We start from the raw sequence: 144,179 nt of genomic DNA, 5'->3' as shown, positions 1-144,179 counted from the left end.
CAAAGTGATGATGTTCTTGGCTAAATTTATATTTTGGTTGATTTTTAACCATGTGATCTTGAGTTTGAAGCTTGGATCTGTTTTAGGACACCTTTTTAAACAATGTGATATTTTGGTTTGAAGATCACATCTTTATAAGTCATGGATCAAGAGGTTGATCAAACAAGTTAGAAACAAAATCTGTTTTGAACTTAGAAGAAAAACTAAAAAGTTCAAGTATGGTTTTACATGTATGTCATGCGATGTAATATTCACTGCCACATGTTATGCCATGTTACGAAATGTAGTATGTTACATGTTATGTCATGTTATGAAATATTGCCTGTTACATGTATGCCATGTTACGAAATGTTGTCTATTCCATTTCTGTCCCAAAGTATGTCACGACTGTCGTCTTACGTTCACGCCATGTTACGCTACGTTAGGACTTCTGTTTTTTTGTATTCATGTCATCCCATCTCGAATATAGTTTGTGTATCTCAAGAATAGTCTTGTTAAGTTATTCATGTCAATCACGACCCTAAACGCTAGGATAGAATAATATCCTAGTGGAACTCCTTTGTTCCCGCTAGAGTGTCTAAATAGGTGTGAAATTGCTTGGGTTGACATAGTACAGTCAACAGGTTGCGAATGGGGCCTAACTAGCTGTTCACCAGAGCACGCTAGGCACTAACACCGATGGAACCACACTTTATTTTACGTGTGTCCAAAACAAGTGTGGCACAATCAATTCATGGGGTCACAACAACTATGGAGCATACACTAAGTGAGACACAACGATTGTGACATGTGGAATACGTGAGGCTACAACAATTGTGAAGTACGTATTAATGCACTCATAGCTAGTATAGACACCTGTGTTGTGATGCGGCAATCGGTAGGGACACATAGTTCAAGGGGATCCGTGTAGCACCCGTATGGTTACTTTATTAATTAAGTCTATTGAATAAGATTCCAAGTTCATGTATTTCACGTTCAAGTCATGTTTCGTTATGTTATGTTCAAGTTTACGTTCATGTCAAGTTTCAAGTTTATGTTACGTCAAGCAAAGTTTCAGTTTCAGTTCAAATTATGTCAGCTCATGCCATGTTATGTCAGGTCACGTCATACTTATTATTTCATGCCATGTTATGTCAATTTATGTTATGTTTACTATTGACTTTGATTGTGCATTCATGCTTTTATTGTCATGCATGCATCATTAACCTGTGTGGAAGTTTCATGTTAACTTGCTGAGATTTATAATCAAATCTCAACGTGGTAGTCCCAACTATCATTCCCCCGAATGGTAGGCAATGTGTCAGGAACATAGCAGGGAGCGGACACTGGTAGACTGGAGGAAGTTGACTAGACACCGCAGACGCGACGCGAAGCTACATCTTCCATAGTTAATTTTTTTTTGGAAGTATTCTGGCCTCGTCTTTGAGTTACGCGAGTTACTTGACGAACTGGCCCAATAGTGTATTTTGGTAATGTAAATATGGAGTCTGGTCTCCCATGTTTAGAGATTACAGTCTTCTGAGACCCATACTATAATCGTAGATGTTTATTTTGTTAAGTAAGAATGGATTACGCTTTAATGAATTGAGATATTATAAGTTTGGTGCATAGTATTCCTTAAAAAATAATTATCCACTGCGAATATTGCATAATGCTATATGCATGTTAGGAACAATGCCTCTTATATGTCATGAACGGGGGCAGGTAACCTTGTGTTGCATATCTCGACACTTCAGATGTTCATCCGATGTTGTATTTTTTAAAACCGATTATGTATCGGTTACCCTCTTAAACCGGTACCTCCAGTTTTACCAGTTCTGGTCCGGTTTTAATACAATACAAATTTGTCATAAAAAAGTTATAATTTATAGTAATTTAGTATAACTAATTTAGTATTAGTATAAATATTAGTTAAAGTTATAGTAATTACTGATTAGTATAACTATATATTAGTATTGTTATAGTAATTTTAATTTAGTATAACTATATAATAGTACTAGTATAACTATCAATATAACTATATCACTATAGTATCATATAGTGATAGAGTATTAGTACAATTAATATTACTATAATAATTTATATAGTTATTTATATATAGATTTAAAGTGGATTATTAAAACTAATAGTATTAGTAATAGGGTATAAAATGTAATTAATATACCAATATACATTAGTGTACTAATATATACTAATTAATTCAGGAAAATGTAATTAATATACTATTGTATATTGGTATTACTAATGTATTATGTATTATTGATCAAAAGGAATATGTTGAGAATTGATTATTAGGCCATAAAATGTTATTCATATATATATTTTATGCTTAAAGCATATGATCAAATAAATTTAATTATAATTTATATTATTATATATATTATATAATATTAAAAAAATTAATTTAAAATATATAATATAGTGAACCAGTCCTGTCTTAAAAAAAGTAGAACCAAAATCGGACCGGTACCAGCCAGTTTTGGAACTAAGGGAACTAGTCCAAAACTGGATTGATTCCACCGGTTCGGGCTAGTTCGATTCAGTTTTTCGATTCTCAGTTAATTTTTACACCCCTAGTATATATGTTCGAACGTAAATTAACATACACTCAAAGTACAAGTGACACTGCTTTGGAATTTGGAAACGTTTTTCTTGAGCTGATTGTTTGAACGTTGCCAGTGGCACTTTCGGACGGACGTTCATACCCAGAAATGGTTGATTTGACTCAGCCATTTTCGATTTTCTTAAATAAGACGTTAATCTTGTAATGGCCACAATAGAAATTAAAATATACACGAAGTGTAGACTATCTACAGTGACCATTTGGCCATTGGCCACTCATGGTGGTTGGAACATTAAGTTACAAATTTGGCCCCAAATGGATTTCAGTTCATATTGAAACCCCTTAAAAACGTTAAAAAAAAAATACAATAAAAGTGATATGAACCCGCAGGAATGGAATCCCTTGAACCCACAATCAATTTGAAAACTCCCTAAGAAAGCCAAAAAATCAAGTCAATGGATAGACAATCTAGACCTGATGAGAAGTCGTTTCAAGAACCTAGATTATATTAAAATCTAGACCCGTTGAAGAACCCGTCTCAAGAACCCAAATTACAAAGGAGGAATGCCACAAAGGTTGTGATTTACCTTTGATAAGTTCAAAAGTTCAGTTAAGAACAAGAGGAGTAAAACTCAACTCACAATGAATAAATTCATCAAATTTCATAAACTAATTAAAATGAGGTTACAAAGAGTATTTAAACCAAAACCTTAGTAAAACCCTAGCCAAAATAATGTCCCATCTTTCAAAAATAACCCTGTGTGAATAGTGCCACGGTTACAGTACGACGCTATAGTAACTCGGCTACAGTACTTTTGAAACCCTAGTTCACTACAGTACTTTTGAAACCCTAGTTCACTACAGTACTTCTTGAAACCCTAGTTCAACAAAATAATAAATTTTCCAATATGTCCTTGACTAGGCCCCCCCTTAAGTCCTTCTCATAATTAAACTCAATAATTCTAAACTAATAAAATAAGTCATTTAAATGAATTAAATAAATTGAAAGCCTTCAAGGGCCCAAAGCCTTTAAGTCATATTGTTGCCCTCTTCCATAACTTATCAAATGAATTAAAACTAGAACTTCATCCTTCATGACCATCTTGAGTGTTGGAGTCTTGCTAGCTTCATCTCAAGTGGATTGTGCCAATCCTTGCATTGCCTCCTTAATCTTCTTAGCTCTTGACCTTGTAATTGACCCATCTGGAACTTGCAAAGAATCTTTAAGACTATCTTGGTACCCATCAAAAAGGGAGAGAGATGGACACTAACTTTTTTTGTGACAGTTGTGGTGGTGATTGACGGTGGCGTTGGATGGAATTGATGGCTGAGTGTGACGGTTCAAATTTTGGATGTGGGTGGTAATGTTGTTCGACGTTCGGAGGCACTACATATATACAAGTAACATTCGGATGTTATAACTAATACGTTCAAACATTATGTTATTTCTCGTACTGTCCGGACATTGATTTTAAACGTTCAAACAAAAAAGGAATGATTTTTTTAAAATTTTTACAAAAATGCAATTATTATGTTTGTGGTAATGCTCTCGGTATTAATATATATATATATATATATATATGGAGTATGGGATATATTTAGATATAGACTAGGGAAATATTATACGGAGTTAGTATATATATGTACTATAGTAATATATCTAGTAATGCATATAGTAATATAAGCTTCTATACTAACTATATAGATTACTCACTACAACAGATTTTGTCACAAAAAATAACCAAACCATCACAAATACCTTTTGTGACGGTTTGAGACCGTCACCATCACCATCACCTAAAAGGTGTCACAAAGTCTTTGTGGCACTTTACTAACATTTTTCAATGTTACTAATATTTTTCTCTTTGATCCAGGTGGAGATTCGAGGTCGAATCCTTTTGAGGAGAGTGGGAATGATGGGAACCAAAGTGTGCCAGTCTTAAATATCTTTTGCAAGTTTCAGATGGGTCAATCATAAGATCAATAGCCAAGAAGATCAATGAGGCGACACAATCCACTTGGGACGAGTCTAGCAAGAGCCCAACATTCAAGATGGGCTTGAAGGATGAAGATCCAGTTTTGATTCATTTGATACACACTATGGAAGAGGGCAACAATATGACTTAAAGGCTTTGAGCACTTGAAGGCTTTCAACATGATTAATTCATTTAAAGGACTTATTTTATTAGTCTAGAATAATTAGATTTATAATGAGAAGGACTTAAGGGGGCAGCTATTTAAGGGCAAGTTGGGAAATTTATTATTTCTTATGAACTAGCATTTTTGGGAAGGCCTTGTATTTTGGCCAAGGGCTTATTTGGAAAGTTACTTTTTAGGAACTAGGAATTCAAGATGTTATTGTAGCATTACTGTAGTCGTGACACTGTTCATCCAGGGGCATTTTGGGTAAAAGGGGCTTTATTTTATTTAGGGTTTTAATTAGGTTTTGGTTTTGAAAACTCTTTGTAGCCTCATTTTAAGAAGTTTATGAAATTTGATGAATTTATTCATTGTGAGTTGAGTTTTACTCATCTTGTTCTTAATTGAACTTTTGAACTTATCAAAGGTAAATCACAACCTTTGTGGCATTCATCCTTTGTAATCTGGGTTCTTGAGACGGGTTCTTCAACGGGTCTAGATTTTAATATAATCTAGGTTCTTGAAATGACTTATCATCAGGTCTAGATTCTCCATCCATTGACTTGATTTTGGCTTTCTTGGGAAGTTTTCAAATTGATTGTGGGTTCAATGGATTTCATTCTCGCGGGTTCATATCAGGTTTATTGTTCAACCATCACAAAAAACTTTTTTGTGACTGTTGGAAGTCTCCCATTAGATGTAACTTTCAAATGTGATGTTTTTTCATGACAGTTAAAATCTGTCACAAAAAGTAACGTTTGCACGTAAAAACCAATGTTCGAATGTTAACCCGACCGATTAACATTATAACATATAAAATTAGATGTTCGTTTTTTTTGCTTTGCATGAATGATATTTAAGTTCGTTGTTTCTCGGAGAAGTTTGAATGTAGCATTCAGATATTAATGGAGAAGCGTTTGAACATAAAATTTTTAAAGTTCGGATGTTGGGTTATCATTCGCACGTATCTAATCTAATCATTCGAATGTTTAGATTGTTTGTGCATTGAAATGAACGAATGTAATTTCTTACGTTCGATCATCTTGCTTGAATTTGGTGGTATTTTGTTCAAACGTGAAGCCATGTTCAAACGTTTGTTCTTTACATGCGAACGTTTTGATCCGAAATAGTAATTTTACAAAATTAAAAAGCATACAAATTGTTTCATATTACATCATACATATAACAATTAATAATGTCTTATAGAGTTGCAAAAATAGACAATAAAAGTTTCTAATAAAGATAATGATGATAGTATATTGATCATTTCTTCTTCTTTCCTCACCCACAGCGATCCTTCTGAAGTGACATAACACATTTCATCTGAACCACCATCTCCCTCTGTATTTGCTCTTGGATTTCAATGTGTATTATCTCATTGCAATCTCTTTGTTGCTCCTACAAATGCATCTCTAAATCAGATTATCGCAATAAGAGAGACACCAACTCCTATTGTCTTGACAAAAAGAATTGAGAAAGCTGTATTTTTCTGTTATTTTATTTCCATGTCAAAAGGCTATACACATATATAGATCACCTCATGATCTGATCAGCAAGGAAAGAAAATAAAATCTCACCTAATTCCCTTGAATGAAGGGATTACAAATTCCTAAATATGTGAAGTAAAGGTTATCTCCAAAACTAACGTTAATCAAATCTCAACAAATCTTAACACTCCCCTTCAAGTTGGAGCATGTATATCCAGCATGTTCAACTTGCTTCTTAAGTCTTTAAACATGTTTCCTCCAGGAGCTTTTGTAAAAACATCTGCCAGCTGCAATTGAGATGGAACAAATTCTGTAACAGTTTGACCTTCTTGTATCTTTTCTCTTACAACATGGCAATCGAGTTCTATGTGCTTGGTACTCTCATGATATACTGGATTTGCTGCTATGTGAAGTGCAACTTGATTATCACATAATAACTTTGTGGAAATCTGCATGTCATTAAGCAAAAATCTGAGCCAAGTTAGTTCACAAGTTGCTGTTGCCATGGACCTGTACTCAGTTTCCGAGGATGATCTAGAGACTGTTTTTTGTTTCTTGGCTTTCCATGAAATCAATGAATTTCCCAAGTACACACAATAACTTGTAGTTGATCTTCGAGTCATAGGACAGTTTGCCCAATTTGCATCACAATAAGCCTTCAAGTTGAAAGAATTGCTTGCTGAGAATAACAAGCCGAGACCTGGACTTCTGTTAAGGTATTTAATAATGCGAAGAGCAGAATCCCAATGAGGCTTTCTAGGTGCATATATAAATTGGCTTAGGATATTGATTGAGTATGTAATGTCTGATCTTGTGATTGTGAGATAGATTAATTGCCCAACTAATCTCCTATAGCGCTCTGGATCATGCAGCAAATCACCTTGATCATCTGTGAGCTTTAGATTTACTTCTATTGGAAAGTTTGAAGGTTGAGCACCCAAGTAACCAACATTATCTATAATCTCTAAGGTATACTTTCGTTGAGAGATTACAATGCCTTCTTTGGACCTTGCAACTTCCAAGCCAAGAAAAAACTTTAAAGAATTGAGATCTTTGATATGAAATTGTTGATGCAAAAAATCTTTGAGACTCTATATAGCACTAGCATCATTGCCTGTTATCACTATGTCATCTACATAGATAAGCACCATAGTTGTAGATGGACCTTTAGTCTTAACAAATAAAGAATAATCTGAATGTGATTGAACAAAACCAGCCTTTTTGATAGCATGAGAGAATTTTGCAAACCAATTTCAAGGGGCTTGTTTAAGTCCATAGAGGGACTTATGCAGTCGACATACAAGCTTATCCCCTTGTCGAAAAAGACTCGGTGGTGGAGTCATATATACCTCTTCTTCTAAATCACCATGAAGGAAGGCATTGGTCACATCCATTTGATGTAATGGCCATTGTTTAGCAGTAGTAGCAACAAGAAGACATCAAACAGTTGTTAACTTAGCAACAGGTGCAAATTTTTCAGTGTAATCCAAGCCTTCATGTTGAGAAAATCCTTTGGCAACTAACCGTGCTTTGTAGCATTCAATTGTGCCAATGGGACGATGACCAGTAGGCAAAGGAACCAAAGGCCATGTCTTTTGAGTAGTGAGGGCATCAAGTTCACATTGCATAGCCTTTTGCCATGGGTGGTTCGAGAACACTTGAAATAGCATTGACAAAATGTTTATGATTAGAAGATAAAGAATCATATGAAATGTAGTTACTTAAAGGGTACCAAGTACCTGACTTGGATGAAGATTCCTGGTCGGAGGTTGCATTTGATCGCATTGTACTCACTTGTCCACAATGAAATCTTGAAGAAGGATGGATGGTTTTCTGGTATGTTCACTTCTACGAAGAGGTGAGGTTGGAGATGAGACAGGAGATGAGGGATTTTCTGTGGAAGTAGTCTCGGGTAATAGTGAATTAAGTGGATTTGGAAGAGAGGGTGACTCAGTAGGGTATTCTTATCTCTGGTTGAGAAATGGTTGTGGCTGGGGAGGATTCTGTGGTATGAAAAGTAAAAATTTCCTCATGAAAGATGACATCTTGACTTGAGAACAATTGGTGAGTTTTGAGATCATATAAGCTATATGAACAATGGGATAGCCAACAAAGATGCATTTTCTGGCACGAGAGTCAAATTTGTGAGTGGGGTGCAGGTTTGTTGCATAACAAAGACATCCAAACTCTTGTATATGAGAGTAAATGGGTGGCTTGTTATACAATAGTTCATAGGGAGATTTATGTTGCAGCACAGGGGTAGGAAGTTGATTGATAAGATAGGTGGCAGTGAGCAAACTCTCCCCCCAAAATTGCAATGGAAGATTAGCATTAATTCTTAAGGCTCTGCCAACATTTAAGATATGTTGATGCTTTCGTTCAACTACACCATTTTGTTGAGGTGTAGATGGACAAGAGCTTTGAAATGATAAGCCAAGATTGGAAAAATATGGTTTCATTGATATGAAGTCTAAGCCATTATCACTACGAATACATTTAACTTGGCAATTAACCTGAGTATTAACAAAGGAGATGAAGGTTTTTAGTAACCCTTGTGTTTCGGATTTGAATTGCATGAGAAATATCCATGTCAATCGAGTATAGTCATCGAGAATGGTTAAAAAATAATGTGCTCTTGTATGAGTTGCAGTATGAAGGGGTCCCCAAATGTCATAGTGAAGAAGATCAAAAGAATGTAAAGTTTGAATAGTACTAGAAGCAAAAGGTAGTCGTGTTTGCTTAGCCAAATGGCAAGTTTCACACAAATGCTGAGAATTAAATACAAATGAAGGAATAACATGACTCAAAAACTGTGAAGGTCCCTTGGAGGGATGTCCTAATTGCTGGTGCCATGGAATTTTTGGAGTGGAGTCCACATGATAAGTGATCGGTGTGGTAGATGATGCATATTTTATTGATGGCAAGAAGTAGTACAATCCATTAATTTGCTTCCCCAAACCAATCATCTTCTTCGAAGTTAGGTCCTGCAATACACAAAAAGTACGAAAGAAGTGAATAGAATAATTTAAGGCAGCTGTGAGTTGACTAACCGACAATAAATTGACATGGAAAGATGGAGCACAAAGTATGTTTTTAACATGCATGTGGGTTGAAAGTTGTGTGGAGCCTATGCTAGTTATGGCAGAGCAAGCACCAATAGGCGAGGTTACTTGAGAAGAGAGAGGAGAAGTAATTGGAACAGATGTGGCTATTTGATTAGTGGCGCCACTGTCCATGATCCAGTGACTCAAGTCTGTCTTTTGTGCAGTAAAGGAAGAACAAAAATGGGCAGAAATACCTATATAGTTTGCTTGGACAGGTTGTTTACCATTAAAAAAGGCTATGATTTTGGCAAGTTCTTTAGAGGTAAATTGAGGAGTAGGATCGATGGAGGACTTGTGTGTAATGATTTCTGCACTGGCTTGGTGAGCAACGGTTTTTCTGCTTCGATTGGGTGGCTGAACTTCTTTGCCATGCAGTTTGTGTCCAATGGGGAATCCATTGAGAAAATAGCATCGCTCCACAATGTGAGTAGTGCCTTCACAATAAGAGCAATGAAGAGGTTTTCGATTGCCTTGAGGCTTGGAATGAGTGGATGACCACTGTTTTGGTTGTCTTGAAGCCACAATTTGTGACTCCTTGGAGTTGTCATAAGTATGGATACTCATGACATGGATAAGATCACTGCTTTTTGTTTCAGTGAGGCCTCGCTGCTTTTCATCTTCACATAAAAGTGAGTATGCCTTTTTGACAGTTGGTAAAGGATGCATGAGCATAATATGTCCTCGTACAACAGAGTATGTCTCATTGAGTCTCATAAGAAACTGACCAAGTCAAATTCTTTCTTCCTTTTCTTTTAGATCTTTTTGACCTCCACATATGCATGTGATTGAGGGGCTGCAAATGGTTAGCTCATCCCACAACATTTTCATCTTGGTATAATAAGAAAAAATGGATTCTTGATTCTGTTTCAGTTCAACAATAGACCGTTGATTTTGATAATGATGAGAAAAATCACCTTGAAAGAATCGTTCTTGAAGATCTGTCCAAATTTCTGAGGGAGTTGTAGCATAGAGAACACTGTGTATAAGATCTTGACTTGGAGAATTGAATATCCAAGAGAGTACCATATCATTGCAATGCTACCATAAAGAGAATTTGGGATCGGTTTCATCTGGAATGATAATAGTTCCTTTGATGAATCCCAATTTCTTTTTGGCACTAAGACTGATCAGCAACGATTGTTTCAACATGGCATAATTTGTTCCATCTAAGACTTTTGGAACAAGGATCATGCCAGGATGATCAGAAGGGTGAAGAAACAGAGGATCTGCTGGATCAATCGTAGGTGCAGACATGTTTAGTCAGAGTAAGCAGAAATTTACAGAAGCAATAGGATCATTACTCTGATACCATGACAAAAAGAATTGAGAAAGCTGTATTTTTTGGTTATTTTATTTCCATGTCAAAAGGCTATAATATATACACATATATAGATCACCTCATGATCTGATCAGCAAGGAAAGAAAATAAGATCTCCAAAACTATGTGTAGTAAAGGTTATCTCCAAAACTAATGTTAATCAAATCTCAACAAATCTTAACATGTCTCGACTTCATCTTCTCAATTTCTTGGCGTGCTGTATCTAAATCTTTAGTAAGAGTGTTCACTTCCGAAGTCGAGGTCGTGGAAGATGAACCGACACGCTTGAAAGAACGTCCCAAACTTCTTACCAAACTAGACTTGGTCCTGAGCACTTGCGTTAATATGTTTATGTCACTAAGAGAGGATTCCTCAAAGGCTGATTGGATCTCAATTAGTTTTTCCTACAATTACAACAAAAGCACACAATAAGTAACATATTAAAAGAAATGATGAATCAAACATAATATGAATTTACAGAAAATAACCTCGCTTACATAATTATCTTTAACGACATGATCAACCCATTCATTGTACTCATCAGTGTGAGTAACAACAAATACATGAATGAGGGAGAAGTTTTCAGGATTATCACGTTTCTAACAAACCCACATTAGTAATTTTAAAAAATAATGTTAGTACTTAAATAAAAGAATGTGATAAAAATGAGTAAATTTTAATAAGTTATTAATTTCCATTTTATTGGCAAGACATTGGAATGACCTTGAACTGGCGCGAAGGTGGATTGTCAAAGTCATTCTATTCTGTACATTGATAGAACTGAAGTGTTGCGTGAAAAATTAATAATGTTAAATATAATATATGAAGCCAATATAGATGTAAATAACTTATAGGAAATATATCTATAATACTTGATAATCTAGACTTGTGAAAAGATCACAACACTTCCTCCAATCGTCTAACTTATTTTCTGAAAAGGGAACTAAACAGCCTCTTCCAACATCTCGAATCTCTTGAAGTGGTCATGACATCGTCCCTTGTGACGCCGAAATAATGTAGCCGTCAATTCATTCATAGTTCACACATCCTCGCTACGACCAAAATTGAGGTCGAATTCATCCTAAAAAGTGAATTGCGTCAAACCTATAAAATCATAATATCTCTAAAAAAATTTACGTTAGTATATAAATTCACCAGCACACGACTCCGAATGTGATCCTTCTCCTCATTCAGAACATCTCTCCATGATCGCACATAAAATGAGGCATAAGCTAGGAGGAAAACGATGTTGCACTATCATCCACTCCTCCAGTAAAGTTATTAGGAATGTTGACCTTGATTTTTCTGTACCTTCTATTTCTTTCCAGAGCATGGCCACATGTTAAGATGTAATAAGTATCAGCTAATATTTTTAAAATTATTAAATACAGTTCCCAAAGTATTGAAATATAATTAATTGTCAACAAAATTTCCTTTCTGGTATGCGTCGACTGGTTGTTTGTCTCCTGTGTATCAACTTGTTCAGGAGCAGAGTCCTCCGTTAGGGAGTCGTGAACGGATTCGAGACTTAGGGGAGGAGGCACATTTCTGCATTGTCATTTTGGTGGCATGCTTGAAAATGATTAATATTTAAAAAAAAATTAGGATAGAATAATTTATAAAAATGTATTGTATTGTCACCTATGTAAATAAAATATTTAATACTTTTATTCATCTCCAAATGTATTTTGCATGCTTGTTTCAAAATTGACTTCAATAACATCTTCGTTATCATCATCTTATTCTTCGTCTTCTTCATCGACTTCCACTTTGGAGTCTTCTTCTTCTTCTTCAGACTCTTCTTATTCTTCTTCTTCTTCACTTACTTCATGAACTGAATGATCATTTGATAGGTCGAGATATACAGGTGGGGCATTATCTCTACATAAGGGGATTAGTTCAAGTGCACCGAGGTCAACAAATAAATTAATACCCTCTCCATCTTCTTGGTAGGCCTCTATAATCGGAATGCCATCTTCATCTTCACTATGATCTACCATTCCTACTTCATAGATATTCTGAGGCACAAATTTATGTGCGACTCGCCAAGTTATCTCTCAACTATCTTCATCGGCCCCTTTCATTAGATCAACCAAGTAATAGAATTTGGTAGTTTGACATGCCTATATGAATGGATCATCTTCCTACCATTTACATGCAGTATTATCACTCGTAAAGTGACTATCCCTATATATCGAAACCTGACCACTGTTTAAAAACATATGTCACATTCTCACCCATGTATTTTAATCAGAAAATTTCACGTATGACACTATAGTAGTCAATATCATCTATTCCATGACTTCCCTCAACCAACACACCACCGTTTTACGTCTTTCGATTACGTTCATTGTCCATAGTATGGAATCTATAACCTCAAACCGTGCATGCAGTGTGAGGGACCACAGGCCAATGCATGCAATTCAGAAGAAACTGATGTAGGATCATTAGCACGTTGTTCCAAAATCTAACAATTGAAATAGTAACAAAATTATTAAAAGTAAACAAGAATTAAGATGGTTCAAAGTGATTTTAAGTCATGGGACATTTAAAATGTATAGGCGTTGTTCAAACTATCCGAGAAATTCTTCTTTGTGTCTCACCTCTATATTCTCTATGCCTCTGTCCTAAGTTTGTCCATGTGCTCATTGTATAGAAGTACAAAAGGATAGGATACTTGAACACAAGAGTTATATAATAATTTTTTTAATTAGAATTATTCTAAGTATGCAGCAACATACCTGAGATAGTCATCAATCTCTTGACAAAATTATTCAACACGTACCATCGAACTTTTCCTAACTCTCCACTAATTAAGTCGTATCCCGTTTGTGCACCCAAGGGCCGTACATTTTGGGAAGACACTAATAGCTCAAGAGGGGGAGGAGCAGCAAGATCAGCATTCTGCTCTTCACGATTAAATCGTGTCTCAACACCACGAAGATATAGAGAGCAAAATGTCAACCATTCCTCCTCTGTTATTGAACCCTCAGCTCGGGTTTTATTCCCAACAGTGCACTTCAATCTACCCAAACATGTTTCAACTGGATACATCCAACGGAACTACACTGGTCACCTAACAGTACCTCCAATGTATTGCTAAATGAACCATTACATCAAAAACTGATGGTGGAAAGATTTGTGAATTTACACAGTATAGTAGCAATGTCTTCTTCCATCTTCCGTAACATATCTCGATTTACTACCCAAGAGCACAAATCGTTGAAAAACATGCAAAGTTCGGTTATGGCGACACAAACATTAGAAGTCAGTTTCCCATGAATTCCCACTAGTAAAAATTTCTGCAAAAATACGTGACAATCATGACTTTTTAGTCCACTTATTTTCCAATCATCAGGGCTCACACATCTATTGAGATTGGAGGCATGACCGTCCGGCAACTTCACACCATGCAACCATTTGCAAAAATCCATCCTCTCATCCCTTGTCATCGTAAAACATGCATGCGGCATAACCACCCCATTGTCTTCCATTCGTAAATGCAGATATGTTTAATTCTCATTCTCTCAAGATCTTTCATTGCCTTAATAGTGTCCTTTGTCTTTTTATTAATGCTCACCAAATTTCCCATAATATTATCACAAATATTCCTCTCTATGTGCATTACATTCAAACTATGTCGCAACATGCATGATGGCCAATACGGTAAGTCAAAGAAAATACTACATTTTGTCCAATTCAATTCTGCAGCGCCTCGTTTTCCCTTGTTCTTTCCCCGACCTTTTTGCCAAAATTGTTCACTCTAACTTCCAATAACTGTTTGACTATCTCGTCCCTAGTTAACTCATTCGGTGCAGTTCTGTCCTCAACTCTCCCATCTAGTTTAGCGCCTTCTCCTCGCCAGGCATGATTTGCTGTCAGATACCATCGATGGCCCATGAAGCACATCTTTTGCAAATATTTTAGCCACTCACTTGCAGTTTCTTTATTGCATGTGGGACACGCTAACTTCCCTTTAGTACTATAACTAAAAATATTCTCATATGCTGAATAATTATTTATCCTCCACATTACTGCAGCATGCATCTGAAAAGATGTCAACTTGTAAGCATCAAAAGTTTTGACTCATGTTTCAACTCTTTAATTAACGGCTGTATGAATACGTCAATATCATTCCCAGGTGATCTTGGGTCAAGGATAAGTAAATTTAACAGAAAGTTTGGTGCCTTCATGCACCTCCATGGTGGAAGATTATATGGAATCAACACTACGCACATTACGAGCTCGTTTTCAAATTCTGGGTATTGATCATCAAACCTTTGCCATGCAAGTGAGCCAACTGGGTGCCTCATATATTCGTCATCCTTAACTCTTTTCTCCTCATGCCACCTCATATCTTGAGCTATTGTTTCACACATATATAGCCTTTGCAATCAGGGTTTCAACGGGAAATAACGTAAAATTTTCACCAAAACATTTTTCTTACCCTTCCACTTTAACTTTTCGTATACAAGACAAGCCTGTTTTTCCTCATTCTTCTTCCAAAACAAAACACAATCATTCTTGCATGCATATATGGACTTGTACTCAAGCCCTAACCCTTTTCTCAACTGTTTCGCTTCATAAAAAAATTTCAGCAACGCAAAACCTTCAAAAAGCACCTCATTAAATAAGTCCAAGACCATGTTGAATGCTTTTGTTGACATTCCACACAATGACTTAACGTGAAGCAGCTACACAATAAATGAATTTTGCTGTGTTTTGTACATCTAAGATAAAGCTCACACTTTTGCATCTTCCTACGTTGTAGAGAAATTCTCCCCAATTTAGTCCCTCAACCACTTGAGGCGTCCTCAACTATTTCATCCATAAACATCTCAGCTTTAATGTCACCCAACATCTCCTCCATCTCATCCCGCTCATTAAAGTCATCTCGCTCATTATTTTCATCCATGTGCCACATATTAATACCATGACCAAACATAAACTCGGTTGATTGTTAGTATAGCTCACCATGCAATACACATCGGGTAAACCAAAAATCCATAACATTCATAAAATATATAACGTTTTACTTCATCCAATCCTATAGCACACATATATTTGACCCTCGACATGGACACTACGTAACCGCGACTATCGGTAGAGGCCAGAGCAAAATCAATAAAGGCTCTAACTCCATGTGCATATGATACATTGTCCTTGGGAGAGTGCTGGTAATGAGTTCAAAGCAGATTAAAATCCCTATTTTTTAATTTTACATGCTGGAAAGTGAACTGAAAAAATGATTTGTTGAGGTCATGGAACATGGGGAATGTAGTGCAAATTGGAGTATAGGTCAAAAGAGGGACTTATCCATTTTATTTAGTTTTTAAACCAAGGGAAAGATGTCAAAAGCTTTGCTAAAACACATAACACATGCCCAAAATGCTTAGAAAGACTACATTGGGTCATTATTTGTAGATTTTTTTCGGTTATTTGGGACACTAATGAACTATATCCTAATGGCTAGGGAAGAAATCTGAAGTGTATTATTAAATGGACAAGCCAGGGATAAAAAAAAAAATAATAAATAAATAAAATAAAAAGAAAATAAAAGAAAAGAAGTGAAATAAAAAGGTTTTCATGCATGGTTTACATATGTGTTTTGGAAAAGGCTGCCTATTACCGGGGTCCTTACTAAATAAAAGAATAGGTGCCTTTTAAAGGGTAATAGCGTGAAAGCCGCCACTACAAATGGTTTTGAATTAGAGTAACACCATGTGGTTATCTCAGATTAGCTGTTGTAATTGAAACTGTTAATGCCTCTTGGTAGTCGATTTTAGAATTCTAACCTTATTCCCATGCACTTAAAGGAAAGCAACTTTGTTACATTTAATTCCCTTGGTTGATTAACTAAATAGTGTATAAATCTTCCAGTTGATACCAAAATTCAGATTATTCTATCTCTAGTGTTCTTAAACTCAACAAATTTATTTCATGGCATATGATTTTCAGATTTATTGGAATTGTGGTTAGTAACTTTCCTTTGGTATGATTTCATTCACTTTATTTGCTAGGGACTAGCAAAAAGTCAGTTGGGGGGTATGATAAATGGTCAATTATGCGGTATTAATACTTTTAAATATCTTGGGTTAAAAGAGCTTTATGTGTTAAAATAAGAGTATTAATTGAATAATGTGAATTAACTTTATTTGACAAGTGAAATAATATTTTACATCTAATTAAATATTTACACTTGCAATTCCATAAGTATCGAGCCCACAAAGCTAAAAGTCCTTGCATAAAGTCCCCTGGACTTGAAATACATATTTGAATTGAGGCCTAAAGAGAGACCACATGCAGCAAGTTGTTGCCTCACATCTCATTCCTCATGAGTCAACTTTAATGAGTCCCACACCTCATGAATCAAGCTGCACTTTTGGGGAGTGGAACCAGGGGCATGCCTTAAGTCCTGTACTGCTTTGGGAGTGGAATGTGGGTGAGGAGAAGGCATGCCTCAAGCCCTAGACTGTAGCTGGGAGACGTGGCTGGACATGGGAAAAGCAGGACAGATGCAACGGATGCACAGAGGGAAGAGATAAATGGAAAAGAAAAAAATTAGGCTGGGGTTTTTTTTCATTTTTTTCGGTAGTTTTTAGTTCTCATTTTGGGGGTTCTCTTCAATTTTTGTTTTATTTTCTCTTTGGGTTTTTGGATCAACGTTGGCTGCGGTTTACTTTTTTTTCTTTCTTTGGTTTTTCTTCGCAGCGTTAGTTTTCAGTTTTGTTCTCAGCATTTCTTGATCAGCTTCCGAAGTGTATTTGAGAGGCTATTTTTACACTATAAGGTTTATCTCATTGGGGTTTCTTTTTCTCTCAAATTTTATGATGACTTTATTTAGATTAATTTTTGCTATTAGAAATACCATGTGTAGCTAATTTCTAAAGCTTGGGTTGTGGAATGAGACTTGACTTGTTTTGGGTTCTAGTTTAATGCAATATTTTGTTGATGAATATTGATTTCACTTGTTGCTAGTCAAATTTGAATTGAAAATAGAGAACAACTCTTGCTCTTGATTTGTTGTTGACGTAAGGCACAACAAATGCTTGAAAATTATCAAGACTTCTCCTAGTTGATTGTTAAAGTGTGTTTGGTTAGTAATGTTGTGAATCCCTTAGGGAAACATTGAAAAACTTGAGCATAATTTTTATCTTCCTTTTATCAATGCATTGAATGGATTGTTAATCGAGAAAATTTTCTAGAAACCGAAAAAAGGAGAGTTCCATACCCAACTCAAGTGTTTGTCTCTTTGATTAGAAACTTTAATTTCAGTTTTGATTTAATTTTTACGGGAATTAAATTCAAACTTTTTTTTTTTATCTTCTTAATTCATTTTCAAAGAAATATATTAAAATCCATTTTGCTCATTGTTTATACATACATAAAAAAAATACAAAAAGAAAGAGTTATAAACTTCATGTTACCTCTTCACACTTCTCATACATCATCATACTTTCCAATTAAATTTGACAAATGCTTTGATAATCCTGTGTCCCTGTGGAATACGATCCTGAACTTATCCTTGATACAACTTTACACTTTTACACTTGGAAGCACATTTTGGACTGAGTCAAGTTTTTGGGGCCGTTGCCGGTTGCCGGGGACAACTAGTGCTTATCAGAGCATTCCTCTATTACTGAAAGGGCGTTTGTGGAGCTGTGAACCTCTTCACAGCCTGGGTGATATCTGATCTTTTTCTCTTTTCTTTGTTTATTTTTCATTGTCTTTGATTTTCTGCACTTGTGTGTATGATTGATTGGACTAGAGACCAAACATCTCAACTAATTAGGACAGAATCATTGGTATCTTTTAACTCTGCATGACTATCTCTTGAAACATCATCTGACACTGATAGCATCATGGCTGAAGATGAACATCATGATAGGGAAATGGTTAATCAAAACAGGACACTTAGAGAGTATCTACAGCCTGTTAGGACTAGCACCCCTTCTTGCATCATTTTGCCTCTTAATGCAAATGCTTTTAATTTTAAACCTGGGATGATTCCATTACTACCACATTTTTGTGGCATGGAATCCGAAAATCCCTACTTGCATATCAAAGAGTTTGAAGAAGTTTGTTACACATTTATGGATAGAACATGCACTGAAAAGATCATAAGATTAAAATTGTTTCCTTTTTTCTTAAAAGACTAGGCTAAGACATGGTTGAATTCCTTAAGACCAAGATCCATTGGGACTTGGCAAGAAATGCAAACTGAATTTTTAAAGAACTTTTTTCCCATGCATAGATACAGGCCCTCACCATGGATAGGAGAATTTGAGGATCATAAGCTTTTTCTATGAGGGTTTACAACAAAAAATGAGGCAATTTGTAGAAACCATGTGTAATGGTAAATTCTTCAACAAAGGGCCCGAGGAAGCCTTTGAATATTTTGACTATGTGGCTGAAAGTGCTCAATCTTGGGATGTTTTTGACTTGTATGGTAGATCTGAAAATAAAAAATGTGTTAGTGGGGGTGGTAAATACCACTTGAAAGAATCTGATGATTTACATGCTAAGCTTGCATTAATGTCTAAAAAGTTAGAGTCTTTAGAGCTTAAGAAAGTTAATGAAATGCATGTTTTCCCATCAATTTCTGAAAAATACAACATATGTGAGGATCTAGGGCATGTGACTAATGCATGCCCAACAATTCCTACTTTTAAGGAAGTTTTGCTTAATCAATCCAACCTTGTGCATATGATTTCTAAGAATTTTTCTGGACCTTATTCTAATACTTACAACGCAGGTTGGAGAAATCACCCAAATTTCAGCTAGAAAAATGAACAACCTGGGCCATCTACACAAGGACAAAGTCAGTACACCCCTTATGCAGCAACTGGCCAAGGCTTGGGACCCTCTTATTTTGCAAATCACCCCCCCCCCAATGCAGAAAAAGGGAGTGGAAGATTCCATTCAGCAACTAATTGTTAGCCTACAACAGTTTATACAAAGTCAAACCACGATCAACAACCAAAATGCCCAGGCCATCAGCGAGATTAGAGGGACCTTCACTAGAGCAACCACTACTCTAAGTAACCAAGAGAAGGGCAAATTCCCAGCTCAACCCCAGCCCAATCCACAAGGGCAAGGTCAACCATGTCAGAATCATGGTGAATGGGCCAATGTGAGATCAATGAAAGCTATTACAACTTTGAGGAATGGTAAGGTTGTGGATATCCCTGTCCATAGTGCAAGAAATTCAGGTAAAAAAGCTAACCCTCCTTTAGTTAGTGGTGAGACAAGCACCTTAGACCCAAATAATGATGCATGTCTCATACCTGCACCTTTTCCACATCTTTTGCTTTCTTTGCATAAAGAAAAACAATATGCTGAAATCCTAGAAATTTTTAAGCAAGTGAAGATTAACATTCCACTTCTTGATACTATTAAACAAATTCCTGCTTATGCCAAGTTTCTAAAGGATTTATGTACTGTGAAACACAAACTAAATGTGCAAAAAAAAGCTTTTCTCACTGAGCAAGTTAGTGCCATTATTCAAAATCACATACCACCTAAGTACAAGGACCTTAGATCACCTACTATTTAATGTGTCATTGGAAATTCTAAGATTGGTTAGGCCTTGCTAGACTTAGGTGTGGGGGTTAATTTGTTATCTTATATTATGTATGAACAATTGGGGCTAGGGGAATTAAAAGCCACTTCCATCATTTTGTAGCTTGCCAATAGATCCATAAAAATTCCTAAGGGTATTGTTGAGGACGTCTTGGTCTAAGTAGATAAATTCTATTACCCTGTGGATTTTGTAGGAGTGGTGTTTTAAAGTTGAGTTTTGGGAATATGACTTTAGAACTGAATAATTTTAACTTGTGCAGGCAACCTCAAGAACTTGTGGACATTGAATAAGTCAATGCATTGGAATCCTTACTTTCTGAAAATTCTTTATTTAATTACAATTGTGATGAACATTGGGAGGATTTTGAAGACTCCCTTGATTTAATGGAATCCACTAATCAATTTTCTTCTCTTTGTGCTGCAGGAAATTCAAATGAGATGCAGTGGAAGCTCAAATTTGAGCAACTACCAGCATTACAAGCCTCGGCACAGCCCTCCAGTGAGAAGACCCCAGTGTTGGAATTAAAGCCACTGCCATCAGAACTTAAATACGCCTACCTTGGGCCTGAAAATTTATTCCCAGTGGTGATTTCTGCACTCTTAACCCCTGATCAAGAGAGTAAGTTGCTGAAAATTTTGGTACAACACAAATCAGCCATTGGCTAGTCCATTGCTGACATTAAAGGTATAAGTCCGTTTATTTGCACACATAGGATATATTTGGAAAAGGATTCAAAACCCTTTAGAGAGATGCAAAGGAGACTAAACCCCACAATGAAAGAGGTGGTAAAAATTGAAGTCTTGAAATTGTTAGACATAGGCATCATCTATCTCATTGCTGATAGCAAATGGGTTAGCCCAATCCAAATTGTTCCAAAAAAATCTGGTATAACTGTGGTGGAAAATAACAAGGGAGAATTGGTGCCTACTAGAGACACCACAGGTTGGAGAATGTGTATAGACTATAGGAAATTAAATACATCTAGAAATGACCATTTTCCCTTGCCTTTTCTTGACTAGATTTTAGAAAAAGTGATGAATATTATTGTTTCTTAGATGGTTTCTCTGGCTATTATCAAATAGAAATAGCCCCTGAGAATCAAGAGAAGAATACCTTCACTTGTCCTTTTGGGACTTTTGCCTTCAAGAGAATGCCATTTGGGCTATGCAATGCCCAGCCACTTTTCAAAGATGCATGTTAAGCATTTTCAGCGACTTGATTGAGGACATTGTTGAGGTTTTCATGGATGATTTTTTAGTTTTTGGGAAAACATTTGATGTGTGTTTATCTAATTTATAAACTGTTTTGAAAAGGTGTGAAGAAAAATAATTGATATTAAATTGGGAAAAATGTGATTTCATGGTAAGACAACGGATACTTTTGGAGCATATTGTATCTCCTCGGGGCATAGAGGTAGATAAAGCTAAAATAGATTTAATTTCAAATTTGCCTGCGCCTAAAAATGTGAAAGGTGTTTGATCCTTTTTAGGGCATGCGGGTTTTTATAGAAGGTTCATAAGGAATTTTAGCTTTATCTCTAAGTCTCTTTGTCAACTTTTAATGCATGATGTCAAGTTTGAATGGACCAAAGAGTGTCAAAATTGCTTTGATCAGCTGAAAAAATTTCTCACCACCGCACCTATCATTCAGCCCCCAGATTGGTCACTTCCTTTTGAATTAATGTGTGATGCCAGTGACTTTGCTGTGGGGGCTGCACTTGGACAGCGAAAAGATAAGCTTCCATATGTCATATACTATGCTAGTAAGACTTTGAATGCTGCCCAAAAGAATTATTCCACCACGGAAAAAGAATTACTAGCTATAGTATTTGCATTGGATAAGTTTAGATCATATCTTCTTGGTTCACCTGTCATAATATTCACTAATCATGCAGGGTTGAAATTTTTATTGTCAAAATAAGACACCAAGCCGAGGCTAGTAAGATGGATACTCCTATGGCAAGAATTTGATCTCACAATAAAAGACAAAAAATGAGTAGAAAATGTGGTGGCGGATCATCTTTCTCGCCTTACACCTGAAGTTTCTAAGCAGCTTCCTTTAATTTCTGATTATTTTCCTGATGAATAATTATTTTCAGTTGAGACTTTACCATGGTATGCTGACCTTGTAAATTTTCTGGTCACAGGGAAAACTCCTCCTTAGTGGACTTCTCAGGACATCAAGAGGCTAAAACCTGAAGCTAAGTATTTTCTCTACGATGATTCATACCTCTTTAAGTACTGTCCAGATCAAATTATTAGAAAGTGTGTGCCTAATAATGAAATTTCTGGTGTTTTAACTTTTTGCCATACGGAAGCTTGTGGTGGGCATTTTTCAGCCCATAAAACAGTGGCTAAAATTCTTCAAAGTGGATTTTATTGGTCAACTATATTTAAGGATGCTTTTAGGGCAGGTTTGGTAACCAAAACAAAACACAAAATTCACATCTCATCTCATCTCATCATTACACATTTTTCAAATCTCTATACAAAATATAATAAACAATTCAAGTTTTTCAAATCCCAATACACATTTTTCAAATCCCAAAATAATAATAATATTAAAACATAATATTTTAAACTTCAAAACAAAACACAAAATTCTCATCTCACCCCCCAAACCTGTCCTTAGTTTTTGTAGAGCTTGTGAACCTTGTCAAAAATTAGGAGGAATCACTAAGAGAAATATGATGCCCATGTGATTGAAATTTTTGATTGTTGGGAAATAGATTTTATGGGACCATTTCCTTCTTCTTATAGCTACTATTTATACATTTTCCTTGCTATTGACTATGTTTCTAAGTGGGTTGAGGCAGCCCCTTGCAAATCTAATGATCATCAAGTTGTTTTAAAATTTTTGAAAAAAATTTTTTTTACAAGGTTTGGCATGCCTAAAGCCATAATCAGTGATAAGGGCACTCATTTTTGTAACAAGCATTTCTCGGCTTTAATGAAGAAGTATGGTATCCACCACAAAATCTCTACACCCTACCATCCTCAAACCAATGGACAGGCTGAAGTAGCAAATAGAGAAATTAAAAACATCATTGAAAAAACAGTTAGCCCAAATAGGAAGGATTGGTCTTTGAGATTGTCTGACGCCATGTAGACTTATAGAACAGCCTTTTAAAACCATTTTGGGCATGTCTCCATATAGACTAGTGAATGGTAAGGCTTGCCATTTGCCTGTAGAGCTGGAACATAGAGCATATTGGGCCATTAAGCAATGTAATTTCAATATTGATGAAGCTGGTTGTGTGAGAAAATTGCAGCTGTCTGAGTTTGATGAGTTGAGGATGGATGCCTACAACAACTCTAAGTTGTCCAAAGAAATAATGAAGAACTTCCATGACAAACACATCCAATGTAAGACTTTTGAGCCTGATCAACAAGTGTTATTGTACATTTCCCGGTTACACTTGTTCCCTGGTAAGTTAAGGTCTAGGTGGAGTGGGCCTTATGTGGTACAAACTGTTTTTCCTCATGGTGCTATATAGATAATGAATCCTCTCAATGGTAACATTTTTAAGGTTAATGGTCAAACGCTCAAGCCTTTTATTTCTAACTTTGCACCTGAGGAATCTACTCTACATTTGCTTGATTCTAATTAATGGTTTCGTGATCTGTCCATTTCTTTTCATTGTTTTCTTTTGTTCAATTTTTATTTTTTTTTTGGCTGCAATCCTTTCAAAGCTGCCCAGGTACTTCCCTTTCCTTTTTCCTTCATTGTTTCTTCAACTACTTGGTTCTTTTGTTAGCTGTTTTGCCCTTTAACTCTCTTTGTGTAAATTCTTTCATTTCTCTTGCATCATTGAGGACAATGCTAAAATCTTGTTGGGGGTGTGGAAGAGAATTTATTTTTCTGTTTGCATGCCTTAGACATATGTTGGTCCACCTTGGAGGAGTGCTGGTAATGAGTTCAAAGCAGATTAAAATCCCTATTTTTTAATTTTACATGCTGGAAAGTGAACTGAAAAAATGATTTGTTGAGGTCATAGAACATGTGGAATGTAGTGCAAATCGGAGTATAGGTCAAAAGAGGGACTTATCCATTTTATTTAGTTTTTAAACCAAGGGAAAGATGTCAAAAGCTTTGCTAAAACACATAACACATGCCCAAAATGTTTAGAAAGACTACCTTGGGTCATTATTTGTTGATTTTCACTTCGGTTATTTGGGACTCTAATGAACTATGTCCTAATGGCTTAGGAAGAAATCTGAAGTGTATTAAATGAGAAAATGGACAAGCCAGGGATCAAAAATAAAAATCAAAAAATAAAAAATTAGAAGAAAGAAAAGAAAGAAAATAAAAGAAAAGAAAAGAAGTGAAATAAGAAGGTTTTCATGCATGGTTTACATTTGTGTTTTGGAAAAGACTTCCTATTATCGGGGTCCTTACTAAATAAAAGAATAGGTGCCTTTTAAAGTGTAATAGCGTGAAAGTCGCCACTACAATAGTTTTGAATTAGAGTAAAACCATGTGGTTATCTCAGATTAGCTGCTGTGATTGAAACTGTTAATGCCTCTTTGTAGTCGATCTTAGAATTCTAACCTTATTCCCATGCACTTAAAGGAAAGCAACTTTGTTACATTTAATTCCCTTGGTTGATTAACTAAATAGTGTGTATAAATCTTCCAGTTGATACAAAAATTCAGATTAACCTATCTCTAGTGTTCTTAAACTCAACAAATTTATTTCATGGCATGTGATTTTCAGATTTATTGGAATTGTGGTTAGTAACTTTCCTTTGGTATGATTTCATTCACTTTATTTGCTAGGGACTAGCAAAAATTCAGTTGGGGGGTGTGATAAATGGTCAATTATGAGGTATTAATACTCTTAAATATCTTGGATTAAAAGAGCTTTATATGTTAAAATAAGAGTATTAATTGGATAATGTGAATTAACTTTATTTGACAAATGAAATAATATTTTACATTTAATTAAATATTTTACACTAGCAGTTCCATAAGTACCAAGCCCACAAAGCTAAAGTCCTTGCATAAAAGCCCCTAGACTTGAAATACATATTTGAATTGAGGCCTAAAGAGAGACCACGTGCAGCAAGCTGCTGCCTCACATCTCATTCTTCATGAGTCAACTTTAATGAGTCCCACACCTCATAAATCAAGATGCACTTTTGGGGAGTGGAACAAGGGGCACGCCTCAAGTCCTGTACTGCTTTGTGAGTGGAACGTGCATGAAGAGAGGGCACGCCTCAAGCCCTAGACTGCAGCTGGGATACGCGGCTGGACGAGGGAGAAGCCAAACAGACGCAACAGACGCACGGAGGGAAGAGATAAAAGGAAAAGAAAAAAAATCAGGCTGGGGTTTTTTTCATTTATTTCGGTAGTTTTTAGTTCTCATTTTGGGGGTTCTCTTTAGTTTTTGTTTTATTTTCTCTTTGGGTTTTTGGATCAACGTTGGCTGCGATTTACTTTTTTTTTTCTTTCTTTGGTTTTTCTTCGCAGCATTAGTTTTGATTTCCATTGCTTTATTTTGGTTTTATTTTTCGGACAGCGTTAGTTTTCAGTTTCGTTCTCAGCATTTCTTGATCAGTTTCCAAACTGTATTGGAGAGGCTGTTTTTGCACTATAAGGTTTATCTCATTTGGGTTTCTTTTGCTCTCAAATTTATGATGACTTTATTTAGATTAATTTTTGCTATTAGAAATACCATGTGTAGCAATTTCTAAATGTCGGGTTGTGGAATGAGACTTGACTTGTTTTGGGTTCTAGTTTCATGCAATATTTTGTTGATGAATATTGATTTCACTTGTTGCTAGTCAAATTTGAATTGAAAATAGAGAACAACTATTGCTCTTGCTTTGTTGTTGACCTAAGGCACAACAAATGCTTGAAAATTATCAAGACTTCTCCTAGTTGATTGTTAAAGTGTGTTTGGTTAGTAATGTTGTGAATCCCTTGGGGAAATATTGAAAAACTTGAACATAATTTTTATCTTCTTTTTATCAATGTCTTGACTGGATTGTTTATCGAGAAAATATTCTAGAAAATATTTTTTAGAAAATATTCTAGAAAATACCCAACTCAAGTGTTTGTTAATTTGCCTCTTTGATTAGAAACTTTAATTTCAGTTTTGATTTAATTTTTAGGGGAATTAAATTCATACTTTTTCTTTTTTATCTTTTTAATTCTCTTTCAAAGAAATAGATGAAAATCCTTTTTGCTCATTGTTTATATATACATAAAAAAAAAAATACAAAAAGAAAGAGTTTTAAACTTCATTTTACCTCTTCACACTTCTCATACATCATCATACTTTCTAATTAAATTTTACAAATGCTTTGATAATCTTGTGTCCCTGTGGAAGCACATTTTAGACTAAGTCACATGTTCATAGAGAGAGATTCTCACCCTATGAATAGTATACCCAAAGAACAAATGAGGAAGACATCGAAATTTCATACTAAACGTGTAAAGTAGGAGTAACAAATGTGCAATATAGATAATATAATCTCAAACTGTCCACACTGGACAATGGTCTAAGTTTATTCATTCAATGTAAGACAAAATCTAACAAATAACATATAGATATGTACGACACACAAGCTATGTCGAGAGTTGGGAGGCTTTGTTCTAAGTAACGTATGTAGAGTACGTTGTTTGAATTACTTAGAAATTAGTTACATTAGTATATATAAATTAAATTAAAGTTAAAGTTATTTTTTATTTATTTGTTTTTTTTTTTCATTATTTATTTACTACGTATGTTATGAATTAGTTAGTATTTTTTTATCTTATTTGTCTTATTTCCTAAGTATGTAATCATGAATTACTTTGTTTTAATAGTTATATAGTATAATCTAGCATCTTATTAATATATATTATTTTTTTAATTATCTTTTTATATAATATCTTATTAATTACGTTTCAAACCTAGTATATGTTATCAATATATATTAATAGTGTTTAATATATATTAATTATTTTTTATTAGTGTTTAATTACTTATTAGTTAATTATGAATTCTTTACTTTTCCTATATTTTCTATCTCTTAATTGTATCTCCTACATTCCCAATATTATAAAATTCACAATATATACCGAAATCACAATTTTATCACAAATCACACAAAATATGCACAAATCACTCCATATTATGTTTCATCACAACATATTGTTATTTATCTTTTTTAAAATTTATAACATATTTACAATTAATTACCAATACATTCACAATGTATTCACAACATATTCTTATTAAATTCCCAACATATTCGTAATATATTCTTATTAAATCACAATCAATTATCTAACTACATATTCACATATTCACAACATATTCACATTTTCAAAACAATAACAACATATTCACGTTCAATTCACAAAAATCAAAACGTATTCCTAACAAAGTTTAGAAATATACATAGCCCAACAATATCCATTTACAAATGACAAGTTTCAACAATCCCCATCAAATAATCATTCATACAAAAAACACAATACTAGTTAGTTCAAACTACATAATACATAATTACAACAAAATAAATCTAAATAAACAAAAAAGACACAATACTAACCTCTCTTCAAGAACAAAGAAAAATCACACAAGCCCCCAACAATAGCTCTCTCACTCAATCACTCTAACTCTCTCTCTCTCTCTCTCTCTCTCTCTCTCTCTATCTATATATATATATATATATGCGACATGGGTTGAAGGCAAATGGGATGAATTGCCTTCAACCCGCGCCATCTAAAGACGCCCCAAACAAGTTATTGCAGCGACTTAAATTTTTTTCAAATTTTTTGACTTATTGTAGTGACTTTGGTCGCTGCAATAGGTCTATTTAAAGGGAACGATAGAGTATTAAGTCATCAATCAAGTTAGTGCAGCGACATTTTAAATGAAAAATCACTGCATCAAAAAAGTGGTATGTTCGAACGTTACGTGGAATTTTGGATTCCCAATGAATGAATTGCCTAATTTTTAACAATTACGAACGTTCACATGTACAATAGTTCTCATGCGAATGTTAATAATCCCCATACCAAGCACAGATCACTCAGATTAAGTTTGAATGTCCACTAAAAAGTCTGCACGTTCTGTTGATGACGTGGCAGGCCAGGTGACCTATAATTCATGCGGGAAAGATCCTGCTAGTTTTTGCATTCATGTTCGCACATCCAAGTTTAACGTTCGAACCTCAAGGCATGACTTTAGAATGTTACGTTGTACATGTTCGAACGTAAATAAACTCAGGTTCTATATATATAATCTAACAATTAAAGCGGGGAAAAGTTCCGACAAATTCTTAAACACATTTGGACGTCACCACAACACGTGTGAACATAGATTTCTATTGTTCAAATGTGAATCACATATTTATATTTTTTTTAAACAATAGTGGTTTATATAATATTCTAATTATACACCAAATGTAACATAATTATCTAAAATAGTAATGTATATATGACATAGTAATGTATATATTATATAGTACAGGGTATGTATCATATATTATTTTACTTGTATATATAGTAATGTATAGTATATTATAAGTTAGTAGCTCATAATATATTCTTGATATAAAATAGCAGCATATTATATATACCCCAACAACATATTAATAAAACTAGTATAATATTAGTATACCATTACACTATGTTAGTACATAACATTAGTCGTTAATTATACTTAATTAATATATTAGCAACACAAGACTAGTAGAGTATATATACTAGTAGATAGTGTACAAGTATAGTGTACATAGTGTATATGTTTAGTATATTATAATACTAGTACATAGTGTATAAGTGTAGTATATTAAATATATTACATATAGTATAGTAATAATATTCTTGATCGATAATCATATATTCACACTATATAACAACTATATTATCAATAATAATATTATTAGATTACATAATATATAACAACTATTATATATTATATTATAAATAATACATTATTTAGTATAAATTTATTGTAGATACGTTCGAACGTACGAAAGTAACGTTCGAATGTATCGGGCATTAAGTGACAAACGTTCGAACGTAACAATATAACATTCTCATGTCTTGAGAATTAAGTGACAAACATTCGAACGTTAAAATAACAACGTTCGAATGTCTTTCTCGCTCATCCTGTGACATTCGCACGTCAATACTATAACGTTCGAAATCTACGTGTATATAAGCTTCTATCCGAATGTTAAACAGAATTTCCAACGAATCCTTTCATTTTCCTCTCATCGCCTTCGTCGTATACCGCCACCAAATCTGTCACCGTGACCGTCAAACTCCACTGCAAACATCACAAAAGAGGTAGGCATCTCTCTATAACCTTTGGGTAGATTTTTTTTTATTTTTTTATTTTTATTATGTTTAATGGTGGTTTCGGGGATTTTCGAAACCCATTGGTGGCCGAACTTTCATCTTGATTTTCCGGCCACCACGGGTTGCCAATGGCCAAATGACCATTGTAAAAACATTTCTTGAAGTGTAGACTTCATTTCTATAGTGGGTTCTGGCCACTTTCGTTGTGTTTGAGGTATTAGGGAATGGCTGAGTCGACTCAGCATTTATGTCTCTTAACGCTCCAACGTTAGTTTCACATGTTTGAATGGTATACCTTTCAAATGAGGAAGTTGACATAAATGTTCGCACATTAATCAAATAACGTGCGAATGTTCTACAGTACGTGCAAACGTATTGAGAGTACGTGCAAATGTATATTTTACATTCGAACGTACGTTTGTAACGTTCGCACATATGATCATTCATATTCTTCAGCGGCACATACGTGCGAACGTAAGTATTACGTGCAAACATTATTTGGAATTTGTTCGAATGTAAAAACCTTTTAGTTGCCAGAAAGGTCAAAAACGTTCGAACTAATAGTTATGTAAGTTTGAACATATTAATAAATACATTCCAAAGCTTCCTCACGTGCAAACGTATGTGTTTTATACGTTCGAATGTAATAATCTTTTGTTTATTTTATTAATACCATACAAACGTATATTTGGTTTAATTCGAACGTGTGTTTGCCGCCATCACGTTCGAACGTAAATCATCTTACATTGGAATGCTTATCATAGAGGAAATTAACGTGCTAACATAAAAACTAAAACCCTCGCACGTATAAGATTAACGTCTGAATGTGATATTTTATGTTCAAACGTGTTCTCAAATTAATTTAGATTACAGTACGTAATATGCTTCATAGTACTAATATTGCTTTGTTTTTCTTTCTTTCAGTACGTAATATACATCATAGTACTAATATTTCTTTGTCTTTCTTTCTTTTAGGACATGACTCATCTTCTGACGACTAGGAAACTGGGGAGGGAAGGAACAAGCCAGAACACGTCTTGAATCAAGGCTCGAACAGTGATGTCCGAACGAGAAGTCATGATCAACCAGTTTGATGAACTCATATGGGAGCATTAGAGCATTAGAGACATGTTCGTTACGAGAGGCTGGATGAGTATCTGCACCTTGAGGGATATAGCATATACCCCTCAATGGTTCGAGAGATTTATATGGGGATGTGCTCCATGCCTCAGGATGCATCCTCCCACACCGTGACAGTACGCGGTGTTCAGTTCGAGGTCTCAGCAAATGTCATTGCTAAGCTCCTGGGGATTCGTCGCGTAGTTGAGATATTGACTGCAGGAGATGTTCAGCCTAGGGATGGATTCCAAGTAGATGCAAATGTAGGCACTTCTACATCATCTATTGGCCCAGCTGATCGGTCGAAGGCTGAGGATACTGATGAGGAGGATGAAGACCGAGATAAGGATTTCTACATCCTCACTGGGAGAGACTGAGAGCAACTCGATAGGAAGAACTCATTCATCCAGGTACAACTCCTCAAATTTTTCCACATGTTGCATCTTATTATTGCAATAAATGTTGATCCTCTGGCACATAAGGCCACATTTAGCCGGACTCGCACATAGTTCCTTATACGAGTGGCACGTGGAGAGTCCATCAACTTGTCACTTCGTATTTTTGAGAGGATCTATTACTAGATGAGCGTCGTCTCCACGGACAACCTCCTATGTAGAGTCCTCATTACCAACCTATTACTGGCCCAGAGGGTGCAACCCTAGGTGGAGGAGTGGATGATAGAGTAGATAAGTCCCATCGACATGACCACACACTATCGGAGCATTGAGCAAGGGAGGGGCATGCTCGACGTTAGCCTAGCCCTATTCCAGATATTGTTCCTCCAACCCGGTCTGGGCCTAGTGTTGCTCCTCATATTGGGAGTACTAGTCAGTTGACGGGTACATCTATGGGAGATGCGCGGCCTGCTTGGCTTGATGCACGCCCTGCTTGAGTTGATGCGATGGTCTTAGATATTACTGCTTACATCGACCGACAAATTGTGTCAATAAAATAGAGTGTCACCGATTTTGTCACCCATGTTGTCCATCGGATAGATATCCTAAACACAAAGGTCAACACATTGACTGATGATTTTAATAAATATGTAAACAACTTGTACGGAGTATTTTTCACTTTTATCGTGTTGTTTACAAAATTTTATCATATTTTGTACTTTACTTTTATCATATGTAATGAACAATATTATTTAATATATCTATTATTTTTTAATTTCAATTATCAATCTTTTTTAATTTGAAATATCCAACTTGAATATGAAATCAATTAATGTTCAACCGTGAATCACTAACATTCAAACTTTGGCGCCAAAAGTTTTCACGTTCGCAAGTAAATAGCCTTAACGTTCGAATGTCCATAGCACATTCTAACATGAATATGTATACGTTAGAACATAATGCAATTTCTCTGGTTTCCACAAACTGTCACAGAAAACATTTTTTTGTGACAGTTTGGACACTGTCACAATTGCCAAACGGTCACAAAAATTCATTTATGTGTTAGTGACTATATACTATATAGAATACTATATATTATATGGAGTTCTTTTAAGTAGTTCATTGAAAATAATAATGCTTTTCAAGGATGCCACCAAAACGACAACGAAAAAATGTGACTCATCTGCCAAGTCCCGAACCGGTTGAGGACTCCCCAACTGAGGACTCTGCTAATCAAGTTGATATACAAGAGGCAGATAGCTAGTCTACACCTACCAGTAAGAAAACTGTTGTAGATAATTAATTATATTTGAATTCTTGGGGAGAAATTATTTTTAATAATTTTAAATATATTAGCTGATGCATTGTCACATAACGGTCGTGTCTTAACACATGGCCTAACTCTGGAAAAAAATAGAAGGCACAAAAAATTCAAGGTCAACATCCCAATAACTCCACTGGGGGTGTGAATGATAGTGCGACATCCCTTTCCTCCTATGTCGAGAACACTAGTCCGAGCTTATGCATCATTTTATGTGCGGTCTTGGCGAAATGTTCCGAATGAGGTTATGGATCACATTCGTAGTCATGTACTGGTGAGTTTATATACCCTAGTTTTTTTAGAGATGTTTTAATTTCATATTTTGACACAACTCACTTCTTAGAATGAATTCGACCTAAATTTCAGTCGTAGCGAGAAAGTTCGCATTGTGAATGAGTTAACGTCTACATTATTTCGACGTCACAATGGACGGTGTTATGACCACTTCAAGAAATTTGAGATATTAGAAGAGGCTACTCAGTCCCCCATTTCCAAAAAATGAAGTTAGACGATTCGAAGAAGTGTCGTGATCTTTACGCAAGCCCAAATTATCAGGTATTCTAGATTTTTCCCCTATAACTTATTTATATCTATATTGGTTTCATAGATTATATTTAACACTGTTAATTTCTCCTGCAACACTTAAGTTCTATCAATGCATAGAATAGAACATCTTTGACAGTCCACCATCACTCCGGTTCAAGGTCATTTCAACACCTTATCAATAAAATGGTAATTACTTATTTAAATTCAGTCATTTCTATCATACTTTGTATTTAAGTACTAACATAACTTTTTAAATTTACTACTATGGATTTGTTAGAAACGCAATGATTCTAAAAATTTCTCCCTCAATCATTTCTGTACTGCTACTCACACCAATGCGCACAATGAGTTGATTGATCCTGTCACCAAAGATAAATTATGATCTCGATGCATGGTTCATTTGGCTCTCTATAAATAAATGTGATTTATTTATTTAGTTTTCATGATCATGTGCTAGCCCACCAGAAAAGTCTGAGTTCCGTCTTTATTTCCAGAATTTGGACCAACATCTGCACATTGAGAGGGACCAGGATATACCCCTCCATGGTCCATGAGTTTTACATGTAAATGTTGTCCATGCCTTAGGATGCATCATCTCACATCATAACTGTACATGGTGTTCAGTTCGAGGTTTCAAGGAATGTTATCGCTGAGCTACTCAAGGTCCGTATCGTATCTGAGGCATCGACTACAGTGGATGCTCGGGCTGAGAATGCACCAGATGATATGAACCCGTGGGAATGAATTACCTTGAACCCACAATCAATTTGAAAACTCCCCAAGAAAGCCAAAATCAAGTCAACGGATGGAAAACCTAGACCCGATGAGAACTTGTTTCAAGAACCTAGATTATATTAAAATCAAGACCAGTTGAAGAACCCGTCTCAAGAACCCAGATTACAAAGGAGGAACGCCACAAAGGTTGTGATTTACCTTTGATAAGTTCAAGAGTTCAATCAAGAACAAGAGAAGAAAACTCAACTCACAAATAAAATTCAATATTGTCTACCCTTCAAATGAGGCTACAAAGAGTTTTTAAACTCAAACCTACTCAAAACCCTCGCCAAAATAAAGCCAATTTTACCCAAAATGACCCTTGATGAACAGTACCTGCTACAGTACGCGCTGCTACAGTAACCCTACAATAAATTGATGAAACCCTAGTTCCTAAAAAGTAACTTTCCAAATAAACCCTTGGCCAAAATACAAGGCCTTCCCAAAAAACTTAGTTCATAAGAAAAAAGACATGTGGGCCAAGCATCTTCAAGCCCACTTATTCTAAACTAATAAAATAAATCATTTAACCAAATTGGAAGCCTCCAATAACAATAGGCCATATCTCTAAGTCATGTCTTCCACAGCTTGAATCATGTGGATCAAAATTGATTCTTCTTCTTTTAGACCCATTTTGAGTGTTGGGCTCTTGCTGGCTTCATCCCAAGTGAATTGCACCAATCCTTGCATTGCTTTCTTGATCTTCTTGGCCCTTGATCTTGTAATTGGCCCATCTGGAACTTGCAAAGGATCTTTAAGAGTAGGCCCACCTTGGTTCCTATCATTCCCCCTCTCCTCAAAAGGATTCAACCTCGAATCTTCACCTACATCACAAGGAGAAAAGATCAAAAACATTGAAAGTTGCAGAAACTTTATACACACTTGGAAGATCCACTTTATATGCATTGTCATCACTTTTCTCAAGAATTTGGAAAGGTCCATCTCCTCGAGGATGCAACTTAGTCCTTCTATGGGCTGGGAATCTTTCTTTGCGCATTTGAACCCAAACTCAATCTCCTGGTTCAAAGATGACACGCCTTCGTCCTTTATTGGCTTGGGAAGCAACCCTTTCATTCTTTTGGGAAATTTGAAGCCGTACCCTCTCATGAAGTGACTTCACCAACTCCGCCTTCTTTTGTCCATCCAAACTACTCCTCTGGGATAGAGCATCAGCAACATTGTTCTCCTTACCTTACTTTTAAAGGATGACATAGGGAAATGTCTCAATGTATTCCATCCATCTAGCATGCATTTTATTCAACTTACCTTAACCCTGAAGATGCTTCAATGATTCATGATCGGTGTGGATCACAAATTCCCTTGGCCATATGTAGTGCTGCCAAGTCTCTAATGCACGAACAAGAGCATAAAACTCTTTGTCATAAGTAGGGTACTTCAGGTATGCCCCACTTAACTTTTCACTAAAGAAGGCTATGGGCCGCCTATCCTGCATCAAAACGGCTCTAATCCCTATTCCTGAGGCATCACATTTAATCTCAAAAGTTTTGTTAAAATCAGGTAATGCTAACACAGGTGCAGAGCACAACCTTTCTTTAATAGTGGCAAAAGCATTCTCTTGATTAGCCCCCCAATGAAACCCAACATTCTTTTTAATTACCTCAGTGAGTGGTGCAGCAATGGTGCTGAAGTCTTGAGCAAAATGCCGATAAAAGCTAGCTAAGCCAGGAAAGCTTCTTACCTGGGTGATGCTTTTTGGCGTTGGCCACTCCTTGATGGCCTTGACTTTCTCTTCATCCACCTCAATACCCTTTGTACTAACAACATAACAAAAAAAAACAAGTTTTTCCATGCAAAAGGCACATTTATTGAAATTAGCATACAAGTTTTCACATCTCAACACATCAAACACATATCTCAAATGCTCAATATGTTCATTTAAGTTCTTGTTGTACACTATGATATCATCAAAGTACACAACCACAAACTTGCCTATGAATGCACGTAGGACATGGTTCATTAATCTCATGAAAGTATTGGGCGCATTTGTAAGTCCAAATGGCATAACCAACCATTCATAAAACCCATACTTAGGGCAGGTTTGGTAACTAAAACAAAACACAAAATTCTCATCTCATCATTACACCTTTTTCAAATCTCCATACAAAATATAATAAACAATTCAACTTTTTCAAATCTCAATACACATTTTTCAAATTCCAAAACAATAATAATATTAAAATATAATATTTTAAACTTCAAAACAAAATATAAAATTCTCATCTCACTCCCCAAACCTATCCTTCGTCTTAAAAGTGGTTTTCCATTCATCACCCTCTTTCATTCTAATTTGATAGTACCCACTTTTAAGATCAATTTTACTGAAAATACATGAGCCATGCAATTCATCAAGCATATCATCATTCAATCTAGGAATGGGATGGTGATACTTTACCGTGATATTGTTGACCGCCCTGCAATCAATGCACATCCTCCATGTCCCATCCTTCTTTGGCACTAGTAGCACTGGTACTGCACAAGGGCTCATGCTCTCGCTCACGTACCCTTTACTCATCAAATCCTTAACTTGCCTTTGAACCTCCTTTGTCTCATCTGGATTACTCTTATAGGCTGGTCAGTTTGGAATAGCAGCCCCAGGCATAAAATCAATCTGGTGCTCAATGCCTCTAATGGGTGGCAACTCATTTGGCATCTCCTCCGGGAATACATCTCCAAACTCCTGCAACAAAGAAACAGCCAAACTAGGAAGAAACTGGTTAGTTTCATCAAGAGTAAAATAAGACTATTTATAGACAAGAAAAATTATAGGGCGATCTGCGAAGAAAGCCCTCTTAACCTCACTCTCTCTTGCATAGAAACTCACTTTTGTCTTTCCTTTTCTCTCGACAGACTCTCTTTCTTTTTTCTCTCGTGGCTCCACTCTTTTTTCTTTACTCTCAGCCATCTCTCTACTTTCTTTTTCACTCTTTCTTTTATGCTCATTTTCACTCTCACTCTTTCTTTTTTGCTCAATCTCTTTTTCACTCTTTCTTTTTTGATCACTCTCATTTTCACTCTTTCTCTTTTGATCACTCTCATTTTCACTCTTTCTTTTTTGAGCAACCTCACTTTTTAATTTCAGTTGGTCCTCATAGACCTGGCTCTGATACCAAATGATATGAACCCGTGGGAATGAATTCCCTTGAACCCACAATCAATTTGAAAACTCTCCAAGAAAGCCACAATCAAGTCAACGGATGGAAAACCTAGACCCGATGAGAATTTGTTTCAAGAACCTAGATTATATTAAAATCTAGACCCGTTGGAGAAGCTTTCTCAAGACCCAGATTACGAAGGAGGAACGCCACAAAGGTTGTGATTTACCTTTGATAAGTTCAAGAGTTCAATCAAGAACAAGAGGAGAAAACTCAACTCACAAATAAAATTCAATATTATCTACCTTCAAATGAGGCTACAAAGACTTTTTAAACCCAAATCTAATCAAAACCCTAGACATAATAAAGCCCCTTTTACCCAAAATGACCCTTGATGAACAGTACCGGCTATAGTACGCGCGGCTACAGTAACCCTACAATAAATTGATGAAACCCTAGTTCCTAAAAAGTAACTTTCCAAATAAGCCATTGGCCAAAATACAAGGCCTTCCCAAAAAACTTAGTTCATAAGAAATAAGACATGTGGGCCAAGCATCTTCAAGCCCACTTATTTTAAACTAATAAAATAAATCATTTAACCAAATTGGAAGCCTCCAATAACAATAGGCCATATCTCTAAGTCATGTCTTCCACAGCTTGAATCAAGTGGATCAAAATTGATTCTTCTTCTTTCAGACCCATCTTGAGTGTTGGGCTCTTGCTGGCTTCATCCCAAGTGGATTGCACCAATCCTTGCATTGCTTCCTTGATCTTCTTGGCCCTTGATCTTGTAATTGGCCCATCTGGAACTTGCAAAGGATTTTTAAGAGTAGGCCCACCTTGGTTCCTATCACCAGATGTAGGCACATATGCATCATCTATTGGCCTAATCGAGTCTATGCCCAAAGATGTAGACCGGTTGGAGCGCGAGGGGATTGATCAATGATAAGTGTTATTTTTATGTATTTTTATCACTCTTTTATTTATGAAAAATATTATTTTTCCTTCAATACTATTGATTTTATTTTATTTCTACATATTTTTATTTATTTTCTTGAATCTAAATGAATGAGACGATTTAGTTCAAAATGAGAGCATTTTGGTACAAAAGAAGAGACTACGGATCCAGATCGATGAGAGGCAGCGAGATCTGAAGGGAGCCGATGAGATTTGGGTGAGGAACCTTGTTCCATGGGCAACGAAGAGATATTTCTTGCCCAAAGGCAAGAAGACTTACCTCTCGGTAGGCAAGGAGATCCAATGGCGATCATAATAGGCGAGAAGACTTGGCGACCAGTCTAACCGATCAAAACCAACATCGTGGGAGACAACAAGCAAAGGCGAGCAGTTTTACCACTCGGTAGATTGGCGAGAGGAGTCTTCCATCTCGGTCAAGAACTTACATCTTAGCGATTAGGCGAGGATACCAATTGTATTCAGCGCACTTAGCATCTACCCGATGGGATCTTCCCAAGTTCCATAATCAATTTACTGACTACCAAATCTTCCTGATCTCCACAAATCATGTCGCATATCACTAAATCTTTCATTTTAGATAATTCTGATATTCTTGGGATAATTTCCTTTTATGTTAACATCTATCTTTAGAACTAATTTCCAGATTTTTAGGACAAATTGTCGCTGAATTTATTTTGTTTCCGAATTTGAGTTTTGACTTCTATTTAATCTCGTCTTATCAGATGAATAGGGGAGTCTTTGGTTTGTGAATCTTAGTTGGAGTTCTAAATTAGAGAATGAGATTTTTTAGTTTTTATTTTTGAAGTGTTCTTTCGAGAAGGCAGATCTGGGAAACCAGAGGCGAGAGTCAAATGCTTCTTCAACCAATTTCAACAAAGAGCATAGTTCTATTCTTTTTCTTTTCAATTTCATTATGAACTAATTCTATTTTCTAGAGTTTTGATGTAGCCTAGCATTGAACACACAAGTTATATTCTAAGTTATTTTATTTTCAATATTTCCATGATTAAATGTTTATTCTTTATTCTTAAAGCTTACAATTTTCTAACTAACTATTATTTGATCTTTTGGATTGCAATGAGACCGAGAGGTGATTTGTGATTAAAACTCTAGGATTAAACATCAGTAGTTAAGCGAAAATAGAGATGCTTTACCGCGAGATATTTTTGATATTGTTCGAGAGAAAATATTGAATAGTTAACGGATTTTTATCATCAACTTTGGATAATTGGAATTCCATAATAAGGAAGAATAAATTGTGTGAGATTTGCTACATGAAGTCAAACACTCTAGATCTACTCTCATTATTTTTAAAATCATAATTTTAATATTCTTTTCTTCAGTTTAATTTAGATAAACCATTCTTCAAATTTCGGTTTTTCAAATAGTAATTACTTTAGTCAGTTTCAATACTCAATAGAATAATTATTCCCTATGTTCGATAACCATTTTCTTTAAAACACTTTACTACTTGTTACGATTCTGTGCACTTGCAGATTATATTTTTATATGAAAAATCAGCCTCAAGATGACGACTGCGATGAGGATTTCTTCATCCACATTGGAAGATACTGCACACCGATTGATAAAAAGAACACGTTCTCCCAAACGTTGTTGCTGCCATTTTTTCGCATGTTGCATCTCATAATTCTAACAAACGTAGATTCTATGGCACATAAGGCCCCCTTCAGTCAGACTCGTGCACAGTTCCTCATACGAGCGGCACGTGGAGAGCCCATCGACTTGCCACTGCGAATATTTGAGAGGATCCGTTACGAGGCAAGCATCATGTCCACTGACAACCTATCATATGGGGTGATCATTACACAGCTATTACTAGATCGGAGAGTGCCACCACAAGCGTAGGAGTGGTTGATTGAGTAGATGAACCCTCTAGATATGACCTCACATCATCGAAGTATTGGACAAGGAATGGGGAATGCTCGGTGATAGGCCACGTAGTTCATCAAGGTTTCGTAAACCAAATCCAAAATATTTGGGATGATCTGGTATGTGAGGAATGCATGCGGCGAGACTGGGTCATGACTAGTGGGAATTTATGCACGAAGCGCGCACGAGCCCACGACGAAGCGCGCACGAGCGCACAAAGCGCATGAAGGGGTCTTCAGTAGTTACGCAGTTAATGTTATTTCCTTTCCGTTAGTTTCATTCTGTTTTTACATTCTGTTTCATTCTGTTTTATGCTCTTTTTCATGCTCTGTTGGATGAGCATTGTTTTCAGTTCTTAGTCCGCACGTTTCCTTTTATTTCGGGGTGTAAGTTACATAACTCTACTATTTAAGCTGACGTGAATTCTTAATGAAGGGCATCCAAAAAGTTAAGTCAAACCTGTGGTACATTCTCACCCGAAGAGAACAATTTATCTTAGCACATTTATATATTTTATCATCCGTGTTTGGGACCTATCATTGGCCTCAGAGCCAGGTTCATTTTAATGGGAACCAATAAAGAGCGTATCGAGCAATTGGAGGTCGGGCTTGGTGGAGTGCAGGATGGGTTACATAGAATGGAGATCGGCATGACCGATAGGCTTCGTCAGATGGAAGAAACTCTCAATCGCCTTTCCGATGTCTTGCTTGCCAACCAAGAAATTCCCAATCACCATCAAGAAGGCCACGACAGGGGACGTATGGTGGTATCCTCCAAAACAGAAAAACTTGAATTTCCTCGATTTTCAGAAGATGATCCAACGGAGTGGTTCAATCATGTGAACCAATTTTTTGAATTTCAAAATACTCCGGAAGCCCGAAGAGTTTCTTTGGCTTCTTATCATTTGGAAGGAAAGGCCAACCAATGGTGGCAATGGATCCGCAGAACATTCCAAGAAGAAGGGCACTCTCTCTCATGGGAAAATTTTGAAGATGAACTCTGGGCTTGCTTTGGGCCTTCGGAGTGCGAAGATTTTGACTAAGCCCTTTCAAGGATTAAACAGACTGGTTCCTTGCGTGAATACCAGAGGGAATTTGAACGCTTGGGCAATCGAGTTAGAGGCTGGATGCAAAAGGCGCTAGTCGGAACATTCATGGGTGGTTTACAAACAGACATTTCGGACGGGATTTACATGTTTAAACCACAAACATTGAAAGAGGCCATCAGCTTTGCACGCATGAGAGATGACCAGCTGGCAAGACAACGGAGATTCATAAGATCTCCACCTCCAGTGCGAGCCCCCCTAGCGTTTCCACCACTAAATCGAACAGCACCAACAGCACCTGTTGCCCCAGTTCGACATCTAAGTTGGGAAGAAATGCAGCAAAAGCGACTTCAAGGCCTATGCTTCAACTGTAATGAACGATTTACTGCAGGGCATAAATGTCAAGGGCCTCGGATTCTTATGTTGGAAGGAGACGATGACGGTGCAAATGTTGTCTGTGATGATGAAACCGAAGAACCAACAGGGGAGGAGAACCACGAAGGGCCTATAGATCCAACAATTACGTTGCATGCATTAACAGATTGGACAGCGCCCAAGACCATGCGAGTGGCTGCCAGAATCGGTGCACACGACGTCATTACATTAGTCGATAGTGGGTCAACTCACAATTTTATTAGTGAGCGTATGGCCAACCTACTTCGATTACCAGTGATACCGACTAAAGCCTTCACTATGCGGGTAGCTAATGGCGAGAATCTTAAATGCCACGGGAGGTTCGATCAGGTACCAGTGAATCTGCAAGGCATCAAATTCTCATTAACTCTATATGCTCTACCACTCACAGGATTGGATCTAGTTCTAGGAATTCAATGGCTCGAACTACTTGGGTCCGTGGTGTGCAACTGGAAAAAGATGACCATGGAATTTTCTTGGGGGAACCAGACCAGACTATTGGTGGGAATCGATGGCCAAGATATTCAAGCGGCAACTCTTAAAGAATTATCCAAAGGTGTTTGCCCAGGCCATACCATCTTTGCTTTCTGCATGCAGGTCACCAATAAAGAACCACAAAACCAGATACACCCGAGCATGCAAGCGGTGCTACAAGAATTTTCAGATGTCTTCACAGAACCTTCGAGCTTACCACCTATCCGCGAAATTGATCACAGCATTCCCTTGAGAGACGGAACCGAACCAGTAAATGTGTGACCATATCGCTATGCGCATTATCAAAAAGATGAGATTGAAAAACAGGTCCAAGAAATGCTAAACTCAGGACTTGTTCAACCGAGTACTAGCCCATTTTCATCGTCGATATTATTGGTCAAGAAAAAAGATGGCAATTGGAGTTTTTGTACAGATTATCGCGCACTCAACGCGGCAACAATTAAAGATCGGTTCCCGATCCCCATTGTTGAAGACATGTTAGATGAACTCTATGGTGCCACGTATTTTACCAAGCTCGATTTATGGGCTGGGTACCATCAGGCAAACCTTAGAGATATTGAGGCAACATCAATTCTTTGTCAAGGCAAGTAAATGCGCCTTTGGGCAACATGAGATGGAATATTTGGGGCATATTGTTACCAACCAAGGAGTCGAGGTGGACAAAAATAAAATAGCAGCAATGGTGGCATGGCCACGACCTACTAATATTTCAGATCTGCGTGGTTTTTTAGGCTTGACAGGGTACTACCGAAAGTTCATCCAAAATTATGGCGTTATAGCTCGGCCTCTTGCCAACCTCCTCAAGAAAGGCCAGTTCGGTTGGACCGAAGAAGCTGAGACTGCTTTCCTTGCACTTAAGCAGGCCATGACATCAACCCCTACATTAGCAATGCCAAATTTCAACGACTCATTCACCATTGAGACAGATGCCTCCGGCGACAGAATTGGAGCTATATTATCCCAACAAGGCAAACCAATAGCATTCATGAGTCGAGCCTTGGGAGTGACAAAGAAATCCTGGTCCACGTACGCCAAAGAAATGTTAGCCATCATTGAGGCTATACGTTTGTGGCGCCCATACCTTCTGGGTAAGAAATTTTACATTCAAACTGATCAACGCAGTCTCAAGTTTTTTTTGGAACAGCGGGTCGCCACACCAGAACAACAAAAATGGGTAGCAAAGCTTCCGGGATACGACTATGAAATACTCTATCGCCCTGGATGTGAAAATTCAGCTGTGGATGCACTATCCCGTAAACAAGGCAGCCCCATTCTTCACGGAATTTTCATTCCGCACGCCAGTTTATGGGAGGAAATCAAGCAAGCCGCCGCGACAGATCCGTACATCAATTCAAGGGGTCGTTTGGCAACTGACCAAACCGAAGGACCATACAAATGGCGTCACAGGCTACTTCTCTTCAAAGACAAAGTTGTCATTCCAGACGACAGAGCCCTACGCGGTAAACTACTGCATGAAATGCATGATACCAAGATGGGCGGACACTCTGGCATTTTACACACATGCAAACGATTGAGGCAGCAGTTCTATTGGCCCGGCATGCATAAATTAGTCCAAGAATATATCAAAGAGTGCGAGGTATGTCAAAAGGTCAAAACCGAAACACTAAATCTCGCAGGACTCCTTCAGCTGTTGCCCATTCCGTGCAGAGTGTGGGACGACATCACCTTAGATTTTATCGAAGGTCTGCCAACCTCCCAAGGCAAGGACACAATTATGGTGGTTGTCGACAGGCTGAGTAAATCAGCACATTTCCTTTCATTGACCCATCCATTTACTGCTAAAATCGTGGCAGATAAATTTGTAGAGGGAATTGTCAAACTCCACGAAATGCCCCAGTCCGTGATTAGTGACCGAGATCCAATTTTCATTAGTAAATTATGGCAAGAATTCTTCAAGATGTCGGGTACTAAATTGTAGCTCAGTTCCGCATACCACCCACAGACCGACGGACAAACGGAGGTAGTCAATCGCGGCCTTGAACAATACCTGCGCTGTTTCGTGCACCAGTGGCCCTGCAAATGGAGTTCTTATTTACCTTGGGCGGAATATTGGTACAATACCACCTATCATATTTCTACAGGGATGACTCCATTCTAGGCACTATATGGCAGGCTGCCTCCTGCCATTCCATCGTATACAGAAGGACTATCTCCAGTTCACGAGGTCGACCAACAATTACTCAATCGAGATGAACTGCTCCAACAACTCAAGAGTAACTTGGCCAGCTCAGTTAATCGCATGAAGCAAATCGCAGACCTCAAGCGGCGGGATATTTCGTTCGACATTGGCGAACGGGTATTGTTGAAGCTACACCCTTACTGTCAACAAACAGCTTTCAAACGGGTCCATTAGAAATTAGCTACTCGTTTTTACGGGCCCTATGAAATCTTACAGAAATGTGGACCAGTGGCGTACAAATTAAAATTACTGAAAAGCTCACGCATCCATCCGGTGTTCCATGTATCGCTACTTAAACAATACTGGGAGCATGACGACCTTACAGAGCCACCGCAGACATCGTTGCCACCCATCTCAGATGAAGGAGTTGTTGAACTCGAACCACAAGCAATTTTGGACACTCACTAGATCAAGCATGGAGGATAGCTTATCGAAGAAAGCTTAGTGCACTGGAAGCATCTGCCCACGGAAGACGCCACCTGGGAACCCACTACGGCATTACTAGACAAATTCTCGCATACGATCCTTGAGGACAAGGATCCGCTGGTTGGGGGGAGCACTGATAGGCCACGTCGTTCATCAAGGTTTCGTAAACCAAATCCAAAATATTTGGGATGATCTAGTACGTGAGGAATGCATGCGGCGAGACTGGGTCGTGACTAGTGGGAATTTACGCAAGAAGCACACACGAGCGCATGACGAAGCGCGCACGACGAAGCGCGCACGACGAAGCGCGCACGAGCGCACGAAGCGCATGAAGGGGTCTTCAATAGTTACGCAATTAACGTTATTTCCTTTCCGTTAGTTTCATTCTGTTTTTACGTTCTGTTTCATTCTGTTTTATGCTCTGTTTCATGCTCTGTTGGATGAGCATTGTTTTCGGTTCTTAGTCCGCACGTTTCCTTTTATTTCGGGGTGTAAGTTACATAACTATGCTATTTAAGCAGACGTGAATTCTTAATGAAGGGCATCCAAAAAGTTAAGTCAAACCTGTGGTACATTCTCACCCGAAGAGAACAATTTATCTTAGCACATTTATATATTTTATCATCCGTGTTTGGGACCTATCACTCGGCATAAGCCTGGGCCTACACCAGATCTTGTTCCTCCGATCCAGTCTGGGGGTCGGTGTTGCTCCCTATAATGGGAGTGCTAGTCAGTAGCTGATAGGTACATCTGCAGGGGACAACGTGCCCTACTTGGCTAGATCTGCACCTTGTTTGGGTTGATGTGATGGTCTCAGATATTACTACACACATCGACCAACAGATCATGTCATTACAAGAGTGTCACCGAGGTTGGCCATCATTTAGATATCCTAAACAAAAAAGTCAACACATTGACTGAGGAATTTTATACATTTGTAAACAACTCATTCTGAGCTTTGCTGCATTTTTATCGTATTTTGTATTTATATTTTAATATATTTCTTTTTCTATACTTTATGTAATGAACAATATCATTTAATATATCTTGTATTTTTGTATTTCAATTATCAATCTTTTTAAATTTCAAATTCCATTTTTAATTTTAAAACAGTTCACGTTCGAACGTTAATGACTTTTATTCGAACATAAACTAAATCATTCAAATGTTCGAACGAATAACTTACACATTCGCACCTAAATGGGCTTAATGTTCGAATGAATGTACATGAATTGTTCGAACGTAATATTTTATACCTTTGCATGTACTGATTCTAAAACGACATTGTCTGAGTTATTTAATTTATATGTTACATGTATAACAAAATAAGCATGAACAAAAATATATAGATCTGTACTTACAATCTTCAGTCGTTTCTCTATACCCGATAGGTAAGTGTGAAGTCATTAATCTGTATAAGGCACGAAATAATTACACGGTTTTTTTTTTTTTTTTGGGGGGGGCAATGAATTCACTTGACGAATCTATTTGTTTTTTCGGTTGGGGTGATTAAAAAAATGTACACAAAAGATAACTGAATAAACGTATACACTTGGGGCTTGGCTTCAAAATTAGAGGAGAAATATGCATGCTTCGTTTAGAACGTGAACGCATCGGCCAAAAAAAGTTTCATTTTATCTTCTAAATTCTAATTAAAGGTGAGTTCTACAGTTTTTTTTAAGCCACAATTATTTTTATAATAATAAATTTATAACTTGACATGACTTGATATAATATATTAAATTATAAAATTATTTTTTTTATAAAATAGATCTAACATTTCATGGTACGTCAAATTATGAATTTAATTTTATAAAATTACTCTTTATTGATATACACTTCTCTTTGACCATACCCTTCAAACTTGGCCTGTTCTGATTACGTGTATTATCAAAGGATAATGTTAGTCCTCCGTCTCCCAGCTTTTGCTTGTATTTTTTTGTTTTTATTTTTTTATTTCTTACTTCATGATTAAGGAAATATTTTTTGATGATATTGTGAAAAACACCAAAATAAACTAGCAGGAACCAGCGGTGGCTGTAGTGCCGCCCTAAAATTAAGGAAAATGATACTCTCACCACTAGTTCTTACAGTTCGGTGTTACTACTGGAATTATTATTTTTTTTAAATATTTAAAAGTGTAAAAAAATACATGTGAAAAAAACAAAAAAAAAAGATCAACTATACCTAACGGTAGCTCCCACTGGAGCGGTGTCACCTTGAATGATCAGTAGTACTACTACTTAATTATTGTGGTGTGGTGAAAGTATGAATAAATAGTACTAAAGTTACATGAAGTGCTCATCATGTAATGCTTGCTTTGAGAATAAATAATATTAGAATTTGGTTTGACACCATGATTAATATTGTAATGGAGCTCGATCAATCGAGCTTCCTTTACAGTACGGAAACATATATGTAAAATATGTTGCATCTTGATATGCTCATGTCGTGTGCCAATAAAAAGATCGAGCTGACCGACATAGTTTCGGTCAGCTTCTCGTGATCCTAATAAATCAAGTATTTAATATATTTTTTTAAAGTTATAGATCTATATCTTTCTTTCTACTTGGCAATGCAATACATATATATATATATATATATATATATATTAATCATTTATCAATTACGAAGAGCAAGTGTAGCATGGCAATTAAAAGCTAAAACTGGACTCGGATATATCCCATGATCTCCTCGGCACAACGATGTAGTATTAGTAGTAGTAAAGCCCTCAAATTAACAATTAACCCAAATGATATTTGGTTAATTAATTAAGAGCTGGATATCATGATCGAAGTATACGAAAATTTATTTGTTTATAAATTGGTGTGGAGAAGACACAATCTTGTTTTTGTTTTTGTTTTTGTTCTGGGCATATTTGGAAATTGTCTGCTGTGTTCTTAGTTATTAGAACTTTAATTTAGTACTAATTTCTGTATTGTATGTAATGAACACATATCTTAATCAATTCAAGTTATTTGCTTCTATATAGAGGGATTTTACAAATTGATAAAAAAAATTTCTTCTAACTAGGTAAATGTTCCATGTAAGGAGACAAAATACTGCTATAAAATCTCATTCTTCAACACGTATTGCTATTCACATTATCCTTAAATACAAGTTCTAATGAGCTATATATGGAAATGTACAACGTAAGGAATTTACACAGAAAATCAAAATTGACAGCATTTACAAATAAATTCAAACTTTTCCTTGATTTACTGCTAGACTGATTTTGCTGCTGATTTGTTGCTTTGGTTTGGATTGTGACAGATCTTCAATATCTTCCTTAATACGCCCCCGCAAGAACGGACTTCCATCAAGAAGACCGATCTTGTTCTTGAGATGATCTGTACGTTGCCATGAGAGTGGCTTGGTCAATAAGTCAGCAAGTTGATCATTGGTATGAACATACCGGACATTGAGCACATTTTTCTGAACCAAGTCACGAGCAAAGTGAAGGTCAATTTGAATGTGTTTCATGCTTGAATGTTGAACCGGATTGAAGCTAAGATGAGTGGCTCCAAAGTTGTCACATAGCAGCAGGGGAGGGTTTTTGAGTGGAAACTTCAGTCTTCAACAAGAGATAGAATCCACATACATTCAGCAGCAGCTGTTGCTAATGCTCGACATTCTGCTTCAGTAGATGAGCAAGCAATTGAACGTTGTTTTTTTGAGCTCCATGATATAGGTGTGGAACCAAGTAGGACTAAATATGCTGATGTCGAACTCCTATTGTCCAAGTTACCTGCCCAGTCCAAATCCGAGAAGCATAAAAGGGCTGGATTAGCTGCTTTCCTTATTGTGATGCCATGAAAAAGTGTATTCTTCAAGTATCGTAGCAATCTCTTAGTAGCTGTCTAGTGAGTTGTAGTGGGAGCATGCATGAACTGAGAGAGTTTGTTGACTGCAAAGCTGATGTCAGGCCTAGTCAATGAGAGGTATTGCAGTCCACCAATAACTCTTCGATACTCAGTGGCATCAAATGAGGAAGTGCCATCATCAAGTTTTAAGGAAACTGAGGTTGACATAGGTGTTGTGACATCTTTGGCACCTTCCATGCTTGTTTTTGCAAGTAGCTCTCGGATATCGAAGTGTAGAGACCCCAGATCTTTAAGAGAGAATTTTTTCCAAGCTAATCAATGATTCTTTCCACGAATGGTGAATTATTTCCAATAATTACCAAGTCATCAACATATACTAAACAATATACAAGAATAGAATCATGATGATACACAAATAAAGATGAATCAGAGTTTGCATTCATAAACCCAAAACCAAGTAAGGCATGTTTGAGAGCTGAGTACCAAGCACAAGGTGCTTGTTTTAGTCCATATATTGCCTTTTTAAGGCAACACACATACTCTGGTTTTTCCAAATCTCGAAAGCTTGGGGGCTGTTTCATGAAGACTTTCTTAGTGAGATGACCATTTAAAAACGCATTGTTTACATCTAGTTGTCTGAGTGACCAACCCAGCATCACAACAGTAGATAAAACTGTTCTAATTGTAACAGGTTTGACCACAGGACTGAAAGTCTCTTTGTAGTCCAAATCAGGCCTCTGATTGAAGCCTTTTGCCACAAGTCTAGCTTTGAACCGATCAATTGAACCATCCGCATTTCTTTTGATCAAAAAGACCCATTTGCATCCGATTATATTGCATCCTCTTGGGGGTGGAACAAGCTGCCATGTATCACGACTCATGAGGGCAGTTAATTCCAAGGACATGGCTTCACGCCATCTGGTATCAGAAATGACCTCAGAGACCTTGTTGGGTTCCAATGATGGAGGGATGGGATGTTTGGTAACCAAAAAAGATTTTTTTGGTCTGTAAATGTTATTCATTGATCGGGTTACCATAGTGTGTGCGCAAATCAACTGGGGAGGGCAGCACAAACTCATTGTGGGTAGGAGCAGATTCATGGGTTTCGGGAATAGAAGTGATTTCTTGCGCAATCAATGGAGATGAAAGAAAACATTTGCCTAAGATGGAGTCGTTGCCGGAGAAGATGCAACCAGAGGAGAGTGATCTGTGATAGTACTCATTTCCGGAATCGTGAGAGGTGTTGCCAAAGGAGATGGAAGTTTGGGCAAGGAAAGCTGGACATGAGACTGATTTTCGCTCGAGCTCATAGAGGAGACTTCACGATTTGGAGGGATGGATTTTGCAAAGGGAAAGTTCCCTTCATCAAATAGTACATGACGTGAGTGATAAAGACGCTGTGTTTTAGGCTCCATACATAAATAAGCATTTTAAGAAAGAGAGTAACCCACAAACACACATGTCGTGGCTTTGGGCTCCAGCTTATTTCTGTTATAGGGCCTGGTAAAGGGATAGCTCAAGCAACCAAACTGTTTGAGTTTCATGTGATTTGGTGCTTGTTTAAACAGATGTTCAAATGGGGATTTATTTTGTGATATGGAACTTGGCATCCTATTGATAAGATAGGCAGTGGCTTGAAAGGCATAAGGCCAAATGATCGAGGCATGTGAGCATCCGTGAGGAGTGTGAGCCCGATTTCAACAAAATGACGATGTTGTCTTTCAGACATGCCATTTTAAAGACGACATCGTCATCTTGTTGTGGAGTGTGTGGAGCAGTTGTATAGTGAGCAATTCCATGGACAGATAGATAAGGCTTTAACCCAACATATTCCCCACCATTGTCTGAGTATAGACTCTTGATTTTGGTGTTAAATCAATTTTCCAAGAGATGTCGAAATTGAGGGAAAATAGTGTGAACACTTGATTTATTGGGCATAGGATAGACCCAAATATATTTAGTATAATGGTCAACAAAAATAATGTAATATTTTGAACCATCAATACCAATATCATGAGCGGGACCCCAAATAGCCGAATAAATTAATTCCAATGGAGCATTGCTAGTTAAGCCATGAGAATTAAAAGGTTGACGATGAGATTTATTTTGAGAGCATGAACTACAAAGAGATAAGCCCATGATTTTTTGTGGATAAAGAAAAAGTACGAATAACATGATTAACAATTTTTGACGAGGGATGACCAAGTCTTTTATGCCGACCATCAGTGGTAGTGCGTTCATGAACGTAAGCAACAACTTTTTTTGAAACCGTGGCCAATGTTCTGGTAGTGGATACACACCACCATCTTCACATTCACCTTTGAGTAGCGTCGCCCCCGTGATCCGATCATTCACCAAGAAATAAGATGGATGAAATTCTAAATAGACATTGTTGTGTTTGGTGAAATGATGAACTGAGATAAGATTTTTTTAATGGTAGGAACGCAAAGAGTATCATGTAAATGAAAAACACGATTAGGTGAAGCAAAAGACAGAACCAACATGAGATACAGGCAAACCTGAACCATCACCAATTACCACCTCATCAGTACCATCATACTCCGAGTGTATTGAAAGATTTGAGAGATCAATAGTCATGTTGTGGGATGTAGTGGAATCAACAAGCCATTTTTTATTCTTTCCTTGAAAAGATGTAGCACAATTTGCTGTGATTTCAGTGGAATTGAACTTGAAGCAGGTCTTGGCCGTATGGCCCATTTGATCACATAGTTGACATTTGGGCTTATATTTCTTGAAGCCCAAATCCAATGGCCCACGCTTGCCACGACCACAATGTCCATGTGAAGAGTTCCTCTGCGAAGAAGACCCATCATTTCCAGTCGAGCTCCCCTTCCGTTGGGTGTAATTTGCGGTGGCTATCAGAGTTGTTGATTGTGCTTCCAGTCGGCGGATGTAATTTTCATGACCAACCAGCAGGTCATGAATTTCCTCAAATTTCATTGAGGTTTCCCGAGTACGGATGGGTGCTGCAATCTCACGAAATTCGGGTCCAAGGCTGTTTAAAATATAAAGTGTGAGATCATCATCTGAAACAGGATGATCTATGATTGCAAGTTCATCAGCAATCATTTTTACGCCGTGGAGAGATTCGGTGACAGATCTACTGTCACGGGTGCTCAAGGTTAAATCCTCCTTGAGTTGCATTGCACGTGTTCAAGATTTGCCCGCATAAAATCTTATTCTTCAACACGTATTGCTATTCACATTATCCTTAAATACAAGTTCTAATGAGCTATATATGGAAATATACAACGTAAGGCATTTACACATAAAATCAAAACTGACAACATTTACAAATAAATTCAAACTTTTCCTTGATTTACTGTTAGACTAATTTTGTTGCTGATTTGTTGCTTCGGTTTGGATTGTGACAGATCTTCAATATCTTCCTTAATACCTTGTACATTAAACTACTGCTAGTATAATTAATAAAAGTATTAATTGGACATAGGACATTCCAGATATGTATGAAATATTTAAAAAAAAAATCCTTCCACAGACACCGTTGTAGGCTCACCTGGATTCTCCCGTTAGTATATTTTATCTATTTTGTTTTTTTTTTTTGTTTTAAATTTTTTTAAGACATTTAAATATTTTCTTAAAATAAAAACTTACAATATTATTAAAAATTATTTTTTTAAAAAAACTTTATCGAGACCAGCAATCGAGAGAACCCAACGGGACACATAGCATTTCTCTTAAAAAAAAAAAATTGGGTGAAAAGATTAGACACGAAGAAGCTGCCAAATAACGGGACGTCGACCGCTTGTGAATTGCGATGAACTTTCGTTTTCATTATTAAGATTCTCTTCCACTTTTAGCTACTTCTGTACGTAGCATGTGCATACTGATAACTTAGATTTTGATAATGAAGTAGTTCCAATGCATGCCAAATTTTCCAAATAAATTTGTATGGATTGGATGTTGATTACAAAAAAATAGTGAGTATTTGTGAGGAGTTATTTACAATAAAAAATAGTTATTTTGATAAATAAAAAATATATATTCTAACTACTTTGTTAAGCATTTACCCTTTATTACTAATTTATAAATACTATAATGACTTGGGTTGTTACTTGTCGTCCAGTACTACCACTATACTCATCATTGTTTAGTGATCAAGATCTTTTATATCAAGTAAAAGGTGTATTTCAAAACAAAGACGATGGAGCCCCTGTTGAGTATATGGAGTCTAGTTCACACCGCTCGAATGGAGCGTTTAGCCGCTCGAGCGAATACAAGTCAGAGAGCTTCGCTCAAAGACAGCTCGACAGACCGCTCGAGCAAAGGAAAGTCAGAGAGAGTTCGCTTGACACCGCTCGACACACAACTCGAGCAGAAGGAAGTCAGAGAGCTTCGCTTGAAGAGCTGCTCAACACATGGCTTGAGCGATTGCGGGAAACATGTTAACTCGATGCGGGCTCGACATGCCTCTCGAGCGAACATCACTATTTCTGCCATGTTTAGGGTTTCCACCGCATAACATACATATATGTTTTATTCTTGGCTTGTGACTATATCAGAGTGAACAGTAGCTGCCTGTAACGACCCGATCTTATATTTAGAAATAAATTACAGATAAAATTTATAATGAGTTAAAGCGAATTATCAGATGATTTTATTTTATTATTTTAGCTTTTATTTTTATTTTTATTTTACTCCAAGCATGTGTGTGTTAGAGTCCAAACACTATTCCTATTCTTATTTCCTCTTCATAATGAAACTCTTAGCTACCGGTTTTATTCTATAAATTTTCAAACATGCACGAAACCTAATCCACTTCCATGCACGTACGTTTCTTTCTCCTTCTTCACTAGGGTTTTCATGGGTCTATATATAGAGGCTTATTGCATCCAGTCCGAGCATCTTTTTCCAGCGTGAACAACCAGCCTCAAGCCGAAACAAAACCCAACAATCCACGCCTTCGTCCTCACTCTGGTCTCCTCCACGCCTACCCAGACAGCAAGCCCTTGTCGCTGCCCTCCACCACCTCCCCTTAGTTCGTCCAGCAGACCACCCAAGACCTCCTCCGTGACGCCCACCACCTCATCACATGCAAATCCACACCGTTGAAAACCACTAGGACAGCGGAAACCCGTGCGTTAGCACTACCCAGCCCCATGTTTAGTTCTGCAGCATGGCTACCCCGTAGCACCACCTTGCCGAAGCCAAGAAAACCACATCTCAGCTCCTCCCTCTGGCTACCCCATAGCCGAGAACCACGTTTTGCCACTTTTGGGCCACGATGCCACCGTCGGCAGCAACAGACGACACCGGAGATCTATCCTCCACTGCCTTGTGACGCCACAGCAAGCCGCCACCCTTGCTCTGTAAGTTCAAGCCGTGTTCTCCCTCTCTCATAACTCTCTCTCACTCTCAGTTGCTTTGCCGCCACTCGTCAGAGTTGACACTGTGCCCAGCCACCAGAACCACCGTCACGACTGCCTTCTTCCTCTCGGTGAGCATTGCACCACCCACCACTTCCGTAAACTGCTTTTATTCCCGTCCCGTAAGCTGCCTTCTTTCCTATTTTATGTGTTTTATTTTCAGACTTTTCCAAAATGCCCATGCCCATTATGATGTTTCCCAAAAATACCCATGTCTATTTAGGATTAAAAGATAAGAATATTTTAGTGTAAGGAATAATCTAAATTTAGGAAATATAGACTATTTTAGTATTTTAGGTTTTAAATAAAGTCACAGGTTTAATTAGAAGTTTATGAAAATTTGTGTTTATTTTTAGGCAACCGACTACGCGCTGAAAATCCTTCATTGGAAGCCCTTTTTACGTACCCAAGACATGATAAAATTATGAAAAATCTATGATTTTATATGAAGTATTATGCATTAAGTTATTTATGACAAATCATGATTTTATGAAATGAATTATGCATCAACAGATTTATAAAAAGTCATGATTTTATGTGAAAGTTTATGAATATTGATGATCTTATGTGATAATTTATGCATTAAAATAATTATGGGAAGTCATACATGATTTTATGTGAGATTATTCATAAAATTATTTATTAAATGCATGATTTTATGTAAGAGTTATTTCATAAAATTATTTATGAAATGCATGATTTTATGTGAGAGTTATTTCATAAAATTTTCTATGAAAAGTCATGAATTTATGTGAGGAAACATATATCACGATATTATGAAAGAATGCGATTTCATTTGAAATCTATGATACGATGTGACAAGTATGTATGTGATTTCTTTTGAAATCTATGAAATGACAAGTATGCAAGTATGATTTGATAAAATATGTAACGGCCTATGTTATGATATTAAAACAGTACCTATGTTATGGGCATATTGCATTGCCAGGTCCTGCATGCTAGTAGTGCACCCAGTATGTCTTCTTTATGTATGGATTCCACAACCCGCGGTCACGGGCGGAATCAGAATCTATTTAGATTCACTAACCCTAATTCACAGGGTGGGGGTCAACAGTGGGTAACGTCCTATGATAAGTGAAAGATAAGTTAACGTTCATGTTCATTGTATTTATGAAAGTATTTATGAATATGCACGTTTTTCAAGAAACCTTATGTTTATTATGTTTACTGTATGATGTGTTGCTTATTGAGTATTCGACTCATTTTAGATTGCTTTTTTTTTTTTATGTTTTTAAACCCCTAGGTGATGACATTTATGAAGATGAGACTACAGGACAGGACGTGACTCTGGGAGGCAAGGTAGAGGCCTAGACAGATTTTGCTATGATTATTTCTATGGTTTAAAGTTTAAATAAATTATTTTGATAAGTAAATGAGACTTCTGTATTTTTAATAAGTGTTTCTATAGACTTTATTTTGGATTTTTTAGTATTTATTGAAATTTGTTATTTTTATGAAAATCTTTCGCATCTGGCGCGTTGTTTAAAAAAAAAAATTTTAAGTCCAAGTTTAGTAGTAGCACACTGGCTTCTCGAAAATTCTAAAATGTCTTTTTAGGAAGCAGGGTGTTACACTACCACATACTATTGTATTGTGATTCCTCAAGAAATACAAACCATCTACAGCTCCTGTGGACGAAGGCAATTTGCCGAACTACGTATATTGTGTGTGTGTTCTTGATTGTGTTCTTTTACTTTATTTGTTACTATTAGTATGTATGTTTTGCATAACATTCCACAGCAACTGTTATCAAGAGTCAAGGTCGGATCTGAAGGAGAATGATGGTTGGAGATAAAGTGAACGCATGTGGGATCGAGAAATCTGACAACACTGATTTTGGATACTGGAAGATGCAGATTGAGGATTATCTCTATGGGAAGAGGCTCCACCTTCCACTATTGGGAAAGATGCCAGAGAGCATGGCTGATGCTGAGTGGACCCTGTTAGATCAACAGGTTCTAGGTCTTGTTCGGCTGACTTTGTCCAGAACAGTGGCACACAATGTCAGTAAGGAGAGAATCACGGTGTATCTCATGGCGACTTTGTCGAGTATGTATGAAAAGCCGTCTGCAAACAATAAGGTGCACAAGATGAAGAAATTGTTCAATTTGAAGATGTCGGAAGGTATGTCTGTAGCCCAACACTTGAATGAATTCATACAATCACAAATTAATTGTCTTCCTAGAGATTGAGTTTGATAATGAGATCAGAACATTGATTCTGTTGGCATCGCTGCCAAATAGTTTGGAGGTCATGAGAATGACTATGAGTAGTTCAGCCGGCAAGGCAAAACTGAACTACGATGACATACGTGATATGGTGCTTGTTGAAGAGGTACATAGGAGAGATTCAGATGAGTCCTCTGGTTCAGGATCTGCCCTAATTGTTGACAATAGGGGGCAAAAGACATGACAGGTCAAACTCCAAGAGCAGGGGGAAGAACAAGATGAGATCTGGGCAGTAGATCACATGCTGGAGTTGTGGCAAGCCGGACCACATCAAAAGAAACTACCGAAATCAAGAAAGTTTTGATGATGATGCTGTGAATGTAGTGGCAGATGAAATTCATGATGCCTTACTCTTTGTAGTGTACAGTCCGATTGATGATTGGGTGTTGGATTCAGGGTTTTCGTTCCATAGCACCTCGCATCGAGAAATCATGTAGAATTATGTTACTGGTAATTTTGGGAAGATGTATACGGCTGATGGAAAGACACTGAATGTAGTGGGAGTGGGTGATGTACACATCACACTTCCAAATAGGAGCGTGTGGACTTTACAACAAGTCAGACATGTTCCAAGTCTGAAGAAAAAATTGATCTCTGTGGGATAGCTTGATGATAGCTATTTTGCAGTAGCGTTCTCTAGAGGAGCTTGGAAGATCACTAAGGGTGCGCTAGTCCTAGCGCATGGTAGGAGATCTAACTCTTTGTATTTAACATTAGGGTCCATTGATGTGCAGAAAAATACAATAGTGCAAAAAGGCAGAGGGCGATACTGTGGGTGTACCAGTCTCCAAGTGGGAGAATTGTTGAGTATATGGAGTCTAGTTCACACACCGCTCAAGCGAATACAAGTCAGAGAGCTTTGCTCAAAGACAACTCGATAGACCACTCGAGCAAAAACAAGTCAGAAAGAGTTTGCTCGACACCGCTCGACACACAGCTCGAGCAGAGGGAAGTCAGAGAGCTTCGCTTGAAGAGCCACTCGACACATGGCTCAAGCGATTGCGGGAAATAGGTTCGCTCGATGCGGGCTCGACATGCCGCTTGAGCGAACATCACTATTTCTGTCGTGTTTAGAGTTTCTGCCACATAACATATATATATGTTTTATTCTTGGCTTGTGACTATATCAGAGTGAACAGTAGCCGCCCCATACTATTATATTATGATTCCTCAAGAAATACAAATCCTCTGCAGCTCCCGTGGACGTTGGCAGCCGAACCACGTATATTGTGTGTCGTGTTTTTGATTGTGTTGCTTTTATTTTATTTGTCATCATTGATGTGTGTATTTTGCATAACATTCCACAACAGCCCCAACAAAGATATATGTAAACTCCATAGAAAATTATTGTTTAATTTATGCGATCGATCTTATAACTTAATTAGAAATAAAGGTATTATGCTCGAGAGCTATATACAACGGGTAATAAATTAATAATATCATGTAATAGATCATCATGATCACAAAACCATCATAAAGACGACCAGCTTCCAATATTCATTGACATATGTGATTTCTTTTTAAACGAATATTACTAGCTAGTTTCAACTCTTTCCTTACTGAAAAATAAGCTAGTAATAGACTAATAGTAAAAAAGAATAAAAGAGCGTCATTAGATTTCAAACAAAACCCATAAAAATCGGTGAAGAAATTAATGAGTCAGCATGGACAGTTGTACCACCACCTCACGATCATGGAATCTTTTTAATTTATTCTTGTTTTTCTCTACGTTTTTTTTTAAATGCCTAACATGGCTGGCATCTGATCAACTAGTCAATTGCTAGGTCTTCTTGCTTTTACTTTTTATTCATAAAAAAATAAAATTTTCCTCTTATCTAGCACACTAAAGGTAGCATTTTTGCTTTTTGATATATACCACTACTTGATGTTGGGGTGCCGCTCGATCTGACTGTACGTGCATGTTATCAACTGAAGAAATTTCGAACCACATTCAGAGACTAATTACACATGCACTTGAATGGTATTCTATAAATAGAGTGTAGGAGGAAAATGGCCTCTCAGCACAAACCATAAATCAGCAATCAACAAAATAAAAGGCTATTCTTATTTGCATTCTCTTTGCTTTCCTGCTTATCTTGTCCCCTGCAATTACAGCTCACGAACTGGTTGAGAAGATCTGAAGAAGGGTGAGAGCACGTACACAATTTAGTCATCTTCTATATTCGTTAGTCATCATGTCTGCTTATTGCAAGATTTAAAGAAATTATTCTACATCAGAAGTTGTTCATGACCCCCAATTTTAAATTATATTATCCTCTTGCTTTTATATAATAGCAGTTTTCATTTGGATTCTCACAATTCCTAATTTGAGACTAATTGTTTAAATAATTTTAGTACAATTATATGTGTACCAAATATTGTTAATTAAACATCATGGCACATGTTTTATACATTCATGTTCTACATGACATCATCACGTTAAATACATTGTTGAGATTATATATATAATCTCCTCCGGTTAATAATCTCCTCTGGTTAATAAGATTTCTGCAACTCTATGGATGTAAGCAATTTGTCGAACTGCGTATATTGTGTGTCGTGCTCTTGATTGTGTTGCTTTTACTTTATTTGTCATCGTTGGTTTGTGTGTTTTGCATAACAATTCACAACAACTTGTATTAAGAGCCAAGGTTAGATCTGAAGGAGAATGATGGCTGGAGATAAATTGAGCGCACCCAGGATCGAGAAGTTTGACGGCACTGATTTTGGGTACTAGAAGATGCAGATTGAAGATTATCTCTATGGGAAGTGACTCTACCTTCCACAGTTGGGAAAGAAGTCGGAGAGCATGGCTAATGCAATGCTGAGTAGACCCTGTTAGATCGACAGGTTCTAGGACTTGTTCGGCTAACCTTGTCTAGAATAGTGGCACACAATGTCAGTAAGGAGAGAACCACAGTGGATCTCATGGCGACTTTGTCAGGTATGTATGAAAAGCCGTCTACGAACAATAACGTGCAATTGATGAAGAAATTGTTCAATCTGAAGATGTCTGAAGGTATGTCTGTAACCCAGCACTTAAATGAATTCAATACGATCACAAATCAAAAATCTTCTGTAGAGATTGAGTTTGATGATGAGATCAGAGCGTTGATTCTGTTGGCATCGTTGCCAAATAGTTGGGAGGCCATGAGGATGGCTGTGAGTAGTTCAGCCAGCAAGGCAAAACTAAACTACGATGACATATGTGATATGGTGCTTGCTGAAGAGGTACGTAGGAGAGATTTGGGTGAGTCCTCGGGTTCTGGATCGGCCCTAATTGTTGACAATAGGGGTAGAGGATATGACAAGTCAAACTCCAAGAGCAGAGGGAAGAGCAAGATGAGATCTGGTCAGCAGATCACATGCTGGAGTTGTGGCAAGTTAGGCCACATTAAGAGAAACTGCAAGAATCAAGAAAGTTCTTATGATGATACTGTGAATGTAGTGGCAGAAGAAATTGATGATCTCTTACTTCTTATAGTTCACAGTCCGATTGATGATTGGGTGTTCGATTCAAGGTCTTCGTTCCATATTTTCTTAATAAATTATTTGTTATTGCCCAATACAACAATATTACATTATACTGCTTGGTGGATCATGTGAGGTTTGGATAAGTGTCATTACATATTTGCATCTCTGCTGCATTCTTTCCCTCTCTGCTTGTTTTAAGTACTTCATATACTTATTACTAAACATAATAACTCAGGACTATGTTAAAATTCAAGTATGTTACAAAAAGTTCATTTTTGTGTATTCCACCCAGTCACTAGTTCCATTGTAATTGTACATCCTTTCAGATTTACCCATATACTTTTATCATTTAGTACCGTATTGTTTGGCTTGATAAAAGAACCAGTGCAACCTATTAGTCAAATGGTGGGTTTCCGCTCATTTTTGTTCCTGAACACTTTTTGACTTGAAACACTGGCATGAACCATGTGATGAAGAAAGTAACCCAATTGAAGCTTTTAAAATAGTGTCAGATCTCATGGCCATAATTGAAGAACAATGGTGGATAATCATAATTGCCTTCTAAATTGAAAATTAAATAAATATAAGAAGAAGAAAAACTAGAGTCTTGGGAAGTTCTATGTTGAAATAAAGAATAAATTTGCTTGAATTATGCATTTGTTAATTGATAGTTTTTTTTTTTTTTTAATTTGGTTACTTGCTTTTATTCGTTGAAAAGCTATTGAGTTCAACTTATATAAAATTTTTTATTATTGCCAAACATTATTGCTGCACCTAATCAATTGTACTTATAAAAGGTCCAGTATCCATGAGAAACTTCTTCTGTGTCTCAAGCTGCTCTAAAACCAAAGTAATCATTTAAAATTGTAAGATGTGTTGTCAACAATACTTTGTGGTCTTGAATCTTTATAGCTTGCTTACACTGTGTGATGAAAAAGAATGTGCCAAATTATAATTTAATCATGTGGTACTTAGCTTTTGTAACATGATTTGAGGAGAAAGCCTCTAAAGACTACTGACTTTCTCTGCAACTGGAATATGCTTGGGTTCCTTCCTCGTAAGCATGTCATTCTGCTTTCAGATTTATGTCAAAACATAAGCTAGAACTCTCTCTACTTTCCAGTTTTCTGCATGTATAAGACTAAAAGTTGTTCAAAACTTTTTGTTTTTTGAAAGATCTCTTTCAGTCCAGTCACTTGAAGTTGCTACTTGGTGTGAGATTAAATCATTGATGAACATGCTACTGATTTTATAATTCATATATTATAATTTCTGATTTTTTGCAAATAATTTTTTGTGTATTAGAGTTTGATTAAAGCAATGTATGTATTTTGTAATATTCTTAGCAAATTAGTTCAAACAATGTAATATGTAGTTGATTGCATCTTGTATGTCGCATGCATTTTACATGATAAATATTGATTTTTTTTATTTTTACATGCATTTAGTTAAAAAGTTTAATTAATTGTTTATAGGCTCATGTGATATTATATGTTGTATTGAGAATATGATTTGAAATTCTAAATGGAGACAAAATATTTGAAGTCCAATTAATAATAAAAAAGCTCTTGTAAAAAAAAAAAAAAAATCCTGGTTCAACCCAAAACCTGAAATCATGGTTTTCCGGATTTGAAAAATCCGGATTCACCCGAGTTCCGGCTTGGGTCTAACCTGGACAAACCCGGGTCCTGGTCTGGGTATGCCCGGATTCCCGGATTGGAACCCGGATGAACACCCCTGTCAAAGCTGGAAAGTGGAGAGCAAAATCACGAAGAACACGCCACCATCAATAACTTTTATTCATTCTCCATAATCACTAACTAGTATAACCTAGTAAGCAGAAAAATTGGAGATTTGTAATTGATGAGCACTAAACCCATCAAATTAAAGACCTTACTATTTATTAATTAAGTTGGATTGACATATATCTCATGTGGAAGCTTAAAAAAAAAAACTAATATTATTACTATTTTCCTATACCAAAAATAGTAATTGATGGGGTTAAACAGCAAGGAATCAGATGATCAGCATAGCATCTGATATGGTCTTTAATTTATTTTCATAATTTTTCTTTTGAACATGGCATCTCTAGTCAAATTGCTAGGTCTTCTAATTGCTTTCCCTTTTTCCTCATGGAAAGTTTCATCTTATCTGCCAATTAAAGGTAACTTTTTTGCTTTTTGATACGTACGTTGATATGAACCCGCAGGAAAGAATTCTCTTGAACCCACAATCAATTTGAAAACTCTCCAAAAAAGCCAAAATCAAGTCAAGGGATGGAGAACCTAGATCCGATGAGAACTCGTTTCAACAACCTAGATTATATTAAAATCTAGACCCGTCTCAAGAACCCAGATTACAAAGGAGGAACTCTACAAAGGTTGTGATTTACCTTTGATAACTTCAAAAGTTCAATTAAGAACAAGAGGAGTAAAACTCAACTCACAATGAATAAATTCATCAAATTTCATAAACTTCTGAAAATGAGGCTACAAAGAGTATTTAAACCGAAACCTAATTAAAACCCTAACTAAAATAAACTCATTTTTACCCAAAACACCCATGGATGAACAGTACCATGGCTACAGTGTCACGGCTACAGTAACACTACAGTAACCTCTATAAACCCTAGTTCAATAAAATAATAACTTTCCCAACATGCCCTTGCATAAATCCTAGTTTAAGTCATGTTGTTGTCCTTTCCATAGCTTAACAAATGAACCAAAGCTAAATCTTCATCCTTTAAGCCCTTGCACTTGTATTTGTCTCATCTGAAACTTGCAACATATCTTTAAGACTAGGCCCACCTTGGTTCCCATCATTCCCCCTCTCCTCAAAAGGATTCAACCTCAAATCTCCACCTGGATCAAAGGGAAAAATATTAGTAACATTATCATTAATTTCATATACATTATCATTAATTTGTTCAATAATTTGAAAAAATCCATCCAAGCTACTCCTGTCGTCAATAGGTAAAGGCATTAAATCTAAAGGAGTAAATGGATTAAGTTTATAAACAATTTTAAAAGGAGAATATAAAGTGGTAGTATGCATGGCCCTATTATATGCAAACTCTATAAATCCATACATAACCACTAAAATATAATCTCTACTCCTTTCATCCCTAGGCAGCCCCAAAACAAAGTCCATAGATATGTCTACCCACGACTCACTAGGAATAGGTAAGGGTATATACAACCCATGTGGCAAAAGCTTAAATTTGGCCTTTCTGCATGTAATGCACCTCCCACAAAGACGATTAACATATTTCTTTATCTTAGACCAACATAAATGTTCATGCAAAGTGTCTAAAGTTTTCTTGACACCGAAGTGACTTCTCCAATTATAAGCAAACTCAATGAAATGCAAATGATACTCCAGCAAACGTTCATGCAACAAGTCAATGTATGGCAAATGATACTCCCACAAACGTTCCTAAAACACACCTAATGTTTTTCTTACACCAAAATGACCACTCCAATTATATGAAAACTCAATGAATGACAAGCAATACTCCCATAAACGTTCAAGCAACATGTTAATGAATGACAAATGATACTTCCACACACGTTCATGTAACACTTCAATGAATGAAAAATGATACTTCCACAAACGTCCATGCAACACGTCATTGAATGGCAAATGATATTCCCAAAAATGTTCATGCAACACAAAAAAAGTCTTCCTTACACCAAGGTTACCCAACAAACCAGCATGTCCATCACACACAAGCAACTTACGCATAAAACTTATAACAGCCCGCTAGAAATTCATTGGTAGAATTTCTATTGACTTTAGAAATCTCGTAAAAACCCCATAAGTTTTTACAAATCAACCAATCGCATAGGTTTTAGTCTGTCAATATAATTAGTGTTATTACTCACTATGGTGCTAGAAATATGAGTTTTATTTATTTGAGGTGGTTACAAATGTTAGAATGCATTATGGTCTATGCCATTAGACTCAGTGGATTATTTAGGATTTTATGGCGCAATAGCCTATTTTCATAATTCCGGACGAAACGTCTGTTAGAAATTGTGAATTTATTTTTAGGGGCACTTCGAGGTTGAATTTTGGTAAAAGATTTTCACTATAAGTTAATATGAATATTTAGGAATTTTTAGTGTTAAGTTTATGATTCACTTTTTGTGAGTGAATAGTAATCTCGATAAGCGCACAAATTGCAGTGTTTCAAAATCACAGTGTGGAATGTCCAAATTAGACAAGAAAAATTTTATTTGGACACTTGGCAAGATCTTGGCGACACTTAGTGACTAATATTAGACAATTGGCACCATGAGGAGCATTTGATGGATTTGAAGGAATCAATGTGTGAGATCATGCCACTTAAGTAAAAATTTGTTTCATCTGATCAACCAAATTGTGCCAAACCAAAGAGGTTTTCCATCCTAGTAAAACCCTAAATGGTGGAAATCCAATTGAAAGCCCAAAAGCATTGTTGAAATCGGAACCCTAAACGGTTTCCCCAAAACCCTAAAGTTGGCCTCTAAACATTTTCTAATCCGATTTCTAGCATTGTGTTTAATCACTTGATTAAATCACTTCCACATGCTATTAATCCTTCACATTTGTGTTAGAACATCATTATCCAATCTTGTTAACCTTGAAAAATTGATTGGGCCAAGTGATATTGGATTTGGGCTTGATAGCAACCCAAACCCTCTTTAAACCCCAAAATTTAGGCCCATTCGGTTTAGGCCCATTAAGGCCCATGAAATTGACCACATTAGCATTGCTTCATGGCTAAGTTTTGTACCCCCACTTGGCTGGTCAGATCTTTACAAGAAGGGCCTAGAAGGTTCTTGAAGTACAAAGCTAAAGGGCCACCTCACTCATTCACTCTTACACTCCACCTTGAAAAAAGATCTTGGACTGATTTTTATGAGAAGAAAAGGCCAACACTCAACCTTGCCTTCAGTCCTATCACTTTCCATAACTTGTGTAAGAGGCTCTCCAGTCCACTTCCCATGAAAAGCAACTCTCCTTTACACTTTTCCTCCATAGAACACAAAAGACACTCTCGGACAGTTTTTCTTACCTCTTTTGAATGCCTGTTTCGAAGCTTTTGTAAGTGTTTTATCGCAACGTTTTCTTCATGAAAGTTCTTTCTTTTGAAGTATATTTTACGTGGATACCTTATTAGTTCCATTTGAATATCATTTGATTGGTAAAAAGTCGCTTAGACCCCAGAAAGGTCATTCTGGGCAATAAAATGGAGAGTGTGTTATATTTTGGAGTTTTTGACCAAGCTAATGAATAGATCTTGGTCCGAAATTTTTATGGAGTACTGTTAACATGTGTATATAATTATTGGTTGAGGATTTGTTGCATGATTAAAATTTTTGCTAAAATATTTTCTTAGATCTAGAAACTTAGAAACTGGAAGAGGAAAAACAGTTTCTATTTTGAGAAAGTTTAAATCTTTTATGGTTTAATATTATTCCAATGGCTTTGATATTTTTATTGCAAGATCCTAAGCCTCTTATATACATGTTAGAATGTTATTTTGAAGATATTTGAAGTTAGTTTCGAAGATATGAAATTTTATGCATTGAGATATTTGGTTAGGCCAAAGTGATGATGTTCTTGGCTAAATTTATGTTTTTTGTGATGTTTAACCATGTGATCTTGAGTTTGAAGCTTGGATCTGTTTTAGGACACTTTTTTAAACCATGTGATGTTTTGGTTTGAAGATCACTTCTTTATAAGTCATCGATCAAGAGGTTGATCAAAACAAGTTAGAAACAAAATTCTGTTTTGAACTTAGAAGAAAAACCAAAAAAGTTCAAGTATGGTTTTAGTGATTTTGATGACTTTTTTTCATGATTCAAAATATGATTATTCTTAGGAATATGTTATGAGTATAGTAAAAGAAAATATTTGGTTTAATCATGAGTTTTGAGATTTGAAAGAATTACAACAAAAATCAAAGGAAATAGCCTTTGTAAGTTTCGGTCATATAGAGTTTTGATGGTTGTGTTTAGTTTTAAATTTTTCTGAATTGATATTTGAGCTTAGGACAAAATTTGCATAAGGTATGTAAATTTTGGTGATTTTTGGAGTTAGGATGCAAAATCCTTAAGTTAGGGGTAAAATGGTCATTTTCCCACATGTAGGGGGTAAAATGGTCATTTTACTCTAAGTTGATATTTTTCCATATTCCTAATTGTTAGTGATTAAGTTCTAATTTTTAGAAATCACTACTTTCAGTTTCTCGTGATCGCACTTGAGTTTTGTCTCAAAGCGCGAAGATCGAGGTAAGTTAGCTTTTAACTTACTATCAGTTTAATGTGTATGAGTGATAAGTAAGGGAACTAAAGTGTATGTATGCATGTTATCATATGTGCCATGCCAAGACATTACATATTTATCTGTTACACAGAATTTATTCTGTCATGATTTATTCATCTGTTACACAAGATATTCTGTCACGTATTGCTATACATTGCAAGTATGTCATGTTAAGTTAAGTATGCCATCTATTACATGTATTTCATGCCACGTAATATTCACTGTCACATATTACGTCATGTTAAGAAATGTCTGTTATATGGTATGCCATGTTACGAAATGTTGCATGTTACATGTATGCTATGTTATGAAATGTTCTCTGCTACATTTATGTCTCGAAGTATGTCATGTCTTTCATCTTAGTTCGTGTCACGTTATGCTACGTCAAGACTTTTGTCTTTTATGTTACGTTCATGTTGCGTCACGTTACGAAATGTCATGTATGCCAGTTAAGTTATTCATGTCAATCACGACCCTAAGCACTAGAATGGGGTAATATCCTAGTGGAACTCCTTTGTTTACGCTGGAGTGTCTAAATAGGTGTGAAATTCCCTGGGTTGACGAAGTACAGTCAACAGGTTGCGAATGGAGCCTAATTAGCTGGTCACCGGAGGGCGCCAGGCACAAACGCCGATGGTGCCACACATTATGTTACGTGTGTCCACAGCAAGTGTGGCACAAACAAATAAGTCATGGGGCCACAACAACTGTGGAGCATACACTGCGTGAGACACAACAATTGTGAAACATAGAATACGTGGGGCCACAACAATTGTAGAGTACATATTAACGCACTCACAGCTGGTATAGAAACCTGTGATGTGATGCGATAATCGGCAGGGACACACGGCTCAAGGGGACCTGTGTAGCACCCATATAGTCCCTTTAATGATGAAGTCTATTGAATAAGATTTCAAGTTCATGCATTTCACGTTCAAGTCATGTTTCACGTTATGTTAGTCCAAGTTTACATTCACGCAATCATGGTAATCCCATGAGACAAGAATATGTTCAAGTTCATGTTATGTTATGTTATGTTCACGTTTACGTTATGTTCCAAGTTCACATTTATGTTATGTCAAGTTCACATTCATGTTATGTTTCAAGTTCACGTTCATGCTATGTTTCAAGTCCATGTTATGTTTCAAGTCATGTTCATGCTAAGCTTCAGTTTCAGTTTAAGTTATGCCAGTTATGTTATGTTGTATGTTAAGTTATGCTATGATTACTTATGATTTGATTATGCATTCATGCTTTTACTGCCATGCATGCATCATTAACCTGTGTGGAAGTTTCCTGTTAACTTGCTGAGATTTGTAATCAAATCTCACTGTGGTAGTCTCAACTACCATTCCCCCCGAATGGTAGATTTTGTTACAGGATCTGAAGGACAATCGAGAATCGACCAACTAGAAACAATAGACTAAGCGATGGTGCAACATAGATGGTAGTACAGTAGCTACCTCGGGTTCCTACCTGTATTTGTGGATTTCAATCTCCAACACTCTTTTGATCACAACCATTTTGGACTAGTGTTGTGATCTCAGTTGTTTAGTACGTCATTATGTATGAAGTATGTTTTAAGTATTTAAGATATTTCAGTTTGGTGCATTGTATTGCTAAAGAAAAAAAAAATTATCTGCTGTGAATATTGCTTAATGCTAGATGCATGTTAAGAATATTGCATCTTATATGTCATAAACGGGGGCAGGTAACCTTGTGTTGCATGTCTCGACGCTTCAAATGTCCATCCTATCCCAAGCGGAATTTGGGGGCGTCACAAAACTAGTTGGCACACAAAATCTATTATTTCTAAACAAGTACCAATCTAGTTTATAGAACTTACCAAATGATGCTTTCTCACATGTTCCATAGACACTAGCAAAGTCATCATTATTAGCATGCAATTCCTTATCATATTCAAGTCTCAACAATTTTGCATCTAAAATGAAGACAAGGACATACCTTCTTGCTAAAGCGTCAACCACAAAATTTTTCTTACCTTGTGTGTATTTGACTACATGAGGAAAAGTCTCAATACAATCCTCCCACTTAGCATGCATTCTAGTCAACAACTTACATTGTCCCTTTAAGTGTGTCAAGGACTCATGTTCTTCCAAGAAAGGTCGGTTAGGAATTGTTTCACTTGGCACAAAATCAATGTAGTGCTCTATCTCCCTAATAGGTGGCAATCCGCTAAACACTCTGCTAGGAATCATGACCTTATATCCCTACAACAAAGAAACAACAATACTAGGCAAACATACGTCAAGTTCGTTAGTATTAAGACTCGTCTTAGCATAAAAACTCACTTTTCTCTTTGTTTTTCTCTCACTTTCTTCACTCTCTCTTTTCTTTCCACTCTCTTTCTTTTTTTCACTCTCTTTTTCCCTATCACACTCTTTATCCTTTTGACTCTCTATTTTTCTGTCACTCTTTTTTTCTTTATCTTTTTTTGTACTCTTCACCTCACAATTATTTTTCAACTCATTTCCTATTTTTCTTGAGCTTTCAGCCTCACCCTCATCTTTTCCATTGGGTGGTTCGGTCTTCCCCTTCGTTACAGCTTGATCATTTTTGGCCCACTTTGGTTTCCAAGAAGTACTAGAAATTGAAGTATACATTGATGTACCCTTTCTTTTTAGCCGCCTCTCCACCTTCATAGCCATGTGCACCATGTCCTCTACCTCCTTATAATGTTGCAACTCAACTACATTGGCTATCTCCCTATTCAACCCACTCAAAAATCTTGTCATTTGGCCTCCCGATCCTCCACTACATTAGCCCGAATCATAGCCACCTCCATCTCCTTATGGTAATCCTCTACGCTCCTAGACCCCTGTGTAAGATTTTGTAGTTTTTGGTAGAGGTCTCTATAGTAGTGGCTAGGTACAAATCTCCGCCTCATGATAGCTTTCAACTCTCTCCATGTTTCTACAGGCCTCTCAAGATTCCTCCTCATATTGGTCACTAATTGATCCCACCAAATAATCGCATAATCAGTGAACTCAATTACAGCCAACTTCACCTTCTTCTCCTCAGAGTAATTATGACAATCAAACACCAACTCTATTCTTTTCTCCCACTCTAAATAAACTTTAGGGTCAGTTCTACCTTAGAATGATGGTATTTTCATTTTGATGCTCCCAAGGTTCTTATCCACTCTATCTCGACCCCCTGGGTTTGCCCTAAGTCATCTTCCACGCTTAACTCCTCTATGTCTACCCAATCCAACTTCAGATGTTAGGCCTTCCTCATTCTCACCATACTCTCCATTCTCATACTCATTCTCAATACTAGGCTCACGTCGCCTCCTTTCTCTATCACCTTGCAGATTTCTAATCACTGCTTCTTGATTATCCATATTATCCCTCACTTCATCCAACAACAAGTTCAACCACTCAAACTGTTGTTGCATGGCTTGCAATACAAAGGATGAGTTCTCTGCCAGTCCCTTGGGTGAAAAGTCACTCCTATGAGACATCATAATGTGCTGCACAAAAAGAATGTTAGTGGAATACCTCACACACTCCCTTACGTGTTTACACTCGAATAATGGCACTCCACTCGTGTTTCACTCTTAATGGCTTTTTCCCGATAATAGTCTCACACTCTCTTGCCTTTTACCTCAATAGTTTTCCCACTCAAGTTCTTTAAGAACTAGTTGAACTAAATCAAGACAATACAACCTTGTATTATTCCAACCAGTAATATAAATCAAAGAAACAAAGAATGAATAAAATGACAAGAGACTCAAAGAATTTATACGAGGGAAAGAGTAATTATAAAACAAGATACCAACTAGAAAGATGTATTCAGCTCCTATGATGATAAAAGCTCAATTAACAAATACTTTCTTTCTCTTTGTTGTAACTATGTAGCAACTTCGAATACGCCATCTTCTCTTTTCTTCTTCTTCCTCTTTCTATTTTTTTTTTCCGAATTTTTTTTTTCTTTTCCTTTCTTTTCTTTTCTTTTCTCTAATTCAACCACAAATAGCAATATTCAATTGTGAAAACCAAGCAATTGAATTCAAACACACAAGCATGGACAATGAAGTAGAAGAGAATCAATGGAACGACACTCCAAGCAATTGACAAACTTAGAGATGCAGGAAACCCTAGAATTTTGAAACCCTAGGTGATGCAAATGTCAGCCAAACCCAAAATCCTAAGAATTTCGGCAGCCTACTTTTTGTTTCTATTTTTTTTTTTTTTTGGCAACCCTAGAACAATGAAGCCCTAGAATCAAAATTAAAGATACAATAATTAAAAGATAGAATCAGACCTGATTGGAAACCTTGCTCTGGATACCAAATGATATGAACCCGCGGGAAAAAATTCCCTTGAACCCACAATCAATTTGAAAACTCTCCAAGAAAGCCAAAATCAAGTCAAGGGATAGAGAACCTAGACCCGATGAGAACTCATTTCAAGAACCTAGATTATATTAAAATCTAGACCCATTGAACAACCCGTCTCAAGAACCTAGATTACAAAGGAGGAATGCTACAAAAGTTGCGATTTACCTTTGATAACTTCAAAAGTTCAATTAAGAACAAGAGGAGTAAAACTCAACTCACAATGAATAAATTCATCAAATTTCATAAACTTCTGAAAATGAGGCTACAAAGAGTATTTAAACCAAAACCTAATTAAAACCCTAACTAAAATAAAGTCCATTTTAGCCAAAACACCCATGGATGAACAGTGCCGCGGCTACAGTGTCGCGGCTAGAGTAACACTACAATAACCTCTATAAACCGTAGTTCAATAAAATAATAACTTTCCCAACATGCCCTTGCATAAACCCTAGTTTAAGTCATATTGTTGCCATTTCCATAGCTTAACAAATGAACCAAAACTGAATTTTCATCCTTTAAGCCCTTGCATTTGTATTTGTCCCATCTGGAACTTACAACATATCTTTAAGACTAGGCCCACCTTGGTTCCCATCATAAGTACTACTAAATAATCATGTTGGCCCGTTCTGATTGTGCGTATATAATTAAATGAAGAAAATTCCATGCGCCCACTTGCATGCTATTCACACACGTCAGGGCCAACCACGCACAAATCCAGATCAGTTGAATGCAGGACTATAGCCAATGCATAGGAATTAATGGAGCCAAAGCACAAGAGTAAGCGACACACCGGCCTAGTCTTTTGAGCGCCGTTGCAGGCCAAGTTAAAGGAACTTTGAATAACTACGTACGTAGTACTTTACCTACTTATCATAGTACGTCGAATGAATGTATATAATTAAAATAGTAAACTATAAGTTGTATGCTGGGATCGATATTGCTTCTTCCGCGTGATCACGATGATCAGGAGAATGCATGTACGCTTGAGAATAAACAGGTTTGCAGGTTTAATATATATATATATATATATATATATATATATATATATATCATGGATTAATAATGAAGCTTATTTGGATCGCTTTGCAGTGTGGAAATATATCTATATATGTAAAATATGTATTTAATTTGATAGATATGATCATGTATTATAAGGTGTACAAATAAAATTAATATAATATATATATAAAAGGAAAAACCGACTGACTTAGCTAGGTTTGGTCGGCTTGTTTTCCATCTTTAATCTTATCGAATTCCGTTAATTTACTGATCTACAGATCTCTTTGAAATATGATCATGCATGAAAAATATAAATAACCTTTATATACTGAAAACGAATTAAATAACAAATGATTTTATTTACGCAAACTCCTCTTTAGTTTAAATATTATAAAATTCATCTATTCTTTCGAGTATAAATATATATCTCAAAGTTTCTTCTGCCATGAAGATGAGAAACAATCATGTGTGAGGTTTTAGACAATTTCTCTTTTCTATATGGGCTTCTGCAAAATACTAGTCATTCAAACACTACTAAATCACAAAATATTCAAACATCACTCAAATACAAAAAATTTGTAAACATCACTTAGCATTAGTAAGAACAATATATATATATATATATTTATTAAGGATAAAAGAATCATTCCAACAGATCAAGAAGTCAAGGGTAAAATTTTAAGAGAGGCTCGGTTTAATGCACCATACACTGTGCACCCTAATAACACAAATATATACAAAGACCTGAAGTGACACTTTTGGTGGGATGACATAAAGAGAGGAATAACATATTTTGTTTATAGATGACCCACTTGTCAACAAGCACTACAACATATGGTGGTTTTTCCCGAGGGTGATTTCTTTGCAATTAAGACATTTTTGTGCCGGAATAAAGTTTTACCTACCAAATATGGTTGTAGCTGACTCCTCAAAATTGTGTCGCAACCGAAAGTGGTTAAAGCTACGAGCATGTATTTCGTTGGAATAACAATTATTTCCGACCGTATTTGGTTGTGACAAATATTATATACTTTTCTTAAGAAAAAGATTATCTCACTGTACATTTTCTTCAACGGAAAAGATTTTTCGTAACTAAAATATATAGCAGGAAATACTTATATCTAGAAAAAAATTATAAAAAAGAAAAAAAAAACTTCGCCAGAAATATCAATTTATTTTTTCACAATTTACCTTTTTCGACGAACATTTCTAGTGGATAAAGTTGCTGTATTGCAACTAATTCACATGAATTTCAAGTACTTGCTGCATATATATTCCGCTGAAAATACGTTATTGTGAGAAATACACTGTCGGAAAAAGACATTTGTTATACTCATTAATAGACAAAATTGTGAGCTTGCCATGTACTTAATTGGTTAGTAAAAAAAAAAAATTCTACATGAAAACAAGGTCAGGAAAAGGTATTTTGATATGAATCCGCGGGAACGAAATCCCTTGAACCCACAATCAATTTGAAAACTCTCCAAGAAAGCCAAAATCAAGTCAATGGATGGAGAACCTAGACCCAATTAGAACTTGTTTCAAGAACCTAGATTATATCAAAATCTAGACCCGTTGAAGAACCCATCTCAAGAACCCAGATTACAAAGGAGGAATGCCACAAATGTTGTGATTTACCTTTGATAAGTTCAAAACTTCAATTAAGAATAAGAGGAGATAAACTCAACTCAAATTCATCAAATTTCATAAAGTTCTGAAAATGAGGCTACAAAGAGTATTTAAACCAAAACCTAATTAAAATCCTAGCTAAAATAAAGTCCCTTTTACCCAAAACGCCCCTGGATGAACAGTGTCGCGGCTACAGTAACCTATTGAAACCCTAGTTCAATAAAATAATAACTTTCCCAACATGCCCTTGCATAGGCCCTCTTAAGTCTTACCCGTAATAAACCCAATTATTCTAAACTAATAAATAAGTCATTTAAATGAATTAAATAAATTGAAAGTCTTCAAGTGTCCAAAGCGTTTAAGTCATGTTGTTACCCTTTCCATAGCTTATCAAATGAATCAAAACTGAATCTTCATCCTTTAAGCCCTTGAACTTGTAATTGACTCATCTGGAACTTGCAATATATCTTTAAGACTAGGCTCACCTTGGTTCCCATCATTCCCCCTCTCCTCAAAAGGATTCGACCTCGAATCTCCACCTGGATCAAAGGGAAAGAGGTTAGTAACATTGAAAATAACAGAAACATGATACATACCTGGAAGATCCATTTTATATGCATTTTCATTAATTTTCTCAAGAATTTGAAAATGTTGAGTCAAGCTACTCCTATCATTAACAAGCAAAAGCATCAAAGTTAAAGGAGTAAGTGGATTAAAACCATAAACAATTTCAAACGGAGAATAAGAAATAGTAGTATCAAAGGTTTTATATGCACACTCTAATAAGGCCAAATGATACTCCCGGAAATGTCCATGTAACAATTCAATGAATGGCAAATGATACTCCCACAAACGTTCATGAAACAAACCTAAATCTTTCCTTACACCAAAATGACCACTCCAATTATATGCAAATTCAATGAATGACAAGTAATACTTCCACAAATGTTCATGCAACACGTTAATGAATGACAAATGATGCTTCCACAAACATTCATGCGATACGTCAATAAATGGCAAATGGTACTCCCACAAACGTTCATGCAATTCATCAATGAATGAAAAATGATACTTCTACAAACGTCCACGCACACGTTAATGAATGACAAATGATGCTTCCACAAACGTTCATGCGATACGTCAACGAATGGCAAATGGTACTCCCACAAACATTTGTGCAACACATCAATGAATGAAAAATTATACTTCGACAAACGTCCATGCAACACGTCATTGAATGGCAAATGATATTCCCAAAAATATTCATGCAACATAACAAAAGTCTTCCTTACACCTAGGTTACCCAACAAACCACCATATCCATCACACACAAGCAACTTACGCATAAAACTAGTAGGCACACAAAATCTATCCTCTCTAAACAAGTACCAATCTAGTTTATAGAACTTACCAAATGATGTTTTCTCACATGTTCCATACACACTAGCAAAGTCATCATCATTAGCATGCAATTCCTTATCATATTCAAGTCTTAACAAGTTTGCAACCAAAATGAAGACAAGGACATACCTTCTTGCTAAAGCGTCAACCACAAAATTTTTCATACCTTGTGTGTATTTGAATACATAAGGAAAAGTCTCAATACAATCCTCCCGCTTATCACGCATTTTAGTCAACAACTTACTTTGTCCCTTTAAGTGTGTCAAGGACTCATGTTCTTCAAAGAAATGTCGATTAGGAATTGTCGCACATGGCACAAAATCAATGTAGTGCTCTATCTCCCTAATAGGTGGCAATCCACTAATACACCATTAGGAAATACGACCTCATATCCCTGCAGCAAAGAGACAACAATACTAGGCAAACATACATCAAGCTCGTTAGGATTAAGACTCACCTTAGCATAAAAACTCAATATTCTCTTTGTTTTTCTCTCACTTTCTTCACACTCTCTTTTCTTTCCACTCTCTTTTTCTTTTTCACTCTATTTTTCCCTTTCACACTCTTTTTTCTTTTCACTCTCTTTTTTTCTGTCACTCTCTTTTTCTTCATCTTTTTTTGTACTATTGACCTCACAATTATTTTTCAACTCATTCTCTCTTTTTCTTGTGGTCTTAGTCTCACCCTCTTCTTTTTTCTATCTCATTTTTCTCTCTTTCTCCATTTCGAACTCACTATTTCTTTTTTTCTCAATTTCACATTCACTCTTATTTTTCAGCTCAATCTCACCTTCACTCTTGCTTTTCAGCTCAATCTCACTTTCACTCTTGCTTTTTTGCTCAATCTCCTTTTCACTTTTTCTTTTTTGATCACTCTCACTTTTACTCTTTCTTTTTTTATCACTCTCATTTTCACTCCTTCTTTTTTTAGCAACCTCACTTTTCAACTTCAATTGGTCCCCATGGACCTGTGTTGAAGTTAAAGGAGCAAGTTTGATTGTTTTTCCATCCTTTTCAAAACTGTACATGTTCCTTAACCCATCATGGATCACATTCATATCATACTGTCATGGTTTCCCCAACAAAATATGACCAGCATGCATAGGCACTACATCACAAAGGACCATATCCTGGTATTTTCCAATTGAAAAAGAAACTAGCACTTGCTTATTTATCCTAAACTCCCCACAATCACTCAACCACTGCAACATATATGGTCTAGGGTGTTTCAAGGCACGTAAATTCAATTTCTCAACTAAAGTAGTGCTAGCCAAATTAATACAACTCCTCAAATCAATAATTATACTACATACCTTGTTGTTAATGTGGCATCTAGTATGAAAAATGTTCTCACTCTGCTGCTCTATATCATCCATCTTAATTTTTGTATTGAGTGCATGCCTGGTAACAAGAGAATCACCATACTCTTCATTCTCATACCCATTTTCAACACTAAACTCACGTCGCCTCCTATCTCTCCCCTCCCACCTTACAGATTTCTAATTACTGCTTCTTGATTATCCATACTATCCCTCACTTCACCCAACACCAAGTTCAACCGCTTAAGCAGTTGTTGCATGGCTTGCAACACAAAGGATGAGTTATCTGCCACACCCTTTGGTGATGAGTCACTTCTATGATACATCATATTATGCTGCACAAAAATAATGTTAGTGGAAAACCTTACACACTCTCTTACATGTTTACACTCGAATAATGGCACTCCACTCGTGTATCACTCTTAATGGCTTTTTCCCGATAATAGTCTCGCACTCTCTTGCCTTTTACCTCAATAGTTTTCCCCCTCAAGTTCTTTAAGAACTAGTTAAACTAAATCAAGACAATACAACTTTGTATTATTACAACCAGTAATATAGATCAAAGAAATAAGGAATGAATAAAATGACACGAGACTCAAGGAATTTATACGAGGGAAAGAGTAATTATAAAACAAGATACCAACCAGAAAGATGTAATTAGCTGCTATGATGATAAAAGCTCAATCAACAAATACTTTCTTTCTCTTTGTTGTAACTATGTAGCAACTTTAAATATGCTACCTTCTCTTTTCTTCTTCTTTTTTTTTTTTCGAATTTTCTTTTCTTTTCTTTTCTTTTCCTTTCTTTTCTATAATTCAATCACAAATAGCAATATTCAATTGTGAAAATCAAGCAATTGAATTCAAGCACGACAACGAAGTAGAAGATAATCAATGGAACGGCACTCCAAGCAACAGATAAACTTAGAGATGCAGGGAAACCCAAGAATTTTGAAACCCTAGGTGATGCAAATTTCAGCCAAACCCAAAATCCTAAGAATTTCGGTAGCCTACTTTTTGTTTCTATTTTATTTTTTTTGGCAACCCTAGAACAATGAAGCCCTATAATTAAATTAAAGGATGCAAGAAATAAAAGATAGAATCAGACCTGATTGGAAACCTTGCTCTAAAGAGAGTCTGCCGAGAGAAAAGGAAAGGCAAAAGTGAGTTTCTATGCAAGAGAGAGTGAGGTTAAGAGGGCTTTCTTCGCAGATCGCCCTATGATTTTTCTTGTCTATAAAGAGCCTTATCTTACTCTTGATGAAACTAACCAGTCTCTTCCTAGTTTGGTTGTTTCTTTGTTGCAGGAGTTTGAGGATGTATTCCTGGAGGAGATGCCAAATGAGTTTCCACCCATTAGAGGCATTGAGCACCAGATTGATTTTGTGCCCGGAGCTGCTATTCCAAACCGACCAACTTATAGGAGTCATCCAGAGGAGACAAAGGAGCTTCAGAGGCAAGTTGAGGATTTGATGAGCAAGGGGTACGTGAGGGAGAGCATGAGCCCTTGTGTAGTACCATTGCTACTAGTGCCAAAGAAGGATGGGACGTGGAGGATGTGCATTGATTGCAGGGCGGTCAACAATATCACGGTAAAGTATCGCCATCCCATTCCTAGATTGGATGATATGCTTGATGAATTGCATGGCTCATGTATTTTCAGTAAAATTGATCTTAAAAGTGAATACCATAAAATTAGAATGAAAGAGGGTGATGAATTGAAAACTGCTTTTAAGACTAAGTATGGGCTTTATGAATGGTTGGTTATGCCATTTGGACTTACAAATGAGCCCAATACTTTCATGAGATTAATGAACCATGTCCTACGTGCATTCATAGGCAAGTTTGCGGTTGTGTACTTTGATAATATCTTAGTGTACAACAAGAACTTAAATGAACATATTGAGCATTTGAGATATGTGTTTTATGTGTTGAGATGTGAAAAGTTGTATGCTAATTTCAAGAAATGTACCTTTTGCATGGAAAAAGTTATTTTTCTTGGTTATGTTGTTAGTACAAAGGGTATTGAGGTGGATGAAGAGAAAGTCAAGGCCATCAAGGAGTGGCTAACGCCAAAAAGCATCACTGAGGTAAGAAGCTTTCATGGCTTAGCTAGCTTTTATCGGCGTTTTGTTAAAGACTTCAATTGCTGCACCACTCACTGGAGGTAATTAAAAAGAATGTTGGGTTTCATTGGGGGGCTAATCAAGAGAATGTTTTTGCCACTATTAAAGAAAGGTTGTGCTCTGCACCTGTGTTAGCATTACCTGATTTTAACAAAACTTTTGAGATTGAATGTGATGCCTCAAGAATAGGGATTGGAGTTGTTTTGATGTAGGATAGGCGGCCCATAGCCTTCTTCAGTGAAAAGTTAAGTGGGGCATCCCTGAAGTACCCTACTTATGACAAAGAGTTTTATGCTCTTGTTCGTGCATTAGAGACTTGGCAGCACTACCTATGGCCAAGGGAATTTGTGATCCACACCGATCATGAATCATTAAAGCATCTCAAGGGTCAAGATAAGTTGAATAAAAGGCATGCTAGATGGATGGAATACATTGAGACCTATCCCTATGTCATCCGTTACAAGGAAAGTAAGGAGAACATTGTTGCTGTATCCCAGAGGAGTAGTTTGGATGGACAAAAGAAGGTAGAGTTGGTGAAGTCATTTCATGAGAGGGTACGGCTTCAAATTGCCCAAAAGAATGAAACGGTTGCTTCCCAAGCCAATAAAGGACGAAGGCGTGTCATCTTTGAACCAGGAGATTGGATTTGGGTTCACATGATCAAAGAAAGATTCCCAGCCCATAGAAGGACTAAGTTGCATCCTCGAGGAGATGCACCTTTCCAAATTCTTGAGAAAATTAATGACGATGCATATAAAGTGGATCTTCCAGGTGAGTATAAAGTTTCTGCAACTTTCAATGTTTCTGATCTTTCTCCTTTTGATGTAGGTGAAGATTCGAGGTCGAATCCTTTTGAGGAGAGGGGGAATGATAGGAACCAAGGTGGGCCTACTCTTAAAGATCCTTTGCAAGTTCTAGATGGGCTAATTACAAGATCAAGGGCCAAGAAGATCAAGGAAGTAATGCAATGATTGGTGCAATCCACTTGGGATGAAGCTAGCAAGAGCCCAACACTCAAGATGGGTCTGAAAGAAGAAGAACTAGTTTTGATCCACTTGATTCAAACTGTGGAAGACATGACTTAGAGATACGGCCTATTGTTATTGGAGGCTTCCAATTTGGTTAAATGATTTATTTTATTAGTTTAGAATAAGTGGGCTTGAAGATGCTTGGCCCACATGTCTTATTTCTTATGAACTATGTTGTTTTGGAAGGCCTTGTATTTTGGCCAAGGGCTTATTTGGAAAGTTACTTTTTAAGAACTAGGGTTTCATCAATTTATTGTAGGGGATACTGTAGCCGGTACTGTTCATCAAGGGTCATTTTGGGTAAAAGGGGCTTTATTTTGGCTAGGGTTTTGATTAGGTTTGGGTTTAAAAACTCTTTGTTGCCTCGTTTGAGGGGTTAGACAATATTGAATTTTATTTATGAGTTGAGTTTTCTCCTCTTGTTCTTGATTGAACTATTGAACTTATCAAAAGTAAATCACAACCTTTGTGGCGTTCCTCCTTTGTTATCTGGGTTCTTGAGACGGGTTCTTCAACGGGTCTAGATTTTAATATAATCTAGGTTCTTGAAACAAGTTCTCATCGGGTCTAGTTTCTCCATCCGTTGACTTGATTTTGGCTTTCTTGGAGAGTTTTCAAATTGATTGTGGGTTCAAGGGAATTCATTCCCACAGGTTCATATCATATTTCTTGGAACATCCAATAATGTCGATAATAGTTATTACCCGTGTACAGTTTTATTACTAAAAAAAAGTATTTCTTGCAAGCTAAGTGATGAATAATATTAATTTTTTTGTCACGAGTATAATAGGTCAAGAGTGTTTGAGTAACGTTTTTTCCTTTTGCTTTATTGTAGTTAATTGGGTAAAATGCTTCGCTTAGCATTAACCAATTCAACCACTGATTATTCTAACTATTACTTGAATTCAAATGCTCAATTAATCATAATCATTATTTCACTGTACAGACCTGTATGGCAAGTAGTGAAAACATTTTCCCGAGAGTGATTGAACAGCTTTCTCATATCGCCCTCAATCCAAACCGAGAATTAATTAACCAACATACATATATATATATATATATATATATATTGATATTAATGGTGTCATTATAGTCACCAGCATGTATATAGTACTTACATAAGGTTCATGTACCAATAAGATTCTTGCATTTACATGGACAACAAATGTTCCATTGATTAATCAATACATCAAGAGTTACCAAATACATATAATTTAGTCAAATCTGAAAACCCTTCCTGGATGGAACATTCTTCTTATAAATTCAAGCATGCATGCATGAAGACTTGGTCCATTACTAACCATGTAATGATCGAGAACTCTTGTTTCACCAATTGTAACTGGTGTGATGATCACTATTATAAAATAACTGAGTTGCAAAATTGGAAACAAAAATTACCGAGATTAGTGTATGAATCTGCTTCCACCAATACCAAACTATAATCATCTACTAGTTAAGGCTATCAAGCTATAGATAATCATCTACTGCAACACACCACTATTTAACTACAAATGTAAAATAGGACATGTTTCATGTCTAAAATAATCCATACAATTCTGCTTTTATGCCTATGTACATTATAGCTACATAGGATAATACCTGTAGATTTGGCTGAGTTTTCCTTGAGAGCATATGAGGAGTTAGATTGGCCCCATGCAGTTTTGCTATCTTTAATAATAGAAAAAACAGTGTATCGATTACAAAAACACCTTCTATAAACCTAACCCTTGCATTTAACAAGACTGCCCCTTGACTTACATTGACAACAAACTAAATGAAAGGGTTATTTGCAACAGATTAAAATGATCTTCCTAACACTACAACACAGTATCACTTTTGCCACGAAGAATAAACCAACAACTCTATTCTTGTTGATTAAAGTCTTCAATTTAGAACAAGTTGTTAAATGATAGCTTCAAAATATCATCATCATTAACATCCAAACTAGTGTAGAAACTTATTTGCTTTAGAATAATCCTATATAGTACTATCTACACAGTTTTTTTGAGTAATCACAACAAAAATAAAATAACCCTTTTATATATACATTAACTCAATTAATCTGTTAAAATGTTGTATAGGCATTCAATTTAGTTTGCATTGACAACTAGTTATTATTGCTATTTTTATGTTACTCAAAATCCACCCATAACTTGCACTGACAACAAAGGAAGTAATAAATAATGTGTCCCATGGCTGTGTCTTAAATGAATATGCTCTCAAACATATAGTATAGTAATTTGTATATCACAAGGTGTTTCTTAATAGTAACCACAAATTACAATATTAAGCTTTAACGTACATATATCTAGGCTTTGTAAGTCTATGCTTTCCAAGAGGATATTTGCGTATATGGTATAAGTCACACATGATGGAAATATACTATAAGTTGAGAGTTGGGAAAAAAAAATATTGAATACCTGTACACAAGGTTCATCTTGTCTTCCTCCCACTTGCATCTTAAGTTATCAAAAGCTTAGCCTCAACCTTTACAACTGTACTATAGATCCCAAGATAGCCTTAACTAGTCTCAAACTATATTGGCTATCTTCCAAAACAATCCAAGTCCCCACATCATCATGATTAACCAAATTTCTTAACAAAAGGATACATACATCCACTTAAAGGAAGGATTTTACTTATCAAAAAGTTGTCCCAAAATTTCAAAAAGCTGGTACCCCCATAACTTTTTAAGATGCCTATTCATCTCCCAGCTCATTCTCATTACGAGACTGACTATGGGACTCCAATTCTGTCAAACGAGAAATTAGCTCCTTCTCAACATCTAAAAAGTGGGCCTTCATGGCAGCTACGTCTCTCTTGAAAGCATCAAGTTCAGTCCTTAAGCCCATGCCTCAGCCTTGTTCTTCTAATTCTCTTCGTTAATACTTAGAAACTCTCTATTCTTTAACAATGATGGAGATGGGTCTGGTATTACTAAGTGGCCTAAACCTCTCGCATATCCAGATTGATGTCCTAATACATCCCTAAACACGGCATTCACTGCATCATCCATGTTTTCATATGGTTCCATCTCATTCAATCTTTCAACCTATTCTACATTAACTCAATTATTTCAGTATCAACCAGCCACAAATCTGCTATAAATAATGTCACAAAGCAGTAAATTAAATAATTATTTACTCACATATTTATGCTCAACAATTTTAGTAATGAATCCACTTTTTTTTGCAGACCAATGCACCTCTTTATAAAAAGCAACCAAGTTCAGAGTTGTCTCCCGCTTTAAAACAAATTTCTTAGTTCAGTACTTTCCATAGTAATAAAAAAATATAGCTTACAGATTAACTATTAAACTCGAGCTTTAATAATTTACTACTAAAATAAATTATTACCCTTTCTTCCATGAGCCTAACAAAAGACTTTCTTCCAACTGTATGAGTCATCTATTGAGTCCCCCTATTATTTGTGTTCTTCTTTGATAAATTCTACAATTCTGACAAATAGTCTTTGATCAGCTAATTTACTAATAAAAGAACATATAACAAAAGCCTGCAACTCTTCAAGTTTCAATCTAATTAAATTTGGAAATGGACTCCTGAAAATAATTGATCTTATTTGTTACCTTGAATTCCTCACTCGCCCATCTCTCACATAAACATTCTCATACGCTTTTCTCTACCATCGTTGTCCCACCGAAAATAGCCTCCTCATGTGTGGTATACTTTTTGTACGTGCGGTGTAGTAGGTAGTGGAAATCATTATACTTTTGAGCAATTGCCATTGTCATCATCTCCTTATGGTTGCTTTTAGTCCAATCCAATTCAAAATCAGCCTAATCACAAGAGTTTATACAACCTTTTATTATGCAAATGAATGTGCACTTAACTAAAAAAATAATACTACAACTGTAAAATTTACCCAGACACAATCTATATTACTCATCCTTCTCTTTCTTACCCACACGAGTCCAACTTACATGTGTTATATTTGCATATAGTCTGTCAATATGTGTCACTCATGCTATGAAGAGTGCCACATGTTCACAGGATACTTCTCGTTGGCCATCCTTAATATGCAAATGTGTTTTTCTATATTTAAAATTTTTTCAAATTTTGTGCACCTTACTAGTCCCCGACAACGTTTCTTTGTAAGAGGAGCTATAGAACAAGGCCAAAATTTAATCTTAGGCAGTACATAAAGTCTTTAATGAGTACTACATTATTATACAACAATAATGGCTACAGAAACTTTAAACATCTGGTAAATATATGTTAACAGCAACATCCATATTCATACCAACCTCATTGATGGGGATTGACGACCCCTCTGGTTCAACACTCAGTGCTTGCATTTCCTTATCTGAAAATGATGGAATCTCATCCTTAGGTGTGCGTACTTCATGCTGTTTTTCTAATTGGCCTCTACCAAAACCTGATGCTACATGGCTAGCATGCCCACCATGAACTTTCTTCCTTCCTCTCATTCCATGAACCACTTCTTAACAGCAGGGGTCTGATTTCTCTCTTCAAACAAAAAGGACGCAAGATTATACTTATATGTCAAACAAAGACATTAACAATAACTAGACTTATGCCAAAAAAAGAAGTGAGCTCTAACGTAGCATAATCAAGTGATACTATTTGTAAGTAAGTCTTAACAAGTCATTGAATACAACTTTACAGGAAGTGTAGCTAACCTCTTATATATAAGGGATTACATATCAAAAATGTATAGAAACACACACAATCAGTGGCACTAAAGTCACTGATTGTTCAAGAAACAAAAAAATGGCTTTCGATCACAAAAGTTCTCATCAAATGCAAATTTGTTTTTATGTACAACTTAAAATGGTCCAATATGAAGAAACTTAATCTATGACTTACTCACAATAGAGTCTGAATCTCTATGTAAAAGAGTTTCAAAAAACTCGGCAGCAACTTCAACTTCGGGTTTTTCACCAAGCTTCTAGTTCCTCTAGAGTAAGAGGATTTTTTAACCTTCAAAAAAAGCTTTGTACACCCCAGTCTCTGTAAAGTAGGAAAAAACCCAATGTTAACCTCACTAGCCTCACTAACCATGGTCCAAAGTGTGGTAGACTTTGACAAGATGTTGCATCAGGTTTCATAGCCACTTTTTGAGTTTCCCACTTTTTCCCCTCTCATTTTACCACCAACGAGCAACTAAATAGTGGCAATTCATAATTTAGGTCACATTATTAGTCCCTGCTCAATGCACTGAACCAAAATGACTCTACCAACTTTTTAACACTTCAATTTCGGCTAAAACTAAATCAGTAAATTAATCTGTTATGCATTGATTCGATTTTTTTTATTCATCATTTTTACAATACTTAATTTGTGGCAATTCAATTAATTATACCAAACCATGGAAGGATTGCAATATTAAAAAAATTTCCGTGGGAAATTCTGGTTGGATTGAAAACGAGTTATTTCTATAGATATCATATAGCATAGTAAGAAGCATATATGCTCATATTCTGTTAGAACCTGATGTTAATTGACCATTCCCTTGTATTTTGTCAATTGAGAGATATTGCTTCATCTGGAGAATAGTAATTGTTTAGTTTTAATGGGTAACATCATAACCACTGCACAAGCATTGGATATTGCCATCTATGAACACGAAGTTTGAACCATGTAAATATCTACTATACTCATCTCCAAACATAAATTTTTTAAGTGCCCCCATCATCCCACAGGTAGTTTTGCACAAGTTCTCAAATTGAGAACTCATCCAACTTTCATACAGGTGTCTATCTTATCATTAGACAAGCAACCTATCAATGTCCCTATCCTTACAAACCCACCTAAACTGTCATTACATTTTCCCAATAGTAGTTTCATATACTTAAGTGCATGTTACAATATGGAAAATCAAATCTACACCACAAGTTGTTATTTGGCATTACACTACAATACTGATAACAAATTGTGATTAACATTGAAAATGCAGCCTTGTCGTTGCCTAATCAACCATGAAAAATCTGCTTGGTGTACTTGCTCTCTACCAAACAGCAACCCTTTTGAGATATGGCAACTTCTGTCAAGTTGCTACATCAATACATCCTGGAACATTAGTAGTGTGTATTAACAGAAAGTCTTTAAACTCTGCTCTTAACATCAAATAATATGGTCTAGTCTCAACAACACTTAAACAATCCATATCCAACCATATTTTTTACAATCAGGAACCACAACATGACCTACAAAATTTAATTTGTCTGCAATCTCATTGATGGTTATATAAGCAAGCACAACTTTTCCCTAGAATTCTAGTATTTCCAAAGTTATGAAATTATTTCCCACACACTATCTACTCTCATGTTATAAACAGTCACTAATGCTCAAATTGGTCTTTAACAAAATAATCACAAGGTAAGTACAAAGTTATAGATTTTGGACATTACCTTTAGCCCTCTCCAACTCTTTTCTTCCCTTAATATGCAGACCAAGTTCTGAACCCAAAATCCCTCCACTCTGTGATAAGTGTACAAAAATAGCTCAACAATGGTAAAAAAAATATATCATGGCTCAAAATTAAATAAACATGGTTCAAGTTGATTGAGTAATCATAGAAACATACAATAGTCAGATGAGTCTGTTTCTGAATTTGATTCTAAGTCTTCCTCATTTCCAAACAAGTTGTCATTAATGGAATCATCATCACCTTCATCACTATCACCATCATCGTCAATAAAAAGTATGTTCGGCATCACCAGAACATGCACAGTGTGTTATAGGCAACTCATTAACTACATATGGTTCTTCATCCTCTCTATGCAATTGATTCACCAACCCACTATCATTTTGATTCACTAGACTAAAATGGTTAACATGATCATCATCTTGACATGCATCACTGGCAAAGGAGTCCTCATCATCATACCCAACTGATGGCATCGGTGGAATGTCGTATACATTCATATTTGTTACCTTTAGTACCACTTGCCAATTTCCTGCCACACTCGGATCTTTTAAGTAAAACACTTGTGATCATTGACTGGCAAGGGCAAAAGGCACATCCTTATACCATGTTCTATTAGTATTCACACTTGTCAAATGGCTGCCTACACGTATGCCTCGGTTATGATCACCAACGTCCCACCAATCACATTTAAACAAGTATACAAGATGTCATCCCATGTAGCATAACTCAAAAATATCTTTCAACACAGCGTAGAACTCAACATTATGAGACTGATGTACTCCTTAACAAGAATCCCACTATTTAGAGTTTGTTGATGTTGTTCGCAGTCCTTTGTATGGAACCTTATTCCATTCGTAATGCATCCACTGTATGACTCAACCCATGGATCAGATCCACATGCTAGAGCATAAACTTCATCACTAACCTCACTTGGATTCGACAAATGCAATTCACGGACCTATTAGTAGTAATCATTAGCTCAGTTAGTTTAGAAATGGCAATAAATGTCATTTTTGAGCTGCAACTTGAAGTGTTTTATATGGTATTGAGGTTAACAATGAGCAAAGTTACATGGCTTTTGAACCAGTTGAGAAATTGAATCTAGTGCCTACGATCGACATTGCTAGAGCCTTCTTCTTTAATCTTGTTATAGTGTTGACTACATGCATATGCAATGAAAATAATTGAATGGATTTCTATCTCCAGAAAATGAAATTGTTTCTGATGATATGATTGAGTTTAGAGTAAGCAATACTTACTTTAGGTAGTGTTCAATCTTAGGGAAATTGTTGAGCACATACCACCGGGTCTTTCCAAAAAGTTTTTCATCTATTCTTTTCAGTGGAGGGCGATCCAAGCGGACAAGCTTTTTGCTAGAAAACAAACAACATTCCTGCTCCATGGTCTTGAACGACATCAACATTTTGTTCTGGTTGATTAAATGTTGTCTCAATCTCATGGAGATACATCGAGCAAAATGTAAGGCACTCAACATGAATATAGGCCTCTACAATTGAGCCTTCCAGACGAACTTTATTTTTAACATAATGCTTGAACTTTCCTAGATACTTCTCAAAATTATACATCCACCTATATTGCACAGGTCCACCAGGCAATGACTCTCGTGATAAATGAATGGTGAAATGCACCATTATATCAAATAAGGCAGGTGGGAATATCATTTCTAGCTTACAAAGAATAATGGAGATGTCAGTTTGTAGCTAATGGAGGACAGGACATCAATCTTTAATGCTCGTGCACAAAGCTCTTTGAAGAAAGTACTTAACTCGATCAATGCTTGTCGAACTTCAACTATAAAATATCCACCAATCATAACTGGGAGCAATCTTTGCATGAAAATATGACAATCATGACTTTCCATGCCTAGGATCTTGGTTTCACTGACATTAACACATCGAGCAATATTTGAGGTGAACCACAATGAATCTATATCAACATTGCATGTAGGACATGCCAACTTTCCCTTTGTGCTCCAGCCAGAGAGATTAGCATAGGCTGAGAAGTCATTGATGGTCCAAAGCAGTGCTGCATGTAAGCGAAACCAGCTATTTTCGGATGCATTGTACGTATCAACACCGTTTTCCCAACACTCTTTCAATTCGTCAATCAAAGGACGCAAGTAGACATCGATATCATTACCAGGTGCTTTTGGAACGAGATTTTTTTAACGACGTGTATTTTGTGGCAAAACTTAATTATTTGCGGGAATTGGTTTTTTTTTTGTAACCAACAAATTCCGTCACTAATGAATGCATATCTCACTGTAAATAAATTTGATCTACCAACTTTTTTCTAATAATCTTAATTTTGTGGGAAAAAACCTTTAATTCTCACAGATTGTAACTCTTGACAAATAAAATGGTCCAATATAATTATTTGCAACGGGAGTTTTTTGACAACGTATATTTTGTGACAAAACTTAATTATTTGCTACCAAATGGTATTCGCGGGAATTGGTTTTTTTTTTGTAACCAACCAATTCGGTCACTAATGAATGCATATCTTACCGTAAAAAAATATTATCTGCAAACTTTTTCTGATGATCTTAATTTTGTGGGAAAAAACGTTTAATTTTCACAAATTGTAACTTGTGAAATAAAATGGTCCAATATAAATATCTACGATGAGAATTTTCGACGACATGTATTTTGTGGCAAATAGTAGGTATTTGCTACTAAATATTATATGTGAGAAAAGTTTTTGTCCCAAAAACCACTAGTTGTTGAGTGAAGGTCAAGTTGTGCACTAGGGACCCCTTGGTAGTCTCCAACCCCTACCAATCCCAGAATGGAATTGGGATAATATAGCAACTGTGAGGAGTGCGCTGAAGCAAGGGAAGAGATCCCCTCCTGAGGAAAAGGTGGGTGACAAAGAGGCAACCGGGTGAGCAAAGTGGCGAGCATCACTACATAAAAAGCCTGGCAAACACGTTTCAACATCGGGTGATGAATGATTGTTCCCCCAAATCAGGCGAGCAAATGATTTGTTGACCGTACTAGGGCAAGCAACGAGCAAGAACAAACTCGATGCAGACGTGGGAGCTCTCCAATATAACATAGGGGTGCTTAGCAGCCTATGGAAGGAGCTCTTCGAGATAAGAGATGTCACATTTGTAGTGAGCCTACAGATAAAAGCTTACGAACCTTCAAGCCATATTGTCTAATCTAATGGGTATGGTCCAGCACTACGTGGGAAACCCTTATTAAGGGAAGGACTGCGAGAGTGGACCCAAGGCAAGTTGCAGGGATGCGCACACCTTGTTCCTGTTAATCTCTAACATTCTTCAAGGTCAGAGGCCAAATGGAAGACTGAGATCGAAAATGTCTCATTCAAGCATATATGGAGTCAGATGCATGTCGGGACTAGGACTTGACAGTCCCACAATATAAAAAGCATTAGATGAAAGCCCAAACCTCATATCCAAGATAGTTAAGTGTTTACCCCTCTCTCCAATTAAAGTTTTCAAGAAAGAAAGTGACTTCAAACCTTGCGACGGAAGGATTAGCATCACGCTACTGTAATATTCGAACTACTGTTAAGGTAGCTTAGCTCCTACAACCATACTGGGAATGTGAGGTAAACACTTGTAATTATGTTATAAGTTCAGGGTATGCGTATTATGTATCTCACTTCCTTTCTTACATGAAAGTACATTATTCTTAATTATGTTTATTGGTTACCTTTACACTATGATTTTGAGATGATGAGTTTGAATGATATGAATTCATGATGACATGGTTTTCAAGAATTAAGTCTTACCATGTGTCTATAATCATAGATGGATTGAGGAGTTCTTGCACTACTCCTATGGCACATTATCACGAGTTTTAAATGGGTAGAGAGATTCCCGGTTTTGATTAGGGTAGAACGTCTTGTATTAGCCTCACTTGAAAACACAAGTAGATAGAGTCCCCGAGTTGATTGTGCCTGGTGTCCTTTGTGTGTTGATCAAGTATAGTGATTCTCCATGTTAGATGGGTTGAATTTGGTGAATTAGCTCACACGTTGACCAGGTAGAGTGATTCCTTGTGCTAAACGGGTGGAGTGTTTTCCCATTGGTACTTATATCAAAAAATATTATGGATTTTATGTGAACTAATAAGAGGGTGATTCCTCACCTTGATATGACTATACATATATATGGAATTTGCTCAAAGGGTGATTTATTGTCATGCTCATATACTTAAGATTTATTCTCAGGGTGATACCTCGCCATAACATGAATAAATATGTTTCTACTCAGAGGTTGATTATAACAGTCTACTAGAAACTCAGGGGATGAATTTTTTTAGGCTTTAAGAATGTCGTGAAATCCTCAAAAGATTTCATGAATCAAGCAACCGCTTAGGTTTTATTCTATCAACATAGTCAGTTTCTTACCCTCTATGGCGACATAAGTGATTTTTTAATTATTTGAGATACTTAGGAATATGAGTTTGATAAATGAATTGCACCATTAGTCTCAAATGGTTATTTAGGATTTTACAGTGCAATAATACATTTCCCTCTCTCCGGATGAAAAGTGCTCGAAAATACCTTTTGATTTAATTGAAGCACTTAGAAGTTGAATTTTGTGAAATGAGTTGCACCACTAGACTTTTAGATAATTATAATTTTATGGTGTAATAATAATTTTTTAAAAATTTTGGGTGAATAGTGATACCCAGGATAGAGCCATGTGGCACTTGGTTCAAACGAATGTCAAATCGTAGTGTAGATTGTCCAAATCAGCCTTGGGGAGTTTTTAGCAGACACTTGTCAAGATTTTATGCACACTTGGGGAATAGTGCAAGACACTTGGCACAAGGGGAAATCATGAGATAGAAATGTGAATGAATACAAGGCAAATCAAGTCATATAATCATGCCACCTAAGTCAAACACTATTCCATCTAACCAAACAATTTGTGGTCAACCAAAATAGGGTTGCAACCCTAATGAAACCTCAAACCATTAAGATTCAATTGAAACCATAATTCCATGGAGGAAACTAAAACCCTAAATGGTTTTCCAAACCCTAAACCACTCGATTTTTGCTTAAGTGATTAATCGCTTGATTAAATCACTTCCACTTGCTATTAATCACTCAAATTCATCATATTACACTTACATTTATTCTTTACCTTGGTAAATTCATTGGGTCAAGAAAACTTAGAATTTGATTTGGACCCTAAAGAGAGGCCCGCTCGGTTAGGCCCATTTAGGCCAATAAAAAACTAGCCCCAATGCAAAGTTTATTGAGAAAGTTTCCCCCACCACCATAGACAATTCTATGGTTGAGATGTCAACCCAAATAGTGCATGGATGGGAGGCCAAAAAGCCAACCAAAATCTCCCCATCCCTCTCGACTGCAGCACCCGATACCATAAGTTGATTTGCCAACTATTTTCGCTACCTAAACCCCTATCAAGAGGTAACTAACTCATCCATCACCCATCAGCCATTTCTTCCTATAAAGGGCGTCCCTTGCATCTCCCTCACCCTTTGGTCTATTTTTATTCACTTATTTGGAGAGAACTCGGGTGAGAGTTTCAAATAGTTTTTGTGGCAGTTCTTGCATTGCATTTTCTAACCCCTTTTCAATTCTCCGTTGATATATTTTTTGTAATTTTTCGTGGAGTATTTATTGGTGAAATTTGTATTTGAATATGGAAAGGTCATGCTAGGCAACAATTTGGATGATAGTGTGGAATCTTGATATTTTGATGAAGTTTTTGTTAATGTTAGGGGTAGATTTCGATATGATGAAATGATAACATGTTTTTATACATTTTATGAGTTGATCCAAAGCATGTTAACATTTTTATTAAAGAGTTATGCACGTTTTCTTTGAGTTCAAAACTGGAACACACAAAACAGTTTCTATTTCGAGGTTGTGATGTTTGTTGGTTTTAGAAACCGAGTCGAATGGTCATAAGATTCATATATGATGTTCTTAAGACTTTCATTTATGTGTTAAGAGTTTTTTAGTTTTTTCTAAGAGCTTTAGTTTAAATTATGATGGAATAATCTTTATGCATGCAAAGGTTCAATTAGAACACAAACTTGAGGCTCTCGGATGTGCCTTGTGTTTTTATGAACTTATGCCATGTGATCCTTGATGAAATGCTCAGCTCAAGTTTAAAACTTGAAAATGAGGTATATGGTTTTATTTATTAAAGGTTTATGTCATGAAGATTTCAGATTTAGTGATTTTGATCTAAAGTCAAAACATGTAGTACTCGGTTTGGACTTAGTGTGCATGCCGATTTGCTTGGTGGTAAGTTTTGTGATTTTGGTTGTTCTCCAAGCATGATTATCACTTAGGTTGACTTATGAACATGTTAAGAGTGTGTTTGTGAGCTTTTGGAATCATTGGAGTCGATTTGAAAAGTGTTAGATCAAGAACATCAAAGATTTTTCTATTTGACCAAAACCTAGTGTTTTGGCATTTTTGTTGGTATGATGAATTGATGATTTTTATCAAATGTATATTTTGATTTATTAGCATGATTTTAGGACATAGGATATGATTTTTAATAGTTGCATATATTGGTTTAAGCATGAAAGTTGAAGTTTGAATGAATTACAACAAAAATCAAGATTTTAGCTTTAATGTGTTTCAGCCAAAGCATGGTTTGCATGTGTTTAGTTTTAAAATTCTTCTGATTAGATATTTGGATTCAAGACAAAACTTACAGTAGGGATATAAATTTTGATAAGATTTAGAATTAGGATGCAAAATCCTTATTTCAGGTACAAAATTGTAATTTCCCACAAGTAGAGGTAAACTTGCAATTTAACCATAAGTCAATAAATTTTCACGTTCCAAAGTAATTAGTGAGAGTTTCTAACCCTTAAAATATCTTCCTTTTATTTCTTGCCTTCTTATGTACGTTACGCTACAATCACTGTAAGTAAGCCATAAATGTCATATTCTTGTCACTTATGATTATTGTAAATGTTCTATTATGCCTTGCAATGTTAATTATTTCAAGTACATGCTTATCTGTCACATGTCATGTTATGTCATGTCATCTGTTACACGTTCATTGTTACATGACACGTCATGTCCCGTACATTGAGTTTGTCACGAAAATTATTTTCAAGTTAATGGAGTCTTTTAATTTTATAGTGACCCCAAGTACTAGGATGAGGTATTATTTTAGTGGAACTCTAGTGTCCACGATGGAGTGTTTAAACTGGTGTAGACTTTATTGGGTTGACAAAGTACATTCAATAGGGCTTCAAATGAGATCTAAGTAACTAGTTGCTAAAGTGAAGTCAGGCACCCAATGTCGATGGTAACAAAAACATGTTTATCAATTTTAATTAAGTTATCATGACATACTCACAGCTAGAGCAGATGCTTGTGATGAGATGATCTAATCTGTAAATAGTGGTAAATGATTTGAGTTGAGATATTTTATGAGATTTTGAGAAATGAAAGAAAAAAAGTTGAACTAAAATATTATAAAATTAAAATATTACTGTAATATTATTTTTTAATATTATTTTTATTTTGAAATTTGAAAAGATAAATTTTTTTTTTTTTAGAAGTTTGGAAAAGTTGTAATAATTAGGTAATGATTAGATGAAAAAGTTAAAAATTTAAAATTAAAGTGTTTATATTTAGAAAAATGATTTTTACAATTCTCAAATAGACAAACTTCATGCAAGCCCTTGTAAAAAAAAGTAGACCTCACTTTAAAATAGTGTAAAAAAAATTATTCTTTAATTGTAAAACCCACTTTTTTATAAGACTTATATGAAACTTATCTATTTGAAACTTATACCTAACATTACTCTTTATATTTATGGTGTTTGGATATTGAGATTAAATGTGAAGCTCTTGCTATTCAAACTAGACCTAAATGCAAAGTCATTCAAGAATGTGAACTTTGTTGAATTGTATTGTTTAGTAATCAGTTATAATTTAAAATTAAGGAGATAAATGAATATTTTATATTAAATTTATGGTTGTGTATAAAATACTACATTTGCCATGTATTTAAAACTTAATGGTCTTTTTTCTTTTCATATATAAGACAAACAAAATGTCAACAATTAAGGTTAAATACATAAATGACATTTATTGAAACTATTTAGATTCATATCATATTTTTATTGAAACTAATCAATGAACTTATATTTTACTCTCTTATACATGATATAAAATGCTTGAATTGCATCAACTATGATTTTTAATACTTTTTATCAATATTAAAATATCCAATTCAAGATTGTCATAATCACCCGATTCAATTTGTTGAATCACCGATTCCCATTTTTCAAGCCTTGAGTAAAACAATAAATATTTGGATCATTTAATGTCAAAAATTTGAAGGCTGAAAGCCAAAATATAGAATTTAAATATGGACTTGTTTTAAAAAGAAAGCTGCATAATTTGTCGGATCAATATTTTGTTGATCTGTGTTAGATATATATGATAGCCACTCGGTTTATAACTTTAATTGACTTCGAAAGAGCACTTTTTCATTGATACACTTTCTTTAACCGATAATGTCCTATTAGTAAAAGGATGCAGGCAATACTGCTCAAAATCAATTGCTATTGAGGATGGAGTTGCAGTTCCAGCACCAAAGAGATCAACCTTGTCTTGGTGAGACCCCGATGAATTATAACACTACAAGGATTCAAAATTCAAAGAAAAAGGAATAACCTTCATGTGTTAATGCCATTAGAAGGTGCATTGCGTCCTTTGCATTCTGGGGAAAAACTAATGCAATATGAGCGACTCCAGCTGCAACAAAGGCAGCTCTTACCACTCGAAATGGAGATATTCGGCAGCACATTCTATCTGCCAATTCCTTGCAGCTTATCCAAATCACTCACTAGAGACTCAAACGTCCATAGGTTCACAGATATCCTGGACGAGAAAACAAAACTTTGTTTCATACAACTAAACTGAACTTATAACAACCAACTACCCCCACCACATCCAGAAATTTCGGGTTTTTTGTTTTCTTATAAAGAAAACAACTCAAGATGTGTAACATTGGTGATTACCTTATCCTGGAGTACTACTCCATCAGGAATTTCCACCTTCATACCAGGTTTCGCAACGACATTTACTCTCCCCTTCAAAAACGAAAGCATTATAGCAGAGGAAAGAAGTTAAAAGGACACTAAAAGATTGACCACTAAAGCATATTATCTCCCTTAAAGCTTTATTATGAATGGTTATATTATTTGCAAAAGAAAAGTTAGATATTAATTCAGCCCCATTAAAGCATGTACACACAGAACATGTTTTTAGTTTATGACACAGCCTAAAATATCCGAAGATGTTCTATGCAACCTCAGATGCTGGCATGGAGCAAATGGTTACCGAGCATGAAGGAAACATAAGATATTCTCTTAGTTTATGAGTTGCAACATAAACCTCTTAACACGTCTAACACAAAAACAGGACTTCTTTAAGACAAAAAGGCAAAATGGAAATTTTCAAGGGCAAAAACAAAATCCAAAAGTAAAACAATAGTGGAATCAGCACCAAATTTTTTTAACAGTATCAGAATGCAAGACAATGAAAAGCAGTGATTTTGATTACAAAATCACAAGACTAGGTATTGAAGCAACCACAGTACTCCCACATAACCCAAAAATGCTTTTTTGATACGTAATACAAATTTCATTAAAAGGGCACAAAACCTGAAGTCCATGGAACAGGACGTATACCAAATAAACAACCCATCTAGGAAAACAAAAGGATTAGAGAAAATCAAGGATATTAAGCCCATGAAAGTCTATAGAAGCTGTCCATAGGAGAAGAGTATTTAAAAAGGTCATGAGATCCTCCATCATCCGTATATTGAACTAAGAAACAATGGAACAAGCAACAATTCACTGAAAGAAGCATTAAAGTGGTCCAGAGGAGCATGTAAAATACCTTGAGAGTTATATCTGTTCCAAACCACACATCACCGTTTACCTTCAAGCTATCCAGCTCAATGATGCTAGGAATGGACCTAAAGCGACTTAGGAAGTCACTTACCTGAGAAAGAAGGAAATAATCACACAAAAAATACAGAATGTAAATGCAGACAAAGTAGTACCATTAAACAAATTTTCACCTTTCCAAATTCAGGGCCCAAAGAAATTGAAGGATTTACAGGATTTGTTCTCGCTGTATTGCGAACTAAAATGCCATTGCTATAGGTGTACAGATCTGACTGCAGAAATAATTCAATATTTTAATAATATTACTAAAAAAAATCCTAATTTTTTTTAAGGATCATAACAAAGATTATAGTTTAGAATTTAGACATTCATTAACCAACCTGGAGAAGAAGTAAATCTGATGTTCCATTGATCGGAAGAAAACGAGTTTGGGGGACATTAACACAAATTGCACGATCAAAGAACTGGGTCAACCATAAAAGTGACAGTCATGTAAAACTCACCATAAAGAAAGTGCAGAGCATAATAAGGATTATGGAATTGAAAGATACCCGTATTACTGAACCAGCTGCTGTCTCTCTACCCTGGAAAACAGAAACTTCATCAATTGCTTGTACTAAATATCCTTCAATCTATGAAAATTACCATGGTACCTTAGTGATAAAATCTTCCTCAAACTTTAGTGAATCAGTATCCAAAAGTCTTTTAGTTGCTTTCAAGTTCACCCACCTGTAGAAAATAACACATTTAGAAGTTAAAGGCATTGGAAGTTTCGGCATGGCAAATACACAAGGTTTTGTTTCACTCACAGGCTTCTTGTATCAATAAGTTTAAACTTGTCCGTCGACTTGAATTCGCCCATCCACAAAATTAAAAGGAAAATTGTTAAGAAGAAGGAACAAAGCATGATGCTAAATCAATACTTGATAATTAAAAAAAATGAAATACAGAAATGAGAATCCCAGTACAGAAATCCACTATAGGAGTAAATGAGTAATCAATAAACAAGATAGGGACCCCAGACACTTCTTCACCCCAAGAGACTCTTGGATGTCTCTTCCTCTACCAACCTATATGTGCTCGTGAAGAAGGGAGGAGCTTCAGCTCCGTCGCTCCAGCATCCTCCCCTCATGACCAGTTTTCCTCCACTTATTTGTCTTCTCTACTCTCCTCCTCCCCACAAAAAAAAAAAAAACAAAAAAGAACAAAATAAGGATTAAAGGCAGTTCATTGCCCCAGAACTCCCTGCTCGCCCTCACTCCACCTCCTTCATGCCCTACTCTGCCTTCCCATGCCTGAATGTGACCCGCCCCTTCAGCAGACATTCCAGCCTCATACTATATTCTCCTATTTGATCTTTCCATCTGCCTCTCCATAGGTCATGCACTCTCTTTTGCCTATGGATATGGCCAAATCTGACATCCCTGCAGGGCTCCAACCGCTGGGCACCACCCTTGCTGGTGACGAAAGAGTTACTCTCCATATCCCCCACACCATTGCTTACAGCACCATCCTCTCTGTTGTTGTGTCCCAGCATCTCTGATTAAGATGCAGGAGCTTCGCAAAGCAGCCTAACGCTAGGAACTGCTTCACAAACTACCACTTCAAGGGGCCTTCTTCTTGGCTAGTAGGTAAAGAATACGCTGGACTGGACCACATCATTGTCCATTTCAAGATTGTTTATGAATATCTTGTGTTCTTATTATTAATGTTATATTATTTTTTTAAATAATGCCATATTATCTTCCCTTTAAAAAGGGCAGGGAATCCAAACAATAATACTAGAAAGAAAAGGAGTAAAAAAACTTACATGTGGAACAGGTTTCCTTGAAATTTCAGTAAGCTGCATGGTAATAAGAAAAAAAAAAAAAAACAGTGAAATAAAGCTTTTGTCGAAAAACAAATTCCAAGTTAAAGATGCCCGATGAATCTTAAAGTCACTCCCTTAACCTCATTCCCATTCTTAAGGGAAAAATATGAGATATTTGAGCTAAAGCTCATTAGCAAATACATTTTCAATCATATACAGCATACATGATTAATTTATCAGGTCTCAATGCGACCCCAATGCCCAATTACTCCACCAATACTGGCTATCAATCAGTACAGTTTGCATCCCAGGTTTTAGACAAGATAAAAGGATGGACTCGTTTTAAATCTGTTTTACCACTTTAGAGTCGGACCATCTTCAGATCTATAAAAATACATGCTTTTGAAATGGCATGGGTTTGAAATGTATGCTTTCATAACAGCCGACAACCAAGATCATATTTAATATCTTGAACCACATGCCCTTGGGCTCATTAGGTTGGAGTGTTGAATATATATCATTCTTACTCTGACAAGCAAGATCATAATTAATGTTTATGCATGCTTCAATTAGAGTGGAGAACGTGTGCACATTGCAAGGATAAGCCTGAAATTTGAGGTTTCATGTGTATATGGCAAGAACATTTTTTTAGTATCTGATGAATTAAATATTTTGCACTTGAGCTATCCTTTTGCCTTTTTTCAATAAAATCCTCAATTAGCTATGAGAAAAAAAAAACAAAAAAAAAATCATTGTCCTATGATGAGAGTGGAAAGTGAATCTAATACAAATAGGACTTTCAAATTTAGGGTTATACTTGCACATTGGACTCATATTTTATGCTGCAAATAGTCTAATAAGCATTAGTCATTTTACTGAAATGAAAAGTTAATGCTAACTTGGTGACAAACTAAATCATTACCAAAAGAAAGCAAGCCACTTAGGCCAGCCAAATACCACCTACCTGGAAATTTTGTTGCTCTGAATTAAGAATACCATTATTCATATTGAATGAGGTGGTCTGTGTGACCTGAAGAAAACGTGAAAACTTAATAAATACAAAAATTAAGATGAGCCAAAGAGGTATAATGAATATAAATTTTTTTTTATATGTATAATGAATATAAACACACTTGCATACCTCCATACAATAATCGATCTTGTTTTGAATCAAATGATTTAAAATTTCTAAACTCCACTTAAGTTGCACAATGATCAAAATAAATTTCTAAACAAAAGTCTAAGAAATAATGAATGAGAACTGCATTAAGAAAGACCAGGATACTTGGGTCAATGACAGCAGCAACATTATCTGAGCCAACCACAAGAACATACTCCTTACCCTGGAAAGATTTTTGAAGAAGTCACTTTTATATTATTTAAAAAAATGAAGAAAAGAAAAAGGAAAGACATGTAAACAATAACATAACTAAACCTGTGATAATAGCACATCAAGGGTTCCACTGTTCATCAAAGAAAGGAACACAGCATCGTGGTCAAAAGAATACCTTCAAGTGCACAAAATTAGCACAGTCAATTAAAAGCTTCCTACTAATTGCCGAATGAAACCAAATATTTATTTTGATCGGTTTTTTTTTTTAACCAAATATTGCACACAAATAAATGAGCATCTCTCTTTCAAAAGAAAAAAAAAAAGTAAAAGGAGTTCAGGACTTTGACTGTTCTTTTATAGGTAATCATAAATTTTACTGATAATTTTAATTGGCATAGCCCAAGTGCACATGTTATATACAAGAGAAATACCGAATTAGATTAGGAGCCAAAAAAGGAAGTTATGTAGACTAAATTGATAAATACATAGCAAATCGCCCCAAAGGAACAAAGTTCTGGAAAAGAAACTTCTGAGACCATCTAATGTCTGCTCACAATCTTCCAAGTTTCCGTCATTCCTTTCATTCTAGATACACCACAAGGCACAAATGGGTGTCATCTTCTACTACCTTTCTAGGCATAACCTATGCTAATAATTTTTTGACAGTTTACTATTGCATTAAAGAATCATTTTTTTTACAATAATTTTTTCTGAATCAAGTAGGCATAGCCAAGCCATTACCTTCCTCAACCCCATACCTCAGCTGTAACCCAGCTCAGCCCCACACGGCAAAGGCATGGAGACAACCAACAAACATCCAAGCTGCCACCACATAAGCCACACCGTGAGCCCATCCGCCTCTCTCCTCCACGGACGTGAAACGAGAAGCAGGCAGCCCCCCCTACACAGACAACCTCTCTCTACCTCAGCTATGACACCCTCCTTGTTGCTGCACCAATGCGGCAAACGGCGTCCAAAGCTCAGCCCGATAGATGTTTGCACTAAACCGTAAACCACCACCCTCACAGCAGCACCTCAACCAACCGCGCAAAACTACATCCGCAGCCACCAGCAAACAAGCAGAATACTATCACACGATATAAGTTGTTTTATGACACCAAAACAGAGCACCTCCCCCCCACCCACCCCCACCACGAGCTGCAGCTTCACAGTTTTCTTTTCCAAGCCGCTCAGCCAACCCCCAAGAGAGGAAGCTAGCTAGTCAAAACAGAGCAAGTCTTCTTGCTCCTCAAACCAGCTCTGCCCTGCACGACCATCCACCTCTGATAAAACCACTGTAAGCCAACTCCTAAGGTAAACACAACTCCTAAGGGAAACACAACTCCTAGGGCAACTATGAGTCACATTCAAACACTCCACTAAACCCACAACACTAGGACAACCACACCCCTTGGACTCTACACCACCCAAACTCTATTTATAGATCCCATATGAGAGCCTACCTACCATTAGACAAGCCCTAAGAATAACCCCTCCAAGGCCATGAAATTATAATTGTTAATGCCAAAAAATCGCACAAGAAGCCGGAACGGAAGAAAGAGTCATTTATGGCCTACTGAGGTAGTCCAAGACTAGATGAGGTGGTTTGAAGCCCACGATGGCGGTCCGGAGCGATGGTACGGTGCCCGTACATATATCCATAGCAGTGAATAGAAAATAAATACAGAAAATATAAATAGAGATGGAGACAAACAGATTTACGTGGTTTGGCATAGGGCCTACGTCCATGGGTCGTTTGAAGGGCAAATCCACTATAATATGGGTATTTTACAGTCTCTCATATTCTCTTCTTTCTCTCTGTACAATGGAGGTCGGAGACCTATTTTCTAGAAGACATTCTGGAGCTCTTGTTCTGAGGTTAAAGATGACCTCTGTGTTTTCTCGTCATAGTCACTTAGCCATCTTCCAAAAGTCCCTCTTTCATCTGATCTCATCCCTCTTTATTCTAGCCCTTGGGAGCGGTGATGAAGAGCTGCTTTATGTCACCTCTCGCATGTCTGCTTGCTTCTCCCCTCCTTTCTCCTTTTTCTCCCTTTTACCCTGACACCTGCCTTCCCCTATTGTCTTGTCCTCCATGCATATCTGTCCTTAGTCTCACTTTCTGCTCCTCTTTCTCTCTCTTTCTCTTCTGGCCATTGCTTTTCCTTGTCCACTCCTTGTCTCTTCTCACTTGCCTCCTAATGTGGCCCTTTAATGGGCTAGGCCTGATATGGGCCTATTATTTTTACCCCCTTCACTAATCATCATAGCCCCTCCAAGGGCTTAGAATGCATCTTTATTCACGGGATTGGACAAGCATACATATAGGATGATTACTTGAATGAAATCATATGCATATTTGAGGACTTAGACCCACGATTTTGATGATTTAAACATAGGGACATATTTTACAAAGAGAGATCATGAGCAATTCGGGTGACATGTAGCATAGGCTTGAACATGGATGGATGCATTAAGGTTCAGATTATATGAACTTGCATTAAGTGTTAATAGCATGAATAGTCATAGGTTCGCTGGGCAAGATTAGATTTGAAGATCTTAGGGCTGATTTGGATTCAAAGATGAATTGAGATGGTTTTAGATGAAAGTTAAAAAAAAATATTGTTATAATATTATTATTTTTTTGGGATTTGAAAAAGTTGAATTACTTATTATATTTTGTGTGGGAATTTGGAAAAGTTGTAATGATGAGATGAGATGAGATGAAACGAAACAATTTCTGAATCCAAACGAGGCCTTAGAGTACATAGGTGATGGACTAAGATGATTAAAGTGAACCAAAAGCTAAAAGTTAAGGGCTAATTGAATGTTTAGAACCTCAATAGGTATTCAGGCAGTCTGGTAGTCTAACTAGAGAAGTTTTAGTCTTTAAAGTGATGATATACGAGATTATAAATTGATGTAATTACATATTTATTGGATAGGTGATTATCGATGTGTTAATTGCTGTTCAGAGTTGCAAGGGAAGTAACATGACCACACCCTTCATTGTCACGGATGTTTTCTATGTTATGTAAGTAATAAGATCGTGCCATTTGGACACATATTTTACAAAGCTATGTTAGTATTTATGATCATGTCTTTCAAATTGCAAAGCAATTATGAATGTACTTTATAAATGAAAAGCTCATTGGTCATGTCATGGTTTTTAAAGGAATGTTATAGGTAAAGCCTATTCATTGAAGCTCCCTTTATGTACCCAAGTCAAGATAAATTTCTCAAGTCATGATAAATTTCTAAATGCCATGATCTTATGCATAAGTTTCGTGTTAGTTACATGACACATGCATCAAGATATTTTATGAAAGGTCATGATTTTATATGAAAAAACGTATATTACAACATTTTATGAAAGGTTATTATTTCCCATGCATCAAGATATTATTTCACATGATTTTTTCGTATTAGTTGTATGACACATGCACCAAGATATTTTATGAAAGGTCATGATTTTATATGAAAAAATGTATATCACGACATTTTATGAAAGGTTATTATTTCATTTAAAATCTATGATATGATAAGGTATGATAAGGCAAGACATGACAAGAAAGTATGCATGTATGATTATAATAAGGTATGACTTTTAAGATACGTAATGGTCTATGTTATTGCATTACCAGGATGTACACGCTGGTAGTGCACCCAGTGTTATCATTCTTATGTACGGATTCCCAACCCATGGCCATGAGCAGAATCATAATTTTCAAGACTCACTAACCCTAACTTACGAGGGTCGACAGCGGATACTGGCCTATAAGGACAAGCGAAAGAAAAGTTACAAAATTTCATGCACAATTCATATATTGTTCATGTTCATGTTAATTATGAATGTAACTATCAATATGCATGTTTTCCAAGAAACCTTATGTTTATATTATATTTATTGTATGATGTATTGCTTCTTGAGTATTAGACTCATTTTTGTATGTTTTGATGTTTTAATCACCCCAGGTGATGATCTTTATAAGGATGGAGCTGCAAGACAAGACTTGGCCCAAGGAGGCGAGGGAGAGGCGTAGAAAGTATATGACATGCTCGATTCTATAATTTTCAGTTTAATAAATTATTCTGTTAAGCACATGAGACGATTGATTTTAATAAGTGTTTCCACATACTCTCTTTTAAATTTTAAGTATTTTAATAAAGAATGACTTTGTTTATTTTATGGGATCTTTTGTACCTGGCGTTTCATTAAGAAACAAAATGTTATATTTAAAGGTTATTAGCACACCAGTTCTCCTAGATTTCCTAAAAGTGTCATTATTCTTAACCCTAGGGGGACGGAATGTTACAAAACTGCAAAATGTGTAGGGAGCGAAAAATCTGGACAAAAGTCAGTGCACATAACCATTTTTCTTGATCTCTCAAACTGTGCGAGCATTAAACTCTCACACTCTCAAACTATTCGAAAACTCGTGTGTAAATTCAAGATAACACCCAACAAAATAGAGGTCTAGAGGCAACATAACAGAACCGACAATTGTGTAAGATCCTGCACGCAATGCTAATTTGTGTAATGTAAAAATTGAAACAAAATGGTGCTTTTTTTTTTTCTCTCGGTTTCCCTTTGTTTCTCACTTGCTTTGTCTGAAATCAAACATCTAGGTTAAAAAAAAGGCCCAAAAATCTCGATATGTAACTGAGGTGATGTAACACAGTGGCAACGTAAACTTCACAAGTAACATAGAAAACAAAGACCATTTATTTAAGTACATATATGTATTAGACCTGCCCATTATAGGTTTAATGATCAAGCAAGCGCAATACAAATGTCACGAGATTTTTGGAGCTTGATTGATGTTGTTATACATATAATCGAAGGTCTTGTCAACAGACTTTGGTCAAGCACATTAAGAAGAGAAATGATTTAGCCACAAAAAAATCCTATAAAAATAAACTCACAAACTGACGTGACTTGATGTATACGTTTAGATTGTAAAGCTACTTTTATTGTAAAATAGATCTAACGAATCATATGAAGCCATGTCAGTTTGTGGGTTTACTTTTGTGGGATCTCTTTGTAGCTATAGAACTTCTCCATTAGGAATATCATAGCAGAGACAGTAACCTATAACCCATAGGTCTAAGATTAATATAATAATATTTCAATTGTTAGGATTATTGGAATGAGAGATTCTTAGGGACCCCGAGGTAAAATATGAAGTTGGACATACTATGAAGGCACGTGTTGGATACCTTCGTGAATCGAGTGTAAGATTAAGGACCCCAAACTTTGGATAGTTCTATTTTTTTATTTGTATGACATTATTTTATGTGGAGTTAAGCTAGAAATTTGGGTGAAATTATTATTAGGCTTTTAATAGAACTCTTTGTTAAGATTTACATTTTAGGCTATTGGACCCCCAGAGTGTATGATGATCGATACTATGCACACAAATGAGTATGCCTAAAGGATTAGGAGGTATGTGAGGCACCAAACTAATATACTAGAGGATTAGAATCTCAAAATATTAGATTTGACTAAATGATCGAGGATTTAGAATAGAAACATGGAAAGGATGTGACGGATAAGTATGTAGGTTGTTTGACTTATCAAAAAAAAAGTATGTAGGTTGTTTGAGGTACTAAAAAATTCAAAGGACGAAATTTTTATGAGGGAAAATTGTAACAACCCAATCCAACGTTATTGGGGATTCAATAAAGATAATTTTATTATTTATGCATCATGATATGTTTTCATTTATGATTATGATAAACTATGTAATTATGTATGCCACATGCATCACGGTAAGAAAGATAAAAGACAAGATATGGAAAAAGATTTAAGAATGACCAAAAGAGATGCATGATACCAATGCAGTTATAGGTGAATATGCAAGTCACGGACCTAAGCATGGTCTACCATAGTATGTTATGAAGGTATTTCATGAATTCTTCTCGGTTGGAAAATTTGAAAAAAGCCTCAACGCCACTTTTATTACTCTTATTATTCCCAAAAAGATTGGGACATCGGAGGTTAAGGATTACTGGCCTATTAGCCTTGTGAATGGGATGTATAAGATCATTTTTAAGGTGCTTGCAAATCGATTGGGAGGAGTTTTGGGACGGATCATTATGAAATCCCAAAACGCATTTGTACAGGGAAGATAGATACTGGACTCAGTACTCATTGCCAATGAACGTTTAGATGGTAGACTCAAATCGAGTAATTTGGGTCTTGTGTGTAAGTTGGATATGGATAAGGCCTACGATCATGCCAACTGGGATTTTTTGTTATACTTGCTTGGACGGTGTGGTTTTGGGGAGAGATGGTGCACATGTATTAGGTGGTGCATATCGATGGCGCGCTTCTCAGTTTTGGTGAATGGCTACCCAATGGATTTTTTTAACAGCTCCCGAGGCCTGAGGCAAGGGGATCCTCTATTCCCACTTCTCTTTGTCATGGTCATGGAGGCATGTAGCAGAATGATATCAGCGATGGTTGATAACGGGTTTTTGATGGGTTTCTCGGTTGGTGACATACATTGAGGTACTACTCACATTTCTCATTTGTTGTTTGCAAACAATACCCCTATTTTTAATGACGCAGAATTATGCCAGATTCGGGCTTTTAAGGGTATTTCTACTTTGCTTTGAGGCTATTTCCAGGTTAAAAGTGAATTTATCCAAATAAGAGTTGATTCCAGTTGGCAATGTTCATAACATTCGGCTACTGGCTAACACTCTTGGCTGTAAGGTCTCTTCTTTCCCTATGAATTACATTACCTTGGCCTTCCTCAGGGGGCCGCTTCCAGGGCAAAAACTATTTGGGATACAGTATTTGAGAAAATTGAACGAAGATTGGCAAGTTGAAAAAGGTTGTATCTGTCGAAAGGTGGTAGGATTACACTAATCAAAAGCACTCTTTCCAACCTACCTACCTATTTTTTATCCTTATTCTCAATCCCTACAAGTGTTGCATCATGTATTGAGAAACTGCATCGTGATTTTCTTTGGAGCGGACTTGAGAATGAATTTAAATTTCATCTAGTCAAGTGGGACAAGATATAATCCCCAATCTCTTATGGTGGCTTGAGATTCATAAATCTGAGGGTGTTCAACCGGGCTTTACTTGAGAAATGGCTTTGGCGTTATAATATGAAACATGAAGCTCTATAGAAGTCGCTGATTGATTACAAATATAGAGCTTGGTGGTGGTGGTGGTTTTGGGGTGGGGGGGGTTTGGAGAGGGGTGTACTAAGGAGGTAAGTGTGGCTTATGGCATGGATCTATGGAAGCACATTAGACGAGGGTGGGAAGCTTTTGTCCGGCATACTAGAATTGTGATAGGAGAAGGCTCAAGAATTAAATTATGGCACGACATATGGTGTGGAGATTAAGCTCTTCGGGACTCATTCCCCACAACATTCATACTTGCATGTGAGAAAGAAGCTTCAGTGGCGGACCTTATAGAGTGGGATGGTGATTTACTACAGTGGGATGTGAGCTTTACTAGGACGACCCAAGATTGGGAAGTCAACAATTTTGTAGAATTCTTCCAACTCTAATACCCAATGAGACCAAGCAATCAAGGAGTTGATACTTTGTGGTGGTTACCTGCTAGAAAAGGTATTTTTTTCAGTTCGCTCTTTCTATAAGGCCCTCACACAACCGCATAGTAATCTATTTCCATGGAGAAGAATTTGGAGAAATAAGGCCCCTCCTAGGGCGGCATTTTTTGCATGGACAACGTCTTTGGGAAAGCTTTTGACGATGGATAACTCACGGAAGCACAGGATGATAGTGGTGGAATGGTGTTGTATGTGTAAGCAAAGTGGTGAGACTGTAGACCATCTTCTGCTACACTACGAGATTGCTAGAGCAATATGAGCCAATGTATTCCAACTCGTAGAGCTAAGCTGGGTTATGCATGCTACTGTAGCTGAACTTCTGGCTCGTTGACCGAACCTCGCCGGTATTCCACAAATTGCAGCTGTGTGGAAGATGATCCCTATTTGCATTCTATGGTGTATTTGGCAGGAACAAAATGACCGAAAGTTCGAAGATAGGGAAGGCTCTTTGGAGGAGATTAGATTACTGTTTATTTGTACTCTCTTTCTTTGAGCCAAAGCTGTAGATTTCAATGGTCTTGATTTTCAAGTTTTTCTTATTTCTATCTATTCCCCCTAAATAGGGGTAATCTCTTGTATACTACCTATGTACTCAGGTTTTGCCTATTCCTACTAATATAATATAATTTTTTACCTATCAAAAAAAAGTTAAGCGGTTCCCCCTGTGGGCACAGGCAATGGAACCGGTGCACAACCATGCACTCAGGGTTAAGGTGTGCTGGCCATTAAAGAAAGGAAGATACAAGTTTAATGAGTTATGCTAGTACATGTTACATGTTTATGTTTTTTTTATCGGTATGTTACACGTTTATGTTGGTTTAAGTAAAAGTATTAAGTACGCACATATTCAAGAAAACTCTATGTTTATTATGATTATTATATGATGTACTACTTCTTGAGTATTCAACTCATTTTTCTATATTTTTATTGCTTTAACCACCCCAGGTGAGATCTTTATAGTGTTGGAGCTGCAAAACGAGACTTGGCCCAAGGAGGTGTGACAGATGCCTAGATCATATATAGAGTTTTTAGGTTATGATTTTTATAATACAAAGTTTGAGAAATTTTAATAAGTGCTTCTGAAAACTCTCTTTTATATTTTTAGTATTTTAATAACGAATGACTTGATTTAGTATATAGAATATTTTGTATCTGGTGCTTCATTAAGAAGAAAATTTTAAAGGCAAGATTAGTAGCACACCGATCCCTCAAATTTCTAAAAATGATGTTATTATTAACCCTTGGGGGACGGGGTATTACATAAAGGAATGTCGTTATTTTCTAATGCAATGGCAATTGGTTTTGTTCAACCAAATTGTAAGACCTCGTTTGGTTACACAGATGAGATGAGAAATCTATGAATAGTAGTGAAATAATTTGTGAATAGTAGTGAAATTATTTGAGTTAAGATTTTTATGGGATTTTGGGAAAGGAGAAAAAAAAATTGAATAAAAAAATTTTAAAGTTAAAAGAAGGTTAGAATATAATTTTTTAATATTATTTTCATTTTTGGATTTGAAAAAATTTAATTGTTTCTTGTATTTTGTCTGAAATTTTGGAAAATTTGTAATGATTAGATAATGATTAGAAGAAAAAGTTGAAATTTAAAATTGAAAAATATTTGTGTTTGAATGGTGTTTGGATGTTGAGATGAGATGAGATGGTTTCAAAGGTTTGTGAAACCAAACCAAGCCTAAATGCCAAGAACCTTTTTTTCCTAAGTAATGTGGGAACCCATTCACCAAGCTTCCATCTCCCCACTCTCATGCCTAGCTCCTCATCAGGGTGTATCGTCATTACATGGCTCAAGTCCTACACTTCTAATTGTGATATGACTCTAATACCATTTTTTTTTTATATAAGTAAAAATTTCAGTGTACAAGAAAACAATTTGCCCAAAATGACCCAACAAGCCCTTAATGACCCAAAAAGCCCATAAAAAAACCAACCCAAAGTACATCAGACCCGACCCCAATCCTTGTTTCCCGTAGAACTAAAACTCTACCCGAACACCAACCCCAACACCTTGATTCCCCGTCTTCCCAATACCCTCCCTTTAGACTTCCCTCCAGTTGAACTATCACCCTTAGCGTCGTAGTTAATTGTCAAAAAAACACGCTGTAACTCCCTACTTTTCTTGAAGCTTGATTTGGTTTCAAGTGTGCGGCTTGCCTCGATCGCAGTAATTAGTTCGTTAAATTGGTCTTCACATCCTCCATATGAAATTCCCATGAACTGCTGAATCTCGTTAACTTTAGGCAGAATCCAATCCGCTATTGGAGGAAGAGAGACCAGGGGAGCCACAATATCCTCATCAACCTGCACTCCCGACTCTAGACATTCCTCTACACAAGGCACCAACGCCAAACCCATTGGTTCTCCAGTAACTCCATTGATTCTCTCCAATGGTATTGGGATCCCCATTAGAGATTCTGGGGTGACAACAAGTCCCTTCACCTCTGGGATGATAACGGATCCTACATCTCCTTCAAACCTCAGCAGTACACCTTTTTCCTTCAACTCTAACGAGGGAGCCATAGTTTCTTCAGGGACCAAGGGTGTAATACCGACTATCGATCTATCCTGTGTTACACGAGGCGAATGACATTCCATTACTGATGTCTCTACACCAATACCCAATGTAGACCCCACTTCAAATAACCCAGATTTCCTTTTGACCAGTCATACTCTCCTGGATCTGGTTATAGGGACAGGGCCGAATCCGATCTTCCGTTTTCCTTTTTCTAAGTTTATAGGATTCGGGCCTATCATGTTTCTTACCACCTTGTTGCCTCTAGCTGAAAGCCGATCTATTTTCGTAGACAAGAAAGTTATCGTTGTCTTCAACTCACAAGTTGGGTTTCCATCTCCTTTAGAGAATTGTGCATCTCGACAAGCTGGTCTTGAGGTGTGATTGGCAGACCCCCCACACTCTGAACCCCCGAAGCATGTCCCGTCTTTAGAGCTGCCGCATAGGATTGCCTCGCCACCGAGGATGTACTTGGGTCTTTTTCCAAGTTCTCCCTTCCTACCACACCACCTTGTCCTTCCAAGTCGTCACTCCCTCTCTTACCGAAGGAAAAATGACGTAGCACCTCCCCCATCCTTCTCCTACCACTACCCCCCTCTTCAGAAATGAAAATAAAATTCCTCCTCCCCCCACCACCATACTCCTCCACCGCCATATAACGTCCGTAAGCATTCGAGTAGCGATGCGCTGTGAAACTACGCGACCTTCCCGGACAGTGGAGAAAAAATCTTGTTTCTTATCCTTAGTACACGCTTCTATGGCCTTGGCCAGCCACTGCACTGTTGTCGAACCCAGAACCAACTTAGATATCACCCTTCGACTCCTTTCAGTAATGGCCAACATGCTCCCCTCCTTTACAAGTGTAAAGGATTTAGATTCTATGGCCAACTCAATAGAAGAACCCATACTGACCCACTCCCCTTCTTCAACAACCATTCATCATCTCAGAGAAACCAGATCAAAAATCTGTTGGGAGCTGCAAGCACTGCGAAGTTGTGGACTCCAGGTCGTGCTCACTGCAAGCACTGCAGAGTTGTTTCCAGCTGCAAATCGTGCTCACAGAAGACGCCGGAGCACTCGCCGGAGCCTTTGAGAGGATCACCGGAGTACTCTGAGAGGCAAAACAGCGATATCTAAGACGCTGGAGGTTGAACCGATGCCGGACGGTCCTCAGCGAAGTCGCCGAGGTCCGTCGTCTTTATCTCTGCCGACAGTGCGGTGTGTCTCGCCGACAAAGGGTGGGTGGCGGCAAATCTGGTTCCTTAGGGTTTTTGCGCTTCGTATTGTTTTCTCTCTCCTCTGGAACGAAGCCGGATGGCCCTCAGGGAAGTCACCGGGGCCCGTCGGCTTTGGCTGTGATGACGGTGAGAGGTCACTCGCCAGCAAGGGTGGCGCCAGCTTCCTTAGGGTTTTACGTCCGAGAGAGTTTTCACGCTATGTAGACAGCCTAGTCCTCTAATACCATTTGTGACAATCCAAAGAAAGCCCAAACTATATTTGAGCTTATTCTCCAAAAGGATCAATCCGAGTTACACTTGGAACTTTCTAGAATCATTATAACCTAGCATGAAATGGTGCCGGTGGGGAATGTTCCCAAAGCGGCAACTCTAGCCTCTCTCTTGGGATGTTTTTTTTTTTTTTTTTTTATAGGTAATAAGAGATTTTATTCCAAGTAAATAGGCATAGCCCAAGTACATAGGGAGTATACATGAGAATACACCTACATACAAACTAAAGAAAAATGGAATTATGATAAAGCATTACAAATATTCATGTACTTCACTAGATTGTTCATCCAAAAATTTAAAGTACTAAAGAAAAAATCCATAAATTCCCCCATTGTGTGTTCACAATATTTGAAGCACCTCTCATTTCTCTCTAGCCATAGATACCAGAACAAACACTAAGGAATCATCCTCCATTCAGCTTTATTGCCTCCACATCCCGCAATGCCTTGCCAACTAGCCAAGAAATCCACCACTTGAAAAGGCATTACCCAAGCAATGCCTACCCTTGCAAATAACTCATTTCATAAAGCAATCACCATTTTGCAATGAAGAAACAGGTAATTGATTCGCCATCTTTTTTGCACAAGAAACACCAATCTATCATATATTAACCCATTTTCTTCAAATTATTAGTAGTTAGAACTTTCTCCAATGACACCAACCAGCAGAAAAATGCAACTTTATTGGGCACTCTAGCTTTCCAAATGCATTTTCGGGGGTATGTTGTATTATCATGTCTATTTAACATCTTGTAATAGGAATTCAACGAGAATCTGGATTTATTATCAACTGCATCCTATCCTCCCTGATCAGATCAATCTTCGAGTCATAAAGCTTTACAAAGAAATCAGCAGCTTCACTCACTTCTCAGTCCTGTCAATCTCTATTAAATTCCACATTCCAATTCAGCATGTTATTAGAGAACAAGTAAGAATCAGCCACAGTGGCCCCTTTATTTTTAGCAATCCTGGAAAGACTAGGAAAAACTATTTTAAGAGGTAAATCACCACACCAAACATCGTGCCAAAAGAGAATATCTGTCCTGATCCCCACTTTGAAGTAAATGTTTTTAACAAAATCCCCTCATCCCAACCAAATGGACTTCCATAATCCCACCCCAAATACCCCTTTTATTTCATTAGAGCACCAATTCCCCCACATCCTTCCATATTTAGCAGCCACAATATGTTTTCACAATGCATTTCTCTCATTCTTATATCTCCAAAGCCACTTCCCAAGAAGGGCTTTATTAAAAAGTTTTAAATTCCGCACACCTAAACTTCCACAAGACACCGGAGTACAAACCTTATTCCAACTCACCAAGTGAAATTTTCGTTCCTTCCCAAATGCAAGCCTCTCTCTTGGGATGTAAGGCATCTTCTTTACCTCTTCAGTGTCTTGGATTACCCTTGGGTGCTTCCTTCAAATCAAAGCAGATTTGGAGTGTTGTGATTGAAAAGGTGGAGCGCAGGTTGACATCCTGGAAGAGGTTGTATGTATCGAAAGGTGGTAGGCTCACATTGATTAAAAGTACTCTCTCTAACCTCTCCACCTATTTTTTGGATAAATGATTGTGGTGGTACCAACAAGAAAGGGGGGCCTTGTGGTAGTCTATCATTGCTGTACAAGTTGGGGAAGCATGGGGTGGTTGGTGCTCAAATGAGGTACGGGCTCACATGGGATAGGTTTGTGGCAAAACATTAGGAAGGATCGGGAGACTTTCAGGAGACATATACATGTTGTGGGCGATGGCTCTCGCATCAGATTTTGGCATGATAAATGGTGTGATGACCGTTGTCTCAAAAACACCTTCCCCGCCATATTTGAGTTAGCACGAGTAAAGGATGCAGCGATAGCAGACCTTTTGGCTTTTTCTAGTGGCTCCCCTCAATGGAATATGGACTTCACCAGAGCAGCCCAAGGCTGGGAATTGGAGGTTATCTCAGACTTCTATGTGGCACTGTATTCCGTACATATGACCAAAGGTACTATGGACAAGATGTTTTGGAGCCCTTCCAAGAAAGGTAAATAGTCAGATCATTTCACAAAGTTTTATCGAACCCAGGCAGACCCACATTCCCATAGAAGAGCATCTGGCAAACCAAAGCTGCTTCAAAATCAACTTTTTTTGTTTGGACAGCAGCATTGGACAAAATTCTCACCACAGATAATCTAAGTAGGCATCGGTAAATGGTATTGGATTGGTGTTACGTGTAAGAAAAATGGTGAATCAGTTGATCATCTGTTTCTACATTGCGAGGTCGCCAGGACCATGTGGGCTGATTTTTTTATAGGACTTGGTTTATCATGGGTCATGCCCGGTAGATTGGTGGACTTTCTAGCAAGCTAGAGAGGCCTTCGAGGAAATTCACAAGTTGCAGCAATATGGAAAATGGTCCCCATATGTACATGTTGGTGTATTTGGCAGGAGTGAAATAATAGAAACTTCGAAAACCACGAGAGAACGATGGAGGAGCTGAAAATTTTTTTCTTTAAAACATTGCTTTCTTGGGTGGGGGGCCATTGCTTGTAACGGACTTAATGTCCATGATTTTCTACTTTCAATTGTAAACCATAGCTAGGTACATGTATACTACCTGTATACTTAGGCTTTGCCTATTCTTATGACTAAAACTTCTTGATTACTGATATAAAAAAAAAAAATCATTATAACCTAGCTTATAATCCACACAATGTCCGGGCTTACATATTTTTAATTTTAATTTTTTATTTTTGATCAAATGGAAAATGATGGTTTTGAGATCTCTAAATATTCATACTATAATAGTTCTATCTTTCATTTCCATAAAGACTCTCTAAGGCTTCCTATAATTTATTTACCTAAAAAAATCACATCGTAAATAATTTTACTTGTAATTGTTAATACTAGACATTGACTAAAGTCTAAAATTATATAACACACTTTTATCAACTAAAATCATAGGAAAGTATTGAATGAGTTTTAGCACTGTTAACCACAAAACAATGTTATATACATACAGAAATATGTTAGAAATAAAATGATATAATAAATTACCGTAGCTATATATTTGAGGAAATGAATTAAAAGTTCAAATAGATCATAATAGATTCTTTTTTTTTTTTTTTTGTTCAACCCAAACTAAAACAGATTCACCGTAACCTTAACTTAGCCCTATTGGAGCATAAACCTGTATCTAACTTGGGCTTTTCTTAACCCCAAGGGGTTGGCCCAAGTGGTGATGGCCTTGGTCTTGGGGTATCACTCACTTCAAGGTCCAAGGTTCAATACCTCATGGGTGCAAACAATCCTTTGGGGCTACACTCCCAGGTGAAAAGCCAACGATTTAACCAGTTTCATGTAGGGTAACTTCTGAGGGTGCAATGCACGAGACCTGGATTTACTCTGCAGGAGTAGGTCCGAAGGGCCCTGCCTTGGAGAGGTTTCCCGACATTAAAAAAAAAAAAAAAACTTGGGCTTTCTTGGTTGTTACATAACAAGCATTCAACATAAATTAATTAATCAATTTATCATGTTTTCAAGATAAAAGAACATTAATATTTTTTTTATTAGTATAAAAGAACATTAATATGGTTGTATACTAAATAAGAAGAGGGATAACAATGCAAAAGATGACGTACGATTCATTCTCACTAATCTGTCCATCAAATGATGATTTCAGCATCACAATGTTTGACTTGGGATATTTCTCCAAAACCTAAATTACACAGGTTGCAATGAGTAGATTCTAGTAATATCCACAAATATAGGAATGAAAAACAAAACTTACCTTCACCGTATCGTCATTTGTTTTGATTGTGTTCATAAGAAGCAAAGGAATATTGCATCCGTAATTGGAGTTGAGAGACTACAAACAATTAAAACATGAGGATATGTTCAAACCATGACAAAAGATGAGGCAAAAAGAGCCAAACACTGAGTCACTGACCTCAATTCTATTAACAATCATGTCGAGAAGTGTCATCCCATTACAAATTTCAACTGCAGACCTACGAAAAAAATATGACAATAATAGGAAATTTATAAATTCAATAGCGGACTTGCAAAGAATGATTCCATGAAAAAGCTACAACAAAACCATAAATAAGGCACATTAAGTCCACAGGCACAAATAAACCTCCACTTTTGAAATGCTATTAACTATGTGCATCATGCTGTAGGGAAAAAAAAAAGGTTGGCACGCTCTATGAATATACAGACAAGCTACAAGCATAGCCTACTAAACAAGTTGTCCTATTTTTAATTCATAACACATTTGCCAATTATCATAATAATTATGGCGATTCTGCAATGATTCAAGCCCATATCTGTATTTTAGGTAAAGATTTTAAGTTTTCCACAAAATTCAAGCATGCTTCATTAGAGAACTTTATGATCTTGAAAAACTAGAAAATTATTGGAAGAAGCTGGATTGTGTTATTCTATGGTCATGTGGTTATATGATTGAGGTATAAGTTATAGATAAAACAAAATTAAGGACCGCAATGTTGGTTTCTTTAAATGATTATCAACACATGAGCCTATACATGAAAAATAGTGGGGAGGGGCAGATAAGTCCCAACTATACCCATAAGCCGAAGCTGCTGAACAATTTCGGGTAACAACAGATCTCTTTTGATAGGTTGGGTAAAGACAGATGGCAGATCTAGGAAACATCACAATGAAATTTCAGGGATGACAAAAAGACTAACTGAAAGTAAAGAAAAAATATACATACAATGCAATAATCATGCTAAGACCTTTTTCTCATACAGAACCCTTGACCATTCAATTTAGAGATAAATACTTTAAAAGAAAAAGACGGACATATAGAGTCAAGGAAGGATGTGACTTGTCAATAACCAATAATTCACGTGGCCATACAACAAGAAGAATGAATCACCACAATAACTTCTCATGGTTTCAACTTCAAGATAAGCAATTGTAATGTTTAAAAACTATAAAAGATGACCAATCCATTCCATGATTTTTAAGTCCACAGGTGAAACCCTCAACATATGCAATTCTAATTATATTGGCAAGAATTCATATCAATAAGAATGCCTGCCACACAACTGAATGGACTACTGTGATTGAATCTTTGTCCATTCATTAGAGGAGTCCACCTCATCAAAGATAAGGATATCGAAGCATCAAATGTTTCATTAAGTAATATGGTCTTACTTAGGGCCATCAAAACCCATCTCGGTACCCAAAGCTCCATTGAACTTCAACACAACGAGTTTATCCAAAAGCTCCTTAATTTCATCTCTATCTACATGGACAAAATAACTTCGTTAAAAGGTATACTGAGCAGCTGAGCTCATTAGCTTTTACATGGACTACAAATACTAGAAAAATGACACGTGCACGAAGGCATTACCTCTGGAAATCGGAGCCAGGCTCTCCCAAGGAACAACTAGCACTTCATCCCTAGAAAATTCGACATTCCCGCTCTTGCCCTCCTCAATGCGTTTCACTGCCTCACTGTCAGAGCCACAATTTAGGACCCACACAAACCAAAAAACTCATAATTTGTTTCAAAAAGTGAAACACAAAAAGAGTGGGATAAAAAGAACTTAAACACGAACTAATTATGATAAGATTCATCTATACCCGTTTTCTTTCTTGGAAGGATGATCAGCCCTAGTAGAATCTTCTTTTGGCGTGCTGCCTAACCTCTTCTGCTCCAACAGAAAAGTCTTGGTGATCAAATTACAGAACAAATACACAAACTGCACGGAATCATTGGCAGGAACCGGGTAGGCGATACGCTTGTAAATATCGAGCGGCATGGTGGAGTCCACGAGCGCCACGACCGGAATCTGCAGCTTATCGGCCTCCAAGACCACCGAAGATTTCCTCTCGGTGTCGAGGATGACAACGCAATCAGGAAGCTGCGGAGGCGCGAAGCAGAGCTTCTTGTTGCGAGAGCGGAACTTCTTGGGGCTACGACTGTTGGTGAGGAACCCACCAGTTCGCCAGAGCGAGTTCTGGTTGGGGTTGTAGAGCTCGATCTTCTTGGTCATCTGGTCGAAGATCTCGTCGAACAGCGGGTTGGTGTTCACGAACATGAAACGGGCCTTCTGGCGGGCCAGGGAGCCGATGAATGCGCAGGCATTGCGGAGGGAGGGATCAGGGTTTTGTCGGAGTCGATGATGGCCATGCCGTTGCGGATGCCGTAAGTGTAGACCTTGAAGTGGTCGACGGCAACGCGCCGACCCATGTGAGCATTCGTGCTCAGAAGCTTCTGGATCACAACAGAGTGGATTGTCATTGCTCACTCAGATTATCACATCGGAGTGGAGAATGCAGGGGTTTAGGGTTTATGGCCGCAAACGTTAACTCTGGAAATGGAAACCGGAGACGACAATACTTGTAAACGACCCGCGAATCCACACGGGTTAACCACACCCGAAATTAGTGGTTTGAATTTAATATAGATTAACTTGAACGAGTTAATTCGACAAGTTAAAATTAATAAATCGATCAATCGAATAAATAATATTTTTAAATTTTATAAATATTTAGTATTAATTTAAGGGTGTAAATTCAAACCGAAAAACTGATTCAAACCGGACCAATTTTCCTGGTTTTGAACCGTCTAGGACCGAATCGGTTCTTAGAATGTGAAAACCGGTCTGGACTAATCTGGTTCCGGTTTTAGAATTTTCCGAACCAGACCAGTTAATAAAAAATATATATAAAAAATAATATTTGTATTATTGTATATATAAGTTTTATACAAAATATTTTATATATATATTAATATATATAAGTTTTATATATTATGTATAATTATAAATTTTTATGTGAAATTTTTATGTATAACATATATAATTATATATATTCATATATGAAATAATTTCTTATTATAAATTATAAATTATTACATAAAATGTTAATACTAATATATAAGTTTATAACTAATACTAATAGTCTAATATAGACTAATGACTATAGTTATACTTATAATTAATATTACAAGTTTTTACTAAAAGTTTATAACTAATACTAATATTAAATATATAGTTTATAACTAATACTAATATATAACTTATAACTATACCATTAGTCTAATATTAATACTATTATACAGTCTAATATATTATTTAGCTATACTAATATATAAGTCTATAACTATTTAACTAATACTAATAGTCTAATATAGACTATAGTTATATTTATACTAATATAGCTATATTAAATCACTAAACGCTTATAACTAATACTAATATATAGTTTATAACTAATACTAATATATAAGTCTATAACTATTTAACTAATACTAATAATCTAATATAGACTATAGTTATAATTATACTAATATAGCTATACTAAATCACTAAAAGTTTATAACTAATACTAATATATAGTTTATAACTAATACTAATATATAACTATACTAATAGGCTAATATTAATACTATTATATAGTCTAATATATTATATAGTTATACTAATATGCAAGTCTATAACTATTTAACTAATAGTCTAATACTAATAGTTTAATATAGACTATAGACTATAGTTATACCAAATCACCATAACTAATACTAATATATAACTATACTAGTAGGTTAATATTAATACTATTATATAGTCTAATATATTATATAACTATACTAATATATAAGTCTATAACTATTTATCTAATACTAATAGTTTAATATAGACTATAGACTATAGTTATACTTCTAATATAGTTATATTAAATCACTATAACTAATACTAATATATAACTATACTAGTAGGCTAATATTAATACTATTATATAGTCTAATATATTATATAGCTATACTAATATATGTCTATAACTATTTAACTAATATTAGTAGTTTAATATAGACTATAGTTATAGTTATATTAATATTGTTATACCAAATCACCATAACTAATATTAATATATAACTATTCTAATAGGTTAATATTAATACTATTATATAGTCTAATATATTATATAGTTATACTAATATATAAGTCTATAACTATTTATCTAATATTAATAGTTTAATATAGACTATAGACTATAGTTATAGTTATACTAATATAGTTATACTAAATCACTATAACTAATACTAATATATAACTATACTAATAGGCTAATATTAATACTATTAGACTATGGTATATTAAATGTATTACAAATATATATATATATATATATATAGTATAATATATAATATATTTGACTATAGTATATTAAATGTATTACAAATATATATATATAGTTATATTAAATCACTATAATCACTACAGTCTATTAAATGTATTCCAAATATATATAAATTTTAATTATCATTTTAAAAAAAAAACACATTGAAAAGAATCAAATATTAATTAAATAAGTAAAGGCCAAACAGCCGTTTTCGGCTAAAACTAAATCCTAAATCGTGTCTTTTTCATGTTTTGTCTTTCCGCCTCTCGTCTCTCACTTCTCAGATTTGGGACTACACACTGCCACTGTACTCTACTCTCGCCTCTCACTCTCTCCGCTCTTGTGCCATCGTGCGCTCAGTGGCTCACTCTCTCGTGACTCGTCTGTGACTCTTCCTCCGCCTCAACTCAGTGAGAAGTCCCTCGTCTTTCACGCTCTCGTCTCTCGCTCTCAGTCTCAACTCTCCCGCCTCTCACTCTCTCGTCTCTCAACTCTCCTGCCTCTCACAACTCAACTCTCCCGTGTCTCACTCTCTCATCTCTCAACTCTCTCGTCTGTCGTTTCTCAATCTCTCTTCTCTCAACTCTCTCGACCCCTGTCTCTCTGTCGATCTGCCCCCATGGTAAGTTTTTTTTTTTTTTTGAAATTACATACTAAGATTTTTGTGAGTGAGTTTTGTGATATTATGGTTTTTGTGATAATGAGATTTTTGTGAATCTGTGACTGTGATTGCTGATTGGATTTTCAGTTTTGTGATATTAGGATTTTTGAATTCGAAATTTAGGATTTTTTTGTAATTGTGTTTATTATTGTGTTTGTGATATTAGGATTTTTGTGATTGAGTTTTGTGATATTAGGGTTTTTGTGATTTGGTTTTGTGATATTGAGATTTTTGTGAATCTGTGACTGTGATTGCCGATTGGATTTTCAGTTTTGTGATATTAGGGTTTTTGAATCCGAAATTTAGGATTTTTTGTAATTGTATTTATTATTGTGTTTGTGATATTAGAGTTTTGTGATTGGGTTTGTGAAATTGATTAGAATGTAGGGTTTTCAGTTTTGTGATATTAGGGTTTTGTGATTGGGTTTTGTGATATTAGGATTTTGTGATTGGGTTTTTTTTTTTCCAGTTTTTGTAATAGTTATATTTATAAGTTTGTAGGCTTGTAGCATATTTTTATTAGTAAACAATTTTTTGGAAAGCAGTTTTTACTAAAACAGATTTTAGTTAATTAAATTTTTTGTAGTAAAGCAAATTTTTTATTGATGTAGTTTTTAGTAAAGCAGATTTTTTTAGTAAAAGTTAAAACATATTTTTTTTTAATAAAAGTATAAAATAGATTTTTTTAAATAAGTTTTTTTTTTTATAAACAAATTTTTAATGACAAACTGTGAAACTTACATTTTAAAAAAACTGAAAAACCGGACCAAACCGAACCAAAAACGGGTAAAACCGGAAGTACCAGTTTAAGAGGGTAACCGGTGCATAATCGGTTTTGGAAAATATAAAACCGGTACATACCGGTTCTATCCTAAATTTTGTCCAAAACCGGATCGGACCGGACCGGTTGTACACCTAAGTATTATTTATCTTTTTTATTATTAAGAACATGTGATACTAATACTATTATTTGATTACATTATATCTCAAACTATTAAGGTCTCGTTTAGATATAAGAAATGTTTCATTTCATCTCATCTCATCCCATCATTAAAATTTTTTCAAATTTTTACACAAAATATAATAAACAATTCAATTTTTTTAAATTCTAAAATAATAATAATATTAAAATATTATATTTTAACAATATTTTATTCAAATTTTCAACTTTCATCTCAACTCACTATCCAAAAAACACCTAAATCTTTTATTAATATTATTATATATTATTAGTTTGGATATTAATAATAAAATATTTTGCCATGAATCTAATTGTAATTGTAAATTGTTTATATACTTAACCTTATATTATATATGATATTATATAACTTCGAAGGGTAGGCTCAAGTGGTAAAGACATTGACTTGAGAATATGCTCCCACATGTTTAAGGTTTAAATCCTCTTGGGTGCAAATAATCTCTAGGGGTCATTGGACTGGAGGATTTTTTTCTTGAATTACCCAATATGCATTTGCAGGAAACTCCTTGTCGAAGGCCTGTGCACCCCCAGGATTAGTTGGGACCCTGTTCCTGAACACCGGGTGCCAATAAAAAAAATATTATATATATATGTATTTTGAAAGAAATGATTTTCATTGATCAAGAAACGATTACATCATACATGAAAGAGTCCCATTGGACTATGTTTAAAACCTCTAGAGGACCCTCCTCTAACTAGTTGGTTTCCATATCATTCCTAATAGCCAATTTTGTTGTTGTGTGGGTAGCTTTGTTTGCTGATGTGTAAGCAAAATTGTGACGCCATGCTTGATTGTACTTCATCATTTGTTGCATATCCTTTATCACTTGCCCCAACTATGAGTTATCCACTCGTTTGGAGTTAACTGCATCAACAACAAGCTTAGCATCCCCTTCAAAACAGACTTGGTTAAAACCAAGTTCAGAACACAATTCCATAGCTCTGAGGAGGGCAGTACTTTCGACTTGGAGAGCTGATGAGATATGATCCTTATAGAATGTCAAGGCTGCTTGTACACTGCCATCTGAATCTCTGATCACTACACCCCCTCCTCCCATACACTCTTTCTCTTTGTCGAAAGCAGCATCAAAATTGGCTTTGACATATGGCCACACAGGGGGTTCCCATCTTGGAATTGAAGTTCTCTCTTGAGTGCCTACAGCACACTTGGACCTCTCCTTGTTATTTTCTTTAAAAAGAGATAAATCAGATCGAGCCCTTATACTAATGGACTCAAGTTTGGAAAACTGATTCTGAAAAATGAAGGCATTTCTCCTTACCCATATCTGGTAGAACATTACTGATACCAATTCCACGATCTCCTTACTCAGCTTTAGTCTCATTTCATTCCATAGGGAATGGAAATCAGAAAATTGCCCCTTCCATTTACTGAGCAAGTTGTTCTCTCCACTCCACACATCTGCTGCAGCAGGGCATTTCCACAGAACATGGACTGTTGTCTCACTATCCCTTAAACAGACTAGGCATATGTTGTTCTCAATAATGTTCTTCCTATTAAGATTGTCTTTTGTAGGAAGAATATTATTAGGACACTTCTACATGAACAATTTGACATTGCCTGGGACCTCTAGCTGCCAAACTTCTTTCCATACCCCATTTTCCCCTCCCCTTGTCGAGGCTTCTTTTGCCATTCTATGCAGCCTTTTAGTCTCCATGTAATAGGCACTTTTAATGGTAAATCCACCTTTTCCTGATCCTATTCATATCAATCTATCACAGGCTCTTCTCTTACTAATAGGTAGGGAGTAGATGATCTTTGCCTCATTTTCATTAAACACTGCCTTCACCAAGTCTTTCTTCCACTCACAATTGTCTTCCTCTATCAATGTGGCAACTTTGGCCTCGGGATCAAAGGTATTTATTGGAGTTTGAATCGGATAGGTCACTGGGCTGGGAAGCCATTTGCCCTTCCAAATTTTTATGTTAGTGCCATCTCCAACTCTCCAAACAGATCCTTCTTTGATCAGGTACAAAGTTAGACCAGAGACTTCTCCATATAAAAGAAGGGGTACCCCTTAGTTTTGCCTCCAACGAATTGCCATTTTGGAAGTATTTATGTTTGAACACCAAGGAGACCAAAGAGTTTGGTTCTTTGATCATCCTTCAGCATTGCTTTTCTAGAAGAGCCTTGTTGAAACTGTTGAGGTCCCTAAACCCCAGGCCTCCCTGGTTCTTGACTATCCCCATTGCCCTCCATGATTTCCAGTGAATTCCTCTCCATTTCTTTGAGGAGAAGTCCAGGCAGTTTGAATACACTCATAATATAAGCTGGGATTGCCTGAAGTACACTCTTGATGAGGATCTCTTTCCCTGCAGAAGATACGAATTTAGTGTTCCAACTATTGATTCTTATCCATGTCCTCTCCTTTAAAGACTTGAAAGTGTTATACTTTGACCTTCCAACTACAGTTGGGAGGTCTAGATATCGATTATAATCATTACACCTTGCCCCATTCACTTGCTGCAAAATGAATTCATTTGCCTCCATTCTAGAATTGGATTTAAAGAAAAGATTGGTTTTCTCTTTGTTCAGAGTTTGTCCAGAAGCACTCTCATATAAAACAAGAAGATCTCGGATTTGATACCACTCAATTAATTTGGCTCTACAGAAAATTACACAGTCATCAGCAAAAAGGAGGTGGTTTATCCTCAAACCACCCCTTGAGACAGCAGTACCCTTGATCAAACCCTTGGATTCTGCATTATAAAGCAGAGAACTAAAGCCTTCAGCACAAATAAGGAACAGTTATGGAGACAAAGGTTCTCCTTGGCGCAAACCTCTAGATGGCAAAAGGACCTCACCAACTTCACCATTAGTAAGGACAACATAAGAAACTGACCTAACACACTCCATCACGAGGTCAGTCCATTTCTTTCCAAAACCCATCTTAAGCATAAGATTTTCCAAGAAACTCCACTCCACTCTATCGTAAGCTTTTGACATGTCTAACTTGATAGCCATAGTGCCTTCCTTACCCTTCTGTTTTAATTTCATAGAATGGAGTAGCTCATAAGCCACCATAATGTTATCCGAGATTAGCCTGTTGGGAATGAATGCACTCTGGTTCCAAGATATCACCATGTCCAACACCCCTTTCATTCTATTGGCCAATACAATTTTTAATTGTGTTAAAAATTAAATATACAAATATACAAATCAACCCAATCTATTTATATGAAACGTGTGAAGTGGATTAAACGAGTTGAAACAGGTTAAATTGGTCGTGTGCAAGTAAACCAAATCGTGAGGACCTCGCCAATGCAATAGGACAGACCACCAATAGAGTTGAGTGAAAGGAAAAGATGAGAAATCACTTCATTAGTTTGGTGAAAAATAGCCACAGGTGCTGCAAAGTGCCGCTAGAGTAGCATATGAGCAAGCAACACCATGTAAAAAGCCTGATTGACATGTCTTGGCACAAGCTGATAAAGGACTTTTCACCTTATGGTAGAAGAGCTAGAAAAGCAGCCAAACATACAAGGGCAAAGAACGAGTGCAAGGCGAGCAACGATTGAGGACAAGACCCTTGCTAACACACACGAGCCTTCCAAGACTACTAGAAAACGCTCAGAAAATGGCAGATTCATACGCAATAGCCCACACTCCAGCTGAAGAGTCATATTAGGAGTGAGTTTGTTGAAAGGATTGCAACTTAGCAGATCATATCATTCGAACCCAGAGGTATGGTCTAATGCCACATGGGAGACATTTAGTCAAAAAGAGACTGTGATTGGGCATAAGGCAGGCCGCAAAGATGTGTAGACCATACATTGTCAGTCTGTCTCTATCATCATGCAGGAGGAAGATTGAGACTAAACGACTCATATACAGTCACATCTGGAGTGAGAAGAACACCTGACACACCCATGCTATAAAAGGTTTAGGACAAAAGCAAAAATCTCACTTTTGAGATCGTAAGCACCTGAAAGCCCTTGGAGTCTAATTCTTCAGAGGAAGCCAGAGACTTCAGAGCAGACAAGGAGAGGATGTTATGGAATTTTGGCTCATTCATATTTTCACTTTCTGACCATGCATAATCTCCCCCTTTCAAACCATGAAGTAATAAATGTTTCACTATTATGTTTACAAATATTTCACTTCGTGTTTATGAGTTTTGAATGCACTTGTTTTGGTGAAATCTTTGTGTGAGTATCTATATCCCCGTGTGAATAATCACATCGTGTGTCAATCATCATGGAACGGGATGGAGAATTCTCTGAACCATTCCAGCAAGCCTCGTGATAGACAGGATAAGAAATCCCCTGACATATCATGTGCTGGTGTCTTAGAGTTGGTTGACCGGGTAGACATTTTCCCAGTGCAACATATAAATCTTTGTGTGAGAATTGACTTGTGTTGGGGTATAGGTGAGTTGACTTGCACCATGTTGGTCGGGTGGGATAGATTCTCCAATTTCCAATGGTGGAGTGACTCATCCCCTATTGGCCTATTAGGAGACATATGTATGTGTGATGAATATCTATGTAATGATTGTGAACTTTTGTGTGACTGGTGTTATGGGTGAGAAAATGGTGATTCCTTACCTCAGCGACATGCATAATTACGTATATATGTATTGAGTCTTATGATAAATGATTATATAAATGTATTTTACCGGGAGGGTGATTCCTTCTTGTGTTTTCGAATACATGTGGTATTGCCTGATAGGGTGATTCCTCACCACGCACTAACACATGCATTCACCCTTGTTTTTTGACTACATAAAATTATTCATTGCATATTCATGAACATTGTTTCTCATTAGCGGTCTTGTCATAGATGTCTAACCTGCCTTTGGTTTCAGTATCAGAATCATAAACTTTGATACAGAGGTAGATCCAAGAGTAATACCCGAGGAGAAAGAGCCAACCCAACCTGAGCAGTAGGCGAGTAGACCCATTTCCTGTTGTAGGGTTGGTTAGCTGAGGGAGATGATATTTGTAATTGTTAGGCAAGCGAACATTTACGTTCGATCAGCCTTATTTTGGAGATACAATTGAACAACTGCTTATGTATATAAATATTTAAGAAATGATGTGACATTGCGGATAGCATGAGAACGAAATTATGGTTTCTTTTAGATTTTTTATATTATATCGTTTAAACTTTAGACTAAACCCTTATCTTTATGCGGTGAATCGTTTAACTTTTCCTTACATGTACACATCCTAACGAATGCTTCACACCTATCCCGATTTAAACATTGGGTGTTATTGTATGGTTCGTACCCTTGGCATCACAGATCTTGGCCAAGTCCTTTACCGAGAAACAAGGCGCCACAACTTAGTATCAGTGAGTATATAAATCCACATTGTCACATAAGGAGAGTACCAGAAATATAGGATTGATTTTTAGTATCATAAGATTGAATTTTCGAACATGGTAGGCTTAAACTATGTTTAGAGAGTAGAAGTTGAGTTTGGATGTGATAAGTTTGGGTTATGTGCCAAATTCTAAGCATGGTGCGATTGATAGTTCCACAAGGGACAATCACCAGTGGAAGGGAGGGATAGCAAATTAGTAAGGGCACTTAATCGTATTTCGGACATACTGCAGCAATAGCACGAGCTTTATTTGGAGATCCAGCAAGTTAACTCCCCTAGGGAGGAACAACAAGATTGTTCATACTTGTGTGATTTTGCTTTCTGTTACCTGGGATTTTTAGTAACGAGGAACTAATGAAAGCAGAATGGTAGATTACAGATATTGAAAGGACTTTTGAGGTAAGTGGGTGCACCAAAAGTAAAAAATTCTTGTGCGCGAACTACTTGCTCCAAGGAGAAGTGGCATTATGGTTGGGTGCTAAGAGACAACTCCTTACCATGGAATTGGGAGGAGCCATAGAAACGATCTCACGGGAACGATTTAAAAATTAATTAAATGATCATTACTTTCCCGCCATTGTAAGATAGTAGAAGTCGAAGGACTTCGCTAACTTGGTTCAAGAGAATATGCCTGTGGATCAATATGCTACGAAGATTATGGAGCTAGGGAGGTTTGCCCCACAGCTCATTTCTATCGAGAGCATGAGAGCGGAACGATTTCAGGATAGGCTTCAGAAACAAATTAGGACTCAAGTAGTTTGCCTAGAGATTTCCATAAACCAGTGCACACTATAGTTGAGCAAGAGCAACACAATGCATTAGCCATGCCCATAACTTTAAGAGGAGGACATTTACCGGCGAGGGAAGCAGTTTGGCCGTCCCTAAGAAATTTAGATCTAGAACAGGTGGATGACTGCCAACTACCCCCGAAGTGCGTATGGGAGGGAGAATACTCGTATGCTATAGTTGTCATAGGGTTCACGAAGGAGAGTGTTGTTAAATCTCAGCCTTGTGTTATCGTTGTAATTGGACAAGACACTATGACGAGGACTGCCCCTAGGCAATGCTGATGCGATGAGCAGGATATGATGGAGGACGTGGAGATCATAGATAGGTTGTGCAAGTGAGAGTTTATGCCCTCACTCCTTGAGAAGTCGACAAAGGCGCCCTAAAGACCTAGGAAGTAGGTGTCACCACAAGTATGGGGCATCAACCCGCGATTAATTAGTTGTATTCATAAGAGTGTAAAATAAGTAGTAAGCTAGTTATTCATTTCAGGGTGAGTTAGATATCGCATTTCTACTCGAGTGCACTATTTGACGCACATGTGTCCCACTCATTTGTGTCCGCTACATTCGCCATACTAGTTAGCCTACAGTCAAGATCGATGTGGCAAGGAGTCTTAGTATCATTGTCCAATGGAGGAACGGTGCTTTGCACCAAGATCGCCTTAAGATGTCCTTTAGTGACGAATGGAATTGTTAGGGAAGCATATCTCATAATGTTTGATTCATTGGGATTTAATATTATTCTAGGCATGGACTTGTTGTTTAGTCACTTCGCAATTAATAGATTGCTGGCAAAGGATTGTAACTTTTAGGTGCCATTTGGATAGTGAGTTGAGATGAGATTTGTTGAGATAAAAGTTGAAAGTTGAATAAAATATTATGATAATATTATTATTGTTTTAGAAATTGAAAAGGTTGAATTATTTATTATATTTTATGTGAAAATTTAGAAAAATTATAATTATGAGATGAGATGAAACACTTTTACTATACAAACATGACCTTAGCGTGCCTAGAAGTAAGGATAGGGCTTTTCGAGGAAGTATGTTGAGATCGATGTCGAGAATGATTTTCTCACTGCAAGCCAAGAAAGAGTTAGTGAACGGTGTCGAGGCCTACCTAATGCTTGTAGTGCTTGCGGAGAAATAGCCTAAGGAGATAGAGAGTATACCCGTAGTAAGAGAATTCTCGGAAGTGTTCGGAGAACTATGAGGACTACGCCCTCCTAGGGAAGTCGAGTTCTAAATTGAGTTGGAACAAGAAATAGTTCCAGCGCCTAAGTCACCTTATAGAAATGGCTCCAACTGAGTTGAGAGAGTTAAAGAGCCAATTGTAGGAATTATTGGCAAAGGGATTTATCAGGCTTGGTATATCACTTTAGGAGCACCGGTGTTATTTATTAAGAAGAAGGACAGAACCCTTAAAATGTGTATCGATTATCGGAAGCTGAATAAGATAACTATTAAGAATATATATCCATTATCAAGGATAGGTGATTTATTCGATTAATTGTAGGGAGGTACGGTATTTTCTAGGATTTATCTTAGGATAGGATATCACTAGTTGAGGATTAAGGAAGACGACATACCAAAGACAACCTTTCGAACAAAGTATGGCCATTTTGAGTTCATGGTGATGCCTTTCAGGTTAGCTAACGACCCGAAAAATTTCATGGACATTATGAATAAGGTGTTCCAGTCGTTCTTGGATTTATTTGTTGTAGTATTCATAGATGATATACTAGTATATTCGGGGAATGCAAAGGAGCCTGAGGACTATTTGAGATTGGTATTGGGAACACTTAAGGACAACAGATTGTTAGCCTAACTCAATAACTGTGAGTTTAAACTAGAGGAGGTGAATTTCTCGATCATGTGATATCCAAGGAAGGAGTCACTATTGACTCAAGTAAGATCGAGGCAGTGCTTGAGTGGACACGTGTGATGCCCCTAGGTTTTGCTTGGGATTTGGTGGACTCTAAAGCATCGAGATATGCAACACAAGGTTACATGTCCTTATTCATGATAGATAAAGATGTAATGCACCTAGCATGCATATAACAATATTCAATATTCGCAGTAGATAATTATTTTTCTTTAAGTAATACTATGTACTAGAAGTAATATATATCCTAAACAAATAAACTTAATAGACATTCAAAAGTTTCAGTGTATGTCCAAAAGAGCTGTAACATCACGAGTACTGGAGATAGTGCTCCTTAAGAACATGCAAAGACTAATATAATATACTAGGCTAGTCCTTCGAGTAGTTCGCGCAACTCGGCCAAGGAAGCTGAAATACTATTGATAAAACGAAGCATCAAAACGATGAGCTCCACGTCATTGCGTTGTTGCCTAATTGACCTTCTCTAGTTGACCCTGTATTGAGTTTTCTGATCTTGGCGCAGGATCTACCATTATGGGGCTTAAAACTAAACATGAATTTGGAATCTTGTTCCCATAATAACTACTTAATTAAACATGAACTTTGGATGCTACACAGGTCTCCTTGAGCTATGTGCCCCTACCGATACCGCATCACATCACAAATATCTACACCGACTGTAAGTATGTTAACATATACATCACACTACGGGTATCTGCACCAGTTGCGAGTACGTCATGTACGCATCTTGTGACAAGTATCTGCACCTGCATGAGTTCGTATAACATGAAATTGAAGTGTGGTTTGGCACCATCAGCGTTGGTGCCTAACTTCGCTCCAACGACTACTTAGGCCTTATTCGAAGCCTATTGATGGTACTTTGTCAACCTATGAAATTTCACACCAGCTTAGACACTCCAACATGAACAATGGAGTTCTACTAGGATATTGCATCATCGAAGCACTTGTGGTTGTGATAAACATAAAAGACTCAATAAACTGGAAAAACTTCTTTCATGACGAACTCCATACTCGTGACATAACATGGCGTGAAATAAAATGACAGAAGGCCTGACATGACTTGTGAGCACTATGACATAACGTGGTGTGCAAAACATGACATGGCGTAATATGACATATAACAAATAATTTTGAACTTGAAAATAAAGCATGGCATGATGTAATATAACATGTAACAGATAATTTCGTGCTTGAAAATAAAATATGGTATAACATAACTTAACATATAAATATATATATATATATATATATATATATATATATAACACCTAACCAACATGAATGATGGTTTCTTACCACCATACACACGTAGATACCCTAAAAGTAATGTAATGACCCGGCCTAATAATTCTATAATTTTTATTGGGCCTAAATTATTTTTTTTGTAATGGGCCAAATAAGCCCAAACCGTGAGATCTTGTATCAGACTCCAGGTTCTACACGATTCACGTCCATTGTTTTTCACTGCATGCACGGCTTCATCACGTCCTCTTCCTCCACATGCACGTTTATTCCTCCGCATGCATGTCTAGCCTTCTTACTCGATACATGTCTCTATCCCTGGGGTTTATTTTGGCATTCTCTATTACCTATATATATATATATATATACGTATATGTATATGTATATACGGTTAGATCTCTTGCATGAAGGAACCTCACGCCGCAGACCGAGAACCATTTTGAGCCTTTGCCCAGCCCACACTCAGCCCCTCTGCCCAGAGCACGCTGACGCCATCGTCGACCACCTCAAGGGACGACGAACCCACTCCTCGGACAACACAGTAAGCCTCACCATGCGCCACCATCTTCATGGACTCATCATGGTAAGCCTCTGTTTTCCACTTCCGAAACAGAGCAGTCACGTCTCTTTCACCCTGAGCCACTTGCTTAACCGGAGTCCACCACAGAAGACGTCGGAGCACCACCACCACTTTCAATTCACGCCGGTGCCAGCTCATGGACCACCACTGCCAAGAACCAAGTTCAACCATGCTGCGGCATCTTGCACCGTTGACGAATGCCTCGACACAGCCAGTGGCCGTTCCAGTTTGTTCTGCCACCATCCTACGCCAGGGACAACTTAAGCATCACAGAAACTGCCAGTGAAGAGTTTCCGTCACCCTAGGTTCACCGCATGCCACCTCAACCTCGACTGCCTCACGGTGATCTCCTCTCCCTTTGTTATTCTCAGCTAGGCAGCTCTCTCTCTCTCTCTCTCTCTCTCTCTCTCTCTCTCTCTCTCTCTCTCTCTCACTGCATCGCACCACCCTGCTCAGGGGAGCCTCTTGTTGCGCTGTCGTGACCCCCGCTAGCCACCCAGCCGCCGTCACCTCAGTCTCCCTCTTGGTGAGTCCCCTGTTATCGCATGCCTCTCCCATTGCCCTCTGTTTCTCTAGTTTTAATTTACCAAGTGCAGATGTTAAATGAGATCACTTTTATGCCCTTTTTAATCGCTTCCCATCGTATCTTGAAGGAGTGTTTTAAGTATAATTACATTTATAACCTTATGTTTAAGTATATGTTAATTATAAATATTATGACGCCATTTTATTTGAAGCTGAGTTGGGTTTAATATTTCAAGTTGAGTTTAATTTTATTAAATAAATATATTAGTCATAGGCTCATTTTTATAAGAAAGTGTTGAAAGAATTTGAAATATATTTTAAAGTATACTATTGAGCCTAATATTTTGTTAATATTCCTTTATCTATTTAGTAGAATTTTAATAAAATTATTATGTTAATAATATTTAAAAAATATTACTATTTATTAGATTTCTAATAAGATTGAATAATTATGTTAAGAAAGGAAACATATTTTAAGAATTGGGATTTTTATGACTTATTTTTAAAACAGCCCAAGTATTTTTACTAAATTATAATATGTTATTAGTATTTAAATAATTTAAATACCAGGATTTATTGATTATGGTGTTAAACAAAATATTTATTTAACTATCTTTTAGACTGTGAATTTAATTAAGTAGGATATTAGTACATTTTGTTCCTAGACAAATTTAATGATAGTTAACACTGCATTTAGGTGACGAGTTAAGAAAGTGATATTCAAGAAGAAGCGCAGCGAAGTAAGTAATTTGATCACAAATTAGGATCATCACAATTCAGCTTATATATAAGTATTATTCAAGCCAATTCATTGACAACCATTATTTACACACCACTCATGTCATATGCAAACATGTCATCCAACATAGTATACGATCATATCATTCCGCATCATATTCAAATTCAGAAATTATAATTATGTATGTATTATGTTATGCATCTCATGTGTATAAGACATGTAAGCTATCTTAAGTTTAAGTGCAAAATAAGATAAGATCAGTTCATCAGATGACCATTCAGATGTATGGTACCAATGCAGTTCATTTTCAGGGTGATGTGCAAGCCACAGACTCAAACGTGGTTCACCATAGTATACTAAAATACTATCAGCGGCTCCCCTCGTGTCAGCGAGATGTGGGGCGGTGTACAACCTCGCACACAGGGTTAAGTGTGTTGGTCAGTCAGATCAATCAGTTAAATCAGATCAATCAGATAAGTCAAATCAGCCAGTTAATTCAGATAAACCAGTCATGCATAGCATAAACATCCGTATGAACAGTTGTGAATTTAAACTCTCAGCATGAAAGCTTTTATGAAAACCTTATATTTATTATGTTTACGTTGTGATGGATTTCTTGCTGAGTCTTCGACTCGTTTTAGTTTTATTTCATGTTTTTAATCACCCATGTGAGGATGATGAATACTAGCAGGTAGGCTAGGAGTAGAAAGAGGAGTTGATTTAATTTCAGACCTTCTAGAATAAAATTACTTTTATGACATAAATTTTATTCAGATTATTCATTTAATATTTTTTGAAGACATTTTATTAGTCATTTTTCTATAAAATAAATCATAAGTTCATTTATTAAATATGAGATCTCTTGTCGGGTTTATTTTATGAAAAACACGTGACACTCCTAGCCTACGGGAAGAGGGTGTTACAAGTAAGTTAGAGGGTAACTTACAATAATTGAAGCATAATGAATTTAAGCATGAAATAATGGAAACTGTAAGGAGACATTTCTAAATGTTATAAACTCCTCAATAGTATACTCACTGACTCAAAATAAAATTACCATGTTACCAATAACTTAAGAATTTCACATCCTAACTCCAAAACCTACGTAAATGTTTTTTTAAATCCAAATACCTAATTAGAAAAATTTTAAAAACAACATAGATACAAGAACTAAGCATAGGTCGAAACACACTAAGGCTAAAATCTTTATTTTTGTTGCAATTCTTTTAAACTTCCAACTTTCATGTTAAAGCCAAATCAAGCAACATACGAAATCATATCCTATACTTTAATATCATACTAGGACATTAACAAAAAGCAAATCATAAAAACCATAATTTCCTTCATTCTAAAATATTAAGTCTTTTGACCACAAAAAAACAATTTCTTGATGTTCTTGGTCTATCCTTCTTCAAATCAACTCTAAGTTTAAAAAAATATTCTCAACATGTTTATAAATCAATCCTATGGAATAGCATGCTTGAACAAACAAGTCAAAGATCACAAAAATCCCAAAATGTCAACCAATACAATTGGGTTGCACATTTTCTCCAAAATCAAGTACCACATGTTTTGGTCTTTGATCAAACCACTAGATCTGAATTTTTCCATAAAGTAAACCATCAATAAATAAATAAATAAATAAATAAATAAATCATATGCTTCACATTCAAGTCCTAAAAATGATCTAAGTATTAAACTCAAGATCACATGGTAAAAATTAAATAGAAGCACAACACAACATAACCAGTGAGCCTCAAGTTTGTGTTTCAACCGAACCTTAACAAGCATGAAAGTTCATTTCCTCAAGCTCACAACCATAAATCTTCAAAATAAATTTTTAACACATATATCAAAGTCTTAAGAATAACATATCTGAATATTAACACCATAGGAGCATGTTTTCACAACAAAAGATCCAAGCTTACTAAAAATAGAAACTGTTTTTACACCTCAGTTTTCATATCATGCAAAACTCTCAGTAAAAAGGCTCAATATGCAACAAATTTAAGTTCAACTTACATGTTAATATGTTAGCTCTAAACCATAAAAATATCGGATTAAGATCTTATCTAGAACATCATAAAAAAAAAGTACACATTGTCCATATTATCGCCCAATATTACCTTTGCATGCTTAAATAGACATTTCACTAATCCAAAATCCATGAAAAATCACAACAAATATACTATTGGAAACTAGACACAAAGAGGAACAATTTATGTGTAGAGAGTTTTGTGAGAGTCTACCTACAGCATCCTCCACGACGGGAAACTCCCACCCTTCTCTCATTACAAAGAAAAACGACCTGAACCAATCTTTGACACTGGAGAAACGGGACTCCAAGCAGGCAACCCTGTATCTTGGGTGAGAGAGGAAGCTGCACGGATTGCCGCCTAGAATAAGTACCCCTTGCATGAACAGGAACTCTCGGGCAGTCAGGTTTGGGTAACCTTCACCCGCAGGTCCCAAAACCATGTGCCAAACTACGCAGCAACATGGCAAAACCCTCCATGCATTGGGGTGAAGTTGCAACGAAGCCAAGTGGAGAAAGTCTAAAATTTCTCAGACCGAGCGACAGAAAGGAAGTCGCAGTCCATTGGTGAACATCGATGGGTACAGTGCCACCTTTGTGGCAAAATCCTCCGAGTCGACGGTCCCTTTGCGATTCGCCAGTGTCTCAAAGTTAGTGGAGTTTGGCACACCGAAAGAAGATCTGAATGACTTGAAGTTTGCGAAAGTGACTACCGAGGCCCAGTGATACCCTTCAAAGAATTGAGACTCGTCGTGGACCTTGAGTGGATCTAGACACCCAAGAACCCTAGATGGTCCCTCAAAATGGGTTGAATGGGAACCCCGAGAAGCAAATCGTGAGTTGTTCTTGGGCGCCATTGAATGAGGAGGGAAAAGGAGAAAGAAAAGGGTTTGAAGGCGAACGATAAGGAAGTGAATTGAGAAGAATTGAAAAGAGGAAACAAACGAGGGTCACAATGAGAGAGAGAGAGAGAGATAAGAAAGCAAGAAGGTAAAAGCAGCATGAGACTTGGGTTTAAATAGGCAACTGTAGCGATTGGGTTGCTTGGACAAGAAAGTGACATATGACATCAAGAATGAAATGACAAAGTGATAAGTCCCACGATTTCAGCTGCACAAGGGAATGTGGGATCAAGCTGTCAAACACAACCCCTAACATAGGAAAATGGACAGACGCGCATGACAAGCAGCCCACACATTAGATGTCATAAGTGGCCAAAAAAAAGGGGGAAAGAGAAAGTAAGGAAAGAAGATAAAAAACTTCCCACTGTACACATACAATAAGAATTGGAGGGGTAACTCGAATGGATGTTTGCATCCCTTATCGGGTTGGGCCTAAAGGGGAGGAATATTTGCATCCCTCACGGGCTGGGCCAAGTTTATCCTGGAGGTCTAGTGTTCAATAGTATATACTATAGTTGGCCCATGAGTTGTGTAAAGGAGAAGAAGGCCCAAGGTCTGAGTGGAAAACTGATTGGCATGGAAAGATGGGATGCCTCCTACCCTGACACTACCCTACAGAAACACGTTGTACTAGAACCACGCTGCATTTAGGGATCGAATACGACACATGGATAGAGATCACGGCAAAACCTCTTGTCACTAATAGGGCACACAAAAGGTGGTTGTACCCACTCACCTGCCACTAAGGAGTGACTCGAGGAGGCCATTAAAGACAACATCGTGGTATCTTATATGGGATACCAGGGCCTCTAACATGAGATACATAGTACCCTCTTGACAAGCAATATATAAGTTGGACGCCATGTTAGAATTTGAGACTTACATTCTCTTATTGTAATTCTCTCCAAGAAATGAAAAAACTAACTTAGGCATCAGAGATGACCTTTCCACTTTGAGCCTCTCATCTTCTCAATGTTGCAGGTAACTAAGACCAACACCCAGTGTGCGAAACCCGTAGTCAATAGTTTTCATATGAGAATCATAGACTTTGATGTAGAGGTAGATCTAGGAGTAATACCCAAGGAGGAAGAGCTAACCCAGCCCAAGCGATAGGCGAGTAGGTCTATTTCTTGTAGTATGATTGGTCGGTTGTGGAAGTTGTATTTGTAGCTATTAGGTAGGCGACCATTTATGTTCGATCAACCTTATTTTGGAGGTATAACTAATCAACTTGTTACGTGTTTAAATATTTAAGGAATGATGTGACATTGCAGATATCGTGAGAATGAAATTATGGTTTCTTTTAGATTTGTGGCATTATATCATTTAGCTTTTAGACTAAACCCTTGACACCACGAATACTTGTCAGGTCTTTTAACAAGGAACGAGGCGCCACAATAAGGGGCCGTGTCTTGTGTATAGAGTAAAGTATAAAAGAAAATAAAAATGAAAGAAAGTATTTATAGCTTATGAAAAGATATATAATAAAGTTTAGAGTTGGAATTAATTGTAAATTGATTATCAGTTTATGTTTATTGCTTTTATGATTACGTGTGAAATAAATTATGATTTTTATGAATGTGTTTATTTTATTTATTCTTATTTACGCATTAAATTGGCAATGTAAAAACTCGTAGCAATCACATGTCTAATTTATGGTTCTCAAATACTGAGATGTAAATCTCACTATGGTGGTCTACCTGTGGTTTCGTTATTTACCGATAACAAAACTGCATATTTTATGGCGGGGACACTTAACCCCACTCTAGAGGAAGAGGCTATCAACAAGGAGAATCAGCTCGTACAGATGCCTCTTATGTATTTTTGTAAAAAATGTTTGTAATGATGAAACAATATTATCTGGTGCTTATTTTTAAAAACTATTGTATAATTATTTTGTAAGTTAATGAGTTCGTGAGTCTTGGTTTGCTTTCATGACTAAAACCCAAAACTTTGAAACCCTCTCAATTCATAATTACAACTTTCCCAAATTCTCATACAAAATAAAATAAATAATTCAACTTTTTCAAATCTTGAAACAAAAATAATATAAAAATATATATATTTTAACAATATTTTATTCAATTTTTTAACTTTAATTTCAACTCATCTCATCTCATCTCTGAAAACAAACAAGGTGTCCAATGGTAGTTTTGTAATCTTGTACTATAATGGTTTATGGTATATATTTGATGGTTCCTAATTTTATCTCTGGTACAATAATTATATTTAGTTAAAAATGCTTCCGTTTTATTGTTAGAAAAATATATACCTCATTTTTCATAAGTTTTAATGGCGTGACAAAACTGTAACTACGGGTTATGGGTCCGACGCCTCAGTGACCCGGTAAGAATAAAAAAGAAGAAATTGGGAGTGTCGCATATTCTCAACTAGATCATTCCAAAGTGCCTACTCTTGGTCAGTTGTCCTATGTTCTTTTAAAACTTTTTCTCTAACAATATCTAGGTCAGTTATTATTATATTTTTTTTACCTTTTTTTATTAAGTTTTAGATATTTTAGTTAAGCCTAATTCACTTTTCTTTTTATCTAATTTGATTTCTAAAAGCCTTTAAAAGTTTTTTTATTCTTTTTTGTCCTACGCTAGTTTTATTACAGTTTGAAATAGGTTTACCCGACTTTATTTTTGTTTTCTCTTGGTCGTCACATTCTCTCCCCTTAGTAGAAAATTTCAACCTCGATATTCACATTAAAAGCCATTAGAGAATTTATACTTGTATAAATTTATGGGTAATAAGTTTACCTTAACTCTCATCATTATCCTCATCCTAAGAATTCTCATCATTATCCACTTTGGATGTAGTGGTAGTGGTAGTAGATGAGGGTTATGGTGGAGAGTATGGAAAGCTTATATCCTCATCCTAAGGTCGCCTCTCAAGGTGTGACATCTCTCATTTGGGTCGGGAACAATATATGGACTCTCGACTGGGGTCCTAGACGTTAGGAACCTAATGAGATGGAGTTCGAATATATGCAGAAGTTGAAATGAGCAGTTGCCGTGAACTGTTGAAGATGAAATGGTGTCATGCAAGATTGAAGGAATACGGCATATTGGCAAGTTGGAGGATGACTTCGTGCAGATCTCAAATGGCAAAGTCTAGTCGTGTTTAAGTACCTGTGTCTTAAATGTAGTTTTTTAGCATTTGCATTTCTATTGTATCTGTAGGGTTAGTTTAGTAATATGCTTGTTAGTTTGTTAGTGTTGGAAAGGGGAATATGTACTGGGGTGGGAGGAAGACGTAGATCATTCTGGAAATTCTTACAAATGTATTGACTGTTTGGGAGGATTTGGGTTTTGCCTCAAACAACCCAGTGGTTATCAATTTCAATTACAGTTTGAATTCCTTTCATCATCTTCTTGTTAATTCATCATTCTCTATTCATCCATCGCCATCCATACAATCTGCAACAAGGTGTTTAACAAGTGGTATCTAGAGCCAACGATCTGGATATGAAATTAAGTGATGCAAAACTTGAACTCTATTTTCAGAATAATCATCATGCACTCCATGATGAATTATATAGAGATCCTGGAGAAGAGTGCTTACAATGAAGTCTTCAAACGGTAAAAAGTTAAAAATCTTAGTTGAACCTTCCTTCACTATTTATTATGTGAAGCTGAATATTGAATATGCATATGGAAGAAATATATATCCATTAGAGTAGCAAGAATTGAGGCATATAGAAATTCTTTTGAAAGATGATGTTATGTTGATAGAGACGAAGATAATTGAAGATGGGTATCTCCTTCTTGATATGAAGAGTGAAGAATTTAGCTAAAAAAAATTAGAAGAAGAGAAGGAACCAGTTACGGATTCAACTGAAGAAACACAAAAATCCACAATGCATGAGGAAAATGGAGCGAAAGATGAAGATGAAATCATGGGGAAAGGAAAAGAAAAGGCAGTAAAAGTGGAGGAGATAATGGCAGTGCCCACAGTATCTATCCATACAGAAATTCCTCTTTCCACTGTTATAGAAAATTCTTTCGACAACCCCATCATATTGTCTCAACCCTCAGATTTCCCTATCCATATTTCGTGTCTCTCCACCATTAACACAAAGACGAAGCAGTTGATCATCGAGATGCACCCCATCAACAACGTAGATGACTCTAAGAGGCTGATTGATCGCCAATGCAAGGATATTTTTCTATGCCTCGTATGACATCCCCCATGGGAGACCCAAGCCCTCGAGTGGCCTCCTCTCACCGTTGAGTATATTTTGAACTGAAAGGAGCCCCTCGGCCAAGCATATTCGGTCCAGAAGATGAATTTTGGCATCCGTATATTCTCACATCTCAAGCCCACTTTCAATTGAGCCTTCACAGCCAAGGTTTGGGAAGTGGAGTTTATGGAGCGCGACTTAGATTTGACATGGAGGCAGCAGGGTGAGTATGATCTTCAACTGGAAAAGATGAATGTTGACTAAAAAATCATTGGGAACAACTAGGCTAAGGGGCCTTACATCGAAGGTGCAGAGCTCATCCATTTTGTGCTCGATATGGTCCATAAAGAGACTGAGGACTGTGATTACTTGGAAGGATTTCAGATTTGCCCTTCTCTAGGAGGAGGCACTGAATCTGGTGTGATGGTCTAGATCTTCGTGGGCCACTGGTACTGAATCGAGCTCATCTTGGAGAGGCTTAAGAAGAAGGGCTACGAGGTGCTCTTTATGGTTGATGCAATTGATGAGCATGCTGTTGAGAATTTGAAGGAATACAGTGGTAAGATTTATGAAATTCATCTTGGGAGAACAAGAATCGAGCTGTCATTTAAAATAAGAGGGTATGGCTATAGTCACTTGAATGTTTTTTTTATCGAGAGGGGAGGGAAAGAATAGGGCCCAAGCTGTTTGACGAAATGCCTGAAGGGATTTTCTTATCATTGGTTGATATCCTTGGAAGGAGTAAGCATTTTGCTATATTATGGGATTTTCTTATAGAAATGAGAGAGGCTCGTTGTCGTGAGATTAATCCAAAAATTTCTGGGTTGTTTTTAAGGTTTATAGTAGAGCTAATCTTCAGAAAGATGCGATGCAAACAAAAACAGTTACTATTGACTGGCCATACCTCATCTACATTTACCATGTAGTTAAAGAAATAGCATTGAAGCTTGATACAAGAGGTCTCGAATCATCTTTTACATTTTTCAACGCTTGGAACGAGCTTTCCACATCCTTATTGTTTGAGCTCCTGGGCACGGTCAACTTTGATGGATTCCAAAAGAAGGCTACACTTGCTTTTAATTTTAAGGAAAGGATTATGGTAGCTGCGGATTCTTGAGCCAGCATGAGTGGATATATTTCATCTCAATCTATAAGGAAAATAAAAAAATGGGATTTCCATAAGAACTATAAGGTATATCGGTTTATTTTCTCACTAAGGATTGCGAGATGTCTAATTGCACCTCAACTGCTTGATTATAATGTGTTTTTGAATGTGTACGGGAAAATGGGTATGCCTTGGGAAAAAATAAAGAAACAAATAAAAATTTGACGTTGCCGGCATGAAGAGTAATGGGTATGGTTTATTTCAAATTGGGTATTATCCTCTTGAGAACCGAGGTTGGGAAGATAATTGGAATCATTGGCCCTCTTTTCTTTCATTCTCACGAATATGCCATTAGAAATCCATTTAGAAAGAGAAAAAAAAAACATTCATGAATGCAAGACCCAAAGTTGATTGACCTTTTTGGTTATTTTTTTTATGCCTTAGCGGTGGTAACATTGGGTACTGTTGTTTCAGTTTGTCAAAATGTTCCTAGAGCAATGATAGGGTCAATACATGGTTTCTACCCAACAACTTGGCTGTTTATTTTGATAAGAAACTCAATATTAAAGAAGGAACATTGGTCTGGGGTGTTGGTAGCCCATTTCGTCTTCATGAGGATTCAAAAGATCATGTTCTTGGTGTTGCTATGGTATGAAATAAATTTGCTAAAACTTGGAAATACTATTTGATATTGGAACAAATATGTTGGCCCTTGATAGAGGAAAGGAAAAAAAAAAAAACTGTGGAAATGTTGTATAGCAGGTTCACCTTTGCAAGGATTGAAGTATAACGGCACCTTGTGAGCAAAGTGCTATAAAGGGGGAGAATGTTAGGAACCTAACAGGGTGGAGTTCGAAGATATGCAGAGGCTGAAATGAGAAGTTGAAGTGAACTGCTGAAGATGAAATGGTGTCGTGTAGGATTGAAGGAATACAACGTATTGGCAGGCTGGAGGACGACGTCGTGCAGATCTCAAATGACAAATTCTAGTTGTGTTTTTAAGTACCTGTGTCTTAAACACAGTGTTTTAGCATTTGCATTTCTATTGTATCGGTAGGCTCAGTTTAGTAATATGCTTGTTAGTTTGTTAGTGTCAGAAATGGGAATATGTATTGGGGTGGGGTAAGACGTAAATCATTCTGAAAATTATTACAAATGTATTGATTGTTTAGGAGGATTTGGGTCTTGCCTCAAACAACCCAGTGACTATCAATTTCAATTACAATTTGAATTACTTTCATCATCTTCTTGTTAATTCATCATTCTCCATTCATCCATCGCCATCCATACAATCTACAGCAAGGTGTTTAACACTAGACCTCCGAGTTGAGGTAAATGAGGTCTCATATGAGGCTTGTGACTCTACCACCCAGGTCATAGCCTCAGCTACTCAACTAGACCTCTTGTCATTTTGGCCGTTATGCACTCTCTTGCCCTTATCCTTTCCTCCTCTCTTATGGCTCTCGTTAGGTCCTCTTTCTCCAAACAATCCAACCTTCCCTCGTGAGGCAAGGCTGGTCTACTAATTCCTACAACATCTACCACATCCGCCACTTAATGGTGATGTTTGTCAAATTGGGGCATCATTCGCTCCCGCAACTCGACTACTCTCGACATGCTTACTACGAGCTCTTCTCTGAACTTCTGTTAACACTGCTATCTCTCTCTTATTAGTAGTACAATAGGAGGTATTCTAAATTTTTGCAAAACTGTTGGTTGATGGCACGTTTGATTTTCTTGAAAATGTTTGGCTTTTGATAAAATGAAAAGGGTTGCATGCAATCTATTATTTATAGAGGTTGTGATTCCTAGGTTTCAGTTATTTTTAGTAGGATTTCGATTCCTATTTAATTAAAAATTCTTGGCAACCCTATTTTTAGTAGTTTTCTTGTGGTAACAAGATTTTAAAATTGTTTACAGGTCAAGAAAATACAACTCTTCAAGGGTTTTCATTTGAAATTGATGGCTATGACATATTCCTATCAAGTGAGAATTTTTCCAGTGGTGTTTCTAAGAGCAATGGGCATTAACATAGCCAAATGCCTTTGCAATCTAAAATTTGATTAATAATCCTTTAAAATTGTCTCAATTGAAAAGGCAATTGGTTTGCATTTGCCTTAAATACTATAGTAAGTCTCCGAATTTGTATAGTTATTGTTCACCCTCCAATTGATTATGTATGTTATTTTCTCTCTCATCTCTTTTCCTCACACTCAAACTCTCTTCCCTCTTCTCTTGATAGGTTTTATGTATTTTGATGTGTACATTATTAGAAATTATGAAAAGTAAAATAAAACTAGGTCAAAAAAATATAAAAGGAATACATTAATGTGTAGATAAAAAATTTAAAAATGTTAAAAAATAATAATAATTTATTATTATAGCTAATATATATATATTTTAAACTCTGTAGAGGAAATTTTCAACCAGGCTTTGAGTTTGTAGCAAAGTTTTGAGGAAGCAAATGACAAATCTAGGAGTAGTATGAATACTAGATTTAAATGACAACCTCCACCACAAGGTGCTTTTAAACTTAATATCAATAGAGCCATTTTTCATGAACAAGGGTATGCTAGAATTGGCATGATACTTAGGGATTGTGCAGGGAAGATTATCATGACAGTAACAAAAAGAGAGGTAGCAGTTCAAGAATCTTCTGATATGGAATTGTTGGCCATCTTTAGAAAATTACAATTATGTCTACCACTTGGAATACACCATTTGATCATTGAAAGTGATTCTCTCGTAATGGTGAAAGAAGTTCAAGACTTACAACAATCTGATTCATTGTTGGAAAATCTAGTTTTAGATGTACGACAGATTATGCAAAGATTTCAGTATTGCACAATAGAACATGTTTACAGATTTTCAAATGTTGCAGCTCACACACTTGCTAGATATGCAAGAAATGTTGATGATTTAACTGTTTGGTGGGAGTTTGTTCCCCCCGTGTATTCAACAACTCATTTGGACAGAAAAATCTATGTATTTTTCCAATTCATGATGAAATAAAATTATGTCTTCACTATCAAAATATATATATATATATATATATATGGATCTAATTGATTGTGATAAATTGTAATAGAATGAAGAACAAGATTTGATTTTTCGAGGAAATCAGCACCTCCAAAATGGCTAAAGCCTTGTATTCATATTTGTTGCCTTCCTAACATATTCCTCTGACATTATAACGGAAAGATGAAATAGCATAGAAACAAAGTAAATGACTAGTAAGCTCTTCATGGGCTGGACTTAAATAAACGGACTCTACTATGACTAAAAGAACTTATTTAAAAGGAACAAGCCCATAACAATTAGACCCATCAAGTGTCTGCCCACAGTCCATGGCTCCATCCCATAACTCTTGTTCCTACGAAATCAATCTTCTTCCCTCATGACACAGAGCTTCTAGGTTCTCAACACCACTTTCCCCTCAAAAGACCCTTCCCATAAGGCTGAGGAACTGCCTACTCAACTACTCCACCGCGACCCAAGAAGAGTCTTCCTCAGGGGCGCCACTCCATTTGATCAAAAAGCTCGATCAAGGGCCGATTCATGAACTTAGTCATTCGGCGATCTAACACCTTTTTTGGTTCGATGCGCAAGGATATGTGTGGATCTTCAGGCAGCACTTCCGGTGAAGGTATCACGTTCGGGCCGATGTGTTTCTTGAGGAGGGAAACGTGGAACACAAAATGGATCAAGGAATCAGGGGGTAACTCTAGTTTGTAGGCAACTCCACCAATCCTCTCCAAAACCTTGAAGGGTCTGAAGAAATGGGGATAAAGTGTGGAACTTTGACGAGTGGCCACTCTTTGTTGCCGATACTTTTGAAGCTTATGGTAAACTAGATCCCCAATCTCGAATTCTCTGCTAATATGGTGCTTGTTGTACTATTTTTTCATGGTCTGTTGAGCTACTTGTAAATTTTTTTTAGTAGTGCTAGGATCTACTCTTTGGTCTTCAACTGGATGTCAGCCTCTTGGTTTTGAGTGGTGCAAACATACTGTAATAGGGTAGGGGGTGGAACCCCAAACAAAGCCTCAAAGGGGGTGACATTAGTGGAGGATGGAGGTTTGTGTTGTACAACCATCCCCCCCATGGCAACCATGCGGACCACTCCTTCGGTCTTTGGTGTACAAAGCACCTCAAATACTACTGTATGCAGCGGTTTACCACTTCAGTTTGGCCATCTGACTGTGGATGATAGGTTGAGCAGTAGGATAGTTTAGTGCCTTGCAATTTGAACATCTCCTTTCAAAAGGAGCTGGTGAGAATCTGTAGTAGAAGGCTTCCCATGCAACTTGAAAACTTGTGAGAAGAATAATCTTGCCACTATAGATGCAGTGTAGTTGTGTGACAAAGGGAAGAAATGAGCATACTTGGTGTATCAATCTACAACCACTAGAATCACTAAGAACCCCTTTGACGTGGGCAGTGCCTTAATGAAATCCATTGAGAAGTCTATCCAGGTCCTTGTGGGAATTTGTAGTGGCTGGAGAAGACCAGCAGGGTGCATATTCTCATATTTGCACCTTTGGCATGTTGCACCCTCTTTTATGTAGGCCTTGAGGTCCTTCTTCATTCCAGGCCAGAACAAATCAGCCTTAGCCTTATGTAACGATTTGGTATCCTCCGTGCCCCCCATACGGGCAGTCGTGTACATAATGCAACACTTGAGTTTTAAAAGGAGAGTTCTTAGTCAGGTATATCCTTCCCATCTTCAATAATAACCCATTACAAAAGATTGAACAATAGTTAGCTAGAAAATTGTAAGCATTAAGAACAATGAATAAACACTCAATCATGAAAATATTGAAAATAAAATAACTTAAAATATAAATTGTGTGTTCAATGCTAGGCTACATCAAAGTTCTAGAAAATAGAATTAGTTCATAATGAAATTAGAAAGAAAAAGAATAAAACTGGTGTTCTTCATTGAATTCGGTTGATGAGGTATGCGGCTCTCACCTCTGTCCTCCAGTTCTGCCTTCTCGAAAGAACACTTCAAGAGTAAATTCTGGAACCCTAAACTCAGACTCTAAAACATAAAATCTCTCGACTCCTGTTCAGACCGTAAAAATCGCTCAATAGACCTAAAGGGGAGAAAGAGTCATTCCCGGGCGGCTTGGGTGATTTAGGCCTTGATCGGTTTTGTTAGGAGTCCCCGGCTGGGTGCTGATGCCGCCATATGGTATTGGTGCGTACATTCATGGCAATAAATAGAAAATATAAGTGCAGAGAAGATAAATAGAGGAACACAAGGATTTATGTGGTTTGGCATAATGCCTACGTCCACGGGTATTTGGGGAGGATAAATCCACTATAATATTCTCTTTTACAGTCTCTCATGTCTCACCATACAAGTGTAATTCTGAATGTAAATCCATTGGAGAGAAAACCTATGGAGTGATCGTACCCCCTTTTCTCCATAGAATCTGCTGCACATGCCTTATTTTTCCCATGTTTCCTGACAGTTGTCCCTGACTTTGGCCATCATTTCCTAAAATCACAGCCTCACCTACTTTGGCCCCTAGCTCCTGCTTTGGCCCCTTACCTAGGCCCACATGCTTCTTTGTTTCCTATTTTTTACC

General features: G+C 36.5%; 3 protein-coding genes and 1 pseudogene across 3 annotated transcripts; all 4 read right to left on the bottom strand.

Annotated features, from left to right (window-relative positions):
- Positions 1-6,383: 6,383 nt before the first annotated feature.
- On the bottom strand, positions 6,384-7,974 carry LOC109020837 (uncharacterized mitochondrial protein AtMg00810-like). The gene is made up of 3 exons (XM_019003367.2): positions 7,929-7,974; positions 7,714-7,846; positions 6,384-7,197 (listed from the first exon to the last, which is right to left on the bottom strand). Exons 1-3 carry the CDS (start codon positions 7,972-7,974, stop codon positions 6,384-6,386), a joined length of 993 nt encoding a protein of 330 aa, XP_018858912.2.
- An 85,256-nt stretch (positions 7,975-93,230) lies between these two features.
- On the bottom strand, positions 93,231-115,835 carry LOC109021060 (annotated as a pseudogene).
- A 4,230-nt stretch (positions 115,836-120,065) lies between these two features.
- LOC109020820 lies at positions 120,066-120,572 on the bottom strand. The gene has a single exon (XM_019003345.2). The coding sequence runs from the start codon at positions 120,570-120,572 to the stop codon at positions 120,066-120,068; it is 507 nt and encodes a 168-aa protein (XP_018858890.2).
- An 827-nt stretch (positions 120,573-121,399) lies between these two features.
- Positions 121,400-122,332, bottom strand: LOC109020813. Its single transcript, XM_019003332.1, has 2 exons — positions 122,029-122,332; positions 121,400-121,947 (listed from the first exon to the last, which is right to left on the bottom strand). The coding sequence occupies exons 1-2, from the start codon at positions 122,330-122,332 to the stop codon at positions 121,400-121,402; spliced, it is 852 nt and encodes a 283-aa protein (XP_018858877.1).
- Between the last annotated feature and the right edge of the window lie 21,847 nt (positions 122,333-144,179).

The sequence above is a fragment of the Juglans regia genome, chromosome 12 (genome assembly GCF_001411555.2).
Source record: "Juglans regia cultivar Chandler chromosome 12, Walnut 2.0, whole genome shotgun sequence".
Taxonomy (NCBI): domain Eukaryota; kingdom Viridiplantae; phylum Streptophyta; class Magnoliopsida; order Fagales; family Juglandaceae; genus Juglans; species Juglans regia.
The sequence above is the reverse complement of the archived record's forward strand: the minus strand, read 5'-3'. Positions and strand labels throughout refer to the sequence as shown.

What these genes read in the sequence shown, in the direction of transcription:
- LOC109020837 (XM_019003367.2), bottom strand. Translation starts at nt 7,974, where the DNA reads ATGCGATCAAATGCAACCTCCGACCAGGAATCTTCATCCAAGTCAG. An exon ending in GGAATCTTCATCCAAGTCAG is followed by an intron (nt 7,847 to 7,928) that starts GTACTTGGTACC and finishes TGCTATTTCAAG; the next exon opens with TGTTCTCGAACCACCCATGG. An exon ending in ATTGAATGCTACAAAGCACG is followed by an intron (nt 7,198 to 7,713) that starts GTTAGTTGCCAA and finishes GGAAGTTGCAAG; the next exon opens with GTCCAAAGAAGGCATTGTAA.
- LOC109020820 (XM_019003345.2), bottom strand. Translation starts at nt 120,572, where the DNA reads ATGAGACTAAAGCTGAGTAAGGAGATCGTGGAATTGGTATCAGTAATG.
- LOC109020813 (XM_019003332.1), bottom strand. Translation starts at nt 122,332, where the DNA reads ATGGTGATATCTTGGAACCAGAGTGCATTCATTCCCAACAGGCTAATC. An exon ending in GGTCCTTTTGCCATCTAGAG is followed by an intron (nt 121,948 to 122,028) that starts GTTTGCGCCAAG and finishes TTTATAATGCAG; the next exon opens with AATCCAAGGGTTTGATCAAG.